This window comes from Oncorhynchus gorbuscha, linkage group LG09 (genome assembly GCF_021184085.1).
Source record: "Oncorhynchus gorbuscha isolate QuinsamMale2020 ecotype Even-year linkage group LG09, OgorEven_v1.0, whole genome shotgun sequence".
NCBI classification, from domain to species: domain Eukaryota; kingdom Metazoa; phylum Chordata; class Actinopteri; order Salmoniformes; family Salmonidae; genus Oncorhynchus; species Oncorhynchus gorbuscha.
Window position 1 is genome coordinate 41,765,831 of NC_060181.1, and position 144,179 is coordinate 41,910,009.

The 144,179-nt window shown below is 43.2% G+C and overlaps 1 protein-coding gene across 3 annotated transcripts; it reads left to right on the forward strand.

Moving 5' to 3' along the window:
* Window positions 1–38,655: 38,655 nt before the first annotated feature.
* On the forward strand, window positions 38,656–107,700 carry LOC124043637 (angiopoietin-1-like). Of its 3 annotated transcripts, none has more exons than XM_046362426.1 (9): window positions 38,656–39,715; window positions 68,031–68,186; window positions 68,691–68,812; window positions 70,879–71,111; window positions 83,148–83,272; window positions 84,375–84,476; window positions 86,883–87,049; window positions 101,547–101,677; window positions 105,154–107,700. In XM_046362426.1, the coding sequence occupies exons 1-9, from the start codon at window positions 39,290–39,292 to the stop codon at window positions 105,315–105,317; spliced, it is 1,626 nt and encodes a 541-aa protein (XP_046218382.1). In that variant the 5' UTR covers window positions 38,656–39,289; the 3' UTR covers window positions 105,318–107,700. The 3 variants fall into 3 exon arrangements, with proteins under 3 accessions (XP_046218382.1, XP_046218381.1, XP_046218383.1); XM_046362425.1 differs by having other exon boundaries at window positions 38,663–39,715; window positions 83,145–83,272; XM_046362427.1 differs by lacking the exon at window positions 38,656–39,715 and adding an exon at window positions 52,628–52,699 and having other exon boundaries at window positions 83,145–83,272.
* Window positions 107,701–144,179: the final 36,479 nt, after the last annotated feature.

Here is a 144,179-nt window from a genome sequence, read left to right on the forward strand (position 1 = left end):
AATGTTCCTGAGTGGCCTAGTTTACACTTTTAACTTAAATTGTCTTGAAAGTCTATGGCATGACTTGAAAATGGCTGTCTAGCAATGATTAACAATCAACTTGACAGAGCTTGAGGAATTTAAAAAAAATAATAAGTAAGGGATAAACGCAGTCGTTCTGTACATTACCTTGGAATTAGTGGACGACGCATAATTAATTAGACACATTAATAAAGCCTATTAAGCTCGGTTGAATAATGGTTTATAAATGCACTTAACATTTTCATAAGACAAACTCTTATTCCATGTAAAAAAAGTATTTTGTCCTTGAAACATTTAATTGAAAGACTGTAGAATTCCATTCATTCCTATGGAGGGATTATCCTACTAGGCAGTGGTGTAAAGTACTTAAGTAAAAAATACTTTAATGTACCACTTAAGTCGTTTTTGGGATATCTTTACTTTACTTTACTAATTCTATTTTTGACTACTTTTACTTCACTACATTCCTTAATATTGTACTTTTTCCTTGACACCCAAAAGTACTGGTTACATTTTGAATGCTTAGCAGGACAGGAAAATAGTCAAATTCACGCACTTATCAACCGAACATCCCTGGTCATCCCTACTGCCTCTGATCTGGCGGACTCACTAAACACACATGCTTCGTTTGTAGATTATGTCTGAATGTTGGAGTGTGCCAGTGGCTTTCTGTAAATAAATAAATAACAAATAAAATGGTGCTATCTGATTTGCTTAATATAAAGAATTTGAAACGATTCATACTTCTACTTTTGATACTTAAGTATATTTTAAACCAAATACTTTTATACTTTTACTCAAGTAGTATTTTACTGGGTGATTTTACTTGAGTTGTTTTCTATTAAGGTATCTTTACTTTTACTCAAGTATGATTGTTGGGTACTTTTCCCACCACTAATACTAGGTCGTGCCAATATGGCCTACAGGTGGTTTCAAAGCCTCTCAATGGCCAATATACAGCATCAGCAATCCAGGGTTTATATATGTCATTGGATGCATCAGTGCAATTAGATATTTATCCAAGTAATTAAGGCTGGAATATGTAACATTCTGGGTGACTTGACCAACTTCCCATAGAAATGTGAGTTATATATCTGTCATTCACATTGAAAGCAAGTCTAAGAAGCAGTAGATCTGTTCTATGTGCGCTATTTCTATGCTTCCTGTTCTTAAGGTTCGTTTTCACGTCTTTTACTTTTGGTTTTGTAAACCAGCTTCAAAAAGTTTAAAATACAATATTGTTTGTTATTGCACCATCTAACAGCGGTTTAGATGGTACAATGATTCTCTACATTACAATGATTCTCTACATAAATTGAAATTAGGTGAACTATTCCACATAGCGCACCTTTAAGGCATCATGTCAACATTTACCCATCTGTACTACATGCTCGAAATTACTACGGCTTTGAAAGGGCCCAAATTGGTTGACACTGACATTCTCATCAGTGTGCAAAATCTAGACATGGGAGATTGCTGCAAAATAAACAAAGTGTTGTAGACAAGACACACACGTTAACACAGGAGACAGAAAGTAAGTTTTACATGCAATATGTATACATTCATTTTGCTGAACAAATTAACACAGGTAGTTAACTAGCTAGTTAGCATTTGCCAGCTAGCTAGCCTTGTGTTAGCTAGATAGCTACAGTTATTTAACTAGCCAACGTTTGTTTTTCTGGCATTTTTGTTAGAGCTACAAACTTACAAACTAACTTTAGCTAGCTAGTTAATGTTAGTTACCATCTACAGAAAACACTTTCCATGCAATCTGTTGTGTTTTTTGGGGATTCGCAAGCTAGTTTTCTAACCCTGACCAGCTACTTAACTAAAGATGGCAAATAGTTATGTGTTAATAGTGTTAGCAAGCACTATTATTGCTAGCGGGAGAACACAACAACTAGCTAAGTAGCATACCTAACATATAGAAATCATTCTGATGATAACTAGTATAGGGTCATGAAAGTTGTCATAGCTACAATCTTCTTTAATACCACAAGGTTTCAGACTACAGGTTGGGGAAATGCTTACAACAAAGAAACAGATGAAGACAGAGATTGAGTTGATGATTTCCATTGTTACTTGTCATGTTAAAAAGGGAAGAAAAAGACAATCCAGAGTGCGCTCAGCTCTGGCAGTTCCTAAATACAGAGCTTTGTCAGATTGTCGGTTGCTAAATTCAAAGTGTTTCGCTCTCGGAGCGTTCTGAGCGCACACTGGAAGCTTTAGCTGTATGAATGCTCTGAAATTGGAGTAGATTTTTTGGAATTTAGGAATGCACCCCTAGACTACTACTCACCACCACTATAATAGTTAGGTTTATGTTATTGAGTAGGTCTATATCTTTGTTTCATCTTGTAATTTTCAAAGAAATGTAAGGTCTTGTTACATGTTGCAATAATGTTGACTAATGGAGAAGCTCACCTTTTGTTTGTAGGTATTTTGACTTGGTAATGAGTAGTAGGTAATTATATAGAAATAGCTCATAGGTAACTTTAAAGTTACACTTAACTCTACACAGGTATATCCTGTGTTACAACTAGCGACAATGCTTTTGTACGTATGCAGATATTATATGTACTTTGTCATGTACTAGTGTGTTTATTTTCTCACTTGTATGTTGCTTCCAGAAGGTTTGCAATTAGGGCCAGATTGTCAGGATGGGTAATGTACTATGTAAGTATGCATTAATTACAAGTAAGTATTGACTAGCGTAATCCCATTTAACACCTAGTAATTACATTGTGCTTAAACAATTTTTACTTGTACTCTGTGGTGTACTTGTGTGTTTATCCTCCCACTTGAGGATGACATCCACTTTCTTACATTGTTAGCCCAAGTGTTATTATATACAGCTGGGAAGAACTATTGGATATAAAAGCTACGTCAATTTACCAACATTATGACTTTCCTGAAGCGAATCCTTTGTTCGGACCTGCACCCTGAACATGGGATCTCATCCCAGAGGCCGGCCAAAAACAACGCAGTCGCCGCAGGAGAGTCAGACAGAGTGGCCTACTGGTCAGACTTAGAAGGCAAGCACACCATCCACCGCGTCCGAGCATATTACTCGCCAAGGTCCAAGCTCTAGACAACAAGGTGGACGAAATTAGGGCACAAGTTGCCTTCCAGAGAGTCATCAGAGATTGTAACATTCTCTGTTTCACGGAAACATGGCTCACTCTAGCTACAGCCACCCGGTTTCTTCACGTATCGCGCTGACAGAAACAAACATCTCTCTGGTAAGAAGACGGATGGGGGTGTGTGCCTTTATGATTAACGACACATGGTATAATCATAAGAACATACAGGAACTCAAGTCCTTTTGTTCACCTGATCTAGAATTCCTCACATTCAAATGCCGACCGCATTATCTAGCAAGAGAATTCTCTTCGATTATAGTCACAGACGTGTATATCCCCCCCCCCTTCCCCCTCAAGCAGATACCCCGACGGCCCTGAAAGAACTGCACTGGACTCTATGTAAACTGGAGACCATATATCCTAAGGCTGCATTTATTGTGGCTGGGGATTTTAACAAAGTTCATCTGAGTACAAGGCTTCCTAAATTCTATCAGAATATTGAACTTGCGACACGAGCTGGTAGCATTCTGGACCATTGCTACTCTAACTTCTGCGATGCATACAAAGCCCTCCTCTGCCCTCCCTTCAACAAATCTGACCATGACTCCCAACCAATAGACAGAAACTAAAACAGGAAACGCTCGTGCTCAGGTCTATCCAACTCTGGTCTGACCGATCGGATTCCACGCTTCAAGATTGCTTCAATCACGTGGACTAGGATATGTTCCGGGTAGCCTCAGACAATAACATTGACGTATACGCTGACTCGGTGAGCGAGTTCATTAGCAAGTGCATTGGTGATGTTGTACCCACTGTGACTATTAAAAGCGTCCGTAACCAGAAACCATGGATTGATAGCAGCATTCGCGCAAAACTGAAAGCTCCGTTTTAATAATGGAAAAGCGACTGGAAACGTGACCGAATACAAACAGTGTAGCTATTCTCTCCGCAAGGCAATCAAACAAGCAAAGCGTCAGTATAGAGACAAAGTAGAGTTGCAATTCAATGGATCAAAAACGAGACAAATGTGGCAGGGTCTACAGTCAATCACAGATTACAAAAAGAAAACCAGCCCCATCGCGGACATCGACATCTTGCTTCCAGACAAATTAAACAACTTCTTGGCTCCCTTTGACGACAATACAGTGCCTTCTGTCTGTACTGGGTCTGAAGTTCAAATGTATGCAGATGATACAGTGATATATGTGCATGCAAAGAGCAAACAACAAGCTGCACAAGAACTCACTACTGTAATGGTCCAGGTTACAAAGTGGCTCAGTGACTCGTGTTTGCATCTCAATGTGAAAATGTTCTTCACAAAGAGGGCAACAGATGCTACTGAGCCAGATGTCTATGTGTCAGGGGAGAAGCTCCAGGTGGTATCTGATTTTAAGTACCTTGGCATCATACTTGATTCCAACCTCTCTTTTAAAAAGCATGTGAAAAAGGTAATTCAAATAACTAAATTCAACCTAGCTAATTTCCGATTTATACGAAATTGTTTGACTACAGAGGTAGCAAAACTGTACTTCAACTCTATGATACTCCCCCACTTAACATACTGCTTGACTAGTTGGGCCCAAGCTTGCTGTACAACATTAAAACCTATTCAGTCTGTCTACAAACAGGCTCTCAAAGTGCTTGATAGGAAGCCCAATAGTCATCATCATTGTCACATCCTTAGAAAGCATGAGCTCTTGAGTTGGGAAAATCTTGTGCAATACACCGACGCATGTCTTGTATTCAAGATCCTTAATGGCCTGGCTCCCCCTCCACTCAATATTTTTGTTAAACAGAAAACCCAGACATATGGCAGCAGATCCACAAGGTCTGCCATGAGAGGTGACTGTATAGTTCCCCTAAGGAAAAGCACCTTTAGTAAATCTGCATTCTCTGTGAGAGCTTCCCATGTCTGGAATACACTGCCATCAGACACACATAACTGCCTCACATATCACACTTTCACAAAATGCTTGAAGACATGGCTAAAGGTCAATCAGATTTGTGAACATGGTCCCTAGTTGTGTGTTGCCGCTTTCCATGTTGTCTGTTGTCTGTAGCTTGTGAGGTGTGGAAACACTTTGTTGCTTTTATGAATTTTGTCTTGCTGCTTTTTGTTCTATGTTGCTCTGTCTGTATGCTATGTCTTGCTTGTCCTATGTTGCTATGTCTTGCTTGTTCTATGTTGCTATTGTCTATATTGTAATTGTTTTTAATATCCTGCCCAGGGACTGCGGTTGAAAATTAGCCGGCTGGCTAAAACCGGCACTTTTACTGAAACGTTGATTAATGTGCACTGTCCCTGTAAAAATAAAAAATAAACTCAAACTCAAACTCACTGACACGGCCCGCTAGGAAAGCCTGTGGGCTCTCCTTCTCCGTGGCCAACATGAGTAAAACATTTAAACGTGTTGACCCAGACGGCATCCCTAGCCGCATCCTCAGAGCATGCACATACCAGCTGGTTGGTGTGTTTACGGACATATTGTTCTGTCCCCAAGAAAGCTAAGGTAACTGAACTAAATTACTTCTGTCATCATGAAGTGCTTTGAGAGACTAGTCAAGGATCATATCACCTCCACCCTACCTGATACCTTAGACCCACTCCAATTTGCTTGCCACCCCAATAGGGCCATAGAATATGCAATTACTATCACACTGCACACTGCCCTTTCCCATCTGGACAAGAAGAATACCAATGTAAGAATGCTATTCATTGACTACAGCTCAGCATTTAACACAATAGTACCCTTCAAACTCGCCAAACTTGCCCTGGGTTTTGACCCCACCCTATGCAACTGGGTCCTGGAAATTCTGACGGCCGCCCCCATGTGGTGAAGGTAGGAAACAACAACATCTCCATCCTGCTGATCCTCAACACTGGGGCCCCACAAGGGTGCGTTCTAAGCCCTCTTCTGTACTCCCTGTTCACCCATGATTGTGTGGCTATGCATGCCTCCAACTCAATCATCTAGTTTGCAGAGGACACTACTGTGGTAGGCTTGATTACCAACAACTACGAGACAGCCTACAGGGAGGAGGTGAGAGCCCTCAGAGTGTGGTATCAAGAAAATAACCTCTCACTCAACGTCAACGAAACAAATCAGATGAATTCAGGAAACAGCAGAGCGAGCATCCCCCCATCCACATCAAAGGGACAGTAGTGGAGAAGGTGGAAAGTATTAAGTTCCTCATGTACACCTCATGGACAAACTGAAATGGTCCACCCACACAGACAGAGTGGAGAAGATGCAACAGTGCCTCTTCAACCTGAGGAGGCTGAAGAAATTTGGCTTGTTACCTTAAACACTCACAAACTTTTACAGATGCCCAATCGAAAGCATCCTGTCGGGATGTATCACTGCCTGGTACGGCAACTGCTCCGCCCATAACCGCAAGGCTCTCCAGAGGGTAGTGCGGTCTGCACAACGCATCATCGGGGGCCAAGTAAATTCAGTAAAAATAGAAAGGTCCCCTCACTGTCAACTGCGTTTATTTTCATCAAACTTAACATGTGTAAATATTTGTATGAACATAATAAGATTCAACAACTGAGACATAAACTGAACAAGTTCCACAGACATGTGACTAACAGAAATGGAATAATGTGTCCCTGAACAAAGGGGAGGGGTCAAAATCAAAAGTAACAGTCAGTATCTGGTGTGGCCACCAGCTATATGAATTACTGCAGTGCATCTCCTCCACATGGACTGCACCAGATTTGCCAGTTCTTGCTTTGAGATGACCCCACTCTTCCACCAGTGCACCTGCAAGTTCCCAAACATTTCTGGGGGGAACGGCCCTCACCCTCCAATCAAACAGGTCCCAGACGTGCTCAATGGGATTGAGATTCGGGCTCTTCACTGGCCATGGCAGAACTGACATTCCTGTCTTGCAGGAAATCACACACAGAATGAGCAGTATGCCTGGTGGCATTGTCATGCTGGAGGGTCATGTCAGGATGAACCTGCAGGAAGGGTATCACATGAGGGAGGAGAATGTCTTCCCTGTAACGCACAGATTACCTGCAATGACAACAAGCTCAGTCCGATGATGCTGTGACACAACGCCCCAGACCTTGACGGACCCTCCATCTCCAAATCGGTCCCGCTCCAGAGTACAGGCCCCAGTGTAGCGCTCATTCCTTCGACAATAAACGAGAATTCGACCATCACCCCTGGTGAGACAATACTCTTCAGTGAAGAGCACTTTTTGCCAGTCCTGTCTGGTCCAATGAAGGTGGGTTTGTGCCCATAGGCAACGTTGTTGCCGGTGATGTCTGGTGAGGACCTGCCTTACAACAGGCCTACAAGCCCTCAGTCCAGCCCCTCACAGCCTATTGGGGACAGTTTGAACACTGATGGAGGGATTGTGCGTTCCTGGTGTAACTTGGGCAGTTTTTGTGTATAAGACAGTCTTTGTGAATTTGTTAGATTACTTGTTAGATATTACTGCACTGTCGGAACTAGAAGCACAAGCATTTCGCTACACTCGCATTAACATCTGGTAACCATGTGTATGTGACCAATAACATGTGATTTGATTTGATTTGACTTGGTTTGACTTGAGGATGACACCCGTGTGGTAGACCCCAGACAGTGAGGTTGACCTACATCTTATCTGTTTCTGTGAATTCAACCAAGTTAACCCAGATGGTCCACTTTTCGGGGGCAAGTGGTAGCAACAACATTGAGAGGAAATTTTGAAGTGTGCTTTTGCAGAAAGATAATTAGAGCCCATGTAATCTCGGAACATCCAGCGTCTCTGTCCACAACCGATTACAACCTTGTGATCGTTATTACTGAATCAGATGCTGCTGAGTAAGAAATAAAACATTAAATTGGTGAATTTAATGGAAACTTGCCCATTTGTAACAAGCATGGTGACAATCACTTGTTGTTACACCTCTGTAATTACAGACTGCAATTACCACCAGTTACACGTTATTACAGTGTAACTATGAGTTATTACAATTAACTACAATGCTTGTTAGTGTTATTATACATGTAATTACACTGTGATATGGACCCCTTAAAATAAAGTGTTTTAGATAAAAATGCATATATGCCTTGTCTCTTAGCTCTTATTTGACACCCAATTTGAAATGCTCCTATGAACTTCACATGTTGGTGCTCATGGGTCCTTTGACATGGAAATGATCTAAACTGAAAATATATAACGTGCAAAATATGATTATTCAAAAGCCCTCAGCCTCAAACCTGAATCCCTTGAAGTAGATTTTAGAATTACCCTCATGCCTAGTTGAGCCTCAAGCTTGAGTATCAAGCTCTGCACAATCTAAAATATGACCAACCCATTTGTTTTTCTACAAAACAAATCAACAACAATCCTCAATTTTCGAGGATACACCTAACATCACAGCACATCACATTACATTGAGAAGACGAGGAAAGATAGACGCTTAATAACTAAAGAGGAATGTATTCTGGGTGTATGTTGTCAGAGTAAAGACCAGAGAGGCATTCCTTCACATAGGGGTTAACAACAGACCAAACAAAGTCTTCTACAGTCAACCATCCTTTATCAGGCGCTTTCGCCGGCATTCTTTACATGTGTTGCCACATAAATGGAACCCTGCAGGCTTCAACTGGTGGCAGAGCCCCTGCGTGATGAACCGGTGAACCCCTCTATCTGCCTGCATATTCCTGTCAATTGGCTGAGTGGGAGCTAAGTCCTGAGTATGGCATGGCCATGAAGGGCTGGTGTGGATAGTATAGGTCTCCCCTCAGCTTGCTGCGCGAGTGAAAGGCATAATTAGAGAGGGTGGTGATAACTGCAGCTATGGGGCAATGGGAGAATGGGAGAGAGTCATGAGGCTGTACAGCTGAGCTAATGGATAAAGTGCTACTGATGGTTGTGTGTACATTCACACATTCAAACCTACTTGTATGGATTAGTCGTATACACATAATACTCACTTCTAAGCATAAACACACATACAGCCAGTGCATATTTCTACCCTCAAGGCACAGCTGCCCTGAAAGCAAGGTTCAACAAGGACAAGTCCAGTCTTCATATTGCACATGCAGGCCCAATGGGTCCATCCACTCACACATGTTTTTAAACACAAATAGCTACACTGCCCACCGCACACATACGCAGCACAAGAATGAATTACCAAGGAGATAGTGGACCCTAATTTTCCCTAAAAATTCTCTCTGAATATGAGCTCAAAGGGGGACCATACAAACCCAGCGATAGTGTTTGGTAATATGCTCCAAGGCTCTTTCAAGGCTCTTGCTTGTGCATTGTTTGAGAGGGCTAAATGTGAGTACAGAGGTGAAAATGGATGAGATTTTTGCTGCCTCAGTTCAACCGCTAATGCTGAGAGAAAGGTTGTTGAAGTTTATTTCCAGCTGAATGATTGATGTGGCTTCATTCAGGCATATTCATTCACTCACCTTTCAAAGGCTGTTTATAAATCACTTAAAGGGAAGGGAAACCTTTCATTTCCTCACCAAATTATCATCCATTTCCATCCAAGTATAACCAAAACACTGTTGTGTCATTAGGAACTCTTTTCAACACGGGCAGGCTGAGCTAAAAAAATAAATAAACTACCAAACGTCCATAAATAACAAATAACACCTAACGTTTCTTGTTTGTCAAATCTGGAACCCATTTTTTTGCATTTTCAGGTAACAACTTGAGTAGCACATTAATGTTGTAGCACAATGACTCCATTCATTAACTGGGCCTGAAATACCATTTCACAGCAGATGCCATCTTTCCACCTGCACGCAGGACGTCGAGTCGAGCCACAGCAATAATACTCATTCCATTTTTTTGGGCAGCTTTCATCCATAAATGGCTCAGGTATGTATATTTAAGGCTGGACAAAAAAAATACAATTGTCAAATGAAGCAGCAGTTGGTCTGAATCACGAAATTGAGGTCAGATTTATTAAGTCGCTCGAGGGACCTTGCGTCGGTTTTCAGAGGAATCGTGTTTTTCATACCTGATATATATATATATATATATATATATATATATATATATATATATATATATATATATATATATATATATATATATATATATACACTCCGTCCTGGCAATGCTATGGCAAACCATCGCAAATAGTGAGAAAATATTTCGTAAAATGTTGATAATTGATCGTTTTCATGACTCCTCCTCATATTAGAGATGTCAAAAAGACAGTTGTGTGCAGAGCGAGGCCAACCCAAACATGCCATTACCCAGGCGGACCCGTGGCACTGTCTGATGACCTCGGCTCTCGGAGCGTGTCCAACGAATTGACCCTAATACACTGCAGCTGCGAAGGCCATTGCATAATTACAGATACATGAAGACATCATACATCCTGGATATCCTGGACAGTGATACCCGAGGTCTGTTAGCATAAAGTCCCACCTTAATTGGTATAAATTGCTAATTGAGATGTGTTTTGAAAAGGGATGACGCCCACAGTTGCCCAGCACAGTATTGCCTGTGAGCTTTGCAATAACCAAGGACCAATGTGAACAATCCCATGGGCGTAATTCAAACTGATGAGGAACTGGAGGAGGAATGGCACGTCTGGGTGATATAAGGCATTAAATCCGGACTGTTTCAATATTTAGTTCTTTAACACGCGACTCAGGATTACATTGGTTGGGCCTTGCATCCGGTTGTTCCAACTTCCAACCTTTTTGTAAAAGGTTTCATGTGCTGGTTTACTGTACATGTATGCAGCTGTCAAGTGGTTAAAAATAGAGGGTGTAAGAGAAAGAGCCGGTGCCAAAATGAAAAAGGACCTCACGCAGGCCTCTCATCCAACACCTTTCAGCAGATATGAGACACTCACAATTAATCGAGCAGTTCGTCCATAAAGGAATTAACCTTTGACAGGAAAGGCCAGCTAGGTCACCCTTGATACAAGTCAGTATTTGACCATCCGTGTCCATCCGTGTCTGAGGACGTTGGGAGATGACGTGGAAACCGGCCACTAGGAGCAGCAGTGAGCACTGTTACCTTTAAGTATGTTTCGGTTTTGCTAGGGCATTGTGGACAAGGATGGTGGATGGGTGTAGGCATCTGCCTCTCATGCCAAAGGTTGCAAGTTGAAATCCAACAATAGAAAGTTGTTTTTGACATTTTTGTTTTAAGCCTGTCCCAAACCTTACCCTGACCTTAACCTTTCGGAGTGAATGTCTAACCTTAAGATTTTGGAGTTAATGGCTGAACTTAACCCTTACAAATTCAGAGTTAATGCCTAAAACTAACCTTAAACACTTCTAAATTTGACATTTGGAACAACTTTGAAATTTGACGTTTGAGAAACATGGAAGAACGTCTAATTCTGACGTGAGACTGTGAGAGCTAGTTGGGTAAGGCGGTGTGTGTCTAATCTCGACACACCTCTGTGACACCAGGCTTCAAAGTGGGACTCTTCAACAGTATGGGTGAGCCCTCTCTGGTCTATCCCTTCGTCATTCGATGTATCTTATCCAACACACACACTCACGCACAAGCATACATGCACAAAGGCACACACACACACACACACACACACACACACACACACACACACACACACACACACACACACACACACACACACACACACACACACACACACACACACACACACACACACACACACACACACACACACACACACACACACACACACACACACACACACACACACACACACACATTGCCAATCTACAGTACAGGCATGCACACACACACAATCTAGTGGCTCCTAAATGAGCTATCTTTTAGCTTACACAGCAGAGCACATTCTAACAAAAACAATTGTGCTATCTAGAACCTAAAAGTGTTCTTCGGCTGTCCCCATAGGATAGCTATTTGAAGAACCCTTTTTGCTTCCAGGTAGAACCCTTTTTGTTCCAGGTAGAACCCTTTTGGGTTCCATGTAGAGCCCTTTCTACATAGGGTTCTGCATGGAACCCAAAAGGGTTCTGCCTGGAACCAGAAAGGGTTCTGCCTGGAACCAGAAAGGGTTATCCTATGGGGACAGCTGAAGAACCCTTTTGGAACCTTTTTTTCTAAATGTACGTTACACTGCTGATGCTGTACTTTGACAAACATTTTCTCTATAAACATGAATCCACCTAAAAGATTACCTCACGCTGTGATCAAACTGGATGATACTGTACAACAGCCAGAAGAGCTGTATATAGAGCCACTAACATTGTATATCCTTACCAAACCAAGGCGCCAAATAGTTGGCTGAGACATCACTGGGTCACAGTTCAGTGTTTCCAGGCAGAAGTTGGATTTCAGTGGGGTGTTTATCTAGTTGTAGAGGGTGAAAGGAAAGCTGTGGTGATATCACAAGAGGGTGTTAGCCACAATGCTAATGCGGGCTAATACACACACAGGCCTAAAGCAGTCTTAGAAAGCCCTCCATGTGATCCTCTGGCAAAAACATTGCCATAGACACAACACAGATATGAGTGGTACCTATATCAATAAATCCATTACTATAGTATTTCAACAGGTAATTTAGATGATATATTAAATGTACAGGTAATTGACAAAATAAAAATAAACACCAAAATAAAGTGTTTTAATAGGGCAGAGTGCCACCTCAAGCTGTCAGAACAGCTTCAATGCACCTTGGCATAGAGTCTGAAACGCTATTGGAGGGTTGCAACACCATTATTCTGTGAGAAATTCCCTAATTTAGTGTTTTGTTGATGGTGGTGGAAAACCCGTTCCAGAACACTCCCAGAAGTGTTCAATTGGGTTGAGATCTTGTGACTAAGACTCACACACATACACACATACACACCATTTAGCCATGGTAGCAAAAATAATGGGCAACTGGGCATTTTTAGACATGACCTTAAGCATGATGGTATCTTTTAATTGCTTCATTAAATCAGGAACCACACCTGTGTGGAATCACCTGCTTTCAAAATACTTTATATCCCTCATTTACTCAAGTGTTTCCTTTATTTGGTCAGTTACCTGTTTGTCAACGTAAATAACTAATGTCTTCGGCGTCATCAACTCCTCTATCTAAAAAGTGAAGCGAGAGATGTTAGTGTTTGTTAAGTAGCACTCAGCTGGGGCTTCAGTACTCATCCTACTGTGCGAACCAGGGACCCTCTGCACACATCAACAACAGTCACCCACGAAGCATCGTTACCCATCGCTCCACTAAAGCCGCGGCCCTTGCAGAGCAAGGGGAACTACTACTTCAAGGTCTCAGAGCAAGTGACGTCACCGATTGAAACGCTATTTAGCGCGCACCGCTAACTAAGCTAGCCGTTTCACATCCGTTACACGTACAAATTACAGCCCCCAAGCTCTGCTACTGAGAATAAACGTTGGTGCCCAACTCTCCGATGAGCTCAGCCTCTCTGTCTCCTTAATCTGCTGGGGCTTACAGAAACCATCACAAGTCTGGTTTATAGGAACATCTTGTTTGCATTCTCTCAACCAGATACATAAACTGACATGCTCTGCCAATGTAACTGACTCCTGAGCAGCGATGCTGCTTGTTTGTTAGCGACGGTGGTGGTACTGTTTTGACGTGAGAAGATAAGGAGCCGCCGTACCCAGGACCATGTATAGTAGAGACATTATACTGTACAAACACAGTACTCTTTTTGTAATGAACATCTGAACTTAATTCAATCAAAATGAGGAGTGGGGTGATATATTTCTGTTAATAGAATAGTTTGGTGTTTCATTTCTCCTGATCACCATTTCGTGGAGAACCACCTGGTGAACACGCTTCCTTTCTTTTCTTTCCCTTCTTGCATGATGGAGGCCTCAGGGGCAGAGTTACTGTCTTGACTGGTCTTTTTCTCGTTCTCCTGTACATTATCACTACTGCCCGCCTCTCCCCTACGCCTCTGCTCCTCCATCTCCCCATTCCTCCTCTCTCACTTTTTCCTCCACCTTCCGCCACTCCGTTCCTCTCCCTCTCCCTCAACTATGACAGACGAAATAAGAAAAAAATCCAGAAAATCACATTGTAGGATTTTTAATTAAATTATTTGCAAATTATGGTGGAAAATAAGTATTTGGTCACCTACAAACAAGCAAGATTTCTGTCTCTCACAGACCTGTAACTTCTTCTTTAAGAGGCTCCTCTGTCCTCCACTCGTTACATGTATTAATGGCACCTGTTTGAAATTGTTATCAGTATAAAAGACACCGGTCCACAACCTCAAACAGTCACACTCCAAACTCCACTATGGCCATGACCAAAGAGCTGTCAAAGGACACCAGAAACAAAATTATAGACCTGCACCAGGCTGGGAAGACTGAATCTGCAATAGGTAAGCAGCTTGGTTTGAAGAAATCAACTGTGGGAGCAATTATTAGGAAATGGAAGACATACAAGACCACTGATAATCTCCCTCGATCTGGGGCTCCACTCAAGATCTCACCCCGTGGGGTCAAAATGATCACAAGAACAGTGAGCAAAAATCCCAGAACCACACGGGGGGACCTAGTGAATGACCTGCAGAGAGCTGGGACCAAAGTAACAAAGCCTAGCATCAGTAACACACTACGCAGCCAGGGACTCAAATCCTGCAGTGCCAGACGTGTCCCCCTGCTTAAGCCAGTACATGTCCAGGCCCATCTGAGGTTTGCTAGAGAGCATTTGGATGATCCAGAAGAAGATTGGGAGAATGTCATATGGTCAGATTGTCGTGTTTGGAGGACAAAGAATGCTGAGTTGCATCCAAAGAATACATTTACATTTACACTTAAGTCATTTAGCAGAATACCATACCTACTGTGAAGCATGGGGGTGGAAACATCATGCTTTGGGGCTATTTTTCTGCAAAGAGAGCATTTAAAGGTCCTGGAGGGGCATAGCCAGTCTCCAGATCTCAATCCCATAAAAATCTTTGGAGGGAGTTGAAAGTCCATGTTGCCCAGCAACAGCCCCAAAATATCACTGCTCTAGAGGAGATCTGCATGGAGGAATGGGCCAAAATACCAGCAACAGTGTGTGAAAACCTTGTGAAGACTTACAGAAAATGTTTGACCTCTGTCATTGCCAACAAAGGGTATATAACAAAGTATTGAGACAAACTTTTATTATTGACCAAATACTTATTTTCCACCATAATTTGCAAATAAATTCATTAAAAATCCTACAATGTGATTTTCTGGAATTTTTTTTCTCATTTTGTCTGTCATAGTTGAAGTGTACCTATGATGAAAATTACAGGTCCCTCTCATCTTTTTACGTGGGAGAACTTGCACAATTGGTGGCTGACTAAATACTTTTTTGCCCCACTGTATGTGCCCTCGGCTCCCTCTGTCCTTGTCGGTTATTGTTCCCATGTCCGTTGTTTACGACTTCTGCCACCTGCCTCTTTTCTGCAGCCCAGTGTTTTTGCATACCTGTTTGTTTTGGGTGTATTAAAAACCCCTATTGTGTATTCCTGCGATTCTCTCCAAAATCCTTCATACCAGTGTGACAGGCGTGACACCAGGTGTAGCAGGCAAATACATTCTACCTCTGTGAAAGAACTCTAAAGGATTTGAATTACAACCATATATTTAGAACTTAGTATTAGATTTAGCTTTCTATTTCCGTTCAAATATGAATACAGTGTTTCCATTGCTCAGCCTGACTTACTATTCTTGGCTTACTTGGCGTACTTTGCGTACTTCACTAAATAAACACACACACACACACACACACACACACACACACACACACACACACACACACACACACACACACACACACACACACACACACACACACACACACACACACACACACACACACACACACACACACACACACACACACACACACACACACACACACACACACACACACACACACACACACACACACACACACACACACACTCACACCTGGCTGTGCTGTTCCATTTCTCTCTCACACCCTCACAGCTGGTAATCTTGTTGTCAGGGTTATTATTAGGGCTTGTGGCCCTTGGCTAGCCTTTTTATATATTGGTGCTGCTTTCATCAGCCCGATCCTCCCTATTGCTCTTTATCTGTTTGCCCTTAACCTTTCCCCCCATGGCTCCGTTGGCCAATGTTACGCTACTGGAGTATAAAGAACGTTGATAAACGTTTGAATCTAAGGTCTCATATATCTAGGTCCCCAACGTGCTAATCGCGGCCTGATATTGCACTATAACTGTTATTTTACAGATCTGTTACATGTACCTTGCGTTAACCTGAAGGGTTAAAAAAAAAATCTCTTTAGATATTCATGTTGGAGTACAGACAGTCCTACATCAATGATTCAATATTGTTCTTCTGCATGTGGCAATCACTAGTTATTTGTGGCATGAAGAGGAAAATGCCCGTGTGCAAGAAAATGCCAGTGTGCACAGCATGGAAGATATGTGATACTACATCCATACGGTTAAACTGGGTTATTGGTTGGACCTGGTGCCTAAACACAAGCAACTACATAAAATACATGAAAAGTACAGTAACCAAATAACCAGTGGAGGGAGTTTAAAATACATGTTCAATGAAAATACAATTCTTAGATTTTCACCTCTCTCTGTCACCTACATTCTTAACCTTCCACTTGTGTCCTTAAGTCATTTGTACAGATAGATTTCACCTTGCACAATACTAAACAATTTCCCACTAATGAACGTGGATTCATAATGCAAGACCTGAAATCTGAGATGTGGAAGGCTTTCCTTTTCTTTTGCCACATATTTCGGTTTGGGCTCTTTCCAATCGCTTATTATGAGGATAGTCCATCGTTGTAAATACACATTTCTTCTTAATTGACTTGCCTATAGTTAAATAAATGCTGAATTTAAAAAAAAGAAATTTAAAAAATAACCATGTTCTCAATACAATGGTCAAATGCCAAATTTGGTGATCAGACAACAAAGTAAAAGCCTAAATTATTGACAGCCTCGATAAAGATAAGTAATAATGACTGTATAAAATAAATAATTAAAATACTGAGCTATATTGTATACTCAAATAAATGGGGAAATTATATTATGAAATACTAATAAAATAGCTCAGAGAAAGAGATTTTTTTTAACAAGTAATATTTACAAGTAAAAAATAATTTCGAAACACACTGTACGTCTCCACGTCAGGCCCCTCCTGGGCGAGCAAGATGCCGAATTCCTCCAAAGCTACGGGTAGGGTTTGAGTCGACCATTTAGACCCTTTTAGATAGCGCTGACAGTTTGTTCTGACCTGGATTTATGTCTATTTAGTGTTGTAATCCCCTCAAGAGCACTTTAATACTGTAATCAAGAACATATCACTATGGCGGGAAGGACGAGGGTAAAAATACGGTTGATTTATCATCTCCTGTGATGTCCCTTATGTGGCATTGCCAAAGAAAGTGTCAGCTTATTCTCAGAGTCTGTCGACCCACCTACCTGTCACGCCGCCTGCTGAGTTCAGCACATGTCATATGGGGACCTCGGTGGAGCCACTCTCTCATACAGTCAGGTGTGACTCTTGCCTTCACCCATTGTCCTCCTCTTCAGGGCTAACGGGGAAAGTGGCAGTGACAGACGAACCCGGACTCTGGTCCAGAGGAGCTCATCGTTCTGGGCCGTTCTCCATGTGTTGAGAGCTAACTTGGCAACGGGCTCACAGCATATGAAGGTGCTTAGCACAAGACCTCTCCCACTCTCCCTCACCATGGCAGGACAGGAAGAAAAAATAGCTAGCATGTTAAGAGCATCAGGAGTTGGATGAAGTGTTGAAAGGCTGGCGAGTGTCCAACGGAGTATGAAATGCTCAATATGGTGTGATGTTATAGACAAGCTATAGATGATATACAAGTTTTCGTTTTGCGCACATCTGCTGTTCATTATATTCAAATAGGGAAATAGTATCTCTGGCACGATCGCATCTTCTGAAAGACTTGTCTTGTGCTGTGTGGTTGGATAATTAATTATTGAAATTAAGACATGGACCTAGATCAGTAAACCACAGGCCTCTGCACAATGTTTCATGAAATATAATATTTTCAACAGCTTGTGATGGGTTCACAAAATGTTCTTGGTTCATATTGTTTGTAACAGGATTTTATTTTAACACAAACTTGGCACAGAGTGAGCTTCAACATTACCTTCGACCTTCTCAATGCTGGCCCCTTGCCTCACGAGCCATGGACCTTCAGTATCATTTTTGACATTCTAGGAGAATTGGAGTGTTACCTTCACATCGAATATAACTATGTGTTTTTAAACCCAACTCAAGCTTGGAAGTGATGAAATGAAAAACTTTGTAGTAACGACCTTTCAATCCTTTTATGAACATTGTATTTTGGGAGGCATTACCTGTGGCTCCAAAGGCCATAACTTTCAGCACAGCAACTTCCATTGCTACTCAAAAACAAACAAGGAAGTTGGAGGTTTGAGATTACCCCTTGTTGCAGTTATTGTATCAACTGTTTTCAGAACATTGACACCCCAGACGGTTGTGTGGTTATTGAAAACAAAATGGCTGCCATGTTCCATTATGGTAAGTCATGTTCCATGGCAACAATGTATTTTAGTAAAAGTTTCAATACACCGTTTACATAACCTTCAAAGGCACCACAACACCACCTTTACACCCAGGAGAAGACCATTGCTGACATGGAGACATATGTTTGTGATGGTAACACACATGGCCAGATTCTGGTTTTGGCTGACTATGAAATCCTTGCTGTTCACTTTATTTATCATAATTGTTTTGCTTGCCCACAACCTGAGGTACGGCATGCCAAAGCCTTGAACAAGAAAAAAAATGCCGAAACATTGTCCACAAAATCACACTCAGTCTCTGGCTGCATTTCTAATATTTTCCTCTCAATCATATTATTGCCATCTGAAACCGATTGACGTGTTTCACATCAAGTTTGCTGGCTTCTAATCACATCTTTGATAAGGAAGTCTGATAAAGTCACGATGAAAGTACACAGTGAATTGAAATGGTCTGCTCGGAACGTTTTTTGACTTACTTATTACCACAACTCACCTCCATCGTCAGTATTCACAAATCCACACAACCATATGCTGCTGCCTACTGCTTTACCACTTCACCTAAACAGGATCTTGAATTTGACTTCACATGGGAATAAAATGCCAGTTGTAACATGCTACTGAATGTTATTATTGGATAGCTGTCTTCATTTATAAGATCATTGTAACAGACTGATTACGACAACCCAGGGTAATTACTCATAAAGAGCATATTGAAGTTGGAATCCACACTTCTGGCTTTGTCAAATGTTTTCCATGTTAAGTACACATGGGCTTCACTCAGTACAGAGCGTCGGGTGGCTGTCACTCAGACACGGTTGAACGAGCAGAGAATGTGCGCTAGCCGTGCCCGCCGTCTGCCCATCTGTGAAAACGGGGAAACGACACTGCATGACCGGTCCCCAGTTCTGTAAACTGTTAGAAAACTAGGATCAACAAACAGAACCACCACAGTCAGCAAGCTGGTCAAACTCTGGGTCAGAAAGGTTGCACACCATGTGCTGGTGCTTTCGGCCCCCCTCTTTATGGAATTTAGTTCTAGTATTTTTCTACGAGCTAATAGGGACTTCAGTGCATGACAAGTACATAGACATACACTCAAAGAACCACCTGAAGCCCGTACACGCCTATCCTGAGGCACGGAGAGAGGGGGAGCTCCATTGATTGTGTTTATCGTTGGCCCCCTGACCCACACAACAAAGTGACGTGATGTAAACCATTGGACCACTTCTGGTTTTATTTGATGTGACAGTCTCACGGTAAACATATGCTTAGCGTGACCAAGCTTATCCTTGTCCTCCACTTTCCACCCTAACGACTTGACATGAAATTGATGAGTGCAAATTAGCAACCACGTGAACAGAAATGACATAGATCAAAGTCAATAATAAATGTGCGTCGATGGTGAAACGAGGGTATTCGTTTTTAGATAGTACGTGAAGAATCTAACTCCCCGAAATGGCCTTTTTCCACGTAGTAAAGTTACTTCACATCGTAAAGAAAAGTGTGGCGGAGGATAGTGGGTCTGGTTTGTACCACGGTCAGTGTTCCTGACGGGTGATCCCCTCCCTCATATCAAAACGGAGGATAACTTGCTGTTGGCTGAAGACACGTCGAGCTGACTGTTTTATTATTTTCCTGTGTAATACAGAGCTACATCAGAAAAGTGTTTAAGGTCCTCGCTAAACTCTGTCACCTCATTGTGTTGCAGATCAGTGAGGCACGCGTCGCCAACCATGACACAATGATCCTTTACAGACCCTTTTCATATTCAGGGACTAAGAGAAAGCAGCTCAGACTTCCCTATGTGGAAATACTGGACTTATGGTACACTTGGGCTCCATGTCCTCCATCTTCTTCTCATCATTTTTAGTTGGGGTCCCATAAAAGTCTCCCATAATCAGAAAGTCTTGTCAACCTAAGGGAGTGTTGCTGTCAGCAGTGTGTTACAGCATTTATTTATATTGCTTTGACATTACACAACCCGCACACAATCTTAAAGAAGCCTAAACTTAACCTCGCAACAAGAGATAAAAAATAATGACTTTGGCTTCTTGGCAAAGAGATTTAGGAGTACACGTAGAGATGTGGTCATACTGTATCTAGGCTTTTTTTTCATGAAGGTCTTATCATAGAATAAGCTCATGCCATATCTCTCCTAAATGCATTTGAAAACATCACAGTTTGGCATAGTCCCATGCTTGGCAGAGGTTCTCAGACTATCAGTGTTGTACTATCAGAGCTTCAATAGGTGGCCACCACTTCACATGCGTACAAGAAGATAATTTGGTGCAAGAGAGCTTCATTTGGATTCTGCTGAGCACAATTTATCTCAGCAATTGAATGTTTCTTTAATGTTGCTAATCTTGGGTTGCTTTTACACTTTCTGTGTGCTTTTCTGAGAAGTGCATGTCCTTTTCGAGGCAGATCAGCTTTTGCTTGTACAGATCCAGTTCAAGTGTGCTTCGAGCAGCTTGAGGTTCAGAGTGAGGTTTGTCTCCATTATTACACTGTGGCTTCAGATTTGTGGCTTATTTGGCAAAAAACACTAGAGCTAAAACAATTTATTTTCTCAGGGCGGGTCATCGATCTGGTGAAGAGAATGTGAGAACGAAAGTGATATAATCAAATCACTCCGAGTTAACTGCAAGAATGCACAATCGAATTGAAGAGACGTGGAGGAGATGTCAAAACAGATCGAGGAAGTGTCCATGACAGCTCACATTGACCGGTGCACGTTTGTAGGGTTACCTGGGTAGTTCAATTATACATCAACTGACAAAAAGCACACACACACACACACAAACACACACACACACACACACACACACACACACACACACACACACACACACACACACACACACACACACACACACACACACACACACACACACACACACACACACACACACACACACACACACACACACACACACACACACACACACACACACACACACACAGGTGTAGATGGAGTCTCCTGACATAACAGTGTGACACTAATCATTTTCTGCAGTTGGCATTAAATAAAGGCATGCCATTGAAACGATCCGACGTGCCAGTCAGTCAGCCTTGTAGGGCCTACTCCACCTGTCCCCCTGTACATGGCTATCTAACTGGGTACTATTCTTAGACCAGTAGCTATCTCTAATATCACACAGGAATTCGCAGGTCTGGTGCCAGTGGATGGAAAATATCCGGGCAGGGGGAATAGGAGAGTGGAGGGCCATAGTCTCTGCAGGTGCTACTCTGGATTTAGATCTAGATACAGGGAGAGAAATAGAAACAAATGGACTATTGTGGTGAGGACATCTTGGTAGTTAATAAACGTACATGTTATGAAATCGTTTGTCAAAAATGTCATGAAAATCTTATGAATAAGTCATTTGTGCATCTCATAGCCAAATGTATACCAATAGAGCCAAGGGTTTCTTTATTTTAGCATGTGAGAGTGAGCGGATGTGAGCCAAGCCCGATATGTTTTCCACCTTTATTGGGTAAGCAACTAAATATTATATTATAACAATGAGTTGCACTTTACCTATGTATTAATTTGCATTGTATTACCAGATATGTGCCTGTATTTCTCTCTAATTTACCACAAAAAAACATTCCATTACCCTCATTTCCGGACTATTGCTTCACAATTTCAATGTTCCTACAGTGAGCCATTCAAAAGCAGGTGGGGGTGACTCAATACTACTGAGGCTTTGTAAAGTCAGTCAACTGTAAATGGATACAGGATTCATCATCCCACTGTTTGTGTCTGAAAACATGAAAAGGGCTGGCTTTAATGTTATGGGTCACATGGGACTTGGTTGCCATACATGTCAGTTGCCATTTTGTCCAGAGAGCAAATATTTACATTTCCAGTCCATAAAACATGATATAAAACAGTAGGTTGTGGTGGGCATTTATCTAGCTGGATTACAAGTTCCTCCACAGGTGTGTTGGCCTTTGTTTCATACACAGGCAATGTTTTAGTTCACTAGTGAAAAGGGATTGATTTACTGCTATTTTTGTGTTTATGTAAAATTGTCTAAATGTCCCCATTTTTTTTCCTTTTGCATGTCGTTTTGTTAAACAAGACATGAGACATGTGCACAGATGTGAACTATATTATCATAAATGACAGGCTTTGACTCGCGGCTTTTCAAATAAAGGTATAATTGATGAACAACAACATAAATACTCCAGAAGATGAATTTCATAGAAACATTTAATCACATGAGCAAACAAGGCTGGAACATCTTACATAGTGTTAATAGAATGAATTATGAATGAACGTCTTATTTGGCTTTGCTACAAGAAGTACATTATCTATCAAAGCCAAGCAGATCTACAGCAACGTGACCTGGATAGTTGTTACATCAAGCACAAGTAAGATTCATCTGTTGTACATGAGTCCTCATATTGTACGTTTCCTGACAATAAAATAAAAAGAAATGTCCTCTCACTGTCAACTGCGTTTATTTTCAGCAAACTTAACATGTGTAAATATTTGTATGAACATAACAAGATTCAACAACCGAGACATAAACTGAACAAGTTCCACAGACATGTGACTAACAGAAATGAAATGATGTGTCCTTGAACAAAGGGGGGGTCAAAATCAAAAGTAACAGTCAGTATCTGGTGTGGCCACCAGCTGCAATAAGTACTGCAGTACATCTCCTCCTCGTGGACTGCACCAGATTTGCGAGTTCTGGCTGTGAGATGTTACTCCACTCTTCCCCCAAGGCACCTGCAAGTTCCCGGACATTTCTGGGGGGAACGGCCCTAGCTCTCACCCTCCGATCCAACAGGTCCCAGACGTGCTCAATGGGATTGAGATCCGGGCTCTTCGCTGGCAATATGCAGAACACTGATATTCCTGTCTTGCAGGAAATCATGCACAAAACGAGCAGTATGGCTGGTGGCATTGCTGGATGAGCCTGCAGGAGGGATACCACATGAAGGAGGAGGATGCCTTCCCTGTAACGCACAGCGGTGAGATTGCCTGCAATGACAACAAGCTCAGTCCAATGATGCTGTGACACACCGCCCCAGACCACATCGGACCCTCCACCTCCAAATCGATTCCGCTCCAGAGTACAGGCCTCAGTGTAACGCTCATTCCTTCGATGATAAACGTGAATCGGACCATCACCCCCGATGAGACAAAACTGCGACTCGTCAGTGAAGAGCACTTTTTTGCCATTCTTGTCTGGTCCAGCGACGGTGGGTTTGTGCCCATAGGCGACGTTGTTGATGGTGATGTCTGGTGAGGACCTGCCTTACAACAGGCCTACAAAGCCCTTAGTCCAGCCTCTCTCAGCCTATTGTGGACAGTCTGAGCACTGATGGAGGGATTGTGCTTTCCTGGTATAACTCGGGTAGGTGTTGTTGCCATCCTGTACCTGTCCCGCGAGAGTAATGTTCGGATGTACCAATCCTGTGCAGGTGTTGTTACACGTGGTCTGCCACTGCGAGGACATCAGCTGTCCATCCTGTCTCCCTGTAGCACTGTCTTAGGTGTCTTACCGTACGGACATTGCAATTATTGCCCTGGCCACATCTGCAGTCCTCATGCCTCCTTGCAGCATGCCTAAGGCACGTTCAAACAGATGGTCAGGAACCCTGGGCATCTTTCTTTTGGTGTTTTTCAGAGCCGGTAGAAAGGCCTCTTTAGTGGCCTAAGTTTTCATAACTGTGACCTTATTTGCCTACCATCTGTAAGCTGTTAGTGTCTTAACGACCGTTCCACAGGTGCATGTTCAATAATTGTTTATGGTTCATTGAACAAGCATGGGAAACAGTGTTTAAACCCTTTACAATGAATATCTGTGAAGTTATTTGGATTATAACTAATTATCTTTGAAAGACAGGGTCCTGTAAAAGAGCCTTTTCTTTTTTACATTGTTTACATTGTGAACATTATTGTACTCCCATTCTCTCCATTAAAATACTACCATGGTGACAGAATCAACAAAACCCTGCTCTGTCTGGTGTTGGCTGCATCATACCTCATGATATCTGCAAACAGCCCCCAAACAGGCGATGGCTGGAGCGGATAGGCAGACAGAGAAACAGACTCTGCCCTTTTAGGCCTTATCAGATTCTCTACTTCCAACCTTCATGCGTTGGGAGCCAGAGAAGGGAAGTGGGTTCGATTCCCGGGACCACCCATACGTAGAATGTATGCACACATGACTGTAAGTCGCTTTGGATAAAAGCGTCTGCTAAATGGCATATATTATTATTATTATATAAGTGTACTGCAAGTAAACCTGAAATGTACCCATCCCTATCCCCATTCATCTCAGGGGGTTGATGTATCCTCCTGTGTGTCATGAAAACACAGGCCAGCACTGTCAAGAAAACCAAGGCAAGGGTTAACTAGAAGAGGATGAACACACACACGAACTCTATCTGTGGCTAATTGCGTGTGACTTCTATGTTTCAGCACCACTTTGGTGCTTTTACATCCCAGTAAGTGAACCTGATAGGCAACTACATTTGAGTCAGGAACGGATGGATAATGATGGAATAGACGAAAGACAAAGTACCATAGGTGAACACATTTATTGCTCTCACGTGGGTGATCTCATCCACACACACACACACACACACACACACACACACACACACACACACACACACACACACACACACACACACACACACACACACACACACACACACACACACACACACACACACACACACACACACACACACACACACACACACTTACTTTGACTTGATATGTGTTGTTGATTCCACAGGCAACGTGAGTCCAGAAAGTAACCCGTGCGATGATGTCATGCTCTTTTCCCATGTTAGAGCGACCAGTCCCATTACCGCAGATGAAAATACAACATGACAAATGGCAGCATGCTGGCTGCATTCGAGATTAAGAGTGCAAACAGGGCTGGCCAATGGGGAAATTAGAAGAGTAAGTAGAAAGATAGCTGGGCTTGCTACGTCTGTCTGATGTGCGTCATCGGGCCAATGCTGACGATGACAAAAAAGCTTCCTGTCAGTGACTTTGGGGGCACATACATCATGACTCGTGTCAAACAGTGGTCCAGGTAGCCAGCTAAATGAGTTGGGGCTAATTACTGATGCATTGCTATCTTTTCCCCATAGTGGATCGGGTTGCAGGTTTGACAGTGTTGTGGAAGGCTGACAAACACCAGGGACGAAGGATAGTGGGCTACGTAGACACTCGCACAGAAGAAACGCATTGTATTGATGAAGTGGATGAGGTATTTATTCAAAGGGAAATAATTGACGTTGAAGGGGCACTGAATGAAATCCTACAATGAGGCGGCTACGATTAGGATTTCTTTGTTAGATCAAGGACAACAAATTTACAGGCAAAGTAAGTCTGTTGACATCAACTGGTTTCAGCTTTCAGCAGATGTCAGTTGCACTTCGTGCCTGCAGTCCACTACTACAGTAGAATCTTAGCCAAAATGTTACCCCCATTTTAATGACAGAGAGCAATAGATCTTAAATGGGACGTTAAACTCAATGCAGAGGTATGGGGTTGGGTTCCTCTGACGCAGACCGAGACTATTAGAGTGTAATTTTTTAGAGATCTTCTAATCCATCTTTATGCCCAGTGTATTTGATAGGTCTGCGTTAGTTTAGGCCACTGAGCACAGACGTCAGTTCAACGTTTAGTTTTGATTTACATTTGGATAAGTTGTCAATGTGAAATCAACCAAAAATGTCTCCCTGTCATTGGGATTTAGGTTCAAAGTTGGGTCAAAAAAAACATGACATTCCCTTACCTTGGTGACTTTTTTGCAAATCCAATCAGTTTTCCACATTGCTTCAACTTCATCACATTGATTTTTTGGGGTTAAATGACACGGAAACAATGATGATGCAACTGGTTTTCGCCCAGTGTGTGGAAATGGAAGTAAACTTTAGAGGGATATTATTTGCCTTGTTAGGGAGAATGGAGGAGTGTGATTCTCATCTTGCGTAAACACTTCTGAAGGGTCTCTCCTCCCTCTGCTTGCCGAGATAACAGCATAGCAGCATTGACCACTTGTTTAAGTACACGCCAGATTCATTCGATTACAGAAGCTAATGGCCCATAGGGGATCTAAACAAGTTTGATCTGGAAGGCCAATCACCCTGGAAATGCAGTGATTGTCCACACTTCAGTGAAGGACCTTGAACTTTCCCCCGACCAAAGCAGACCTGCAGGCACACGCTGTTTAGTGTTAACTCTTGTTTTTCAGATTATGGAGCAAAGGAAAGGGTAGCTGTCTGTATGACGTGACAGATATCTCTGAGTAGCGCCAAATTCCGCTTGCCTCGCAAACAAGCAGCGAAGATCACGTTCTTTGTTTACGCGTTCGTTGGTGCGCAGGGTCTGGCAACCTGTTGATTGCATAAGGTAATTCTATGTGACAGACCTGATCAAATTGATTCGTGAAAGAGTCCTATGAATGCTGGAAAAGTTGAAGTATTCAGATATGTGCTTTAGTGTGCTACAGTAGGTACTTGCTCTGTATTGTGAGTGCACAGAGCACATTGCAGATTGTTGAAGGTGTTGTAAGTTCAGGTGCTGTAACAAGCAAGAAGTATAGTTGAATTGGCATGTTAGCATTAGCATGCAAAATGCTGTAGGCTTTCGTAACTTGTTGGCCCTGAAGATGGCCCTCAAACGTGCTTGCTTTAGCTACAATGCTAAACTGGTTAGCTGTAGGGGCAAGTACCCATGAGGTGAGAACTTTCATTTTTGCTTCACTACATTTCTAAAGAAAACGATGTACTTTTTACTCCATACATTTTCCCTGACACCCAAAGTACACGTTACATTTTGAATGCATAGCACAACAGGAAAAATGGTCTAATTTACAGACTTATCAAGAGAACATCTCTGGTCATCCCTACTGCCTCTGATCTGGCAGACTCACTAAACTCATGCTTCATTTGTAAATTATGTTTGAGTGTTGGAGAATGGCACTTGCAATCTGTCATTTTTTTAAACTAGAAAGGTATGCTGTCTGGTTTGCTTTATATAAGGAATATGAAATTATTTATAATTTTACTTTTACTTTAAATTTTAGCAATTACATTTTATTTTGATGCTGAAGTATATTTAAAACCAAATACTTTTAGACTTTTACTCCATTCTATTGTCACTTCTAGATTAGACTACTGCAATGCTCTACTTTCCGGCTACCCAGATAAAGCACTAAATAAAAGTCAGTTAGTGCAAAACACGGCTGCTAGAATCTTGACTACAACCAAAACATTTGATCATATTACTCCAGTGCTAGCCTCCCTACACTGGCTTCCTGTTAAGGCTTGGGCTCGTTTCAAGATTTTACTGTTAACCTACAAAACCTACCTATCTTTCCAATTTGATCCTGCCGTACATACCTACACGTATGCTACGATCACAAGATGCAGGCCTCCTAATTGTCCCTAGAATTTCTAAGCAAACAGCTGGAGGCGGGGCTTTCTCCTATAGAGCTCCATTTTTATGGAATGGTCTGCCTATCCATGTGAGAGACACAGACTCTGTCTCAACCTTTAAGTCTTCATTGAAGACTCATCTCTTTAGTAGGTCCTATGATTGAGTGTAGTCTGGCCCAGGGGTATGAAGGTGAACGGAAAGGCACTGGAGCAACGAACCACCTGGCCGGTTCCCCTCTCTCCACTGGGATTTTCTGCCTCTAACCCTATTACGGGGGCTGAGTCACTGGCTTACTGGTGCTCTTCCATGTCGTCCCTAGGAGGGGTGCGTCACTTGAGTGGGTTGAGTCACTGACGTGATCTTCCTGTCCGGGTTGGCGCCCCCCCTTGGGTTATGCAGTGGTGGAGATCTTTGTGGGCTATACTCTGCCTTGTCTCAGGGTAGTAAGTTAGTGGTTTGAAGATATCCCTCTAGTGGTGTGGGGGCTGTGCTTTGGCACAGTGGGTGGGGTTATATCCTGCCTGGTTGGCCCTGTCCGGGGGTATCGTCGGACAGGGCCACAGTGTCTCCCAACCCCTCCTGTCTCCGCCTCCAGTATTTATGCTGCAATAGTTTGTGTCGGAGGGCTAGGATCAGTCTGTTATATCTGGAGTATTTCTCCTGTCTTATCCGGTGTCCTGTGTAAATTGAAGTATGCTCCCTCTAACTCTCTCTCTCTTTCTCTCTTTTCGCTCTTCTCTCAGAGGACCTGAGCCCTGGACTACCTGGCCTAATGACTCCGTGCTGTCCCCAGTCCACCCCAGTCCACCTGCTGCTGCTCCAGTTGAACCTGTTCTGCCTGCGGCTATGGAACCCTGACGTGCTACGTTGTCCCGGACCTCCTGTTTTGGACTCTCTCTCTCTACCGCACCTGCTGTCTCTAACTCTGAATGGTCGGCTATGAAAAGCCAACTGACATTTACTCTTGAGGTGCTGACCTGTTTCACCCTCTACAATCACTGTGATTATTATTATTTGACCCTGCTGGTCATCTATGAACATTTGAACATCTTGGCCATGTTCTGTTATAATTTCCACCCGGCACAGCCAGAAGAGGACTGGCCACCCCTCAGAGCCTGGTTCCTCTCTAGGTTTCTTCCTAGGTTCCTGCCTTTCTAGGGAGTTTTTCCTAGCCACCGTGCCTCTACATCTGCATTGCTTGCTGTTTGGGGTTTTAGGCTGGGATTCTGTTTAGCACTTTGTGACATAGGCTGATGTAAAAAGGTCTTCATGAATACATTTGATTGATACTGGGTGACTTTCACTTATACTTGAGCAATTTTCTACTAAGGTATCTTTACTTTTACTCAAGTCCAAAAATGTGATACTTTTTCCAGCACTGCTCATACCTTACATTCCTCCTGTGACATTGCCACATCTGGAAACCGCCAATGACGATGAGAGGAACTAATGCCTCAATCAAGAATTACAATAAAAGACTGCATTGTGAAAATTGACAGTCAGGGACTTTCTTACCTTTCTTTAAACTTGACCTGAACTTTGCCATCTGGGTGGATAGAAGGGGAGAACCGTCTGCTTTGACAGAGGACAGCGCCCAGTGCCGGTGTTGAGTTCGGTCTCAAGAGTGGAGGGGATAACTAGGAATGGCAGCCCGCTCGAGTTAATGGCTTGGGGGTGTCACTCTTTGAGCCGGCTCACCCTGATGACATCATCCCTCCAGACATATGCCATGTTAGGCTGTTTATAGAATCAGTCAATTCATCTGCTGCAGCAGGAATTAATCCAAGGGGCTAGGAGGCAGACTAAACATGTTGGTCGGTCTGTCTGTCTGTCAGTCACTATCTCTCGTCCGGGGACATGTTATCCATGGTGCAGGCCCGACCTGTGACAAGACGCCCACTTTGTCTCTCGGCCGGTCTTTTCTTTCTGGTGTGTTGAGTGTGTATGCTTCTATTCTTATGTCATTTTTAAATGCACTTCCTTGCAAGGAAATCCGTGAGAGATTGAGCCGCTTAATTTTTTGGGGCCTCTAGGATCTTGGTAAGTGAGCTTACATTGTGAGCTCATTGTAATGTAGGCCTTGTTGATGTACCCTTATGGATTTAATTGTAGGTGAACAGTCCTCCTCTCTCAGCATACCACCTTGCATCCCACTGCTGGCTTGTCTCTGAAGCTAAGCAGGGTTGGTCCTGGTTTAGGTCCCTGGATGGGAGACCAGATGCTGCTGAAAGTGTTGTTGGAGGGCCCGTAGGGGACACTCTTCCCTCTGGTCTTAAGATTGAATCCCAATGCCCCAGGGCAGTAAAGGGGACATTGCCCTGCTCAGGGTGCGGTCTTTCGGATGGGATGTTAAACAGGCGTCCTGACTCTCTGTGGTCAAGAATAGGGGTGTTTACCCAGGTGGGTGACATACACTGATGAGGTGAGTTTCCCCCTTATTTCCCCACCATTACTTAACCAGGTAGGCCAGTTGAGAACAAGTTCTCATTTACAACTGCGACCTGGCCAAGACAAAGCAAAGCAGTGCGACAAGAAACAATAACACAGAGTTACACATGGGATAAACAAACGTACAGTCAATAACACAATAGAAAGAAATCTATATACAGTGTATGCAAATGAGGTAAGATTAGGGATGTAAGGCAATAAATAGGCCTTAGTGGTGAAGTAATTACAATATAGTAATAAACACTGGAGTAATAGATGTGCAGAAGATGAATGTGCAAGTAATTCATCTACTTGCACATTTGCTTTACTATGTAAAGCACTCAGAGTACCTCAGTTGGTAGAAAGGCACTATATAAATCCAATCCATTATTATTATTATGATATATTCAAACGCATAGCTACTCCCATTCACACCAAGACACGCACACACACACACACACACACACACACACACACACACACACACACACACACACACACACACACACACACACACACACACACACACACACACACACACACACACACACACACACACACACACACACACACACAGACACACACACACACACACACACACACACACACACACACACACACACACACACACACACACACACACACACACACACACACACACACACACAGCTTCAATCCCTAATTCTCACCTCTCAACCGTCAAGTTTGAAAAGTAAAGTCATCACGCCGAGGCGTGTTAACATAGCCATTGTGTGTATGCTTTACGGACCCCTGAGACCATGGTGGGACTCAACTGTGGGTCTTTCAGTAGGAACTCAGAATATGACAGGTCTGCCCTGGACTCCAAACTCCAAACAGGAGAATAATACACTGCTATGACCCGCATTAGCACTTGCAATGAATGGTATGGATGCTGGCGCAGGTTCAGCATTGCCATGACAAACCTGGGGATTAGGGGCTTTAGCCTATTCTATGTCCTCATAGTGTCAGTACCACAGTGGAGCTCTGAAAGGATTGCACAACCATGTAATTCATTCAAATTTTCCTTGTTATATACGAAGGGTGTTAAGCTATTGAAGAGGGTCTGAATACGTTGCTTAAGTCTCTATTGGGCTATAACTCTGGGTTAAATTAAACTCACTTTGTGCATTTTGTAACAGTTATCTTTCTTTCATAATATCCCAAGAAAAGAATGTGGTATTTATCTATGTAAGAGGCTAATGTGATTTACAGTTGACATCTGGTCATATGGAGACAACGTAATAATCGTATGACAATTGAGACATGTCTTCTACGTTTAACCATACTTTTTTTATGCAATTTGTACATTGTTCAATCTTGATATTTATAGACAATTCAGTAGTCTCAATGTAATAATTGTCTTGCATGTATAGCTGTATTGTGTATGTACACATGCATTGAAGAAATTACATTTACATTACATTTAAGTCATTTAGCAGACGCTCTTATCCAGAGCAACTTACAAATTGGTGCATTCACCTTATGACATCCAGTGGAACAGCCACTTTACAATAGTGCATCTACATATTTTAAGGGGGGGGAGGGGGGGTGAGAAGGATTACTTTATCCTATCCTAGGTATTCCTTAAAGAGGTGGGGTTTCAGGTGTCTCCGGAAGGTGGTGATTGACTCCGCTGTCCTGGCGTCGTGAGGGAGTTTGTTCCACCATTGGGGAGCCAGAGCAGCGAACAGTTTTGACTGGGCTGAGCGGGAACTGTACTTCCTCAGTGGTAGGGAGGCGAGCAGGCCAGAGGTGGATGAACGCAGTGCCCTTATTTGGGTGTAGGGCCTGATCAGAGCCTGGAGGTACTGAGGTGCCGTTCCCCTCACAGCTCCGTAGGCAAGCACCATGGTCTTGTAGCGGATGCGAGCTTCAACTGGAAGCCAGTGGAGAGAGCGGAGGAGCGGGGTGACGTGAGAGAACTTGGGAAGGTTGAACACTAGACGGGCTGCGGCGTTCTGGATGAGTTGTAGGGGTTTAATGGCACAGGCAGGGAGCCCAGCCAACAGCGAGTTGCAGTAATCCAGACGGGAGATGACAAGTGCCTGGATTAGGACCTGCGCCGCTTCCTGTGTGAGGCAGGGTCGTACTCTGCGGATGTTGTAGAGCATGAACCTACAGGAACGGGCCACCGCCTTGATGTTAGTTGAGAACGACAGGGTGTTGTCCAGGATCACGCCAAGGTTCTTAGCGCTCTGGGAGGAGGACACAATGGAGTTGTCAACCGTGATGGCGAGATCATGGAACGGGCAGTCCTTCCCTGGGAGGAAGAGCAGCTCCGTCTTGCCGAAGTTCAGCTTGAGGTGGTGATCCGTCATCCACACTGATATGTCTGCCAGACATGCAGAGATGCGATTCGCCACCTGGTCATCAGAAGGGGGAAAGGAGAAGATTAATTGTGTGTCGTCTGCATAGCAATGATAGGAGAGACCATGTGAGGTTATGACAGAGCCAAGTGACTTGGTGTATAGCGAGAATAGGAGAGGGCCTAGAACAGAGCCCTGGGGGACACCAGTGGTGAGAGCGCATGGTGAGGAGACAGATTCTCGCCACGCCACCTGGTAGGAGCGACCTGTCAGGTAGGATGCAATCCAAGCGTGGGCCACGCCGGAGATGCCCAACTCGGAGAGGGTGGAGAGGAGGATCTGATGGTTCACAGTATCGAAGGCAGCCGATAGGTCTAGAAGGATGAGAGCAGAGGAGAGAGAGTTAGCTTTAGCGGTGCGGAGCGCCTCCGTGATACAGAGAAGAGCAGTCTCAGTTGAATGACTAGTCTTGAAACCTGACTGATTTGGATCAAGAAGGTCATTCTGAGAGAGATAGCGGGAGAGCTGACCAAGGACGGCACGTTCAAGAGTTTTGGAGAGAAAAGAAAGAAGGGATACTGGTCTGTAGTTGTTGACATCGGAGGGATCGAGTGTAGGTTTTTTCAGAAGGGGTGCAACTCTCGCTCTCTTGAAGACGGAAGGGACGTAGCCAGCGGTCAGGGATAAGTTGATGAGCGAGGTGAGGTAAGGGAGAAGGTCTCCGGAAATGGTCTGGAGAAGAGAGGAGGGGATAGGGTCAAGCGGGCAGGTTGTTGGGCGGCCGGCCGTCACAAGACGCGAGATTTCATCTGGAGAGAGAGGGGAGAAAGAGGTCAGAGCACAGGGTAGGGCACTGTGAGCAGAACCAGCGGTGTCGTTTGACTTAGCAAACGAGGATCGGATGTCGTCGACCTTCTTTTCAAAATGGTTGACGAAGTCATCTGCAGAGAGGGAGGAGGGGGGGGGGAGGAGGATTCAGGAGGGAGGAGAAGGTGGCAAAGAGCTTCCTAGGGTTAGAGGCAGATGCTTGGAATTTAGAGTGGTAGAAAGTGGCTTTAGCAGCAGAGACAGAGGAGGAAAATGTAGAGAGGAGGGAGTGAAAGGATGCCAGGTCCGCAGGGAGGCGAGTTTTCCTCCATTTCCGCTCGGCTGCCCGGAGCCCTGTTCTGTGAGCTCGCAATGAGTCGTCAAGCCACGGAGCGGGAGGGGAGGACCGAGCCGGCCTGGAAGATAGGGGACATAGAGAGTCAAAGGATGCAGAAAGGGAGGAGAGGAGGGTTGAGGAGGCAGAATCAGGAGATAGGTTGGAGAAGGTTTGAGCAGAGGGAAGAGATGATAGGATGGAAGAGGAGAGAGTAGCGGGGGAGAGAGAGCGAAGGTTGGGACGGCGCGATACCATCCGAGTAGGGGCAGTGTGGGAAGTGTTGGATGAGAGCGAGAGGGAAAAGGATACAAGGTAGTGGTCGGAGACTTGGAGGGGAGTTGCAATGAGGTTAGTGGAAAAACAGCATCTAGTAAAGATGAGGTCGAGCGTATTGCCTGCCTTGTGAGTAGGGGGGAAGGTGAGAGGGTGAGGTCAAAAGAGGAGAGGAGTGGAAAGAAGGAGGCAGAGAGGAATGAGTCAAAGGTAGATGAAATCAACTGACAACCAATAAATGTTGCTCATTTTCTTTTCAAAAGCACAACATGAGCCAGATTCCGATTTAGAAAAGCTGTATAGCAGCCTTGAAAAACGGACATAATCCATGCTGTGCTTGATTGTCAAAAGTTAGCCGATTTTCACATTTTGTCAAAGAAAGTGTTATGTCGAAAGACCCACTTGAGACCGCATCAGTTTAAAAAAAAAAATGATTGTAGTCCTGTAGCTTTGAAACTGCATTTGTTTTCTCAATATTCAATGTTTACATTTCTATGAGCATTCAGATGTGAGATTACACAACTCAATTAAGATGCTGCCAGTTCGAACAGCTCGTGTGTTTCCTCCTGTAGACTTACAACTGCTGCTTGTTGTGAAAAGGCACAGACGATGCCAATATGAGCGGAAAGGAGGTTATTTCTGATATGACAATGTATTTCTGCTTCATAATTTGATAGTACAAAGTACGACTACGTGGCCGTGCACGACTCCAACATCATCAAAGTTGCTGACGACATGATGTTGGTTGGCCTGATCACCGACGACTGGACTGCCTATAAGGAGAAGGTCAGTGACCTGGCAATGTGGTGCAGGAAACAGAGGGCGGGGCAAACACCCCCATCCACATCGAAGGGGTTGCAGTGGAGCGGGTCGAGAGCTTCAAGTTGCTCAGTGTCCACATCACTAAGGAATTATCACGGTTCACACACACCAACACAGTTGTGGAGAAGGCACGACCATGCCTCTTCCCCCTCAGGAGGCTGAAGAGATTCGGCATAGGCCCTCAGATCCTCAAAGGTTCTACACCGCTTGGTATGGCAACTGTTAGGCATCCGACCACAAGACGCTAGAGAGGGTAGTGCATACGGCCCAGTACATCACTGCCATCCAGGACCTCTACACCAGGCGGTGTCAGAGGAAGGCCCTAGAAATTGTCAAGGACTCCAGCCACCCAAGTCATAAACTGTTCTCTCTGCTACCACTTGACAAGCAGTACCGATACACCACGTCTGGAACAGACAGGACCCTGAACAGACCCCAAGCCATCAGACTGCTAAAGAGTTAGTTAAATGGTTCTTAAAAAATAGCTATCCGGATTATCTGTATATACCCTTTTTGCACTAACTCTTTCCTGTATGTACAGTATATAGTTATTTTAAAATATATTTTCTCCTAACCCTCCCCTAATTGTAGTAAACTAATGGACAACAACACTTAGGTTTCTACTTCCATACATGCTATATACATTTTACGGACACATTATATTTTACAATAGTTATCTTTTGTTTCTTATAAGTCCCATCCTTCAGCTACCCTCAACCACTCCCATCTATCTATGAAGACCTTTCAGTCCCAGCCTTCAGCTACCCTCAAGCCCTCCCATCTATCCCTGAAGACCTTCCAGTCCCAGCCTTCAGCTACCCTCAACCCCTCCCATCTATCCCTGAAGACCTTCCAGTCCCAGCCTGTAGTTACCCTCAACCCCTCCCATCTATCCCTGAAGACCTTCCAGTCCCAGCCTTTAGTTACCCTCAACCCCTCCCATCTATCCCTGAAGACCTTCCAGTCCCAGCCTTCAGTTACCCTCCACCCCTCTTATCTATCCCTGAAGACCTTCCAGTCCCAGCCTTCAGCTACCCTCAACCCCTCCCATCTATCCCTGAAGACCTTCCAGTCCCAGCCTTCAGCTACCCTCAACCCCTCCCATCTATCCCTGAAGACCTTCCAGTCCCAGCCTTCAGCTACCCTCAACCCCTCCCATCTATCCCTGAAGACCTTCCAGTCCCAGCCTTCAGCTACCCTCAACCCCTCCCATCTATCCCTGAAGACCTTCCAGTTCCAGCCTTCAGTTACCCTCAACCCCTCCCATCTATCAATGAAGACCTTCCAGTTCCAGCCTTCAGTTACCCTCAACCCCTCCCATCTATCCCTGAAGACCATCCCGTTTTGATTTCTATTTGCCATATATTTCGCAACTGTGCTGTGATGTTTCACAAAAGCTCTGAACCTTTCTATTCTAATAGTTTCTACAGGTTGTACATTTAAGATAAACATTTTTGCTCAGAGTATCGTTGTATTTTATGATCAATTGACTAGGACTTTTAAATCATCCAGCAGTGCTATTTGCAGAGTTAGCTCCAGGCAAATGTTGCAATTCTTCAGCCATTCCTGAACCTGCGACCCCAAAAACAAGCTACATTATGGACTGTACCAAAACAGATGATCTAATGATTCTGTATCTTCGCAGCATGATTCTGTATCTGCAGAGCTGGGATGGTTGTATACCCCATATATATAACATTCTGTTGGTGGCAAGAATGTTGTATAATCATTTAAATTGAAAAACTCTTTCAAGAGTTGTTTCAGGCGTAATTTTGTGTATCAGTTCATAAACCACGTGCCATGCAATTGGTACATTGAAAAACTCTTCCCAACTATTTTGCACTCTATATGGTACAGATGTTTTTTATTTGTATGTCCTTAAATGAAACAGGTGTACTTTTTAATTTGTCACAATTTTTTTGAACCGCTTTTGGTCTTTAATGCCGGGCCGACATTAGTATATTATCAGTGAGTATATTTGTGTTGAATAATATTTGTTGTTGTAATATTTGTTCGGTCTTTTCTGGTGGATTCAACTGAAATTGCAACCAACTTTCTATGGCTTGTTTTTTAAAAATAGCGATATTTTGGAGAATATTTCATTTTCAAATAACAGAAAGTGAGAGGTCGTAATCTGAAGAAAGGACAAAAGGCCAAGTTATGGTACTCATTGTGTATTTATTCCTTGTGTTAATATTAGTTTTATTATTTATATTTTTCTCTCTCTTGTGCTGTTGGGAAGGACCCATAAGTAAACATTTCACTATTAGTCTACACCTGTTGTTTACGAAGCATGTGAGTAGATTTGATTAGATTCGATTTTTGATGTATGCCTACGTATGTATCAGGGTTGAGCTCAATTTAAATAGTCAATTCAGGAACTTAAAATCGCCCCCCAAATTCTTCTTGCTCACATAAATGGCTTCTTCTTTTCAATTTATTGAGAGGTCGTTGAAAATAGATGCCCCTTTTTCAATCATTGAATTGGAATTTCAGTTTACTTCCTGAACTGACTGCCTTCAACCCTGCTATGTATACAGCAGACTGTATGATAGTATGTCTTATTTGACAGCATGGCATTTAAGCTAATGTTCATGGCAGTGCAAGTAGTTTTGATTTAATACATTCAATGACTCTCTGCTTCGTTTGGACTTTGTAACAGTCGCCAGCAAAGTACGTCAACAGTACCCAGATTTCCCAGAAATGTTTGCACATGCTTTGTGTCTTTGGTAGTCTTGGTTATTCTGGGGATTTGTTATCTTGGGTCTCCTCAATGCATTAATTCACACACCCTTCCTCTCCCACACTGTGCCCCCACTATGACAGAAGACACACACATCTCACACACACATCGGGGTGGTTTGGACCACAGTGAAGTGATGAGGACCTGGTCATTTGTATCTGTTGATAGCCTGCCCTGAATCCTAGGGATGTCAGGGCACTGTCCATAATAGGGACTTGACCTTTTGACCCTGGGCCTTTCACCACAGTATTCCCTTGGCTTCCCTCGCTGGCTGCCGATGAAGACATTCCTCCTCTATCTACTCACTCTTGGATTTCGGTTGTGTTTTCCTGAAAACACTGAGCGCTCTCCCAGATTGGAATTTTGACAGCTTTCGCAGGGTTTTGCACCATGTTGTGGCTATTTTTGGTGAGAGGAGAAAAGAACATTTGATATGATATATCACTTCATTTAATATGATAAAGTATGTAAACATTGAATTCTATTACCACCTAAATGGGATAAAACTACATTTACTAAAAAAACAGGCAAATACAACCTTCTGCATGCGTGATCAGCATTGTGAACGCCTGTGTTATATAGTTGAGTGATGGACAGTGAGAATCCTGTGCTGCCTGTTGTTTACTGTAGTGCAGGGGAGATGGGAACAGGCTTAGTGTTTACAGGGGCAGGGCTACCACACAAGCCCCAGGTCACAGAGCTTGTAAACCGATCCTCGCAGTCTGAGCACATCCTCTGTACTGGGGTTCCTTTCTGCACACACACACACACACACACACACACACACACACACACACACACACACACACACACACACACACACACACACACACACACACACACACACACACACACACACACACACACACACACACACACACACACACACACACACACACACACACACACACACACACACACACACACAGAGCGAGAGAGACTCGTCCATACACACACATTCCTCTTCAGTCTCTGTGAGGGGCAGGCTCAGAGAGTGCTGGAAGCCTGGTGCTGTTCTTTAGTGAGCCTCACTCCAGTCGTTTAGTCACAGAGGGAAACCAGAGCAGAGACGGAGGAGGAAGAGCAGAGCAGAGACACAAGAGGAGGTCTGACGACACTATCTGTATGCACTGACACTCAAATTCAACACATGTAGACATACATGCACATGCTGCGTTGATACAGTGTAAACAAGGATCCTCTAAATAAACACACAAGCTGTCGCGGTGCAACACGTGTATGTGGTGAGCCCTGAACGACTGACTTCTGGCTGACTTGTGACCGGACTTATTGCACTCCAGAAACCCATTACACGCGCGTGTGTGTACGTGTGTGTGAGCACACCGGCGATGCCCTCCAGACCTTCTCACAGTAGGAGGTCCAGCATGGGGATGGAAGGCACATGTTCTACATCGACTGGGATCCTTACAGCGCTCTGATTCTACTCCAACCAAAGGGAATACTAGCCCAAGACCGCTAAAAGGAAGAAAATCCAGAATCCAACGATACAAGGACTTCACTTTTCAACCGTTCCCCCCAGGCTGATATGATGTTGTGGAACAAGTTTTCCTGCCACTTGCTTTCCTTGGCAGCCCTGCTGGTGGCAGTAAGCTGTGGCGGGGTGGAGCAGAGAAAAGGGGCAGATGGCAGCGCCAGCAGCACAGGACAGGGTAGCACAGGTGGCATCACGGGTAGCAGTAGTAGTACTAGTAGTGAAAGTAGTAGTGGTAGTAGTAGCAGCAGTAATCGGAGGTACCACAGAGTGCAGCATGGACAGTGCACCTACACCTTTATCCTACCTGAGGGCGACGGCAGCGGAGGGAATTCGTGCCGACAAGGGAAAGCCGCGACCCAGTTTAACAGCGCCAATGCGCTGCAGAGAGACGCTCCTCCACTGGAACAGGACTTCGCTTCCCAGAAGATCCAACACCTGGAGCTCGTCATGGAGAACTACACTCAGTGGCTGCAGAAGGTAAGCGAGAAGTGGTCACACTGTCAACAACTTTGGATGAACACAGGTGTTCATTTATGTTTACTTTCAGATTTGTTTTCTTCTGGTGTTTCGTGACATCTTTAACAGCGATGTGTGTTTGAGAATGACGTTCTCCGGCTTTCAATTTCAGTTCTCCTGAGGTTGTCTTTCATTTGTGTCCTTACTGCATTGTCGGGGATACATCCGTGTTCATATTGGCTGGAGCTGTGTTCTACGAGTCTTTTATTAATGGTTTAAGATCATGGTAGCGGATCTTGCATTGATGAACGATCATTATGACAAATGTGAAACTTTGTGAGCAAATCTCATACAGAAGCCCACCGTACTGAACGAGGGTCCTATTAATCTGGTTAAAAGCCTTTGTGTGACTGTCACATACCGACAAATAACCAACATCCATATATAATTGAAATCCACAAAGCTGCTTCATTACATTCATTGTAAATGAGAACTTTTTCTCAACTTGCCTACCTGGTTAAATAAAGGTTAAATAATTTTTTTGTTTGTTTTAAATTACGCAACTGTCAACCATCAATCTATTTGTGTAAGATCAGTACTCAGTACTTCTCCGAAAATCTCCGTGCTCCCTGAGTTACGTTCCGCGTCACAAAGTGGTGGTAGTATTGTGTTAGTCACCCAGAGTTCTCCAGTGTGCTGTCTCTTTAATGGCAGGAAACCAATAAAGACCCCTGTGAGAGTGCGAGGGAAGAATGCCACCTCTATGTGCTGCTACCCAGGACTTCTCATTAGTCCAGACTGTAGCATTAGAATAGAAAAAACAACAACATAAATGGCATAATCAGATATTTTCAAAGTGCATTATATTGATTGATGGGACAGGATTTACTAATAGGAAAGACATTAAACCATTTTTGATTTTATTTTATAAAAGGGGATATTTACTTGTTATTGGGAATGCATCTTCAATTTTCCCTTCTTTATCTTTTGCCTTTCAAAATTGTGTATCCGTTTTTATTTCAAAGCTCTGGATGCTTTTGAAGGGTAACCTTCAAATTGGATTCTCAACAGGCAACGGCAGTTTCAAGATTTAAATAGAGGTTAAAGCTAATATGATGTTACAACTGGGTAAGGTACAGTATCGCGGGAAACATAAATAATGATTTTGCAATGCAGTGCTCAGTGAATACAACTGGGAAAGCAATCAACAAGCAAATATACTTCTCATTAGGCTTGCCAAGAAGTGTAGGCAAGGAAAATAAGCAGCATACATTTCAAATTGAGTGTTGCTAATTTACCATCTATTCGGGGTTTAAGAGACAAGATGCCTGTGGTGCATATGACTATGTCCAGCCTGGTCTCAGAGTGTTTTGTATTTCTCTGAACGTAAATCTGTGAATTTCATTTAGTATGATATGTTATGTTTGGTATAGTTAACTACTAAGACAGATGGTTACTTAAGGCAAAAATGAAAGGAGGGTGGTTGGTAGGGGTGGATAGGTATGTGTATAATACAATTATTAAGCAACCCAAAGGTTGCGAGTTCGAATCTCATTACAGACAACTTCAGTATTTTAGGTCATTCGCAACTTTTCAACTACTTACTATTTTTTTTAGCTACTTTGCAACTACTTAGCATGTTAGCTAACCCTTCACCTAAACTTAACCCTAACCTTAACCGTAACCCTAACCCTACCCTAGCTAACGCTACCTAGAATGTGTAACACATCATAAGATTAGCAAATTCCAACATATTGTACGTTTTGCAAATTCGCAAAATATTGTACATTTAGCAAATAAGTAGCATACAGTATCAGTCAATAGTTTGCACACACCTACTCATTCAAGGGTTTTTCTTTATTTTTAATATTTTCTACATTGCAGAATAATAGTGAAGACATCAAAACTATGAAATAACAGATATGGAATCATGTTGTAAACAAAAAAAGTGTCAAACAAATAAAAAAATATGTTATATTTGAGATTCTTCAAAGTAGCCACACTTTGCCTTGATGACAACTATGCACACTCTTGGCATTTTCTCAACCAGCTTCAAAGGTAGTCACCTGGAATGCATTTAAATTAACAGGTGTGCCTTGTTATAAGCCCATTTGTGGAATTTCTTTCCTTCTTAATGCGTTTGAGCGGGTCATTTGTGTTATTATAAGGTTGGGGTGATATACAGAAGATAACCCTATCTGGTAAAAGACCAAGTCCATATTATGGCAAGAACAGCTCAAATAAGCAAAGACAAACAACAGTCCATCATTACTTTAAGACATGAAGGTCAGTCAATACGGAAAATTTCAAGGACTTTGAAAGTTTCTTGAAGTACAGTCGCAAAAACCATCAAGCGCTATGATGAAATTGGCTCTCATGACGACCTCCACAGGAAAGGAAGACCCAGAGGTAACTCTACTGCAGAGGATAAATTCATTAGAGTTACCAGCCTCAGAAATTGCAGCCCAAATAAATGCTTCACAGAGTTCAATTAACAGACACAACTCAACATCAACTTTTCAGAGTAGACTGTGTGAATCAGGCCTTCATGGTTGAATTGCTGCAAAGAAACCACTACTAAAGGACACCAATAAGAAGAAGAGACTTGGATGGACCAAGAAACATGAGCAATGGCCATTAGACCGGTGGAAATCTGTTCATTGAGATGGTTTGGGATGAGTTGGACCTCAGAGTGAAGGGAATGCAGCCAACAAGTGCCTAGCATATACTCCTTCAATAATCCCAGGTGAAGCTGGTTGAGAGAATTCCAAGGGTCTGCAAAGCTGTCATCAAGGCAAAGGGTGGCTACTTTGAAGAATCTAAAATATATTTTGATTTGTTGAACACTTTTTTGGTTACTACATGATCCCATATGTGTTATTTCATAGTTTATGTCTTCACTATTATTCTACAATGTAGAAAATAGTCAACATAAAGAAAAACCCTTGAATGAGTATGTATGTCCAAACTTTTGACTGGTACTGTGTAATATAAATTGTAAATCGTAACATATCATACATAATGGTGGATGGACATCCACAAATGAATATATACCATACAAAACTTACCAACTTGGATTTACATACAGAATAATACGAAATTCTCTGAGACCAGGTTGCACCATCACGTCCTTTTCCTCCAACAAATGAAAACCTGTTATGTATTAGATATTGCAAATAATGAATGAGTCTTTTCATGGCAGGTGTCATGTTCTTTTGCCTATGTCTGAATAATGATTTGTTTGTAAAGCCAGTTAGGTGTTTAAGATCACAAATACGGTTTCACTGTGACGTTAATGAATTGTGAGGTCATCACTGATACCACTTGGCAACTGAATTGCTTTTCTTAGCTTTGAGACTTGAACCCTGTCTCTGAAAAGACAGATTGTCTCTCTGAAATGAATACATGAATCAAATAAACAAACTCTAAATTCGGAAGAGCAGCTCTGCTGTACTTTTCACAATATTGTGACTTTCCAATGAGATTAGTAAGGCCAATCTATGATGAATTGCTTAAACACATAATAGTTTATTTTTGTCTGTAAAATGTTGGCACAAAAGTGAACAAATCATTTCATTTAAGGCACAGTGAAGTGGAGATTACACTGGAATTGTGTGATTAATTGAACAGAACGTCATCAATACCCGTTAGCATGCTGTGCCCTCTGCTTATTAGTAGTTAGTGTACCCTCTTAAAAGCTATTTGGGAAAGCTTCTCAACAGTTTTACTGCGTTTCATCTAGCTCTGAAAGGTTATCTTTTCACTCCTCAGGTTGTGAGAAATAGTCGTTCTTTATAAATGACACAATCTTACATTCCAATGAACTGTTGGTTGAGTTTGTAGTTAGGAAAGTAGCAGATATGTTATTCCTTCTTACTGTATTTTTGTATTATTTAACCTTTATTTAACTGGGCAAGTCAGTTGAGAACTAATTATTATTTACAATTTCACTCTAGTAAAGCACAAAGATACGGGTATGTACATATCAATTCCCAAAGAAATGTTTGGCTTTTGCTAAGAAACAGCACGTATCACTATGCATCAATGGTTAAAAACTGCTTTTAAACTTGGAATAAGCTGCGGGTTGTAAATGATTATTGACCTACAGTATATAAATGAAGAAAAACTACTGGCATACAAAATATTGTTCAGTGGAGAAAAATCACATCACACATTTAGTACCACGTCTATACATTGTAAGAGAAGTATGTTGATTCAAAATATAATTGTAAGGCCACCAGCTGTAATAGGATTGTGAGTTTGCTCAACATTTGGGCATATAACTGATAGAACATACAGTGCCGTTGGAAAGTATTCAGACCCCTTGACCTTTTCCACATTTTGTTACATTACAGCCTTATTTTAAAATGGATTACAGAGTTTTCCCCTCTCATCAATCTACACACAATACCCCATAATGACAAAGCAAAAACAGGTTTTCAGAAATGTTTGCTAATTTACAAAAAAAATGTTTTTAAATATTACATTTATATACATATTCAGACCCTTTACTCAGTACTTTGTTGAAACACCTTCGGGTATGATGCTACAAGCTGGCACACCTGTATTTGGGGAGTTTCTCCCATTCTTCTCCGCAGATCCTCTCTGTTTTCAAGTCTCTCCAGAGATGTTCAATTAGGTTCAAGTCTGGGCTCTGGCTGGGCCACTCAAGGACATTCAGAGACTTATCCCGAAGCTACTCCATCATTGTCTTGGCTGTGTGCTTAGGGTCGTTGTCCTGTTGAAAGGTGAACTTTTGCCCCAGTCTGAGGTCCTGAGCACTTTAGAGCAGATTTTCATCAAGGATCTCTCTGTACTTTGCTCCGTTCATCTTTCCCTCGATCCTGACTAGTCTCCCAGTCCCTGCCACTGAAAAACATCCCTACAGCACGATGCTGCCAGAGCCATGCTTCACCGTAGGGATGGTGTCAGGTTTCCTCCAGACGTGACGCTTGGCATTCAGGCCAAAGAGTTCAATCTTGGATTCATCAGACCAGAATATCTTGTTTCTCATGGTCTGAGAGTCCTTTAGGTGCCTTTTGGCAAACTCCAAGCAGGCTGTCATGTGCCTTTTACTGAGGAGTGGCTTCCATATGGCCACTCTACGATAAAGACCTGATTGCTGCAGAGATGGTTGTCCTTCTGGAAGGTTCTCCTATCTCCACAGAGGAACTGTAGAGCTCTGTCGGAGGGACCATTGGGTTCTTGGTCACCTCCCTGACCAAAGACCTTCTCCCCCGACTTCTCAGTTTGGCCGGGCAGGCAGCTCTAGGAAGAGTCTTGGTGGTTCCAAACTTCTTCCATTTAAGAATGATGGAGGCCACTGTGTTCTTGGGGACCTTCAATGCTGCAGGAAATGTTTGGTACCCTTCCCCAGATCTGTGCCTTGACACAATCCTGTCTCAGAGCTCTATGGACAATTCCTTCGACCTCATGGCTTGGCATTTGCTCTGACATACACTATCAAATGTGGGACCTTATATAGACAGGTGTGTGCCTTTCCAAATAATGTCCAATCAATTGAATTTACCACAGGTGGACTCCAATCAACTTGTAGAAACATCTCAAGGGTGATCAATGGAAACAGGGCGCACCTGAGCTCTATTTCGAGTCTCAAAGCAAATGGTCTGAACACTTACTGTATGTAAATAAGGTATTTCTGCTCTTTATTGTTAATACTTTTTCAAAAATGTCTAAAAACCTGTTTTCACTTTGTCATTATTAGATATTGTATGTAGATTGCTGGGGCTTTTTTTTTATTTAATAAATTTTAGAAGAAGACTGTAACGTAACAAAATGTGGAAAAAGTCATGGGGTCTTCCCCAATGGTGGAACAAACTCCCTCACGACGCCAGGACAGCGGAGTCAATCACCACCTCCCGGAGACACCTGAAACCCCACCTCTTTAAGGAATACCTAGGATAGGATAAAGTAATCCTTCTCACCCCCCCTCCCTCCCCCCCTTAAAATATTTAGATGCACTATTGTAAAGTGGCTGTTCCACTGGATGTCATAAGGTGAATGCACCAATTTGTAAGTCGCTCTGGATAAGAGCGTCTACTAAATGACTTAAATGTAAAATGTAATGTAAATGTCTGAATACTTTCCAAAGGCACTGTATATTCTCATGTTGAATTGAATGTTCACTCAATTTGAGCTGAGTTTGTTGAGTAAACACACTTTAATACATTAGCTCAAATGTTTGTCTTTTTGAAGTCCGCTCAAGTCACAGAATAATGCTGATTAAGCAATTGGTTATATTGGCTTTTAAAATTATAATTTTTTACAGTGTAGGCCTACTGTCAGGCCATCCTGTGTAGAAAAGAGTCTGAGTTTAAATCCGACTGAAATGGAATCTCACTGGTCTTTATCTTTGTTCAGTGGACCTCAACACACTATACAGCATACTATAGAAACAGTACTGAATTCTAGACTAATGAGACCGCTGGCATAACTTTTCCACAAATGTAAAAATGTGAGTGTTGCGAAAGCATCTGCCATCACCACTAATACCACCATGTTTCTTCCCTGACACATTTGCGTTCTCTGCAGACCTCTGACATTTTTCATCTGAAGCGAGAAAATCAAGTGGGGGAAAGAAGGGGGGGGGGGGAAACATGCATCCAGCATGTGTTTATTATTCGGAAAGAACAACTTTCAATAATCTTGTCAACGATAAAGTTGATAGACAGGAGAAGTTACAGTAACCAGTTGACGCCAACACGAGAAGAATTAGAAGAGACGCTTCACGAGGCAGCCCTGAAGCACACAGCGATAATTCCGCCTAATTATGGACGTGCAGGAACATCCGGATGCAGTTAACATTTTTCATTGGACGGAAGATTAAGTGTCCCAGCCAGTCTATCTATCTTAATCATGTAAGCCTTGGCTGCTTGTCGAGAGGAGAGCTGTCCCTAATGCTACACCAGCCACTCTGGTGAAAGAATCAACAAAGGATACCACACACACTCCCATGCATGGGCGCTTAACTGTTGGGGGTAGATGCAGCAAGCAGCTGTTTGAGAAGCATTAGGCTGTCCCGATCATTCCCACTGTGAAATTCTGCTTGTCCCAGGGAAGAGCAGGCACTGATAACATTCCTGCCCAGTCAAAAGTGTCTTCTGTTTGTCTGAATATTACTTCTGGATCAGATTGTCTGTGATCTTTGGGTATTTGTCGCTGGAAACGAGCCACTTAATAATGCATCCCCACTCCAGGCCATTGCTGCCGGGCTTGGGGAAGTGTGCATGGTCAGTTGTAGAGGAAAGATCATTAAGTTTGCCTTTAAAAAATAAAAATAAAATAAATCATAGTTAAAATAACTTGGGCTGAGATGTTTTGTATCACTCACCTGATCACTTCCAGATGCATTCAACGTTTGAAAGGTATAAATCACCTACAGGAGAGATACACTCCAGATCCCCTTTCTACATCCTCAATATTTAAAGGACAACTCAAGTCATTGGAACTTGGACGAAGGTCCATTTTGAGGAGCCAAAAAAAACCTTCTGCTTCTAGCGAGTGAAAGTGATAGATCTTCACACTTTGACTTCAGTGCAGACAGTAGAAAGGGTTTTCAAACCAACGTTTCTTCAGAGGGAGTCATTGCCAGAATAAGCTGTTGAAGTCAAAAGAGAGACAAAAATCAGTGTGTACACAGTGCTATCCCTGTGAAATTCCCATTGCTGTGCCTTTAAACTGAACATGGCCATGCTGGTTAGTGTAAACACAGGGGTTAATGGATGTACAACGTGGTTAATACAGTGAAAGGCTGAATAGTTCTATTCGTAATGCTACTAGAAGGCCACACAGCATGCCTAAAGAGCCAAGGAAAGACCAAGCTATTTTAGGGGTGACTTCCTCTGTATCAAAGTACATTTTTGCTGATAATGCGGGCCAAAACTAACAAATCGGATGATGCATAGATTTAGTGGACATGCAACAGACTGAGAAGCGCTTCCTTCCTGTCCAGCGCAAAACTTGTAAGACCGCAAAAATAGCAGAACGCGTTGTTCTATACTGCTACTGCTTCCATAAATTAATCTTTGCCTCCCTTGCACTAGCAGAGAAGGTGAAAAGAGAACAGAGCTTTCTTCTCAACATGTCAAGGGAATAAGGAAGTCCATTACGGCAATGCCACAGTATTTCCACATGGATGTGGACACTGAGGCCAACATGGTTAATGTTCTTGGTTTTCAGGAAAGGGGCATTTAGAATGTTTGTCACAGTCAATATGGCAGCGCACTTAGTTTCAAACTCTTTTTCCAGGAATCATATTTCGTTGTGGTCGTCAGCCTCGAACCTGTTAGAACTTTTGATATTGGGCAGAAAAGTCCTTAACTTTATACTACAGTTATGCAACCGAAATTAATGGTGGAGTTAATTTCTCTGTAATGTTACCCACGGTCTGGAGAGGCTCTCTGAGAGGCATCATGGGTACATGTGGTTAAACTTCCTGCATTCATTTTAATGAATCACTCTCTGGTGGGCACTTTGTGCAGGATTTATCTAGCTTTAATTGCTATATTATTTTTGTATTTGGTGAGGTGTGTCAGGCTTTTGTTATATAACCCTCAAGACATGTCACTTAGTGCTCTGCAATCACTAGCTTATGTGTTGAATGAATTGAGAATATACTGCATTATGTTTGGGTTTCCTTCCTTCTGAGTATATTCCATTCTTAATAATGGAATCATTTTTTTCTTCCTGTGAGTACCACAGGTATTATAAATTAAGGGCTAGGCGTCCAGTCAGCGGGACACCTGTTGACAACTTCCGGAGAAATTGGAGGCGCGCAATTCAAATAAATAATCATAAAATGATGCATATTAAACATCTAGGTACATATGTGTCTTATATCGGTTAAAAGCTTAAATGATTGTTAATCTAACTACATTGTCTGATTTACAATAGGCTTTACAGCGAAAGCATGCCATGCGATTGTATGAGGACGGTGCCCCGCTTCAAAATGATATTCAAACAGAACAGGCTTCGTAAAATCACAAATAGCGATTAAATATTCACTTACTTTTTGAAAGTCTTCCTCTGATTTGCAATCCAAAGGGTCCCAGCTACAACATGCATGGTCGTTTTGTTAGATAAAATCCTTCTTTATATCCCAAAAAGTCAGTTTAGTTGGCTCCATCGATTTGAGTAATCAACATGCAGAGAAAGGAATCCAAAAAGCTACCGCTTTATATTGTTTATATTTAATCCTTTAATCATAATTAAACTATAATACTTCATATGGAAAGAAGTATGTTCAATAGAAAAGCAAAATAAACAAGTGCGCGTCCCCTTCGTCGCACGCGCACAGACTGAACTCTGACTCCCAGTACCAAAACTCAAAATTCTTCCTCGTTTTGGGAAGAAACAATCCTGAAACATTGAACGAAGACTGTTGACATCTAATGGAAGCCATAGGAATTGTAATCTGGGAGCTGGAATTACATATGACCCATATCTTTCCATTGGAAGTGCATGGTCTCTCTCCAAAAAAGTTGTGGTTGGTTTTTCTTTGGATGTTCTCCTACCATTTCAATTGTGTTATAGTCTCATACATTATTGTAAAATTTCTGCAAACTTCAAAGTGTTTTCTATCCAATGGTACCAATTATATGCACATCCTGGCTTCTGGGCCTGAGTAACAGACAGTTTAAAGTGGAGGGGCGTGGAGAAAAATAGACCCTAGCTTGAAGAAGTTTTAAAGTGAGTGTGCTGCAGCATGTCACACAGGTGATATGGATAATTTTACCATGTAGGCCTATACTGTATATCAGGTAACTAATAGTTTGAAACAGTTAGTGGCATTTGACCTTGTTTTGAATAAGGGTAAAGTATCACATACCTGTGAAAGGGATTAATATAAATAATGTTGTTTTGGACAAGCAAGTGGATGTCGTTGTGCTTGTGTTTAGAAGTAATTACTGTAGCTGGCGAGCATTGTCGAACGTAGTCCATAGTCCAATGCCCTGGCAAATGCCTTTCTATGGCACGGGTGAGTGATTATGACCCAAATAAAAGATAGTTCCCATTTTTATATTGTGGAATTGGAATACTATACAATACTATATATGTGATTGTTCGGTCAGTGGTCAAATAAATTCTGCTATCACAGTTTACTACAACATATCAATACTGAATTTGGAATCCAGCTGTGATAAGAATGGCGTATCACTGGCTTCCATTATTTATATATGTCACAGGCTATAACTCATGTCATCATTTCTCTACCTTGTTAAGCTTCTGTCATCTTTCTCTGAACTTCTCCACCGGGTAGCCTGTTCTGGTTCATTTCAGTCCGGTAGAATTCCACCAGGCCCTACAAGAGTCTGCCTTCATATAAATGTATACAGCTTTTGTTCTTCGAGGGACAGCTATCGCAGAAAAAAAACATGCAGGTCTATGCTTTCTATTTCTGTTTTCTGGCATGCGGCAGAAACGAAAGAGACCGTCGAGCCGCTGTTTCTTTGTATCTCTTTTTGGGTTCAGCCAATCTTTAAGTTCACTGTAGAGTTTCATCGTCTACAAAATCCATCGGAATTCTCTTCCATCGGACAATTATTCATCTGAGAGATAAGGCTGACTCTGAGGAGTCGGGGTAAATTCCTGAAGCATCCCCATACACTGCCATTGAGCTCTAATCTCCTTAGAGGTTGTGTCCTACAGATGTTCCATTGTGAGTGGCTGCCTTTGTCTGTCAGCACTGAGGCCGCTTGCCAAAGTCCCAAAGGACACCATTTCACCTTATCTGAGAGTTCAGCTTCTTCAACTTTTCCATGATTACAAATCAAAACATCACAATTGGGGATGAAAGAGAGCAATGGAATAGTTTCAGTTGAAGCGGAGAGGCTTTGAATACATGAACAGAACAGCAGATAAATATCAAGTCATAAAAGCACCAGCCGTGTGGGAAACCGAACGAAGACAAGCAAGTGAAGGTGGGGAGAGAGGGAAAGAGTGTGGGAGATATTGGGGAACAGATAAACATTTTCACTCCCTCACAGCCAGAGTTGGATCTGTAAATGATGAATAGCCGAGTTTTCCTTCTCTTACTCTGTTCTTGTGCCGTTGTTGTCATAAGACTTCCATGAAAACTATTTGCAATGACCCCACTAATTTATTTATTCCATGTCTTTGGTGCGGGTAGAGCTTAGGGAAAAGTTGCTTGATGAAGAATTGTTTGTGGTCCATATCTTATGATATATTAACATGAGGTTTGAAACTGCACAGTATGGTAGGCCACTCACAACTCCTTCCAGTGCGGTGGGTGGTTTTGTCTTATGTGTGGGACGTGTTTGGGTCCTGATTTATCAGTTTAGAGCTGTGATCGGCGTGACACCTCATCCACACCCCTCACACACACATACACACATTATATTGACAGCTCTGGAGAACATCTTAACCTTGTAGAGCACTGTGTTTGCCTTGTCTGGGACCCAAGCCAGGCTTCTCACATTCCGCACAATACCAGGGCTGTGGCTGGCAGAGTCAACTGGAGATAGTGTGGTTGCCCCATTCCCCCTTTTCTCCCCTTATCACATCATATTAGACCTCTGCTTAAAATAGGAGTCAAAGGTCAATCTGCATTACACCCCAACTTTTTTAAAGAGAAGAACTGTACTCAATTTAGTCTCAATCACCCTTATGATAGAGCCCTAGCAGGCTTTGTTGGGTCAGGATAAGACTGACCTCTTGTACTATAAAACTGTAAGTGTTTCAGTGATAAACGGATAGTTTTAACAAGAGGTGTAACAGTAGTCGAGGGTAGAAATTCAGAAACTACCAGACTGATGCAGACCACCACCAGAGAGTCACTCAACGAGACAGCCCCAGAACACACGTCTGCAGCTGGAAAACGAATGGAGCTCTAAGCCTGTTAAGTCATAAATGGGTGCAGATGTTTGTATGAGTGGACGTATCTGCCAGGGGGAGCTGCAGGCTGGGGTTGTGGGGGTTAATCCTCAGCAGGTCTGGAGGGGCTGTGCATGGATGGACTGGAGGAGCATGGGGTGGGATTCAGTCTGACTAATGGTGGTCTATACTGTAGAAAGTCAGGTGGGATCTGCCTCTGTTAACCCTCAGAGCTCATTCACCGAGCTTGAAACATTATGCATTAAGTTCTCAAACTTCTTAACATATAGTAGTGTATGTCATTGTGTCAATCTGCCTGATAATTTTGTTTTGTTTAAGTTTATTTGACCATTTCTTTTCTTTTTTTACTATTCAGGACATTTCAATAATGTTATATTACAGGGGACTACTGCGAGTCACGTGTTCTCAATTTAAGGGGAATCTAAAGCATTCAAAAATAGGACTCTCAAATATTACATAATAATGTTGGAGTATTATATTCTATAGCATAAAATAATATGGTAACCGTAGTCTAGCGCAGGGGTCTCTAACCTTTTCTAGCATGAGAGCTACTTATGTAAAAAATAAAAAATAAAATACTGAGCTACTCATTTTTTTCTAGCTTTCAAATAGGCACATTATTTTCTTCTCCTCTCCCCTGCAACTCCTCCCCGGGTCCTTATTGTCCAAGAGGAAGTAGTGCACTATGTTTTCTGTCAATATACCTGGTAAAATAATGGTTAATAAACAACTCTAGCCATTAGCATTCATTTCCCTTCGTTACACTGGTATGAGCTGAGGTCAGGGGCCCTATAAAATCTGAGATTTTGATATTTTCCCAAATGACACTTTCTCAGTTTTATTTTCACACTCAAAATTACAATTGTTCATACAGAAACAACGAAATTGGATGTTCTGAGTCCATGCCAAAGCTTAAATCACGTCAGGAGACCCGTTTTTATTTAAGTCTGGAAGAAAACTAACACATTTAGATTTTTGAGTGTAATCCCCCTTTAATTGCACATCTGGCCCTTTAATTGTGCATCTCGTGAGTGAGGAATGTGCTTTCTAATGTGCAGGTCTAACGACGGTTCTGTACTGCTGCTGCTCATTTCAAGGTTTGCAAAATAACAAATTATATACTTCTGCCAGGTAAGCCTACTTCGCCGGTAACATTTCATTGATAAGGTTTTGGGGGAAGTATTTCTGTCAACCAACCCACAAGACGGTTGTGCTTACATGGATTGATAGACAAACGCGTGTAACACAGACAGACAGGGGCAATTTTGCTGTAAATGAATGAGCAAATATTATGTTAGCGTTGGCTTTTTAAGCCAATAGTGGCTAATCAGAGGTGGGATAATGTCAAAGTTGCGTTAATTAGATAGAAGCTGGGTGCTTGCGGTGTATAATACTTGCGAGATTTGTTTATGACAGTTTGCAGAGGAACACGTGAAAATTGCATGTACTTTCAGAATTGTTTTTTCGAGCAAGGCTACTCAGAGTTGGGCTGAAAGATAGTGATATCTCGCAATTGAACTTTTTGGAGACCACTGGTCTAGCGGAAAGGATCCCTACGCATCCCTTATCCTTCAGCTCAGCCTGGGGATAATGCACCTACCCTACTTGTCTTTGGGGTGCGCTGGTTTCGATCATCTAATCTCTCCCTGGTTGTCACCATGTGTATACACACTTCTCCTGCACTTCAGTCTCAGAAAGCAAAAATAAACAGAGATCCAGCCAGATGAAAAAGCCGGGGATATGGCGACATTGTGCTGCGTATCCTCTGTGTGTCTGCCGCTCTGCTCTGGGCCCTCAGAGGAGACAGAGCTGTAAGAGGCTGGAGAGGACCACGCTGGGTTATGATGATGTTACAGTGTTCAAACAGAGCTCTACTGTACAGGTCTGGTCTGGTCTGCCTGGGGATCTTCCATATGATATGACTATGAGCTTCCACAGCTCCAAGGGTGGGGTTTTGCTTGAAGGGGACTGCATTCTCTCCATGTTGACATGTAGATTGTAGGTTAGCCAAAGGAAAGTGGGATGAATTAGTCAGTGTTATTACTTTACAAGACTTGACCTCTGAGTTGTTGGTTAGGATGTGAAACTAGCTATAACATTGCAGAAACATTGGGATATCTTCTTTAAGATTTGTGACTTAAAAAAAAATATTATAGACATTTGAATCTATGAAAGAGACACACTGCCTCAGCAGTCGTTAGCATCCATTTTCCCTTCGTTACACTGCTATGGGCTGAGGTCAGACCAAAGCAGTTCCATCTGGTGAGGGCTACTGTACCTCTTCCTGACGCTTTGTTTTCATTCCACTGTTGTTCAGCATGCACCGTAACTGAGGAAAAAAGGGGCTGTTCCGAGCCACTGCCTCTGCGGCCTCCATGCCATTGACCCCCTGTGCCGCCCCCCCCTTCCGCCCCGTACTACCCCGGGGCACGATGACTACCGCTGTCAGCACAGATGCTGGATATCAAAGCCCCCTGTCCAGAGTCCAGACCCACACAGCCACAGATGATACATGGTCCAGTCTCACCCCACACTGTGAGATGAGGCAAAGAAGTGCCTCATAATTTAGACCTGATGTAACAGTGTGGCTCGTTGTGTGATGTACACTTAGAAAATAAAGTGGGGCTTGGGTTTGACTTGGGAGCTTATATAGGTTTTTTGGTTTTGTGAGGGTAACCCTGGATGACTAGAGAATTTATAAACTTTCGCCTCTTTAGCGGGGGAAGATAAACATGGACGTGACGCTGAATGTAACAATCGCTGTCATTAAATGGCCATTTATTTGATTAGAAGAGGCAGCAGTTCTGAAAGATGTTTAGCTGCCTCTGGCAGTGAGGGAATATAGTAGTTATTATTATGTTATGAGAAACGCCTACCATATTCTCAAACTTTGAGATTGCAGACATACCACATGTGTTATTTCTTTCTGGCTATCTTGAGGCAAACCAATTCCACCTATGTCTGAAATGTGCTGGAAGAGAGAGAGGTACTCCCGAATGTTTGGATTTAATCACCCACCTCCCATGGGTTGGTATTCCTTTGTGTTCTAGGGCTAGGAAGATTGAAACGGCAATGCTGAAAGGATTACTCAGCCTTTATCGGCCACATTCCTACTTGGATTGAAACCCTGTGGAAACTTTCCCATGTTTGACAGAATCACTAGGTCAAATCCTCGGGAAAACTGCCCTGGTACTGGGGGTCCTACTCCTCCGAGCAGAGTTAAATTTGTTTGGTTGTTTGGTTCTCTTTCCGCATTCCCATGTCTTGGATGAATGCGCGTTTCCTCTCCCAAACGTCCAGATACACATAATTAATTGGGGTAATTTGAGGGCCTGCTTTGACATAAGAGAGCTCCTTGTAACTCGAGGATTTGTGAAAATATACATCCCTACACAATCACGGCTGCAAAATATTTATTTTCACTCTGGATGAATTCACATGAATGATGCTAAGTAACCTGAGCTCGACAGAAGGAAGCGAAACAGTCAAATATGGTTATTACAATGATAGCCTCTAATTCAATTCTACGTTGATTAATATAGATAGTGAAAATGATAGGGTGTATTAATAGACTATTACTGTTCTTAATCTAGTTTTCGGACCGGGTAAAAGCACCAATTGTTTCCCATTTTTGAGATTCATCAGTGTGTTGCCACTGGAATATGGTCATATAAGATAGCCAAATAATCCTTGTCTAGACCAACTCTACAAATTCATTTTCAGAGTCTTGATTGTAATAACAAACAAACCTTCCACATCACAGTACCCAAATCAAAAAGAGAAAAGTCAACATTTCTGTTGGACAGGATCCCTCCGGCTGTTCGGAGAGGAGAGCTAAAATTCAAAGCAAACACTTTCTCCGTCCCTCTTTTCATGTTTTGAGTAAGTTCGTGTTTACGAGGCAGGATATCAAAAATTAATTGCTTCTTGGTTATATTAACTTCTTCTTCTTGTGAAATTGGCTCTTATTTTTTTTGACATTTTACCCATCTGTCATTACCTGTGAAGTGATAGTAGCTTGTTGCCGAGGATGTGTTTCCTTTAGTCCATGATGCTGACTGTTGAAGACCTTGAATTGATGTCTGAGATTTCTATAAATAGATTGGGATAAATGATTCCAATCACATAAGAATGAATGTAAGGACATATTTCCCAAAAGGAACAGAACAATTTTGGCCGTCACATGTTTAGATTTAGTTTAGTACTTTTCTCAGGCTTTTTTCCATTTATAAATGTTTCACCTTTGTCTAGGCTTTATAAACCTTTGAATCCTTAATTTGATTCAAGTTGCGCTAAATGTTACTGTCCATGTACATGATCTATATTTTGCGTTACTAAAACTTACTAAAAACATAAATAAATAGCTTTGACTTAATAGTTTGTATAAAGAATTTCACAATCTGCCCTAAAATCTGCCCTAAAATCCTTCAGTCCAAAGAGAAAAAAAGTATTGTTTGATTTTTTTTATTTTTTTATTTTTTTATTTCACCTTTATTTAACCAGGTAGGCTAGTTGAGAACAAGTTCTCATTTGCAACTGCGACCTGGCCAAAATAAAGCATGAACAGACAACACAGAGTTACACATGGAGTAAACAATTAACAAGTCAATAACACAGTAGGAAAAAAAAAAATGGGCAGTCTATATACAATGTGTGCAAAAGGCATGAGGAGGTAGGCGAATAATACAATTTTGCAGATTAACCCTGGAGTGATAAATGATCAGATGGTCATGTACAGGTAGAGATATTGGTAGAGATATTGGTGTGCAAAAGAGCAGAAAAGTAAATAAATAAAAAACAGTATAAAAACAGTATGGGGATGAGGTAGGTGAAAATGGGTGGGCTATTTACCAATAGACTATGTACAGCTGCAGCGATCGGTTAGCTGCTCGGATAGCTGATGTTTGAAGTTGGTGAGGGAGATAAAAGTCTCCAACTTCAGCGATTTTTGCAGTTCGTTCCAGTCACAGGCAGCAGAGTACTGGAACGAAAGGCGGCCAAATGAGGTGTTGGCTTTAGGGATGATCAGTGAGATACACCTGCTGGAGCGCGTGCTACGGATGGGTGTTGCCATCGTGACCAGTGAACTGAGATAAGGCGGAGCTTTACCTAGCATGGACTTGTAGATGACCTGGAGCCAGTGGGTCTGGCGACGAATATGTAGTGAGGGCCAGCCGACTAGAGCATACAAGTCGCAGTGGTGGGTAGTATAAGGTGCTTTAGTGACAAAACGGATGGCACTGTGATAGACTGCATCCAGTTTGCTGAGTAGAGTGTTGGAAGCAATTTTGTAGATGACATCGCCGAAGTCGAGGATCGGTAGGATAGTCAGTTTTACTAGGGTAAGCTTGGCGGCATGACTGAAGGAGGCTTTGTTGCGGAATAGAAAGCCGACTCTTGATTTGATTTTCGATTGGAGATGTTTGATGTGAGTCTGGAAGGAGAGTTTGCAGTCTAGCCAGACACCTAGGTACTTATAGGTGTCCACATATTCAAGGTCGGAACCATCCAGGGTGGTGATGCTAGTCGGGCATGCGGGTGCAGGCAGCGGTCGGTTGAAAAGCATGCATTTGGTTTTACTCGCGTTTAAGAGCAGTTGGAGGCCACGGAAGGAGTGCTGTATGGCATTGAAGCTCGTTTGGAGGTTAGATAGCACAGTGTCCAATGAAAAAAGTATATAGAATGGTGTCGTCTGCGTAGAGGTGGATCAGGGAATCGCCCGCAGCAAGAGCAACATCATTGATATATACAGAGAAAAGAGTCGGCCCGAGAATTGAACCCTGTGGCACCCCTACAGAGACTGCCAGAGGACTGGACAGCATGCCCTCCGATTTGACACACTGAACTCTGTCTGCAAAGTAATTGGTGAACCAGGCAAGGCAGTCATCCGAAAAACCGAGGCTATTGAGTCTGCCGATAAGAATATGGTGATTGACAGAGTCGAAAGCCTTGGCGAGGTCGATGAAGACGGCTGCACAGTACTGTCTTTTATCGATGGCGGTTATGATATCATTTAGTACCTTGAGTGTAGCTGAGGTGCACCCGTGACCGACTCGGAAACCAGATTGCACAGCGGAGAAGGTACGGTGATTGATATTTTGATTTTAATAAACAGTACTACAGTGTCTGTACTTTTCTCATGATCGTTTTGTTTACATAATTGTACTAGCGGATTTTATGTAGGATCTCTCCAGTTATTCAAAGATGCACTGGCTCCCCTGTGCTTGTCCTTCACAGAAATCATGTACAATGATTCAGGTTTGAGTTGTTACATAACAGTAATAAGTGGCAACCTACAAGCATGCCCCATTCCACCATGGCAGGCCACCTTTCCATTCCCAGGTCCAAGCTCCAGAGCTTTGGCAACAGGGCCTTCTCCAGGGTTGCTCCTAGGCTCTGGAACTCCCCCCAGCCATCCGTTACTCTGAGATGTTACTCACCATCTTTCAGTCACTCCTAAAGCCCCAACTCTCCACAATTGTAAAAGTGTTTCGGTCTTATGTAGCAAAATTTGAAATTGTGTTTTTTTTTTTACATTGTATAAAGTAGAGGCTCAGAGCTAGAAAAGGGTATATTATACATTGTAGTTGAGGAACAATGGCAAAGTAATTCTGCTTTGACAGATGTTAAACTTGTAACCCCACTTTTGAGAAAATGGGCCTTGAATGTTCTGGTACATTTACTGGAGAGCTCTTCTTTGTCACCCATTCAGCATCCTTCACGTGCTCTTAAGCCTTAGCCCCACCCATCTCTTTAAGGATTCACATGCATGACATCAGCAGCCTGGTGGTCCAAAATAGCATAACTGGTGTATTTTAACACCAATAAACCCATCTGTTTAAAAATACATTTTGTATATGTCAATTTAGCAAACCAGGCTACTAAGCAATGTTTTGTTTAGTTTCTAGCTTGTTAGCTAGCTAACATTAAATTAGCTGGATAGCCAGTTCAAATAATATCCACATCATATATCTGAAAACATCTTAACTTTTGCTAATTTGTATTTATTATTACAGGAAAATAAACTCACAACAAGATCGTTCTTTACAAGTTAACGGCAAGCTAATTACAAAAAATAGCTTAACGAAATAAAACCAGGGCATTCTACCAGAGAATTTTAGAACTTGAACACTGTCTCATTGGCCTAACTTTATATTCTAATTTGACTTCGGTGTAGGTCATGTTGTTCTTCCCATTACCGTCTCTGGGGTAAACACACACTACCAAATAAAATCAAAGTTTATTTGTCACATGCACAGGATACAGAATGTGTAAACGGTACAGTGAAAAGGTATCTTACATAGTGGAATCTTTTGTTTAGACATGTAGCTAGCTAGCTAAACAATGAACCATAGTCCCAACTCATAATGTTACTACCCTGCATGAATCTAGCCAGCTAACATTAGGCTATAACTAGCAATGCAAATGGCTCTGAGAAACTAATAATAATACTACACAGATCATAAATGTAACGTTAGCTATCGAGCCAGCTAACATTAGCTAGCTAGCTTACAGAATGCTTTAACTGGCAATGAAAATCACTTTCAAAATTAGAAACTTATAATATCTGAAAATGTAGCTAGCTAGACTCTCTTACATGGATGAATGCTTCTCCCTTTCTGTCACAGATGTTATATTGGCCTGGCCTTAGTTTGAAGAGGTAACACGGAGACGGGTGTTTTATACAACAGCCGTCTGTGTGTTCTTTTTTCGACTCCCTCCGCATATTTGCAATCAAACACCAGAATTTTTCCATCTCCTTAGCTATCAAACTCTGCTTCCACCGGGCATTCCACTGATTTCAAAACTGTCCTCCAGAAGGTGGAGAGCAACACAGTTATTCGCAATATCTTTCAAAAAAGCTGAGTTAGAAAGGATTACCTGCACATACTGAGTAGCCCTTTGTTATAGACAGAAGCGCGCTACATGGCAGACTAATCCGAACTCATCCCCCGGCATGTCCAGCCCATCCATTATCTCAGCCAATCACAGGAAGGTTCCTACCTTTTTCCGTGGCTAAACCAATACTGCTTGTAATTTAACAATTTTATTTGTATTTACAGATGGAATACAAGTTTGTTGTTAAGGCACATAAAAGTTCACATGTTCCATAAGGCATTTCTGCCAAAAAATACATTTTGATAAAGAGAATTATGTTTACATTCAAATGCCTCTCCTGTGAAGTAGTGACGCGTGACATACGCCTAGTTTCTTGAAACAAGTCATATATAAGTCCCATGTATTATTATTATTATTAAATATAGTGACAATTTAATAATGTCAAAGAAACTTGATTTAGATTTTTTGTTTATGCATTACATTTTTAATGTCTGGTAAATGGACCCTATAAATGGAAGAGAGATGTAGTGTGGCAAATAAAATTTAGAAAATTCTGAAAGTGAATTTTCTACACTAGTTCCTGAAAATGTCAGATATTTACCTCTTTCCTTACATGATTCGGGAAGGATATAATCTTATTAGATTAGTAAATTAAATTGGATCATCTGAATTTGTAAAAACCCATAAAAAAATAGCAACCAATCGGATTTGGAAATGTGAAAATCCTTAGTTTCCTTACTGCACAAGAACCTAAATCAGATTAGGGAGATTAGATTTTAGGGAGTTTTGTAAAACAAAAGAAAACTGCAAATCTCTAGAACTCTTCACCAATGGGCATGTGAAAATGTTGAGCCTAGGAGCCTTTGATGGACAGAAAGGGGTGTATGGGCTCTACAGTACTTGCCAAATTACTTTGGGCACAAGTTTTATATGCAATGATTTGGGTTGAGGATGGTTGGTTTGGTTTCAGGTTACACAAGACTAATTATGTCCTTGGAATAGGATAACGAAATCAACACAACAGCATCCTGACAGAAAGAGAGAGAGAAACACAGAGGGGACTTGTGGGTCCTGGCAGTAGACTGGTTGGATAGAGTGTGACTCCCATGGGGCTCTGGTCAAAAGTAGTGCACTATATGGGGGGAGACAGACAGAGTGAGAGGCATTGCGTTGCGATTTGATAAATGCCTGGTAGCTAGCCATGAGGGTAAAGGTTGTAGAGGTTAACTGTGAGTTCAGCCTGAGTTTCTCTCCTAATTCGTATCGTCTCAGTGTCTCACTCACTGTCTCATAGGGACTTACTGTGTCTTCAGAAAGTATTCAGACCCCTTTGTCTTTTTCCACATTTTGTTGTGTTACAGCCTTTTTTTGTCAATGGCCTACATTGTTCGGGGGAAATCCAATACATCACATTACTGAGTACCATTCTCCATATTTTCAAGCTTAGAATGTTGGCTTCATCATGTTATGGGTATGCTATTAATCGTTAAGGGCAGGGGATTTTTCAGGATAAAAAATAAACGGAATGGAGCTATGCACAGGCAAAATCCTAGAGGAAAACATGGTTCAGTCTGCTTTCCAGCAGACACTGGGAGATTCATTCACCTTTCAGCAGGACAATAACCTAAAACACAAGGCTAAATCTACACTAGAGTTGGTTAACAAGAAGATAGTGAATGTTCCTGAGTGACAGAGTTACAGTTTTGACTTAAATCTGGCAAGACCTGAAAATGGTTGTCTAGCAATGATCAACAACGAATATGACAGAGCTTGAAGAATTTTGAAAAGAATAATGGGCAAATATTGCAGAATCTAGATGTGGAAAGCTCTTAAAGACTTACCCAGAAAGACTCACAGCTGTGATCGCTGCCAACGGTGATTCTAACATGTATTGACTCAGGGGTTTAATACTTATCTAATCAAGATATACAGTATTAGTGTTTTATTTTTCATAATTGTTTTACAAACATTCACATTTTTCTTCCACTCGGACATTACAGAGCAGTTTGTGTAGATCGTTGACAAGAATATTTCAGTTAAATCTATTTTAATTCTAATTTGTAACACAACAAAATGTGGAACAAGTCATAAAAGTCCTGGGCATTGTGTGAATTAATACCCCAGGTGTCAGAGAGCATATTATTATGGATCTATCTGCACTGACTCCATCTTGCACTGACCCTACACACACTCACTAGACTGTATACACAGCATGTTCACATGAACTCACACACACTACATTGACACTCCCACAGGAAACCCACACAACATTCAAATACACTACACACGCACACACACACACACACACACACACACACACACACACACACACACACACACACACACACACACACACACACACACACACACACACACACACACACACACACACACACACACACACACACACACACACACACACACACACACACACACACACACACACACACACACACACACACACACACACACACACACACACATAACATGAACGCGCATCCTGACAACACAAATGCACATACATACACATTACACACGCACACTCACACACTTTTACACTCATCATCTGCTGCTGCTACTCTGTTCTTTATTTTACTCTTATTATTATCTATCCTGATGCCTAGTCACTTTACCCTGCCTTCATGTACATAACTACCTCTAATACCTTATTATTATCTATCCTGATGCCTAGTCACTTTACCCTGCCTTCATGTACATAACTACCTTAAATACCTTATTATTATCTATCCTGATGCCTAGTCACTTTACCCTGCCTTCATGTACATAACTACCTCTAATACCTTATTATTATCTATCCTGATGCCTAGTCACTTTACCCTGCCTTCATGTACATAACTACCTTAAATACCTTATTATTATCTATCCTGATTCCTAGTCACTTTACCCTGCCTTCATGTACATAACTACCTCTAATACCTTATTATTATCTATCCTGATGCCTAGTCACTTTACCCTGCCTTCATGTACATAACTACCTTAAATACCTTATTATTATCTATCCTGATGCCGAGACACTTGACCCTGCCTTCATGTACATATCTACCTCAAATACTGCACCTCGTACCTTAGCACATTGATCTGGTACTTCCTAGTTCCATTCTTGTGCGTTTTATTTTATTCCTCTTGTGTTACTATTTTACCAGTGCATGTGACAAATAATATTTGATTCGACTGTTGTTTTGGCGATAAGAATTGCTGGCGATAAGATTTGCTGGCATCTTTCTCAAGGTGCCCTGTGTTACAGAGTGAGGTGCTAATCGACAGTAACAGCTCCTCTACCATATCCATAAAGGCTTTTCCGATGGTTGGGCCCCGTCAGTGGGAGAGACTCCCCCAGACCACCAGAGAGCCAGAGATAAGCTAGGCAACAACAGAGCACGAAGCATTAAAACAGTCCAGGCCTACTGTCTGTCTTGTAGCGCTGCCTGCAGTGGCTCCCAGCACCACGGCTGTTTAGAAAACAAGCTCTCAAGTCTAACCATGTCCATCCCTCCTCTTGGCTAGAAAGCCTACGAATGTCAACTGTCAGGAAAATGGTAAACATTTTAGCAATCCGTTACAATGATGTAAGGGAGTATCAGGTTATTTTGCTTCTAGGAACAGCTTGGAAGCCTCTGCTACGATATCAAGGACTTTATTTTTGGTCACGTGCAGCCATGGATTATCTTTTGTCTTTTTTTTGTATAGTCATGTATTGTCTTGTGAAAGAATAGTGTTCTACTTCACAACACAACCAGTACAGTGGATCGTTTCCCAAAAATGTCTGCCCTTTTTCAATGATAAACTGTCCCTCTGGCCTGAGCCTCATATTCCTTGCTTTCGCACCGTCTTCATTTTGTTCCACACAGCTGAAAACAGATTGTTTTATCGTTAACTGGGAGCCGCAACTCATTTCCCACAGCTCATAAAGCTGCTAAATGACTGAGGCAGGCCTGTACACGCAGCTACAGTGGCTTTTGCGACCCACTTAATGCCGCAAAGGAGCCTTGGACGCCGTGGCGAGGGGGGTCAGCGTGTCAGGCAGTGTTGTTAGTGAAGCTACGGGCGGTCTAGACGTACCCAAGGCCCTCCAGACCAGAACTCCTTAAACCTTTATGCCTTTTTTTGTAAAGTAGCAGTTTGGGAAACATAAAGTTCTGTTTATGTGGCTCTCACTTAGCTCACGGCGATTATGTAAAAAGAGGGCAAGATTTAGTGGTTCTCAGAGCAAGGCTATTGTTGTTGCACCTTCTGGAATGTCACAAAGAATACATCTTACTTCGTCACCTCGAAAAGCCACGGGGGGAAAAAGGAGAGTTTAATATATGGCGTGTCGTTATTTTTCATGGGAAGTGGTGTTACATTTGAATTTCTTTCCGGTGTCAAACTGTCAAATGTTTGCGTTTCATGTTGATTATGAAGTGACAGTGTTCTTGACAAGGACACACACACACACAAAACGTGAAACTTCTTGTAGAATAAACATAGTTAAAGAGCGCAAAAGGTAGATGCTGTATGAACTTGAGAAAGCTTCAGATTGTCTCGATTCGGACACGACGATGAATGGGTTTTTGACAACCCTATTGAGGCAAGAACTTGCGATGATATATTGCTCAAACTGGTCTGCAGGGGAACGAAACATTGCACACAGCAAAATAAAGAAAACAGGCTTGTAAATCTGCTCTGTTTTGCCTTATTATAGACACATTAACATTTATAACATGTTACCGTAATATAGCATGTGTAAGCAATAAGCAATGCGTAAATCAGTCACACAACCCCTATCGCCTTTATGCTCAGTGGCTCTGATAATGATACACAGTCTAGGTAAGAGGTTAAACCTGACACCATAGTTATGGCTGACCTCAACTTATTTGGACTGACCCCCAGCTGGTGGGCTGTGTGTGGAGTTTAACCAAGAGCTCCGGCTGCTGCTAAGCCAAGTTGTACTGGTCCCAAACATGGTTCCCCTGACTCGGATAATAGCCCAGATTCCTCTCTATCAAATGTGAATTTCTTATTAAAGAATCAGAGTGATTCATTGGCCAACAGCTATTTGTATGTTGCATTTAGATGGAGCACGGTGGGTTTCTTTGAGTAGTTTCTATTTGAATTGCATTGCTGAATTTGAGTGCATTTCGTAGGCTAACTTGTGTTTCTTGTCTGGTCAGATGTCCAGGAGAATCAGACTTTGGTATTTGGCCAGCTCCGCATACATATCATGCACTTTTAGTTATTTCATCATCGCTTTCCCAATTCCCGACAAGTGTGTACCTCTTTACTCACTTTCCACCACTGGCAATGAAAGATACTATTTGCTTTATCCTGCTTTCTAATCCTGTGCTGTTCACTGCCTGGAAAAGTTTGGTCAGTTTGCGTTGGGTGAAGAACAGCCAAATAACTTGACACCCACATATTTTACTGCTTCCTAAGTGTTTTTTTTTATATATTTTTTTTAACATGATGGGGGCGTGTTTGTGTAATCTTGTTTCTCCTTGGTACTTTCCGTTTATGACCCTCGCCAGATTGATTCATGAGTCGAGCACATTCCCTGGGAGACTGGCCGTGAGCGACGGGGCTCTGAGTTTTAGGTTTCTGAAGGGCCCGCCGGTGTCACTTCCAACATGGTCCTTCCAAGGTGACTTACGCTGGCTGCAAGCAAAGCCTATCAGGCAACATTTACACAGGCTGGTATTAACGGATTGGCACACTGATATAAAGAGTACGAGCATCATTGAAGCATTGGATAGTACCACAGTGTATCACCATTAAAGGCAGAGGTCTCCAAAGATAAATACTTGAACTCTTAAGTTGAGCAATGAGCCTGAGGTTATCGATTCAGACTGTTTATAAGCCAGTTCAATCCGTTCTGATATGGGTGTTTCGTAACTGCGTGGGTGCCAGACTCTTCCTGTTCCTTCCAAAACTCCTTGAACGGAGTTTTGGAGGTTTTGTGGGAGGCGACACTTATATCAGTCTGCTGCACTTCACCACCAAAGGAGCGCCATTGTATCTGAAAGCGGGCCTGAAACAATGCTACGCTTCGCTTTTCTATCATTGCCAAGACAGGGATATCACAGCGAAAACACTGATTCCAAGTGACAGAGATTTGCCGATGGCTGCTGGGTAGAACGCTGTCACAGTTGTAGAATTGAAGGGAACTGTCTGTGCTCTGTCTGTATTATTGTCTGTTCACTCTCGGGTTGGTCGAAATGTTGAAATCCATCCTTTATGTAGGCAAGCAATATGACAGTTGAGTATTGTGCCAATCTTTTGAACTTGTTTATGCACCTTAAAGTGACTTCACTCTCCCAGCTCGAATGCCCTTGGTCTTCTAACTCTACTGACGCAGGATTCAGCCAAATATATGTATGTTCTTATTGTGTGTTATTGTGTCTAAACTAAATACATCTTCTCCCTTTTGTCTCTATTTTGTTCCTGCAAACCGTTTGTGTTTTTTACAAACGTGGGATTAAAAATGATGTCGGTTTTGTGCACATTACCCTAAATACAACTGCAATGGAACACACACATAATACACTTTTAAAGTGGCAATCTGCAGTTGAAACGATAACAAAGTGTGTTCCCCAGCCCTGTTTCAGTTCAAAGCTGAGGGATGGGGGATGGGGCTGGACAAATGAAACCACTCGCAGAATTCATATACAGAGCTATGGATGCAAGGACTGACCATTCCTGATATCAAAATGATAGTTTTAACCATGTCATGAGGCTATATAGTGTTTGTCTACGTTTACTTTGTTGACAAACATTGGTGTAAAACAAGCTTTCCGGTTCTGATGGGGCATTTTACAAGTTATAATTGTCACGTCCTGACCATAGAGAGTCCTTGTTTTCTGTGGTAGAGTAGGTCAAGGCGTGACTGGAGGGGGGGGGGGGGTTAGTCTAGTTTATTATTTCTATGTGGGGTTCTAGGTTTGTTTTTCTATGTTGGTGATTGTGTATGATTCCCAATTAGAGACAGCTGGTAATCGTGGTCTCTAATTGGGGATCATATTTAAGTAGCTGTTTTTCCCACCTGTGTTTATGGGATATTGTTTTGAGTTAGTGCACGTAGCGTCTCTGTAGTCGCGGTCCGTGGTTAGTTTATTGTACATTTGTTTTTTGTCTTTGCTTAGTTTCACTTTCTAATAAATAATGTGGAACTCAACATCCGCTGCGCCTTGGTCCGACATTTATCCCAACGAACGTGACAATAATCTTCAAGAATGAATGGGTACATATCATTAAAGAGTTCAAAAATGTATATACCGTAGCAACTGCTGATTACCCCTTTAAGACTTTACAGTCTTTAAAGTTCAAACTTCCAGAGTCTTTCATGTTTAAACTAACACTCGTACACTAGCTATAATGGGCATTTTAAACAACAACCCCATCATTCTTCCATTAAAATCCAACATAAGGTCCTGGCATGAGCATGAAAGACTCGCCTGTCCCAGTGCCTGTGCTATCTATGATCGGACTGTGAGTCACTCAGTCATAGTGCAAGCCAGGTCCCCGGGGGCCCCACGTGTAAGGCTCCTTCAACCATGTTGTCATAGGGTATCACCGGATATCATTGCTAATGTGACAATTACGAGCGATCTGTACTTTCAGGGGGATGGAAAAGTGGAGTGACGTCACAAATGGTTTCCAGAAGCATCTCACAGCAAAATGTTTTCCTTCACACTCCACTGAGTAGTGGAGCTTGACTGGTGACGTCTCCTCGTGTCCTGTTCTATTCGTTCAACAAGGTGCCTGCTCGCCAGGAACAGTTGCTGACTAAGGGCATTCAACACTAATGTTTGGTACTGGTTGATGCGTTCCTGAAAATGCCCTAGTAGAGAGTGAGCTCAGAAGGGCTACAGTCAGATTGATGTTTGAATAGATGACTCGTGTGACGGGCCGAACATCACAGCGTGTGCGTGAACTGACGCTGATGGTTCGTTTGCGTGAACAACCTATTCGGACACGGCCTCGGCCTTGTCATCCGTTCACTTTGCGAGATAAGGGATGAAAGAGTGCTTTCAAGATAAGCACCAGTGAGTATCGGGCCATCTCTGTCTCTTCCTGACCTTAGCTAATGACCTACATCTGGATCCACCTATATTCTGAAGCTCATTCTTCACTGGTGGTTTTCTGTTCACATTATGAGGTGGAAAGACACAATCAACTCAGTTGATCTACTGTATGACATAGAGATGCTGATAAGAAAGCCTTTGAAATGTTACAATGATAATAGAACGTATTACATTTTTTTTTTTTTTTCTTGATCAATGTTGAGGGTATCCATTTGTCACACATGTTCTTTTCATTCGACTATAAAAGTAATTGAATGCTGATTGCGGCATTTCTTACGAGTGTCACTTGTTTTCACGCCTGGAATGTGTCCACGTCGAACAACTCCCTTGTTCAAGTGTCGTACCATTGTGTCTCAATTGTCACTGTTTTCAACCATATCTCTAATTCGCGGTGTCTGTATGATTAGTGGCGTCCATTAATCCTCTGCTGCTTGTGTGTTTTTTTTTCAACATACCCCGGTCACTGGCCATCTGTTATCGTCTGTTTCATGCGCTGTGTCTCATCCGTCCTCTCATAAATGATCTCTATACGTTGGCTGTTTCAGATTGAGAACTACATAAAGGAGAGCATGAAGACCGAGATGGCCCAGCTGCAGCAGAGTGCCGTTCACAACCACACGGCCGCCATGTTGGAGATGGGCACCAACCTCCTATCCAAGACGGCCGAGCAGACGCGCAAGCTAACGGATGTGGAGACGCAGGTAATACCCCCCCCCCCCCCCCAACCTTATGGCACTCCCACTGGGATCCATCTCACGCACAATTGACTCAGCTATTCCACATTAAACCACCCCCAAGAAGGCAATGCGGGGGGAACTGGCCAAAGAAAATATGGATGACATATAAATAGCTACGCTCTCTTTATGTGATACAGAAAGCATACTGTATGTATATTTACGTTTTCAACGTCTCTTGATATCTGGGGTGGCTTTAGAAGGAAGAGAACAAGAGCAGCGCTTGTGGGGGTGGATTTTTGCTGATGTGCAAAAAAAAGAAGAAAGGTGCACTCAGGGAAATCACTCCCTTCATATATATGCAACTGAGTATTACCATGTGTCAGAAGAACAACCGCTCTTTATGCAAAACCTATACTTTATTACCTCTTCCTAAAGAGGACATGATGATTTATAGCGTACCTACATTTTGTTTCGCTGGAACACCTCTGTGAGGCCGGATACCGCTAACCTATTTCTGTCCTGGGACAGGTCCTGAATCAAACCTCCAGACTAGAGATTCAGCTGCTTGAGAACTCCCTGTCCACCAACAAGTTGGAGAAGCAGCTCATGGTGCAGACCAATGAGATCAGCAAGCTCCACGACAAGAACGGGTAAACTCACACGCCATCCAACACAATGTGACGCGGTTAAAGACATCATGCCCTTTGTCTGGAGACTCAGTCATACACAGATCGGCTAAATGTGCAATCAGACACCCCATCCCCTGATGTATAACAGTATGAAGTGCATGAGGCTATATTTTCCTACATCATCTTTTGCTTGAAAGTTGAATGATGTTGCAATGGGAGCAATCGAATGTGGCTTTTGGATGACTTTTCAGAGTCCTGTTTGTTGATTGGTCCAGTGGGACTGTCTCTCACTGTCCGTTTAAAAGCTCCCTCCCGTCCCCAGTGCTCACTGTAAATACAGTAACACAGCTGTACTGAATTCTTTCGTTAATATGCTTTCTGAAAAAAAACGACCTCAACTGATCCCAATGTTTGAGAGCTGCACTCAAAGTTCATAGACAGGGATTCCTTTACTGAGAGAAATTTGCAAACGCTTGTGCAATTATGAAATCACTGCCCATTTATTTTTAATTTAGTTCTGAATCTGTTAATCAATTCCACGTAAGACTATATTATAATAATTATAATTATAAAATGGAAGACCATTGGACACAGTTAAGGTTTACGTTAATCTACAAAGTGTATGATGAAATGTATGTATGTTTATTGTCCGTGTGCAACTCATGGTAACTGAATCCACTGACATAAACATTTGTACTTCTATTACAGTCTGGGCGTAATATATATACAATGCATTCGGAAAGTATTCAGACCCCTTCACTTTTCCCACATTTTGTTACGTTACAGCCTTGTTCTAAAATGGATTAAATTGTTTCCCCCCCCCTCATCAATCTACACACAATACCCCATAATGACAAAGCAAAAACAGTTTTTTTTTAGAAATGTTTGCAAATGTATAAAATATATATATATATATATATGAAATATCACATTTACATAAGTAATCAGACCCTTTACTTTGTCCTGTTGGAAGGTAAACATTCACCACAGTCTGTCCTGAGCGCTCTGGCGCAGGTTTTCATCAAGGATCTCACAGTACTTTGCTCATCTTTCCCTTGATCCTGACAATCTGCCTGTCCCTGCCGCTGAAAAACATCCCCACAGCATGATGCTGCCACCACCATGCTTCACCGTAGGGATGGTAAAGGGCCAGGTGATGAGCGGTGTCTGGTTTCCTCCAGACATGAAACTTGGCATTTATGCCAAAGAGTTCAGTCTTGGTTTCATCAGACCAGAGAATCTTGTTTCTCATGGTCTGAGAGTCCTTTAGGTGGCTTTTGGCAAACTCCAAGCGGGCTGACATGTGCCTTTTACTGAGGAGGGGATTCCGTCAGGCCACTCTACCATAAAGGCCTGATTGGTGGAATGCTGCAGAGATGGTTGTCCTTCTGGTAGGTTCTTCCATCTTCGACAGAGGAACTCTGGAGCTCTGTCAGAGTGACCATCGGGTTCTTGGTCACCTCCCCGACCAAAGCTCTTCTCCCCCGATTGCTCAGTTTGGTCGAGCGGCCCAGCTCTGTGCCTCGACATAATCCTGTCTCGGAGCTCTACGGACAATTCCTTCGACCTCGTGGCTTGGTTTTTGCTCTGAAATGCATTGTCATATGTGGGATCTTACATAGACAGGTGTGTGCCTTTCCAAATCATGTCCAATGAAATGAATTTACCACAGGTGGACTCCAATCAAGTTGTCAAGGATGATCAATGGAAACAGGATGCACCTGAGCTTAATTATGAGTCTCCTAGTAAAGGGTCTGAATACTTATGTAAAGTTGGGTTCCCATTCCACATGTTACCCTAGTTACAGTTCAGAACATGTTTTGGGGTAGAGAGAAGGGCATATGCTGCAGCAGATTTAGAATGACAATTCACTTGCTTGATCTGTCAAAAGGAGGCATGTGGAACATAACATAGAAAGTGATGGAATTCCACTGTTTTTGACAATCACAAATAAATACCAGTATTTATTTGGGAACTATTATGTAAATTCCATACAAACATGTAAGCACCAGATTAGATTACAGTTCTCTATGAACTAAAGCTATATGCATAACTAACTTTCCTATGCCGGGTTTCTGACCCCCAAGGTTCCTGGAGCAGAAGATGCAGGAGATGGAGTCTCGTCACCAGGAGGAGTTGGAGATGCTGCGGGAGGAGAAGGGCAGCCTGCAGGCCCTGGTGGCGAAGCAGAGTGGGGTGATCCGTGAGCTGGAGACCCAGCTGACCAGGGCCACGGGCAACACCACCGCCATGCAGAGGCTGCAGCAGGAGATGATGGACACCGTGCACAACCTCATCAGCCTCTGCAACAAGGACGGAGGTAAGGAGCTAAAGGTCTAGTGTTGCCGTACATCATGCTGTATTCTCTTTCAAGAAGATCCCTAGTTGGGGGCTCGACCCTGAAGACAACAGTGAAACGCATGCATATGTGGTGTAGATAGATGTATTTGACTATTTACAAACACAATGCAACCCCACATGTGGATAACACAAAAATACGACACAAAGTACTAGGTATACTTTGGTTACATATATACAGTAACATGGCGCCGGGAGAAGATGGCAGACGTTATACGTGCCCCCATCACTGCACTGTTGGTTTCATTTCACTGTAAGGCATTCACTGTAAGGCATTCACTGTAAGGTCTATATATATACCTGTTGTATTCGATGCATGTGACTAATACAATTAGTCAAACTCAACTCTGGACCTCGAAGCCAGTTCCACTGCGTTTATTCATTGTTCCCCTCTAATCAGGGACTGAGGTAGGTGCAGTTAGTTATCAGGTAGAAACAGAAAACCAGCAGGCTCCGGACCTCGTAGGGTAAGAGTACCTCTGGCCTAGAGCATTACATACAGATATGAAGAAGATCATGTTTTATACTGCTCGATCGTTATCCAGATTTTGACATTCTTTTAAAATGAAGTTATGGTCGTCATGGTGTTGAGTTGCTGTGGTAGTTTGTTCCACTCGAAAGCGCCGGTATATAAAAAGGTGTTCTTACCAGATAGACTCTTAAATTTAAAACAGGCAATATCAGTCTCTGGTTCTGGTGTTGTATTGTTAGACATTCCTAAAAATGTCTAGTAACTGAATAGTCAGTAATAATTCTATGGACCAGACCGTGTTGAATTAACATGATCCTGTTCTCTACAGATAGTCAGCCAAGCTGATTAAAATGCTCAACCTCCAGATACGTACGAGGGGGAGTTTAAGTACAACTCTCACCGGCTTGTTTTGGCTGGTCTGTAGCGTATTCATGTTTAGGGATGCTGGTGAACCATGATGTGCACGCACAACCAACACTGAACAAGTGCACCTGCCAGAGTCTTTAGGGTGTCACTATCAAGATATTTTTTGGTTTATCTTTGTTAAAACCTTTAGGGCCATAGTCTCACCAGTCAGGTGACTATCCAATTCACAACCAAGGTAGCTGACAGAGTTTCATAGTGTAACCACTGAGTTGTCCACTTTGACACTAAAACCAGGGGACCTTGCAAGCTTTACTCTGGAACCACATAAGATGGATTCTGTTTTTGCAAGATGCAGAGAAGGTTTGTCATCTGAAAGCCATTTACTGATATTGGATATCTCTACACGAAGGATCTCTTCATCCGCATACAAAAACAAATGACGAGAGCATGTTCATTTCATTTCATAATTTCATAGGAAGATAAGTGGGCCCTGGGTGCTCCCCTGCAGAACCCCACAGCTAATCACCTTCGGCCTAGAATGTTTTCCATTAACGTCCACCACATCCACCATTTTAACTTGTAGAGCATGATACTATGATCCGCCTTCTGCAGATCCAGCATAACCATTCCCCAGAAATGTCCCTTGTCAACTTCTTTCCTGATAAAGTCCGTTAAGAGCAATACGCGTGTGTCAGTGGAGTGGGACCTTCTAAAACCAGACTGTGGTTTGTATATTTAAAAAAAATGTTTTGCTAGTATATTCCTCTGTTCATAAGACAGCACAGTCAAAATAGATACATGTCTGTAGATGCCCTTGTCTGTTTTGCTGCCCTTCTTGTGGATAGGGGTCACTCTTAGCATGTTTCAAATCCACGGGATCTCTACCCTGCTCAGAGATGTTGATTAAATGGGTGACAGAGGGGGTCAATGAGCTCAGCACCATCTCTTTAAAACCTGTCAGGGATATTGCCGAGAGCCTGTAGCTTTGGAGCGGTTTCGTTCAGACAGTCTCTGGACAACTTCAGCCCGAGAGACTGCTGTAAAGGATAAGGCATCAGCGTGTGCATCCATCTTGCAGTAATAGCCTAGGACCTGACCCTCCCCGTGCACCCCAGTACAACCAGGTAGCTTCTATACCAAATTTGAGGCAATTGATGTGAGAAATGTATTGAGATTGCCGGCTACCACCCCCTTTACTCCTTTATTTGTTATTACACGTGCAAGATAAGAATGTAAAAATAAAAATATTAAATGGAAAAGGTGATTTGGAAATTGGATTGCGATAGAACAATACATGTTTTTTCCACACTAGAGTCCTATCATGATGCCAATACCATAAACATGGTTCCATACAGAGTCCCTTAAACTCTGCTTGAGGGAGAAAGCCACAGGGGTCATCCTTTTCCAAGAAGCACCCGTCACGCTTGTTACTCAGCGTGGTGCTCTCTTTACGGTAATGGCTTATCATACTGCACCGTAACAGCCTAGGCTGTGGTTGCCGCTTGAGTCAAATATCAAACGGACACCGTTTTGAGTAATCACCTATCTTCTTCCTTTGCGTCTCCCCGTGGCGATAATTAGGAGGAGCAGGGATTTCCCTTCGGCCCACCGTTTGACCCCGTCAGCAACACGATCCTCAGGTTTAGTCAATGCAGTCAACTCATTACCCCCCCCCCCTGTCTCGACACAACAGTAAAACCCACTTGAATCCAAGTCTGCCCTCCGTCACATTCAGTCACAGGAAATGTCAAGTAAAAGTGTGTTCTGGGATTGGTGGAGTTGTGTAGAGAGAAACCTTGCACTCTGTTCATGTTCGCTACTTCCTGCTGTGACGGCCTAGACGCCACACTGTATCCTGTGGCTGTTCACCCATCCAACAGGAAATGAGCAGGCATGAATGGATATCTGAGCCATGGTTAGTGGATATGTGCATGACATGGTTAAGGCGTGCTTTGTATTAATCATGCTGTTGTACTTCATAGCTTTAATGTTCCATGCAAAATGGATCACCAGCGGCCTCTTTTCATAGCTCTGACAGTAGGAACACTTTATGGCAGGAGGTCCTTTGAGTGTCATTAAAGCTCTCGACTGATTGGCTCATATCAACCAATCACTGTGACGTGCCATGTTGTGACCCAAATATGTCATTAGGGTTTATTAGGTAGCTAAAAGTCGCTAACTGAAAAACATGTCACTAACTGAAAAATAAATCACTAACTGACCTGGCAAGTAGTCTGCCATGTTATCTCCATGTCAGCTCAGGGTGTTTCTGGGGTCACAGGGGCATTCAGCCTCCCGCCGGGATTGGTGGCTGCTTTAGCGAGAGGAGAATGAAATGGAACATTGTTGTCCTGGCTCTGTGGTTGGTCCGTTCCTCCTCCACAGTGGCGATGAGGGCCAACCAGGCACTGGGGTCACCCGATTCACCCATGACGAATAATTCAACCTATAATGGTTCCTAGGGGAGGTCCTGTCCAGTGGAGGTAAATGGGTAGGTAGATCTCCACTGATTGCCTGTTGCAACACTCCCGTTCCCCAACAGTGTCTAAATCTAGATGCGATGAAGCTCAGTTAGAAGGGAGAATTTTCGGGGGAGGATTTGTTTGTTTACCAAACGGATTTGTGTTTTTGTTCGGGGAGGGTTCAGCTTTTTGTGCCATTGGATGGCGTCTACTCGAATTAGGTACTGTTTTGAAAACTGAGCCCTAGAATGTTCTTTTAATGTTCCGATTCAAATCATCATTGACACTTACTATGTGGAACAGTTTAAAAAGGGAGTTCAGATTCTAAAATGCCATAAACATTGTTACTGAAGTTTATCCAGAAACGTACTTAAATATACGTATTTACATTTTCAATGCCTTTTCAACTTTTGTACTTGTTCCATCATCTTTGATGAGGCCAGATGCCACTGAGCTCAGGTTTGGGTCGTGATTATTACCGAAACCTTATTATAGTGCAATGAGCCAAGGACCGTTATTAATGGTAATTGACCTCAGTGTTGGAACACACTTAAAAATCTCTGGCCTGCTAAATATGATTTTCTTTCACAGTATTCTATTATCCCACCTAATGAAAGGCATCAATCATTTTTAAAGCCGGGATTGCCATGTCTGGAGGGAGCAGGATCTTATTTTAATTCCCTGCATTTAGCTCAGAGCTCTATGCATATTGCTTCAAAATGGCATTTACGGTGAGAGTAAATCATCAGATGGCTTCTATTAAAGCATTTTATGATTGAACTTTACTCATGTTTTAAGCATAATCATTTGCCTTGATGTGACACCTGACGCTGCAAAGATACTCTGGAGGAGATAGAGAGAATATTCATGAGGTGTGTAATGGTACCGTCCATCATGGACTTATCCCAGACATATATTGACCCTATTTAGGTTTGCTTGTCTTTCACTCAGATCATTGTTTGTGGGTTTGAGTCAATTTACTTTTACTTTTAACATCTGTTCAAATTCAATGGAGTCTGTCCTTTCTTGTGTTTGTGTCCACGTGTGTCCATTTGACTCCATGGGGGGCCTTCAGGGTCCACATAGACATGCATAAGGGACCTTTTCAATCCTCAGGGGTCTTTGAGGGGCCTCTCGGGTCTTCTTGCGTCCATGTAGGTTCACGAGAGTCCTTTTAGCCCCTGCGTCTTGGCCTCTCTGGGTCCATTTGGGCTCATTTGGCAAGGGTACTGATTTATGCAAACACCCCAGCCCTGCTGTTCTTTTCACATGAACCCCCCCACTGAATACGAGTCCCCACTGAACCACAAAATATTTGTCTGTAAATAAATATTGGGACATAAATAATATTTTCAGAGCCAGGCTGAAAGCTGTTCAATGGTGCCGCTCCTATAGCAGGGAGTCCCCAGTCTCTGGTAGACTTCGACCACGCCGTTGATTGTGAAATGTGTCCTCCCTGTGACGGACTGTGAGTCAGAAGGTTCCCCTTTGACACCGACCTCTCCCACCTCTCTAATGCGTCCTGCCATCTCCCAGTGTGAGGTAAATTGAGGCACGACAGGGCCGGCCTTTTGTTGTGTTAGACTACGCAGTGCAAGGTCCCACTCCATCAATCTGTCACAGCAGGATATTCTTGTCGCTGACACTCAATACTTTGTCAAAATGGCCGAAATCATACGCCTAACGGGCAGCCTGTGTCTCCACTGACTGTTTCAGCTGAGGGGGGAGGATCAAAGTGGAGTCTAAGGATCACTGACACGTTTCGCTTTCCAGTGACATCCCCTTTGCCTAAACAATTCCAATAGAGTAAAAACAATGGTGTAAAAGCTGAGATGCTCCCCCTCATTTTGGAGGGGGGAAAAATGGAATTTCCATCGATACAACAAGGGCTTGGAGGGTAAATATAAGCCACTTGTTATAACAGGAACTTGAAATGTATAGCTTGTAGTATTTTCTCCTCAGCCCCTTGCTTGGTTTCAAAATATTGCCGCCATAATTATCTACAGATGGAAATAGACACAGCTGCCTCTTTGAACAGGCCTGTCAAAGGGAGACACCATCTCTCTCAGGGCGGGAGACCATCCACTTGACAAACTGCTTTTGTCTTGCTAATAAGCCATTCAGTCACTCTCTGATTTTATCACGAGCTATGTGGATATCCACACAGAGACCTTGTAGTTCGGCTTCTGTGTCACGTTTCTAAAATATTTGTTTTCTGGAATGTAAAGATGGTAATCATGATAAATGGACACTGTCAGTTTTGATATTACACCCCCCCCCCCCCATGCTTGATGACTCATATGTGACATGAAACTAAAGGTAGTTCATTATTTCTTTAAATACTGTGATCATAAATGCCATTCCAGTATGAACCGTCAAAGGGTCATTCACTGGGTATAGATTTATATTACTCTGTCAACTCAGCGTCAAGGTCAGTCACTGGGTATAGATTTATATTACTCTGTCAACTCAGCGTCAAGGTCAGTCACTGGGTATAGATTTATATTACTCTGTCAACTCAGCGTCAAGGTCAGTCACTGGGTATAGATTTATATTACTCTGTCAACTCAGCGTCAAGGTCAGTCACTGGGTATAGATTTATATTACTCTGTCAACTCAGCGTCAAGGTCAGTCACTGGGTATAGATTTATATTACTCTGTCAACTCAGCGTCAAGGTCAGTCACTGGGTATAGATTTATATTACTCTGTCAACTCAGTATAGATTTATATTACTCTCAAGGTCAGTCACTGGGTATAGATTTATATTACTCTGTCAACTCAGCGTCAAGGTCAGTCACTGGGTATAGATTTATATTACTCTGTCAACTCAGCGTCAAGGTCATTCACTGGGTATAGATTTATATTACTCTGTCAACTCAGCGTCAAGGTCAGTCACTGGGTATAGATTTATATTACTCTGTCAACTCAGCGTCAAGGTCAGTCACTGGGTATAGATTTATATTACTCTGTCAACTCAGCGTCAAGGTCAGTCACTGGGTATAGATTTATATTACTCTGTCAACTCAGCTGTCAACTCAGGTCAGGTCACTGGGTATAGATTTATATTACTCTGTCAACTCAGCGTCAAGGTCAGTCACTGGGTATAGATTTATATTACTCTGTCAACTCAGCGTCAAGGTCAGTCACTGGGTATAGATTTATATTACTCTGTCAACTCAGCGTCAAGGTCATTCACTGGGTATAGATTTATATTACTCTGTCAACTCAGCGTCAAGGTCATTCACTGGGTATAGATTTATATTACTCTGTCAACTCAGCGTCAAGGTCATTCACTGGGTATAGATTTATATTACTCTGTCAACTCAGCGTCAAGGTCAGTCACTGGGTATAGATTTATATTACTCTGTCAACTCAGCGTCAAGGTCAGTCACTGGGTATAGATTTATATTACTCTGTCAACTCAGCGTCAAGGTCAGTCACTGGGTATAGATTTATATTACTCTGTCAACTGTCAAGGTCAGTCACTGGGTATAGATTTATATTACTCTGTCAACTCAGCGTCAAGGTCAGTCACTGGGTATAGATTTATATTACTCTGTCAACTCAGCGTCAAGGTCAGTCACTGGGTATAGATTTATATTACTCTGTCAACTCAGCGTCAAGGTCATTCACTGGGTATAGATTTATATTACTCTGTCAACTCAGCGTCAAGGTCAGTCACTGGGTATAGATTTATATTACTCTGTCAACTCAGCGTCAAGGTCATTCACTGGGTATAGATTTATATTACTCTGTCAACTCAGCGTCAAGGTCAGTCACTGGGTATAGATTTATATTACTCTGTCAACTCAGCGTCAAGGTCATTCACTGGGTATAGATTTATATTACTCTGTCAACTCAGCGTCAAGGTCAGTCACTGGGTATAGATTTATATTACTCTGTCAACTCAGCGTCAAGGTCAGTCACTGGGTATAGATTTATATTACTCTGTCAACTCAGCTCAAGGTCAGTCACTGGGTATAGATTTATATTACTCTGTCAACTCAGCGTCAAGGTCAGTCACTGGGTATAGATTTATATTACTCTGTCAACTCAGCGTCAAGGTCATTCACTGGGTATAGATTTATATTACTCTGTCAACTCAGCGTCAAGGTCAGTCACTGGGTATAGATTTATATTACTCTGTCAACTCAGCGTCAAGGTCAGTCACTGGGTATAGATTTATATTACTCTGTCAACTCAGGTCAGTCACTGGGTATAGATTTATATTACTCTGTCAACTCAAGGTCAGTCACTGGGTATAGATTTATATTACTCTGTCAACTCAGCGTCAAGGTCAGTCACTGGGTATAGATTTATATTACTCTGTCAACTCAGCGTCAAGGTCAGTCACTGGGTATAGATTTATATTACTCTGTCAACTCAGCGTCAAGGTCAGTCACTGGGTATAGATTTATATTACTCTGTCAACTCAGCGTCAAGGTCAGTCACTGGGTATAGATTTATATTACTCTGTCAACTCAGCGTCAAGGTCAGTCACTGGGTATAGATTTATATTACTCTGTCAACTCAGCGTCAAGGTCAGTCACTGGGTATAGATTTATTATTCAACTCTGTCAACTCAGCTGTCAACTCAAGGTCAGTCACTGGGTATAGATATATATTACTCTGTCAACTCAGCGTCAAGGTCAGTCACTGGGTATAGATTTATATTACTCTGTCAACTCAGCGTCAAGGTCAGTCACTGGGTCACTAGATATATATTACTCTGTCAACTCAGCGTCAAGGTCAGTCACTGGGTATAGATTTATATTACTCTGTCAACTCAGCGTCAAGGTCAGTCACTGGGTATAGATTTATATTACTCTGTCAACTCAGCGTCAAGGTCAGTCACTGGGTATAGATTTATATTACTCTGTCAAACTCAGTCGTCACTGGGTATAGATTTATATTACTCAGTCACTGGGTATAGATTTATATTACTCTGTCAACTCACTGGGTATAGATTTATATTACTCTGTCAACTCAGCGTCAAGGTCAGTCACTGGGTATAGATTTATATTACTCTGTCAACTCAGCGTCAAGGTCATTCACTGGGTATAGATTTATATTACTCTGTCAACTCAGCGTCAAGGTCAGTCACTGGGTATAGATTTATATTACTCTGTCAACTCAGCGTCAAGGTCATAGATTTATATTACTCTGTCAACTCAGCGTCAAGGTCACTGGGTATAGATTTATATTACTCTGTCAACTCAGCGTCAAGGTCAGTCACTGGGTATAGATTTATATTACTCTGTCAACTCAGCGTCAAGGTCATTCACTGGGTATAGATTTATATTACTCTGTCAACTCAGCGTCAAGGTCAGTCACTGGGTATAGATTTATATTACTCTGTCAACTCAGCGTCAAGGTCAGTCACTGGGTATAGATTTATATTACTCTGTCAACTCAGCGTCAAGGTCAGTCACTGGGTATAGATTTATATTACTCTGTCAACTCAGCGTCAAGGTCAGTCACTGGGTATAGATTTATATTACTCTGTCAACTCAGCGTCAAGGTCAGTCACTGGGTATAGATTTATATTACTCTGTCAACTCAGCGTCAAGGTCAGTCACTGGGTATAGATATATATTACTCTGTCAACTCAGCGTCAAGGTCAGTCACTGGGTATAGATTTATATTACTCTGTCAACTCAGCGTCAAGGTCAGTCTGGGTATAGATTTATATTACTCTGTCAACTCAGCGTCAAGGTCAGTCACTGGGTATAGATTTATATTACTCTGTCAACTCAGCGTCAAGGTCAGTCACTGGGTATAGATTTATATTACTCTGTCTGTCAAGGTCAGTCACTGGGTATAGATTTATATTACTCTGTCAACTCAGCGTCAAGGTCAGTCACTGGGTATAGATTTATATTACTCTGTCAACTCAGCGTCAAGGTCAGTCACTGGGTATAGATTTATATTACTCTGTCAACTCAGCGTCAAGGTCAGTCACTGGGTATAGATTTATATTACTCTGTCAACTCAGCGTCAAGGTCAGTCACTGGGTATAGATTTATATTACTCTGTCAACTCAGCGTCAAGGTCAGTCACTGGGTATAGATTTATATTACTCTGTCAACTCAGCGTCAAGGTCAGTCACTGGGTATAGATTTATATTACTCTGTCAACTCAGCGTCAAGGTCAGTCACTGGGTATAGATTTATATTACTCTGTCAACTCAGCGTCAAGGTCAGTCACTGGGTATAGATTTATATTACTCTGTCAACTCAGCGTCAAGGTCAGTCACTGGGTATAGATATATATTACTCTGTCAACTCAGCGTCAAGGTCAGTCACTGGGTATAGATATATATTACTCTGTCAACTCAGCGTCAAGGTCAGTCACTGGGTATAGATATATATTACTCTGTCAACTCAGCGTCAAGGTCAGTCACTGGGTATAGATTTATATTACTCTGTCAACTCAGCGTCAAGGTCAGTCACTGGGTATAGATATATATTACTCTGTCAACTCAGCGTCAAGGTCAGTCACTGGGTATAGATTTATATTACTCTGTCAACTCAGCGTCAAGGTCAGTCACTGGGTATAGATTTATATTACTCTGTCAACTCAGCGTCAAGGTCAGTCACTGGGTATAGATTTATATTACTCTGTCAACTCAGCGTCAAGGTCATTCACTGGGTATAGATTTATATTACTCTGTCAACTCAGCGTCAAGGTCATTCACTGGGTATAGATTTATATTACTCTGTCAACTCAGCGTCAAGGTCATTCACTGGGTATAGATTTATATTACTCTGTCAAACTCAGTCAGTCACTGGGTATAGATTTATATTACTCTGTCATCAAGGTCACTGGGTATAGATTTATATTACTCTGTCAACTCAGTGTCAAGGTCAGTCACTGGGTATAGATTTATATTACTCTGTCAACTCAGCGTCAAGGTCAGTCACTGGGTATAGATTTATATTACTCTGTCAACTCAGCGTCAAGGTCAGTCACTGGGTATAGATTTATATTACTCTGTCAACTCAGCGTCAAGGTCAGTCACTGGGTATAGATTTATATTACTCTGTCAACTCAGCGTCAAGGTCAGTCACTGGGTATAGATTTATATTACTCTGTCAACTCAGCGTCAAGGTCAGTCACTGGGTATAGATTTATATTACTCTGTCAACTCAGCGTCAAGGTCAGTCACTGGGTATAGATTTATATTACTCTGTCAACTCAGCGTCAAGGTCAGTCACTGGGTATAGATTTATATTACTCTGTCAACTCAGCGTCAAGGTCAGTCACTGGGTATAGATTTATATTACTCTGTCAACTCAGCGTCAAGGTCAGTCACTGGGTATAGATTTATATTACTCTGTCAACTCAGCGTCAAGGTCAGTCACTGGGTATAGATTTATATTACTCTGTCAACTCAGCGTCAAGGTCAGTCACTGGGTATAGATTTATATTACTCTGTCAACTCAGCTCAAGGTCAGTCACTGGGTATAGATTTATATTACTCTGTCAACTCAGCGTCAAGGTCAGTCACTGGGTATAGATTTATATTACTCTGTCAACTCAGCGTCAAGGTCAGTCACTGGGTATAGATTTATATTACTCTGTCAACTCAGCGTCAAGGTCAGTCACTGGGTATAGATTTATATTACTCTGTCAACTCAGCGTCAAGGTCAGTCACTGGGTATAGATTTATATTACTCTGTCAACTCAGCGTCAAGGTCAGTCACTGGGTATAGATTTATATTACTCTGTCAACTCAGCGTCAAGGTCAGTCACTGGGTATAGATTTATATTACTCTGTCAACTCAGCGTCAAGGTCAGTCACTGGGTATAGATTTATATTACTCTGTCAACTCAGCGTCAAGGTCATTCACATTTCTACAGATACAGATACACAGTACCTGAAATGAATTTGAAAACGGTGTTACTGTAGGCTACATTTTCATGTCAGCGGTGCACAGCATGCTGAGACAAGAACAGTCGATTATTTACGTCGTTATACTCTCATCAGCATACCCCCCCCCCCCCCCCCCCATTTGACTTAATCTCTTTTTATTGCTTAAAGCATACCTATGTTGGATGACCTTTCTACATTGAGCTCTCTTCAATGCATTCTAACTCACACCTTATGTAGGTTACCTGACAAGTGGAATGGGTGGACGCGCAGAAACAAAATGTCAAGCGACAGCTCGGCTGTCATCCACTAAATTTTGGTAATGGACAGAAAGCAGCGGCCAAGTGCTTGAGCACAGGGCTTTTTTTTTTCCTTTATTTTACTAGGCAAATCAGTTAAGAACAAATTATTATTTTCAATGACAGCCTAGGAACAGTGGGTTAACTGTCTGTTCAGGGGCAGAGCGACAGATTTGTACCTTGTCAGCTCGGGGGTTTGAAGTTGCAACCTTCCAGTTACTAGTCCAACGCTCTAACCACTAGGCTACCCTGCCGCCCCTTTTAAAAGACCTCATTGACATCTGTCAGTTAAATATGTCATTTGAAAATGACGGCATAAGGAAGTTGCTCGTTGACACTTTGAAAGTAGAACTCCATTTAACCGTGACAGTTTAAAAATGCTAAGTCTGCGACGCCTGGTGTTTTGTTTTGCTTGGAAGTACAATAGACGACAGTGTCTATGTCCTGGAGTCTTTCTAGTGGCCGTCTGAAGTTCCACAGCCGGACGTTGTGGTGCCAAATACGTGTCCCATGTTTCCTCAGTAGTCCCAAACAGCACGAAGAGGGTGGACGAGGAGAAGACGTTTCGGGACTGTGCCGATCTGTACCAAGCTGGCTTCCACAAGAACGGGCTCTACACCATAAACATCAATGCCCTGGAGACCAAAAAGGTGGGCAGCCAACCAGAATTGAATATAGAGACTGCCATGTGAAAAAAGCTACCATTTCATTCAATAGCTACCGACACTCTTTGATGGGTGTTTAATGGAGTTTAGTGTGTTTTTGTTACTAGAGCAAGCTTTAACTCTGTCCAAGAAAGCCAAAGATATTGATCCACCGGAGAGCAGCCAATGGAGGGGTGCTATGATAGTTATTGGCTGCTTCAGTGCTTCAGGAATAATCAAAGACTCAAAATATACACTTGGTAGCCTGATGAGAGCAAGGGTACACAAGAGGTTGGCGGGGGATAAGGAGGGGGGTGAAACAGGTGTTGGCCACCTCAACAGGGTGCTGCCAGACCTCAGACAGATGGCAGGGAGGTTTGAGGGGGACGGTTGGTGGAGGAGTGAGCGATGAGGCCGGAGATTAAGGAGAAAGCATCACGTCTGGTTTCTGAGAATAATTCTGTCAGGGGGGGGGGGTACATCTCTTAATTATACCCAGACTGGGCGCTGTGTGTTCAGCTGGGGTCTTGGCCGGGGTGAGAGACCTCCTCCAGACCTTCTCCACTCCTCAAACAAAGAGCACCACAGCAGATAGATACCCCTGTTATCAGCTTACACAGGACAGAGGCCAGGGTTAAGGGCCATGTTCCACCCAGGTGTCCGCTGGTATGTGTCCAACCCCACTCCACTGGCCCCCTCCACTTTAATCTGAACCAGGCCTGGGATTGGGATCACCTCCCGGGAGTTGTAGGAGTATCAGGAGACATTTATTAAGCTTAAATTCCCTCTGATGATTCATGAGAAGGAATCACTAGTTAGGCCCGCTGTATTTCAGAATGATGGTTCACAACAGCAAGTTTAACCTACCATGTCTATATTTGTGCTCTAAAACGTAAGTTAGGAGCAAGTAGAATGTGTTTGTAGGCGGTCTGAGAACTTATTGAATGTCCGTGTGTGTGTGTGTGTGTGTGTGTGTGTGTGTGTGTGTGTGTGTGTGTGTGTGTGTGTGTGTGTGTGTGTGTGTGTGTGTGTGTGTGTGTGTGTGTGTGTGTGTGTGTGTGTGTGTGTGTGTGTGTGTGTGTGTGTGTGTGTGTGTGTGTGTTTAAAGGTGCATTGTAACATGGAGACCGCTGGCGGCGGATGGACGATCATCCAGCGAAGAGAGGACGGTAGCCTGGACTTCCAGAAAACGTGGAAGGAATACAAGACGGTAAGACGAGAAGAAGAACACACAACCCAAATCTACAGCGACACACCCACAAGATAAAGCCAGGAAATTGATGTGGAGTCTGTTTCCAACACAGATCCTCAGTAAACGATGTCAAAATGGGTGTACTCTCGCCTCTCTGTCTTGATTTAACATGTTGAAATTGAGGTAGGATTCTCTTGTATTCTCAAGTGTGGCCAGGCCCATGTGGAAAACTCCATCCAGATGTGATCTAACCGGCAACACGGCTAGAACATCTGCACACTGAGGGATTCCCCAACCCCTCAGATTAGAGACTTACGTGTCGGAGGCTGGCGTGAAACCCAACCCAACCCTGGGCCTGACACACTGTTGTTCTTCTTTTTAAACAGGGAAGCATTAGTCCGAAAACAATACATTTGTTTAGTCTTATGTAACCGCGCCAGGTGTTGTGATCATCATCACCTCTTGAATAGGGAATGGATAGCGACTGGGGGGCTAATAGAGGCTCTGTTTGGCTTTAGGCACGATGAGTGACCCCATTGCCGTTCCTATTAGCTGTAATGTATGCTACCACAACGTAGTTAGAATAGCAGCTGGACACCAGATTGAATATGGAGGCCGATCTGGGCAGATGGTAATAGATGATCTGCAGAGGGTAAACATAGTTTTGGCAAGGGTGAAAAGGGTTGGGCTCGTTTGGAGGGTAAAGAGGTACGGACAGAGAGTCCAGCTGGTTAGATGCAGCGAGGGAGCCAAGAATGGAGAGTGTGGAATACATGTGGCAATGGAATCAGCACGGACCCAGGTACTGCCACCGAATACCCGGCACACCATCGGTGTGGTCCTGAAGGTGATTGATAGTGTTTTATTGTGTGATGAAATGAACTGCTGTTGGTCACTGTGGGCTCGTGCGAATAAATTCAACACACTTGAAGGATTCTCATCAATATTACTTCGATGAGCTATTCCCATTTTGTGGGAGGATGGAAAGCAATCGGGTAGCGTCCCCTACTATTAGAATGTGATCTTATGACCGTAATGTTTGTAATTACATGAGCAGTGCTAGATAGAGTATGTGTAGCAGGAGAATAAATGGTGCATGCATTTTCCAACCAGTATGAGACACAAATCGATTTGACAATTTGCATACCTTATTAAATACGTGTTTGTCTGTACAAGCGTTTGTCAGGGTGTATGGCACACTTTATGAAATCAAACTTTTTATCGGTCTTGATCATTTTACAAAAAAATGTACTTCTCTACCCAACAATACTTCAAACCTCCCTGAAAACCGGCAGGTGCATTCAGCCAGGTGTGCGTGTGTATGAACACTAGTGTGGAACAATAGGAGGGAAGCACTAGTGTTTGACTCCAACCATCCCTGCCTTCAGCCAGGTTTCCAGAGATGAAACGGGAGTCACAAGGGGTGGCATTGTCCAGCGCTAAAAGGCAGATCTTTCAAAGGAGGGAGTCGGATTGAGTTGAGGTCGTGGCCCAGCCACTTTCTAATTCCACCCACACAGCAGGACGTGTCTCAGGCTGGAGGAATGCCCCATATTTACTTTCCCCCTTCCACTCTCCGAATCACCACAAACACAGACATCTCCGCCTTCAATCCACCCCCAACCCTTCCCGCCAATCATTAATGGAACAGTCCAGAGCTCCAGATCCGTCTCTAATACTCCCCATTGCAGGTTAGTTACTGCTGCTGCTGTCAAAGGCCCTTTGTCTACGATGGGAGTCGTTTGTGATCACATGTAAACGTGGTAATTGTTGAAATGATATGAGAAGGCATGCATGGCACTGCGTGCGTCAGTTGTCGTTCTTCTGGACTGTGTAATATAGAGGGTTTATTACGCGTTTGGTTTGGTGTGGGTTAAAGGGTGGAAAAGGTGCTTTGTGTGCCTTTTATCAGCCGGACCCAGTTTACGCTGTCATAAACAGGTAGGGCTATTCATGCGCGGTTTCATACTCTGTGTTCCACTGTATGAAATAATCCATGTTATGTGTTGTAATGTCCACCTGGTTTCACATTGTTTCGCTGGGTTGAGTGAGTCTCTCTCGTGGCAGTCACTATTAGTGAGACCAAGCCAATGTGCATGAACAGAAGAGTGCGCATAAGCATTTATTCGGTATAAAGGGACATTATCAATGGTAGACACGATAGCCCGGTCTGAAGTCAACATTTAATTTGCTTTGGCGTCAACCCTGAAGCAGTCATTGATGATGACATCAAAAAAAAAAGGTCTGAAATAATAACTGACAAAAATGTTTATAGAAAATGGTGGAGAGATTGCATCTTTTCCAGGAAGACCTTGGAAGAGATCGGGAATTACTTATATCCTGTATCCCGGATTTGACAGTAGAATTCCTTATGGGCCTGAGTGATGACTCTGGCTTCCTCTTCCTCTTCTTCCTCTGTTGTAGGGCTTCGGGACGGTTTCTGCAGAGCACTGGCTGGGGAATGAGTTTGTATACCTGCTGACCAGCCAGAGGCAGTATGCCCTCCGTGTGGAGCTGACCGACTGGGACGGACACCAGGCCTTCTCCCTATACGACCGCTTTCACATCGACAGTGAGAAACGCAACTACAGGTACTACGAGCTGTATCTACAGTGCCTTCAGAAAGTATTCATACCCCTTGACTTATTCCACATTTTGTTGTGTTTACAGCCTGAATTCCAAATGGATTAAATATTTTTTTCTCTCACCCATCGATACACAATTACAACGTGAAAACGTGTTTTTAGTTATTTATGCAAATGTAGGAACATGAAATACAGAAATATCTAATTTACACCCCTGAGTAAAAACTTTGAAGAAGCACGTTTGGCAGTGATTACAGCTGTGAGTCTTTATGGGTAAGTCTGTAAGAGCTTTCCACACCTGGATTGTGGAACATTTGCTTATTATTCTGAACCAGATTTTCCTCTTGGATTTTGCCTGTGCTTAGCTCCAATTCCATTTCTTTTTTTATCCTGAAAAACTCCCCAGTTCTTAGCGATTACAAGTATACCCATAACATGATGCAGCCACCACTATGCTTGAAAATATGGAGAGTGGGTACTCAGTAAAGTGTTGTATTGGATTTGCCCCAAACATAACACTTTGTATTCAGGACAGAAAGTGAATTACTTTACCACATTATTTGCAATATTACTTTAGTGCCTTGTTGCAAACAGGATGCATGTTTTGGAATATTTTTTATTCTATACTGGCTTCCTTCTTTTCACTCTGTCAATTAGGTTAGTATTGTGGAGTAACTACAATGTTGTTGATCCATCCTCAGTTTTCTCCTATCACAGCCTATCAAACACTGTAACTGTTTTAAAGTCACCATTGGCCTCATTGTGAAATCCCTGAGCGGTTTCCTTCCTCTCCGGCAACTGAGTTAGGAAGGACGCCTGTATCTTTGTAGTAACTTGGTGTATTGATACTCTATCCAAAGTGTAATTAATAACTTCACCATGATCAAAAGGATATTCTGTGTCTGCTTTTTTTTACCCATCTACCAATAGATGCCCTTATTTGGGAGGAATTGGAAAACCTCCCTGCTCTTTGTGGTTGAATCTGTGTTTGAAATCCACTGCTTGAGTGAGGGACCATACAGATAATTGCATGTGTGGGGTACAGAGATGAGGTAGTCATTCAAAAATCATGTAAAACACTAGTATTGCACACAGAGTGAATCCATGCAACTTATGTGACTTGTTAAGCAAATATTTACCCCTGAACTTATTTAGGCTTGCCCTAACAAAATGATTGAATACCTATTGACTCAAGACATTCCAGCTTTGCATTATTTATTAATTTGTCAAAAATATCTAAAAACATAATTCCACTTTGACATTATGGGGTATTGTGTGTAGGCCAGTGACACACAACATCTCTATTTAATCGTATATTGATGCGCCTCAAATTCATGCTGCCACTACTGACTCATATCCAAAATGGAGACATTGCTGACATTCTCTAGTCCAAATTCCTTCTCATATAATGGTATCGTATGTCATAACAGATATTTATATAAAGTAAAGTGTCCCCCCCCCAACTGATACTTGGTTCTTGAATAAGGGGTACAACCTTTTTGCTTCTTTTAGAGGGTTAAATATGCTTCAAACTGTGGCAGATGCTTGGATTCGTTAGATGTGTAAAACTACTGGAATGTTACAGAAGGTTCCGAGGAATCAAATGTCTCTGAGAGGAGATGGTCTGACAATTCCAATTGAGGTGATGCACCGGATTTGTAGTCCTTTCTGATAAGAAGCTACTTCGGTTCCTAAATGTCCCTCCTTTCAACTTTAGATGGACTTCTGTTTATTTTCCAAAGATATTATAGCCATTTATGTTGCCGGAAAGGGAGACACTTGCAGCATAGCTGAAAAACCTATACTTCAATGGTGTTTTGCAACGTCGGGTAGAGAGCGAGGCGACGGTCATATCTAATTTGTGGAAATGTCTTGGATTATATGACGACAGGATTTACTTTAAGAAGTCCGCCTCTTAAAGGGTTAGGACCTGGTGCGCACACTCTCTTGGTTTTCTCTGTGAGCTACAGAAATGTTACGAATAACGCTAATGGGAAAGGTCAACCAAGCTGTTTTGATTTGCTCTGAGACTAAATTCGGGTTTATTTGTCCCATTGTAAGGATTGGATAACTCCCTTTTTACCTCTCAGCGTTTGATACTGACCACACAGGCACTGACTGTGTTTGGCAAAGGGAGATTTGTTAAGTGCAGAGGAGGACAAGGGGTGATAATTCAGGTATGTTTATCTCTGTAAAAGGACACTTGAACAGGGATAGTGATTTATTTCCACTCAAAGTACATTATTTTGGACTATGTGGTCTCCCTTCCTCCCGCTCTCTCTCTCTCTCTCTCTCTCTCTCTCTCTCTCTCTCCCTCACACACAAAAAATAAGCAAAGAGCCGCACACATACTGTAACCTCTTTCTATTTTGATGGGGGAAACTGTGGTTGTTCGTGTCTTCAGGGCAGCAAGAGACGTCTTTGGGCCTACACTTTAGTTTTAGGGAAGGAAGGCTCGTCTGAAGTCGGACTGTTCAGGATTGAGTGGAGCAATCTAATCGGCCTGCTGATCACTATAAATAGATTTGTTCTCGCAACTAGTTGTGGTATGATAATCACTCATTGCTTCTCAGGAACATTGGCCAAAACAAACCAGAGGTCCAGGCCTCAAACAAACTGGTTGGAGAGGGCTGCCATCTATGTTCGGGTTCTCCTCGGCTCTGGCACCTCCCCTTCGGAATCCCAAGCAATCTGCGACAAGTTGTTCAATTAGCATTTGTTGTGCTGAGAAGTACGAGATTGTAGCGAGAGATAGCATGACATTTTGTTTTGTTTTTGGATTCTTTTGGGCATCGGTGGTGGGGGCTTTACTGGAACTTCACAATCTACACTGACGCAGACAGACATGTTTGTTAAGACACATAAACAAAAATAGTACGGTTATGCACACTCACACACACAAACAAACACATACCGGCCCACAAACCCACACGCAGCCGTTGGAAACCGTAGAGGGCGATTTAAATATGTCGTCCACCGATGTTCGAGTGTTGCCCATTTGTCATAAACAATGTGAAGCTTTGCCAGGAAATGTTTGCTTTACTGCCAGCTCCTTGCTTGTGTCTAAATATCAAGCCAGACAAATCGATCTTGGTTAGAAAGAAGTGAAATGATTGCCCGGAGAAATAGAAGATTCTAATCCTTAATCTAAATCACATACAGCAAGGGATAACTGTCACATGTCTTACTGTTCTCCCTATTTTAAGGATTTCCAAAGCACAAAGGCTGAGTAAGACTCGTCAACACTGTTTTGTTCAGTATCCAGCCAGCGTAATAAATCAAATATAATAAAGCTATTAAATCAATACATCGTAATGTAGATCTTGGTTATTCAAAACATATCTGTGAGTAGGTAGTTGGAGAAGTGAGTCATTTGGCCTGGCTCTCTTCTCGGGGTGTGACATAGTCATTTCCAGATGACACGGTAGCAGTGCATTGTGGGATTGATGCAGACGTCTTGGAGAGTCTATGCAACTCTTCCCTTTTCATTGTGTTGAAGCTTTGCTTAATGATGCTTGTGCTGGCAATAGCTTGCGCCCATATAAACATGAAATCATCTGATGAAACAGTATCAGTATCTCGTCAGTATTACAGCAAGGGAATACAGTGTTTGTGAAAATATTATCACTCGTTCTGACTTTTAAATATGAAGCGGTGTGTGCAGCTACTTTTCGTCTTCACAATTGCTTTTCTCCCTCATATTTTCCCATGATGTAAATGACTTATTTTACCCCAAAAAGGACAATGCCTACCATGCCCGTATTACAATATACTGTAAACTGGCGTCAACGATACTGCTTAACGTCACTGTACAAACACTGTTGACATTGTTGAAAGAGTGTTTACGGGCTGACCTTGTAGATCATAACTACACAGCTCCCACTGAACCATGACCACACAGGCTTGAGAAATGTTCTTTTTGGTTTTCGCTCCATTGTCAATCAGGTTACCATAATTGCTGAATGTTATGTCTCTCTGTAAACCATACAAGGGAGCAGTCTATATAATGGACTGAAATTGTTAGCTTGGTGAAATAGTGGGTTGCAATTGAAATAGTGTGTTGTACAGTAATTTAGTCATGACCCGCAAATAGCATTGTAGTTAACTCCATTGTATCAACACATTGTAGTTAACTCCATTGTATCAACACATTGTAGTTAACTCCATTGTATCAACACATTAGTTTGATAACACTCATTTATCAACATTTACAGAATGGGCCTCAAAATGAGGTCTTAGACCCTGTTAGGTGTCTTATTAGAGAAAGATGTAGGGAGGAAAGAGCAGGAAAGGAGAGGAGAGAGAGGGGGGGGTTTCCTGGGAAAACAGGCTGATGGGAAGAAAGAAATTCTTACTACCGACGAGCAGGGAGGGGAAATAGATGTTAGATGTCCATAACACAGCCAACATTTGTGGGACCATCATTCAAATGACAGAATACATGAATTTAGTTACTCATCTGTTAACACGTTATCGATGTTGAGGTCTATAATTCCTAAGAATGTAACAATCAGGTCAATGGATTTGGGTTCAAATTGTAATTTACCTAAGAGGATCAATACTGTCCAACAACAGCATCACTTACTGTTGTTGGACTCATCAACCATTCACACTGCCAATCTGTGGACGGATCTCATTTCTAATCATTTGTGTCTAATCTTGTTTTACTAAGTTTTGTATAATAATATTAGAAGAAAATTATGGTTGTAAATTGTTTCGAAGGTGTGCTGTGAACTAAAACATCAATGTTGTTGCAAAGTGACTTACAAATGGATGGGGCCTCACATTAAGTTTTTTCGTTTCCAGGATATTTTGTGTGTGTGTGTGTGTGTGTGTGTGTGTGTGTGTGTGTGTGTGTGTGTGTGTGTGTGTGTGTGTGTGTGTGTGTGTGTGTGTGTGTGTGTGTGTGTGTGTGTGTGTGTGTGTGTGTGTGTGTGTGTGTGTGTGTGTGTGTGTGTGTGTGGACTGGGAGGTCAGGGAGAGTATTTCCGGGGGTCGGCCAGGCATGAGATAGCTCCACATACATGTTATTCCTCATGGGACGGGGTCAAGTAGACAGCCATCAGTCAGGGGTCAGAGTTGATAACATGACACACGCTACAGAAGGGCTCTGACCCATGTCTAACATCCTTTTCAACATATGTCTGAATAGTGGCCCTGTACCACAGTGGTCCAAGGGAAACATTTGACATATTGAAGTACTGAATTATGGAACTGTTTAGGCTACTCGTTAATCCTTTATAGGCTATTTAGAGTTTCAATAAATATAAAATACTAACTACAGTAGGAGTACTTTAGGATGATACATTTTTCTACATTATACATTTCTTGCTATTTTTATATTTTTTTCCCCCTGTTTCATGATATCGAATTGCGATCTTGTCTCAACACTGCAACTTCCCAACGGGCTCGGGAGAGGTGAAGGTCGAGTCATGCGTCCTCCAAAACATGACCCGCCAAGCCATGCTTCTTAACACCCACTGGCTTAACCAGAAAGCCAGCTGCACCAATGTGTCGGAGGAAACACCGTTCAGCTGACGACCAAAGTCAGCTTGTAGGCATCTGGCCCGCCACAAGGAGTCGCTAGAGTGCAATGATCCAAGTAAAGCCCTCCCCGGTCAAACCCTTCCCGAACCTGGACAATGCTGGGCCAATTGACTGGGACTCCCAATCACGGCTAGTTGTTACACAGCTGGGATCGAACCCCAGGCTGTAGTGACCCTGCGATGTAATGCCTTAGATCACTGCGCCACTCGAGAGAAATGTAAACAGAATCTTTGCAAGGATTCACATGTTATTTTGTGTCTGAGTTTATTTTACTGCATTTATGCTTTAATGTTGCATGTGAAGATTTAATGCATCACCCTAAGCATTAAATAAAACAATCAATTCTGGATTAAAAATAAATAAAACTATGTTTAAAAAGCTGTATGGGAGTTGCTAAACATATGCACGGACACAAGTGAGGTTTACAGCTAAACGCTCCCCTTCTTCACATGTACGCCGAAATCCTCTCCGTTGGAGAAAAGCACTATATGTTTGCTCTTCAACTGACTATTACATCTTTATTCAATATCCTTTCTCTCCAACCAGCCAAGTTCCCTAAATCCCGGGATTTCTCCATATGATAATGGTAAGATCCCTGGTGGAATCAGAAAATCCCTCAGATGTATTTGATGTAGGGATTTGGAGGAGGACTTGGCAACAGGGGGATTGTCTAGCTCGGCTGTGACCCCTCTGTCCTAGCCTCACACTGAGATGGGATCACTGATACCCTTAACTCCTAGAGCTCAGTTTACTCATCCAACACTCATCCGCACTGCAGTCTGCCTGAGGCAGCAACGCTGAATACTGTCTATCTGTAAATCAAATGCTAAGGTAGCTGTGTTAAACGTTATGCTGTAAATATACAATTCAAAGATCATTTAGGTGAGAGGCTGTAGTACTATTCTGATATTTTATTGCCCTTCCGTTGGGTTGCGGTTTAATGTTCTACTTGAAAGACATCAACAGGGCATGCATACAGTATTATCTACCTCGGTGATTACAGTCGGTGTCAACTTGGAAAGTAAAAAATGGTGAGTGTGTGTGCACGTACGTGTGTGTCCGTATATCTGTCTGTCTCCATGATGTTATTTGACACCCAGCGGCAGGCGAGCGAATGGGCTACAGCCAGACACCTCTGGGTCGAAAGTGATCCATTGAGCATGGTGATTAACCTCTGCTATGAGCCAATCAGGCTGCGGTTTAGCAGGCTAATGACTGCCAGGTGTGCATCAACACACACTGCCTGGACCTCAGCAGGTTTGGTTGTCTCCAACCTCCTTCTCAGACAGATAAAAGGAAGGAAGCCAGCAGGCTAGGTTGAACTGTGTCAGTCAAGAGATGAAAGACGCAAATTTGAAAGACTGCCACGATTAGTGTTATGTTACACACATAAAAGGAGAGAGAAAAATACACCTAAATCATTATGTAGTGTAGGATAATGGGCTTTAGAGTCATCAAAATGTATCAGTTGTAGTCATCCAGAACATGTTATTTTTTCCCTCCAAATATTTAACATATTTTCCCAAGTTGACACCATCTTTTGTACAGGCATACATACTGTATATAACAAAAGTACACGTGGTCTCCCGAGTGGTGCAGCGGTCTAATGCAGTGCTAGAGGCGTCACTACAGACCCGGGTTCGATCCCAGGCTGTGTCCCAGCTGGCCGTGACTGGAAGACCCATGAGGTGGTATACAATTGACCCAGCGATGTCAGGTTAGGGGATGGTTTGGCCTGCCAGGATGTCCTTGTCCCATTGCGTTCTAGCGACTCCTTGTGGCGGGCCGGGTGCATGCATGCTGACTTCGGTCACCAGTTGTACAGTGTGACCTCTGACACATTGGTGCAGCTGGCTTCTGGGTTAAGCTAGCAGTGTGTTGAGAAGCAGTGCGGCTTGGCAGGGTCGTGTTTAGGTGGTCCCGAGAGGGGGTTGCAGCAATGGGACAAGATGGTAACTACTAATTGGGGAGAAAAAGAGGTAAAAAATATGTTATGTTATGATGTGCTTCTCTAGAAAAATCCCTTCAGAATGTCAGTACTGCATAATAAAATATGACACATACTGTATTCTCTCATTGGCTGGCCTTCACTACATATCCATAGCCAAACCCACTGGCTCCAGGTCATCTATAAGTCTTTGCTAGGTAAAGCCCCGCCTTATATAGCACATACAACTACCTCATCCCCATATTATTATTTACCCTCCCAGTATCTCTACTTGCATATCATCATCTGCACATCTATCACTCCAGTATTAGGGCTAGGCGGGACAACTTCCTGTGAAACTGGAGGGCGCGCAATTCATATAAATAATCATAAAAATGATGGATATTAAACATTTCGGTACATACAAGTGTCTTGTATCGGTTGAAAGCTAAAATTCTTGTTAATCTAACTTCACTATTCGATTTAGAGTAGCTATTACAGCGAAAGAATGCCATGCGATTGTTTGAGGACGGCACCCCACATCAAAATATTTTTCCACCGTCACAGGTTTCATAAATTCACAAATAGCAATTAAATATTAACTTATTTTTTGAAAATCTTCCTCTGATTAGTCATCCAAAGAGTCCCAGCAATAACATGTAGTGTGGTTTTGTTAGATAAGAACATTTTTTTATATCACAAAGTCAGTTTAGTTGGCGCCATTGACTCGTTCAACTTGCAGAGAAATTAATTTGAAAATCTACCCCTAAACTACCCCTAAGTCAAAATACATTTCTATTTACTCCTCCGATAAAATGCAAATCAAACTATAATATTTCCTACGGAAAGACGTATGTTCAATAGGAAACCGATTTTAGCAGGTGCGTCTTGTCTTCATGGCACGCCCAAACACGAATTTCCAAGACTGTGTCCCTGTACTAAAACTGATGACAAAAGCTGAAAAAAAGGTGAAACTAAGTCTGGGATACATTTTTTGAATGGGGCATGCTTATTTAAGGAAAGCACTTTTAAAGAGCAACCAGGCATCCTCTACTGACGGGATGAGGTCAATATCCTTCCAGGATACCTGGAAGGATATTGCTGAAGTGATATCGCTGAAGTGTTTTAGGAAGCGCTTGACAGTGATGAGGGGTAGTTGTTTGACCGCGGACCCATTACAGAAGCAGGCAATGAGGCAGTGATCACTGAGATCCTGGTTGAAGACAGTAGAAGTGTATTTAGAGGGCAAGTTTGTCAGGATGATATCTAAGAGGGTTGTACCTGGTAGGTTCCTTGATAATTTGTGTGAGATTGAGGGCTTCTATCTTAGATTGTAGGATGGCCGGGGTGTTAAGCATATCCCAGTTTAGGTCACCTAACAGTATGAACTCTGAAGATAGATGGGGGGGCAGTCAATTCACATATGGTGTCCAGGGCACAGCTGGGGCTGAGAGGGGTCTATAACAAGCGGCACGGGTGAGAGGCTTGTTTCTGGAACGGTGGATTTTTAAAAGTAGAAGCTTGAATTGTTTGGGCACAAACCTGGATTGTATGACAGAACTCTGCAGGCTATCTCTGCAGTAGATTTCAACTCCGCTCCCTTTGGCAGTTCTATCTTCTCAGAAAATGTTGTAGTTGGGGATGGAAATGTCAGGATTTTTGGTGTCCTTCCTAAGCCATGATTCAGACATCAGGGTTCGCGGAGTGTGCTAAAGCAGTGAATAAAACAAACTTAGGGAGAAGGCTTCTGATGTTAACATGCATGAAACTAAGGCTTTTGCGGTTACAGAAGTCAACAAATGAGAGCGCATGGGGAATGGGAGTGGTGCTGGGGGCTACAGGGCCTGGGTTAACCTCTACATCACCAGAAGAACAGAGGAGGAGGATAAGGGTACGGCTAAAGGCTATAAGAACTGGTCATCTAGTGCGTTCGGGACAGAGAGTATAAGGAGCAGATTTCTGGGCGTGGAAGAATAGATTCAAGGCATAATGTACAGACACGGGTATGGTAGGATGTGAGTACAGTGGAGGTAATCCTAGGCATTGAGCGATGATGAGAGAAGTTTTGTCTCTAGAGCAAGCAGTTAAGCCAGGTGAGGCCACCGCATGTGTAGGGGGTGGGACAAAAGGGCTATCTAAGGCATATTGGGCAGGGCTGGCGGCTCTACAGTGAAATAAGACATTAATCACTAACCAACACAGCAATAGACCAGGCATATTGACATTAGGTAGAGGCATGTGTAGCCGAGTGAGCATAGGGTCCAATGAGTAGCAGTAGGTGAGTCAGGGAGCCGATTCAGTAGTAGCTGGAGACAGCTAGCAGGCCGGGGCTAGCAGATGGGCCTTCGGCGACGTCGCAACGGAAGAGCCTGTTGGTATTGTAGCCCAGGAATTAGCTGGTGGACCTCTTTGGCTAGCCGGGAGATGGGCCTAGCTCGAGGCTAGCTTAAGGCTAACCGGTGCTTGTTTCGGGACAGAGACGTTAGACAGAAGTAGCCACTTGGATTGCAGCTAGCTAGCTGCGATGATCCAGTGTAAAGGTTCAGAGCATGCGGTAGGAATCCGGAGATGTGGTAGAGAAAAATAAGTCCGATATGCTCTGGGTTGATATGTGCAGACTGGCAGGTATTGACCGAGCTAAAGCTGGCTGGTGTCCGAGTTAACGGTGATCGCTAGCAGTGGCTAACTGACTACTAGCTAGTAGCTGGTTAACTGGCTAGCTTCTGATGGAGGTTCCGGTTCTAAAGTATAAAAATAGCAGACCGTACCACATTGGGTGAGACGGGTTGCAGGAGAGTATATTCAGTCCGTAGATGGAAAGTGAGAATGAAAATATACACTAAATATATCAGGGGAAAAAACGGAGGAAAACAATATTTACACGGGACAAGACAAAACACACATCCGACTGCTACGCCATCTTGGAACAAATCTGTGAAGTCTTGGAAATGGGCTGTGGCCTGGCCTATCCACAGGTTGTTTAGCCGCAGTCTGACTCGTCTCGTGGAGGGGAAAGACATATTTATGATGTTCTCTATTTTGCAGTGTTTGGGGAGGAATGCCGCCTCCACTGAGCTCGCCTAATGTATGGACCTCTATGGCAGGCGTGACTTATAGCACTTTGGGGCTGTGTTTTTTTCCCCCAGCTATAGTGGAAGTCTCTGTTAAATGTAACAGTCGCTGGTTGAGCCTTGGTGGTTTGATAGAGCCTTACAGATACAGGAACTCAATTACTGCTAGCTTCATTACAGGCAGAGGGGTGAATTCAATCCAAACGTCTCTGTGAAATATGCTGCATAAATGCAGGTTTTAGGTAAGCCTAATGCAAGTGGTTGAAACGGAAGAGAAGTGAGATAGATGGCAGCAGTTCTATCTTGATGTTATTCAGCCTAGAATGAGCAAACTCTACATACTTTGTAGGACCAATATGGCCTAGCGGTAAAAGTGTTGTTCCGTGCTTCTAAACATGGTGTTGTAGTTTTGACTTTACACTACTAATAGAGTGTTGCCCTAATGCATTTCATCATGCATCTTGGAGTGGGCTTTAAAAGCATTGTTGAAGACTGCAGGCAGGTTGCTTCCGTGGACGAGTCCATGCATATCGTGTCATTTGGCGCAATAGAATACTCTATATGGTTCGGCAAGGATGTATTGACTATATTTTGGGAAAGCTTGGCTATTGTTGTCCCTTCAAGTTTCAAAAGATCACTTAGTTTCATAAAACAACCACCCTCAACTGACCCCAATTTTGGTCACAAGGTAAAAATCTGTCATTCTGCCCCTGAGCACGGCAGTTAACCCACTGTTCCCCGGGCGCTGACGACGTGGATGTCGATTAAGGTAGCCCCCCCCCCGCCCCTCTGATTCAGAGGGGTTGGGTTAAATGCGGGACACATTTCAGTTGAGTACATTCAGTTGGACAACTGACTAGGTATCCCCCTTTCCCTTTGCAATACTCCAGAGTCCTTTCCTTATTGCGTTCGAAATCAAAATCTGCAACAAAGTGATAATAATGATGTGTATTATTAATACTATTACCATTTGTATTCCTTTTGAATATATCCTAATATCCAACATCCGGCGATGAAAGAGCACTAACAAACCAGCATCCCCTTTAGACATTAGCAGAATGAGATGGCAGGACACCAACACTTCTTCCCTCAGGCTGTCATTGAGAAAGCCCAAATCAATCTCCCACAATCCAACATTGTGTTTATTAATGAGCCTTGGCCAATCTCATTTGCTCAAGAGCCAATCAGATCGGCTCGGTTGGTCCTCAGAGGCTTTAAGGGTCCCGCATCGGTTGCGCAGATGTTTGACACTAGAGATGAAATACAGCCTGTGACACGACACGTTAAACGTTTCTGCCGAGAAACAGAGACTGCAGAATAACTGCACTCACACAGGAAAACCGTCTCTTCCTCTTGAGCAACTCTGTTGCTGCTGCCTCAGATCGCCCTACTTATCAGTTGAGCACATAATAGACACGACATGACAGGACGCAGATGTCAATTGGAGTTGGATTAGCTGGTAAACTGTCTGGTAAATACACAACACACCCATTCAATACAGACCAAAACGAGTTAAAGGTCAGACGAGTGTCATGTGGAGAATCCCTCTTCATGGCGTGTCTTGGCGATGTTTCTGTGTGCGGTCATAAGGCTGTGTAAATGTCTTCTAAATACACAGCCTCTGTCTGTTCTTTATCGGAGCAGTAGCAGGCTACATCCTGGACTGTGTGGGCCAGGAATTAGCATAAGTTACACTGCCAGGAAATCAAGCTGCGTTTTGGGATATGAGAGGTATAGGCCCTACGGTAGAGTATCTGCGAGGACTTCTGTTGTCTTGAAGGGTCAGAGTCGTGCTTCGGCACGTGTCACAGATGAAGACTAACTACTCCCACCACGCACTCACACACACACACACACACACACTCAACTCCGACCCCCATAAATGCACACTATTTCATCACCCCACTCCCATGTCTAATTTCAACACGTTCAATTCATACGACCTTTCTTTGATTTCGATATAACCACTGATTAGAGCCATGACTCTCCACTACATAGTACAGTATTGGTTTAGTGGCTTAGTTGCATACCGAACAGTGACATAGTCACTTCTTTCACCTCTCCCTGTACAAATCATCCATCTACACACCTGTCTAAAGACTTGCTCCAAGAATACACACCACTGACCGTTGTCTCCACTTCATGAATCTAACCTGAAACCACATGGCTACAAGCGAGAGCGTCTGCTAAATGACTTAAATGTAAATGTAAGTGTCAGTCAACCACATTTTGAGGGGCAACGGAATTGATCTTTGCATTAATTCGTTGCACATAGATTTTGTAAGATACATTTTACCGCCCTTCAGTTGCATGGGGCATGTCGTCTCTGGCTACACACTTTTCTTACCCACAACACTGCCACCAGTATTGCAGGTGAATACCCCCCCCCCCAAAAAAAAAAAATAATAATCAAACAGCCTATCCAACCTTTCTCATAGGAAAAAACACAACTTGACCAAGACTTGTTACCCACCTACTCCCCTGTCCATTCCGATTGACGCCAATGGATCTCAGGAAATGATTTTGCTCAACAGAATATGATTCAGAGTGCAGAGCAGACACATTGGCAAGGTCCTCTAACAGTGTTTATTGGCTCTGAGAGTCCATCTTTGGGGAGAGAAAGCTCTTAGACATGTGATAATGTGGGTTAGAGAAGGGCAGGCCACAGAATGAGCTCCTAATGATGCAGGTCACAGCAGGATAGAGAAGACCTACAATACAGCATTTCTGCTCTCATACCAAGAGTATGAAACCCTCAAGTGTGTTTAGACACATATAGTTCCTATTCGTTTCCAGTTGAGGAGAACTGTTAGGGGCTGAGTGGCGAGAAAGATTGAGTCGGATCTGATAACGGTAGTCACGGAGTGGGTGGATCGATGAGGAAAACTCTGAGGTGTATGGATTGGAGTCATTGACTCTATTGGATCATTGAATCAATCGTCAGCAGGCTTCCAACGTTAGTCGATGTCAAGTATCCTAATGACATCGTAGCACAAATCTGCATTTGAGATGCAAGAGTACGCTTGTCAATCACCTCCTCAATCAACACTGTCTTGTCTCCTTCCAATGCCAGTCACTCAACCTAAAAATAGAACACCACAAAACGCATTGTTCTGGGGACATGGCAGATGTCCGTAGATCAGCATGAGACAACAGCCCAACCCCAGCCACGGTGCCTCCAGACTGGGGCTCCGTCATGCTGGTCCCCCCTCCCCATCCTGTATGTTGCCCACTGGTTAACTGCGTCTCTCACCAGTACATCTGGAGCCCTGGTTGATTTACAGGTTCCACATGTGCAGGTTAAAGTGAGACAGCAGGCCTGCCATACTGTAACATGCAGTGTCTTAGGGTTAATATGCTTTCTCTCCACAAAAATAACCTACTATACGGTAATAGTAATAGGCCTGTCATAGTAAGCGCAGGAGGCCTCTGTGATCATTCTGACAGAGAATACTGTATCAATCTGTACTGTATGAACACAGGAGGGAAGACAGTGGGCATAGTGCATACACACAAGGAGGGACATTGTGCATCTGAGACATACAGGACTAGGACCAGTAGGAGAGTAACAGTATGTAGCCTACTTGATGGTACCTCAGTGGGCTGTACCTGGGTCAGCCCTTAATGACTTGGTCTTTGGTCTCTCTGCTCCTGTTATACTGTAAATGGCTGCTTTGAGCCCTGCAGGTAAAAAACGTACGTTCCAGACAACTCTGTCTACCCTTCTCCCTCTTTTCTCTCTCTCTAATGCGTTTATGTTGACTCAGGTGGAGAGACTGTTTGCAGAGCACATGCACACAGTCAGTCACTGCTGAAAATATAACTCTCTCAGGAGGTCTCTTACAGTTTGTTATGTCTTCTCTCCCTCTAAACCCCCTCTTCTATTCCGTCCTCCTCTTCCTGTATTCTTCTCCACTCTCCCTCTAATCCCCTTATTCTGTCCTCCTCCTCCTCTCAGACTGTTCTTGAAGAGTCACAGTGGGACAGCGGGCAGGCAGAGCAGTATGGTGATCCACGGGGCAGACTTCAGCACCAAGGACATGGACAATGACAACTGCATGTGCAAGTGTGCCCTCATGCTCACAGGGGGTAAGTACCAGTGTCCCCATAATGCACCACACTGCAGTGTTGAAAATCTAGTTTACCAAGCTGCCAATTACGTCACAATGGAAGACGTTAAGCTACCCCTTAAAGTTACTTTGAAAAAGTAGTTTACTACATCCAAACGACTTAGGGATAAATAATAATATCTAAATCTGAAATGTCATAGACTACAAATTGAAAGAACAGGTCACTCTGGGGTCATATGTTAAAAGAATGTGTAATTTAGCCTATTAAACACAAAACAAACGATGTTTCAAGTGAGAATTGGGCAGGTCTGATGCCGAAAAAGAAAGGCAATTCTTGCCTACTTCACCCATAATGCACTATTTAGCAGTAGAGGCTGCTGAGAGGAGGACGGTTCATTATAATGGCTGGAACGGTGCGAATGGAATGGTATCAAACACCACTCCACCAATTCCGCTCCAGCCAATACCAGGAGCCCGTTCTCCCCAATTAAGGTGCCACCAACCTCCTGTGCTATTTAGTGATCTGGCAAGGGAGACCCCATAATGCACCACACTGAGAGATGGCACAAGAAGAGTCCCCACAAACCACCACCTCATGGCACAAAGGAAGATTCATCTTATACTGAAGAACATCATAAATGCAACATGCAACAATTTCAACGATTTTACTGAGTTACAGATCATATAAGGAGATCAGTCAATTGAAATTAAATCATTAGGCCCTAATCTATGGATTTCACATGACTGGGCAGTGAGTGAGTGGGTGAGTTTTTCCCCACATAACGGCTTTATTGCAGACAGAAAGACTCAGTTTCATCAGCTGTCCAGGTGGCTGGTGTTAGACGATCCCACATGTGATGAAACCGGATGTGGAGGTCCTGGGCTTGGGTGGTTACCCGTGATCTGCGGTTGTGAGGACGGTTGGACGTACTGCCAAATTCTCTAATATGACGTTGGAAGTGGCTTATAGTAGAGATATTAACATGAAATTATCTGGCAACAGCTCTGGTGGACATTCCTGCAATCAGCATGCCAATTGCATGCTCCCTCACAGCTTGAGACATCTGTGGCAATGTGCTGTGTGACAAAACTGCACATTTTAGAGTGGCTTTTTTACTGTCCCCAACACAAGGTGCATCTGTGTAAAGATCATGCTGTTTAATCAGCTTCTTGATATGCCCCACCTGTCCGGTGGATGGATTAACTTGGCAAAGGAGAAATGTTCACTAGCAGGAATGTAAACACATTTCCTGGACCTTTTATTTCAGCTCATGAAACATGGGACCAACACTTTACATGTTGCGTTTATATTTTTCCTAGTATAGTAATGCATCCTGGTCAATTGTCTAGAGAACTTGGTTCTACTACAAGACCAGCCTGACTCCGCCTAGCTCAAACCCTGACACTTGTTTGGGTTAATTTGGCACGGACCTGTGCATGTGGCATTGCACCACAGTACAGAGTAATGAGGCATGTGTGGAGCTTACTGCATCCTCTAACTTCTGCACCCACCACTCAACACAACAGCACATAAGGGATTTCAAATGAGCATCACAAATGTCCATGAGCCGGGCACCAAGTGTCAGGGAGATTCAAAGTGACTCTAATTCTCGGGCAATTGTATCCACTCCGATCTAAGGACCGCATATTTTCCTCATTCAACCAGCCAGTCTCACAATCCAGCAGTGTGCTTAACAGGGTACTGACTTTAAAAATTTTTTTAAACCATATTCACTGTAATAATATTTACATATTATCAGTGCAGTAGTAAGCGATGGGGTCAATAGACGCATTGAGAAAAACATTAGTAACCAAAGAGGAGAAAAAGATTAAGGAAGTAAAGTCAGTATGGCAATTACTTACATCAGAGGAGGTTGGTGGGAGGAGCTATAGGAGGACGGGCTCATTGTATGACTGGAATGGAATAAATTGAATAGTATCAAACACATACACCAAATGGAAACCACATGTTTGACTCCATTCCATTTATTCCATTTCAGCCACTGAAATTAGCCCGTCCTCCTATAACTCCTCCCACCAGCCTCCACTGACCTACATACAGTGCATTCGGAAAGTATTCAGACCCCTTGGAACAGCCTTATTCTAAAAATTGATTTACTCATCAACACACAATACCCCATAATGACAAAGCAAAAAAAGGCTTTTATACTTTTTTAAAAAACGTAAATATTGCATTTACATAAGTATTCACCTCCCTGATCAAGGCTCTTCTCCCCGAAGGACAATTCCTTCGACCTCGTGGCTTGGTTTTTGCTCTGACATGCACTGTCAACTATGGGATCTTATATAGACAGGTGTGTGCCTTTCCAAATCATGTCCAATCAATTGAGTTTACCACAGATGGACTGTAATCAAGTTGTAGAAACATCTCAAGGATGATCAATGGAAACTGGATGCACCTGAGCTCAATTCAGAGGTATTTCAGTTTTTAATTTGAAATACATTTGCAAAAATTCCGAAAAACCTGTTTTCCATTTGGCGTTATGGGGTATTGTGTGTAGATTGATGAGGATTTTTTTGTATTTAATCAATTTTAGAATAATGCTGTAAACAAAATGTGGGAAAAGTCAAGGGGTCTGAATACTTGCCGAATGCACCGTACATACATACAGTACAAGCTCAGTCATACTAAACAGACCTAACCCAGGCCAACTGTATGTTCATTAGTGTACTGAGGTGACAATGACAAAAGACTATCCGGTTCTGGAAACAGATCAACTGTTTCTAACGGGGGCAGCTGTTTTTACAAGATAGTAAAATCTCGGCCCTGGAAACACAAGTCACAGGGAACCAATGGGAAACCTTTATCAACGTGACACCCATGCTAAAGGCAAGGACAGCGGTACTAACTGTGGGACTCACTGGTAGGTCTTCTGTGAAATGCCACAGCCCAAACTGGCACTGGTATTTAGGCCTGAGGGGAAAGGCTATGCCCCAACCTCCGACTGACACGTCACACCAGCCACACGATGAAATGCAAAGATTTGTGTTGCTCATTTTCATGTGCTCTTTGGTGCTAGTAATGTATTTGGATTAAAAAAGTATATGCAAAGGTTAAGCGAGAAGAAGAAAGGGGTGCAACTGCGTCATATGCAGGGAATGCAATTCTTACAAATGCCATGCACAACAGAGCCTATTTGAGCCCATTCACCTTTACCCTTTCTCTAAATACCATTGGGTGTAAACAGGTCCCAAAAGTGGTTAACAACAGGTATCGGCAACCCCTGTGTACCTACACCACAGTGACCCGATACCTTTGTGATCATGTCTGAACCACTGCTATAGCTAGTGCCGGAGTTCACGTAGGCACACTGTCCAAGGTTCAACATTACAGAACCAGGACAGAGAAATTCAATGTGAAGTTTACGGTCTTTCTTTTAGCGTTTCATACACACTAATGTCTGTTTTTGTCATAGGGGTTTAAAAAAAATCTCATTCTCTCCCCCCTCTCCCCTCTGTTCTTGCTCTGCCCAGGTTGGTGGTTCGACGCCTGCGGCCCGTCCAACCTCAACGGAATGTACTTCACCAAAGGGCAACACGTCGGGAAGCTAAATGGCATCAAGTGGCACTACTTTAAGGGTCCCAGCTACTCGCTACGAGCAACAACCATGATGATTCGACCACTGGACTTCTCATAGACATCAAGTGCATCTGAAATGGCCCCCTATTCTCTATGTAGTGCAATACCTGGTTCAAATTAGTGCACTATATAGGGAATAGGGTGCCATTTCAGATGCAGTGTTAGACCTTCTGCCCACGCTCTCTGTTCGACCACTGGGACAACTATATTGGGAGGAACGCTTCCTGCTTTACCCTGTTACTATCGTCTCGCCATAACGACTTTGGAGTTTGTTACGGAGGTGAACTCTACACCACCTGGCTGTTGCTTGGTAACTATACTCCAGGTGTCGGCCTGGAAGTGGTGTGGTTGGAGAGAAGAGGGCTTGTGGAACGAGAGGGGTCCCGTAGCTGAACTGCGACTGGTGAACTTGCTGCGGTTGGAGGACATACTTTAGCTTTGCTCTTTTTTTATTTTTGAGGCATAAACTCAAGTAGAGTTCAGCTCTCAGCTCTCAGCCCAGGCCTGTGGACTACTGGACTCCTCTCCTTTTTTGGGAACTAACTGCAACATGGCAGCTTTGTCTGTATAGGTAGACTACCCGTAGACTACATGAGAGACTGCATAGACTCTTTCAGACTACATGACTCCCTATGAACTCTGTGCATCTGGAATGTCCTCACAACCATACGGGAGATATATACATTTTTATAGAGGTGTGGCACAAAGACATTGGGACAGTGAACAATGTTTTGTATTTCTTGCTTTTTATTCCTATATAGCCTAATACATTTGGAATGACGTGATGTTTTTTAAAGCTTTTTTTTTTACATAAGCCTCTCTGGATCGTTTCTGGAGAGGAAAAACCACAAGCTCACAGCTTACAAGGTCACCTTCCATATAACATGTTGGTCTAATATGTACTGCGGACGCCAAAGGCAGTTCTGAGAAAAAAGTATGGCTCAGTATACGGTTTTGCTGCCACTTATATAGTTGTTGTCCTGACAGAGTGCAATGATTATCTTCAAAGTTCAAGATGCCATGTTATTATTGGATTTGGCCACGGATGGGGATTTATCTGCATTTGCTATTGGCTGACAAACAACCAATGGTTGCCAAGGCTCAATATCTGTTGGTGTGTTTGTTGATTCCTCATTTAAGTACGAAAAAGAACATACTGTAATGAAGGCAGGTTGCATGTAATATTAAGTCAACTGGTATAACTGTGTATGAGAAGGACAACATTATTTGTTCTACCAAACCAATTGAAGGTAGTGTATATTATATCATACTTATCTTTATCTTATGTATATCTGTTTGATAATGGTCAGTTTCCCATCTCAAGTACTGTCATACATCTAGCCCCCTAAAACGTATATGGACATGGATGGTGTAATTCTAACTTTCCTGAGAGATTTGAAATCCTTTGGACATCACATTTGGATGTTACATTTGAAAACACTATAGTATTGGGCAATAGCAAAGTCTAGATGATTCGGACCATTCCGACCACGTATAAAGCCCTACGAGAAATGGTGAGTGCTTGGATCGGCGCTATTAGAGTAAACTATAATAATCTACTCAACAAATGTGTTACCAGTTGTAAATGTTGGCCTAATTGAAGTTATGCTGTCTACAATGACTCGATCCACAATCGCATACATGTTCCCTTCAAATGGTACTCCTTGCTTTTGCAATCCCATGGCTTTAAAAAGGGGAAGAGGTTATGTTATGGAGTAATCACCTTTTTATGACTTCGGAGGTGCTGTAGGGGCCTTGACAGAAATGTGGTCTGTCCATATTTTGAGCTCTTAACCACTGACCAAAAGACACGTCCCGTTTTATTGGAAACGCCCCACAACGTCCCTCGAATGTTTCCTTGCTTAGACAGACGACCGCACTAAAAAACTCTATATCAAGACGGATCTGTCTCTTTCATCAATGCAGCTCAGAAACTGTCGTTTTAATAACGCTTAGCTGAGACATAAAATGGATGATTCATTTAAGTGTAGTGTGTGTACTTGTATTGCATTACTGCCAGCATGAAACAACAAGAAAGAATATACGGTTTAATATACGGTATTACTAAGGGTAGGCTGCATATACATGTTGAAGAAGGACACATGGTATCTGGAACACATTACTATGATATTTCCATGTTTATTAACATACTCAAATTGTATAATTTAATGAGTGCATATGTAAAATTACTTTCCTGAGGAAAGCTACTCCTTTTCGTTTTTGTTCCTCCAGAATCACTGTGGTGTTTGAAGTTGAGCATAAAATATAGAAGTAATAATAATAACAGTTGAGAAACGTGCCTTAAATGATTCTGCTTTTACCTCATTAAACTGTCGATTTGCTATTTTATTTAAACTACATTTTTTTGTAACAAGTTGTCAAAATGCCATGTTTTTGGACGAAATAAAAAAAGCATGTGATGCACTAATGTTTTCAATCTGGTTCTGCATTGGGTGTTTTTTTTAATGTACAATGTGTTGATTTTGAAACTGACCGCTTTTGGAGTCACAGGTCTCTCTCACCGCAAGTTCCTTTGACACATATACTCTCAGTTCCCACTGGGCACACACTGGTTGAATCACTGTTGTTTCAAAGTCATTTTTCAATGTATTGTGACATGTGATCAACGTGGAAAATACATTGGATTTGAAAAAAGTTATCAACCAGCACTGTTTTCATCTATATTCAACCAGCATTGTAAAAGTTGAGATTAGGGTAATCGTCAATTTAAATACATTAACTTGTTACGTCAATCTAATTTCCACAACCATAAGAACTATGTATACGTATCATGACTCAGGATAAGACCCAGATACAGTCAGTTTGAATGTTTCACAGATGTTTATTGACCAAACAGGGGGCAGGCAAAAGACAGGTCAAGGGCAGTCAGAGGTCAGTAATCCAGGGCAGAGTCAGTAAGGTGCAGAACGGAAGGCAGGCTCGGGGTCAGGGCAGTCAGAGGTCAGTAATCCAGGGCAGAGTCAGTAAGGTACAGAACGGTAGGTGGAGCGATGGAATTCACACTTCTCCGCTGTCACAAAAAGCTGGTTCTCCAGGAGGCGTTGGAGAACCTGTCGGAAGTTGAGCACGTGTTCTTGGGCGGAGTGGGAAAGACGAGGATGTCGTCGAGGTAGATGTGTCACGTTCTGACCTTTATTTCCTTTGTTTTGTCTTTATTTAGTATGGTCAGGGCGTGAGTTGGGGTGGGCAGTCTATGTGTGTTTTTCTATGTTGGGGTTTTGAGTTCAGCCTAGTATGGTTCTCAATCAGAGGCAGGTGTCGTTAGTTGTCTCTGATTGAGAATCATACTTAGGTAGCCTGGGTTTCACTTTTGAGTTGTATGTTTCCGTGTGAGTGTTTGGGCCACACGGTACTGTTTCGGTTTTGTATATTTCACGTTTATAATTTTGTTCCAGTGTTCAGTTGTGTATTTTTAATAAATCAATATGGACACTTACCACGCTGCGTTTTGGTCCGATCCTTACTCCTCCTCGGACGAAGAGGACGATACCCGTTACAAGATGATGACGAACTGGTTGAACATGTCGCAGAGAACATCATTAACCAGAGCCTGGAACACAGCTGGGGCGTTGGTACGGCCAAATGGCATGACAAGATACTCGTAGTGACAGCTGGCCGTGTTGAAGGCAGTCTTCCACTTGTCCCCTTCCAGTATCCACAACAGGTGGTAGGTGTTCCATAGGTCCAGCTTGGAGAACACGGTGGCCCCCTGGAGCGTGTCGAATGCCAAGGAGATGAGTGGTAGCGTAGTTAGGGCCCCGGAAGTCGATGCACGGATGCAGGGCCTTGTCCTTCTTCTTCACAAAGAACCCTGTGCCGGAGGGGGAGTCTTTAATGTAGAGTAGGTCTCCATAGCCTTGGTCTCCGGACCCAGTACAGTCTTCCCCGGGATGGAGTGGTGCCTGGGAGAAGGTCATTCCTGCAGTCATAGGGTTGGTGCGGCGGAAGCAAAGTGGCCCGGTCCTTAATGAATACCTCCCGGAGGCCCTGGTACTCCGCGGGAATGGCGGAGAGGTCCGTAGCAACTTCTGAGCCCCCAGGAAGACGTCCCTGGGAAGGCTGCTCTGACTTCAGGCAATGACCGTGGCAGAACGGGCTCCAGCCCATGATGGCACCAGCAGACAAGTCAATGAGGGGATTGTGTCGCTGGAGCCAAGAGAATCCTAATACCACGGGAACCTGAGGAGACTTAATGAGCAGGAATTGGTTCCTCTCGCTGTGGTTCGCTGACACACGTAGGTTGATGGGGGTGGAATTGTGGGTGACTCGGCCTATAGAGCGCCCGTCCAGCACTCTAACGTCCATGGGAATGGAGAGGGACTGAGTGGGGTTGCCCAGCTCGGATGCCAGGGTAGCGTCTATAAAGCTCTCAGAGTCGATGAGTACCCAGAGAGATTTCGACTGGTTCCCCAACAACAAAATGGCATGAAAAGGGGTGTGAGTAAGGGAAGAGGAAAAGTTATCCGTATGGCCCACCATGGCCCACTACTCGCTCCTACCGGTGAGCCTGGTCTTTTAGTGGACGGGTGGAGACGAAATGACTAGTAGTCCCGCAATACAGGCAACTTAGTGTGAAGCCTGTATAGCCGTTCGGCTGGATACAGCCTAGCTCTGCCTAGATGTATTGGCTCGGCAAGAGGGGAAACGACGGACTTTGGAGACTCTCGGGGGAACTCGGGTAGCCTCGGGTTCTCTCGGCAACAGAGCCTTCGGGGACTTCCGGGATGCCTTGAAGGCAAGGTGGACTCCTTGGGCGGGCGATTGAAATCTCCTCTCCTCTCCTTCCTTCGTTCCCGTAGTCGCCCATCGATCCAAATGGTCAAGGTGGCGAGCGAGTCGAGATCCGTCGGTATTTCCCAACTTCCAAGCTCGTCCTTTACTTCCTCCGATACTCCGTGCCGGGAACATGACGAACAGCGCTTCCGGTTCTCAGCTGCCAACGTGAGGAAATCCACCTGGAAAGCCCAGAGTTCCCTCTGCTGCAGAGTATAAGGTCATTAGAGTTACCAGCCCAAATAAATGCGTCACAGAGTTCAAGTAACAGACACATCTCAACATCAATTGTTCAGAGGAGACTGTGTGAATCAGGCCTTCGTGGTCGAATTCCTGCAAAGAAACCACTACAATAAGAAGAAAATACTTTATTGGGCGAAGAAACACGAGCAATAGACATTAGAGCGGGGAAGCATGTCCTTTGGTCTGATGAGTCCAAATTTGAGATTTGTGGTTCCAACCGCGGAGTAGGTGAACGGATGATCTCTGCATGTGTGGTTCCCATCGTGATTCATGAAGGAGGAGGTGTGATGGGGTGGGGGTGCTTGGCTGGTGACATTGCCAGTGATTTTTTTTTAATTCTAGGCACACTTAACCAGCATGGCTACCACAACATTCTGCAGTGATATGCCATCCCATCTGGTTTGCGCTTAGTGGGACTATAATTTGTTTTTCATCAGGACAATGACCCAACACACCTCCAGGCTGTGTAAGGGCAACTTAGTGAAATTAGTGAAAATAGTCAAACTAAAGAAAAACCGTTGAAAGAGTAGGTGTCCAAACTTTTGACTGGTATTGTATGTAAAAGTGATATTTCATTTAATTATTTATACATTTGCAAAAATGTATAAAAACCTGTTTTTGCTTTGGCATTATGGGGTGTTGTGTGTGGGTTGATGAGGATTATTTTTTAATCCATTTCAGAATAAGACTGTAACGTAACAAACTGTGGAAAAAGTGAAGTGGTCTGAATACTTTCCGAATGCACTGTATACCTTTCATAACATTTCCCCTAATGTTGATAGCCTACCTCCTCTTTCTCTCTCTATTGTTGCTTCATTCCTATATCTCTTTCAACAGTTAACAGAAATACTTTTGTTGTCCTTATCATACCATAGACTATGCTGCAGCAAATGCAGGCCTACCTGCCACAAGCAAAAAAAACTTTCAGAGATGATAGGTCTACATGCATTGTGAACTGCGCTCCCTACTGAGATGGGTTGTCTGTCTGTCCCAACCCTGAGTGCAGTGGTGGAAAAAGTACCCAATTATAATAAAATAATCATAAAATAATTATCATAAAAGAAAAGATACCTTTATAGGAAATGACTCAAGTAAAAGTTAAAGTCACCCAGTAAAATACTACTTGAGTAAAGTCTTAAAGTATTTGTTTTTAAATATACTTAAGTTTCAAAAGCAAATGTAATTGCTAAGATATACTTAAGTATCAAAAGTAAAAGTATTAATAATTTCAAATTCCTTGTATTAAGCAAACCAGGTGGCACAATTTGTGTTTTTATTTATTTATGGATAGCCAGGGACACACTCCAACACTCAGGCATAATTTGCAAACAAAGCATTTGTGTTTAGTCAGTCCGCCAGATCAGAGGCATTAGAGATTTCCAAGGATGTTCTCTTGATAAGTGTGTGAATTGGACCACTTTCCTGCCCTGCAAAAGGGACGCTTGTGGCATTTCCTTCATGGTTGATGAGGATCTCCATATGGAAAATGGACGGTTCCTTACTAGATGTCCAAGGGTGTTATTAAAATAGGCCGATGGCCTCAGGTTATCCCCCAGAGCCTGGTCCCCCGGGAAGTCAACAAATAAAGTTTCCAGGACACACTGTTTCCGCGATTTAACATTTTAAATTGTGAGACTTTTTCCTGCTGTTCTGGAAAATTCCACCTGAAAGTGACTGGTTCTATTGGGCAAATGGACATTTCATTACCAAATGGACGTGGCCATTTCCAGGAAACGGAACAGATTTCAATGACGAAACTCGGTGAGCACAGGGGTGGCCAAATATACTTTTAGCCCAGAAACAAGATGGCATCGAGGCCACAACACTCGTTAGAGTTAATGCACATTTTGTGGGATTAAAGGTTGAAAACAATAATACAGCGCTAATTTGACCGCTTAACGTTGAAATACATAAGCCTAGTGTCACACCCTGACCTTAGGGAGACGTTCTATTTCTCTATTTGGTTAGGTCAGGGTGTGAAGTGGGGTGGGCATTCTATGTTTTGTTTTCTATGTTACTTTATTTCTATTTTTTGACCGGGTATGGTTCTCAATCAGGGACAGCTGTCTATCGTTGTCTCTGATTGGGTATCATACTTAGGTAGCCCTTTTTCCCTCCTTTCAGTGTGGGTAGTTAGCTTTGTTTGTGGGACTCTTTCCTTGTAAGCTTCACGGTCGTTTGTATTGTTTATTGTTTTGTTGGCGACATTATATAATAAAAGGAAAATGTACGCTCACCACGCTGTGCTTTGGTCTTCCTTCAACGACAGCCGTGACAGAACTACACACCACCAAAGGACCAAGCAGCATGGTAAAGAGGATTCCTGGACATATCAGGAGATCCTGGACGGAAAGGGAAGTATCTCCATCCAGGGGAGGAGATGGAGGCAGCTAAGGCGGAGTGGCAGCGATATGAGGAGGCAAGTCAGCGAAGCAGGCACAAGGGGCAGCCCCCCCAAGACTTGTGGGGCGGGGAACACGGGGAGATTGGCGGAGTCGGAGTTTAGACCTGAGCCATCTCCAGTGGTGATCCGTAGCACGAAGCCTCCAGCGAGTAGTCATGGCACGAAGCCTCCAACAACGGCCTCCAGTCCGGAGCCTCCAGCGACGGACTCCAGTCCGGATCCTCCAGCGACGGACTCCAGTCCGGGGGCCTGCAGCGACGGACTCCAGTCCGGGGGCCTCCAGCGACGGCCTCCAGTCCGGGGCTCCCAGAGACGGCCTCCATTCCGGGGCTCCCAGAGACGGCCTCCAGTCCGGGGCTCCCAGAGACGGCCTCCAATCCAGGGCCCGCAACGAGGATGCCCAGTCCGGGGCCCGCTACGGGGATCCCCGCACCAGAGGTGCCACCAAAGTGGGGTGAGCCAGTGGTGGAGCGTGTTCTGCATCCCGCACCTGAGCCGCCACCACAGATAGATGCCCACCCAGACCCTCCCCTATAGGTTCAGCCGGAGTCCTCACCTTTGGGGAGGGGGGGTGGGGGGTACTGTCACGCGCTGACCTTAGAGATCCTTTTTATGTCTCTATTTGGTTTGGTCAGGATTTGATTTGAGGTGGGTATTCTATGTTCTATTATTTGTATTTCTATGTTTGGCCGGGTATGGTTCTCAATCAGGGACAGCTGTCAATCGTTGTCTCTGATTGAGAACCATACTTAGGTAGCCCTTTTCTCACCTGTCTTTGTGGGAAGTTGACTTTGTTTATGGAACATAGCCTTTAGCGTCACAGGTTTGTTTTGTAGTGTTTATTGTTTTTTTTCGGTGTCTTTTCATTCTAATAAAGAAAATGTACGCTCGCCACCCTGCACCTTGCTCCAGTTCTTTCAACGGCCGTGACAACAACAATACAACAAATACATTGATCATCTCAGCAAGGTTTTACCCATGGTCGTGGAGCTGGGGGGGGAGTGCAACTAAAATGTAGCTTAAATAAACATCTGCATTTTGAATGTATTTTATCTCGTTATTTTATTGATGAAAGCATAAAGAGATTGATGAAGAAATGTTAGTGCCAAATTGGGTGATTTTCACACCTACAGCAGCCGGACTATGAAGAGTTGCGTGTCAATTCATGACCCATGTGCCATGGAATCTCTTCCCAACTATTTCGCAATCTATATGGTTTTCCAACATTTTGCGGTTGCATGAGGTATTGAGTTAGAAATCTAACATTTTAGAGTACTTAAGCATCGAATACATTGCAAATGGGAGATTTCACACCTACAGTCACCAGGCTATGAAGAGTCTATTGTCCTGCTAATAGGAAACATTGTTTGCATGATCGGCTACACCTACTACAGTACTACAGTACTACTGTCACGCCCTGACCATAGAGAGCCATTTTATTCTCTATTTTGATTAGGTCGGGGTGTGACTGTCATGTTTTGTCTTATATTGTCTTGTCATTTTGCTTTTCCTTCTGTTCGTTTTCCCCCTGCTGGTCTTTTTAGGTTCGTTCCCCTTTTTCTCTCTCCCTCTCTCTCTCTCTTCTCTCTATCGTTCCGTTCCTGCTCCCAACTGTTCCTATTCCCCTAATCAATCATTTAGTCTTCCCACACCTGTTCCCTATCTTTTCCCCTGATTAGAGTCCCTATTTCTCCCCTTGTTTTCCGTTTCTGCCCTGTCGGATCCTTGTATATTGTTCACCGTGCTGTGTCTTTGTATCGCCCTGTCGTGTCGTGTTTCCCTCAGATGCTGCGTGGTGAGCAGGTGTCTGAGTCTGCTACGGTCAAGTGCCTTCCCGAGGCAACCTGCAGTCTATTATCGAGTCTCCAGTCTGTTCTCGTGATTACGAGTGAAATTGTTTTTATGCTTTATTTACCGCTCCGATTTGTCTAGGAGTATTGCTATTTCCTTTAACTGGATTAAAGACTCTGTTTTCGCCAAGTCGCTTTTGGGTCCTCATTCACCTGCATAACAGAAGGATCCGACCAAAGAATGGACCCAGCGACTACAGACGCTCGTAACACTGCCGTCGAGATCCAAGGAGCCATGCTCGGCAGACACGAGCAGGAATTGTCTGCTGCTCGTCATGCCATGGAGAACCTGGTCGCTCAGGTTTCCGACCTCTCTGGACAGTTCCAGAGTCTTTGTCTCGTGCCACCTGTTACTTCCTGGTCTGCCGAGCCTCCGGAACCTAGGGTTAATAACCCACCTTGCTACTCCGGGCAGCCCAAGGAGTGCCGCTCCTTTCTCACCCAGTGTGATATTGTGTTCTCTCTCCAACCCAACACATACTCTAGAGAGAGAGCTCGGGTTGCTTACGTCATTTCACTCCTTACTGGCCGGGCTCGAGAGTGGGGCACAGCTATCTGGGAGGCAAGGGCTGATTGTTCAAACAATTACCAGAACTTTAAAGAGGAGATGATTCGGGTTTTTGACCGTTCAGTTTTTGGTAGGGAGGCTTCTAGGGCTCTGGCTTCCCTATGCCAAGGTGATCGATCCATAACGGATTACTCTATAGAGTTTCGCACTCTTGCTGCCTCTAGTGACTGGAACGAGCCGGCGCTGCTCGCTCGTTTTCTGGAGGGACTCCACACAGTGGTCAAGGATGAGATTCTCTCCCGGGAGGTTCCTTCCAGTGTGGACTCTTTGATTGCTCTCGCCATCCGCATAGAACGACGGGTAGATCTTCGTCACCAAGCTCGTGGAAGAGAGCTCGCGTCAACGGTGTTTCCCTGCTCCGCATCGCAACCATCTCCCTCCTCTGGCTCAGAGACTGAGCCCATGCAGCTGGGAGGTATTCGCATCTCGACTAAGGAGAGGGAACGGAGGATCACCAACCGCCTGTGCCTCTATTGCGGATTTGATGGACATTTTGTCAATTCATGTCCAGTAAAAGCCAGAGCTCATCAGTAAGCGGAGGGCTACTGGTGAGCGCTACTACTCAGGTCTCTCCATCTAGATCCTGTACTACTATGTCGGTCCATCTACGCTGGACCGGTTTGGGTGCTACATGCAGTGCCTTGATAGACTCTGGGGCTGAGGGTTGTTTCATGGACGAAGCATGGGCTCGGAAACATTACATTCCTTTCAGACAGTTAGACAAGCCTACGCCCATGTTCGCCTTAGATGGTAGTCATCTTCCCAGTATCAGATTTGAGACACTACCTTTAACCCTCACAGTATCTGGTAACCACAGTGAGACTATTTCTTTTTTGATTTTTCGTTCACCTTTTACACCTGTTGTTTTGGGTCATCCCTGGCTAGTATGTCATAATCCTTCTATTAATTGGTCTAGTAATTCTATCCTATCCTGGAACGTCTCTTGTCATGTGAAGTGTTTAATGTCTGCCATCCCTCCCATTTCTTCTGTCCCCACTTCTCAGGAGGAACCTGGCGATTTGACAGGAGTGCCGGAGGAATATCATGATCTGCGCACGGTCTTCAGTCGGTCCCGAGCCAACTCCCTTCCTCCTCACCGGTCGTATGATTGTAGTATTGATCTCCTTCCGGGGACCACTCCTCCTCGGGGTAGACTATACTCTCTGTCGGCTCCCGAACGTAAGGCTCTCGAGGATTATTTGTCTGTGTCTCTTGACGCCGGTACCATAGTGCCTTCTTCCTCTCCGGCCGGGGCGGGGTTTTTTTTTGTTAAGAAAAAGGACGGTACTCTGCACCCCTGCGTGGATTATCGAGGGCTGAATGACATAACGGTTAAGAATCGTTATCCGCTTCCCCTTATGTCATCTGCCTTCGAGATTCTGCAGGGAGCCAGGTGCTTTACTAAGTTGGACCTTCGTAACGCTTACCATCTCGTGCGCATCAGAGAGGGGGACGAGTGGAAAACGGCGTTTAACACTCCGTTAGGGCATTTTGAGTACCGGGTTCTGCCGTTTGGTCTCGCCAATGCGCCAGCTGTTTTTCAGGCATTAGTTAATGATGTTCTGAGAGACATGCTGAACATCTTTGTTTTTGTCTATCTTGACGATATCCTGATTTTTTCACCGTCACTCGAGATTCATGTTCAGCACGTTCGACGTGTTCTCCAGCGCCTTTTAGAGAATTGTCTCTACGTGAAGGCTGAGAAGTGCTCTTTTCATGTCTCCTCCGTTACTTTTCTCGGTTCCGTTATTTCCGCTGAAGGCATTCAGATGGATTCCGCTAAGGTCCAAGCTGTCAGTGATTGGCCCGTTCCAAGGTCACGTGTCGAGTTGCAGCGCTTTCTAGGTTTCGCTAATTTCTATCGGCGTTTCATTCGTAATTTCGGTCAAGTTGCTGCCCCTCTCACAGCTCTTACTTCTGTCAAGACGTGTTTTAAGTGGTCCGGTTCCGCCCAGGGAGCTTTTGATCTTCTAAAAGAACGTTTTACGTCCGCTCCTATCCTCGTTACTCCTGACGTCACTAGACAATTCATTGTCGAGGTTGACGCTTCAGAGGTAGGCGTGGGAGCCATTCTATCCCAGCGCTTCCAGTCTGACGATAAGGTTCATCCTTGCGCTTATTTTTCTCATCGCCTGTCGCCATCTGAACGCAACTATGATGTGGGTAACCGCGAACTGCTCGCCATCCGCTTAGCCCTAGGCGAATGGTGACAGTGGTTGGAGGGGGCGACCGTTCCTTTTGTCGTTTGGACAGACCATAAGAACCTTGAGTACATCCGTTCTGCCAAACGACTTAATGCTCGTCAAGCTCGTTGGGCGTTGTTTTTCGCTTGTTTCGAGTTTGTGATTTCTTACCGTCCGGGTAGCAAGAACACCAAGCCTGATGCCTTATCCCGTCTTTTTAGTTCTTCTGTGGCTTCTACTGATCCCGAGGGGATTCTTCCTTATGGGCGTGTTGTCGGGTTGACAGTCTGGGGAATTGAAAGACAGGTTAAGCAAGCACTCACGCACACTGCGTCGCCGCGCGCTTGTCCTAGTAACCTTCTTTTCGTCCCTGTTTCCACTCGTCTGGCTGTTCTTCAGTGGGCTCACTCTGCCAAGTTAGCTGGTCATCCCGGTGTTCGAGGCACTCTTGCTTCTATTCGCCAGCGCTTTTGGTGGCCGACTCAGGAGCGTGACACGCGCCGTTTCGTGGCTGCTTGTTCGGACTGCGCGCAGACTAAGTCAGGTAACTCTCCTCCTGCCGGTCGTCTCAGACCACTCCCCATTCCTTCTCGACCATGGTCTCACATCGCCCTAGACTTCATTACCGGTCTGCCTTTGTCTGCGGGGAAGACTGTGATTCTTACGGTTGTCGATAGGTTCTCTAAGGAGGCACATTTCATTCCCCTCGCTAAACTTCCTTCCGCTAAGGAGACGGCACAAATCATCATCGAGAATGTGTTCAGAATTCATGGCCTCCCGTTAGACGCCGTTTCAGACAGAGGCCCGCAATTCACGTCACAGTTTTGGAGGGAGTTCTGTCGTTTGATTGGTGCGTCCGTCAGTCTCTCTTCCGGGTTTCATCCCCAGTCTAACGGTCAAGCAGAGAGGGCCAATCAGACGATTGGTCGCATACTACGCAGCCTTTCTTTCAGAAACCCTGCGTCTTGGGCAGAACAGCTCCCCTGGGCAGAATACGCTCACAACTCGCTTCCTTCGTCTGCTACCGGGTTATCTCCGTTTCAGAGTAGTCTGGGTTACCAGCCTCCTCTGTTCTCATCCCAGCTTGCCGAGTCCAGCGATCCCTCCGCTCAAGCGTTTGTCCAACGTTGTGAGCGCACCTGGAGGAGGGTGAGGTCTGCACTTTGCCGTTACAGGGCACAGACTGTGAGAGCCGCCAATAAACGTAGGATTAAGAGTCCTAGGTATTGTTGCGGCCAGAGAGTGTGGCTTTCCACTCGCAACCTTCCTCTTACGACAGCCTCTCGTAAGTTGACTCCGTGGTTCATTGGTCCGTTCCATGTCTCCCAGGTCGTCAATCCTGTCGCTGTGCGACTGCTTCTTCCGCGACATCTTCGTCGCGTCCATCCTGTCTTCCATGTCTCCTGTGTCAAGCCCTTTCTTCGCACCCCCGTTCGTCTTCCCTCCCCCCCTCCCATCCTTGTCGAGAGCGCACCTATTTACAAGGTACGTAGGATCATGGACATGCGTTCTTGGGGACGGGGTCACCAATACTTAGTGGATTGGGAGGGTTACGGTCCTGAGGAGAGGAGTTGGGTTCCGTCTCGGGACGTGCTGGACCGTTCACTGATTGATGATTTCCTCCGTTGCCGCCAGGATTCCTCCTCGAGTGCGCCAGGAGGCGCTCGGTGAGTGGGGGGGTACTGTCATGTTTTGTCTTATATTGTCTTGCCATTTTGCTTTTCCTTCTGTTCGTTTTCCCCCTGCTGGTCTTTTTAGGTTCGTTCCCCTTTTTCTCTCTCCCTCTCTCTCTCTCTTCTCTCTATCGTTCCGTTCCTGCTCCCAGCTGTTCCTATTCCCCTAATCAATCATTTAGTCTTCCCACACCTGTTCCCTATCTTTTCCCCTGATTAGAGTCCCTATTTCTCCCCTTGTTTTCCGTTTCTGCCCTGTCGGATCCTTGTATATTGTTCACCGTGCTGTGTCTTTGTATCGCCCTGTCGTGTCGTGTTTCCCTCAGATGCTGCGTGGTGAGCAGGTGTCTGAGTCTGCTACGGTCAAGTGCCTTCCCGAGGCAACCTGCAGTCTATTATCGAGTCTCCAGTCTGTTCTCGTGATTACGAGTGAAATTGTTTTTATGCTTTATTTACCGCTCCGATTTGTCTAGGAGTATTGCTATTTCCTTTAACTGGATTAAAGACTCTGTTTTCGCCAAGTCGCTTTTGGGTCCTCATTCACCTGCATAACAGTGACTAGGGTGGGTGATCTAGTGCATTTATTTCTATGTTGGCCTGGTATCGTTCCCAATCAGAGGCAGCTGTTTATCATTGTCTCTGATTGGGGATCATATTTAGGCAGCCATTGCCCCGCTGGTTTTTGTGGGATCTTGTTTCTGTGTAGTTGCCTGTGAGCACTACTTGAGCTTCACGTATCGTTTATTCTTCTTTGTTGTTTTTGTGAGTTTCATTTGATTAAACATGTGGAACTATATGTTCACTGCGCCTTGGTCCGTTAATTCATTAGACGATCGTGACAATTACAGTATCGTTGTGAAAAACAAGTGTTTGAAAACATGTTTCCAAAATTCTTCCAGCTGTCCATCACTACTGTAAATAAAACACAACATCTTGTTTACATATTGTCTACATTCTTTATTGTAACCACAATGTCACAAATAATTTGTATCTACCTTTCCAATTACTTTTAGTTTGGCATGTACAAATGTGAACTAACTCCCCCTTGGAGTGGTCTGGAGCAATGAAGCAGTGACGCAGGTTAACGTACTAAACCACAAAAGTCCTATAAGATGCGTACACTTTCAGAGTTACAGTTACTTCATTATACCACCCTTAATGACATCACAAAATAATAAATCATATGACAGGATTATTCTTTAGATCCTCACATACCATTGTTAATATTCCTATCTTATGAATATTGTGCCAAATTTCATTCTTTAGCCGTTAGAGTTCTTGGCGGGAAAGGTTTTCTGTAAACAAAGGGATTTCTTTCCCAATACTGCAGGGCATGAAAGAGAAAACATGAGTTGCTTGTGGGCGATGAGACACAATTGGCCCGGATGACGCTGGGCCAATTGTGCGCCACCCCTTGGGTCTCCCAGTCGTGGCCAGCTGCAACAGAGCATGGAGTCAAACCAGGATCTCTAGTGGCACAGCTAGCACTTAGATGCAGTGCCTTAGACCACTGCACCACTCAGGAGGCCCAACAGTTCCATTTCACACCATGCTGTTCATATAACTCATTTATTATAACTTACTGGTTTCTGGCAGTTATTTATCCAGAGAAAGTGGAGTGGTTTTGGGAGGTAAATCCTGGTAAATCTGGGTAAACGGGTTCCCACCATTCAACTCTACTCTACACCTGATAAAGGGCCCTAGACCCTGTCTTCTACTTTATTAAGCAACCCATTTTCTCTGCCAGACTACGACCAGAAACCCCCCCCTGATATTGCCCTACGCTGGGAACCTGATGGAAAGAGGAAGCTAGGATGCTATAAAGCGACATAGAGAAGGAGATGGAGTGTGGCCTGACCTGGGGAACATTCACCAAGAAGGCTGCAGACCAGATAAAGAGGCACTTTCTTGTGGAAGCCTTATGTGCCTCAAGGCACGAAGAGGATTAAGTCAGTAAGCTCTGCAGTGCAGATTCTCTTCACTACGACTACACACAATACCCCATAATCCCAAAGTGAAAAAAAAAACTGTTTTTAGACATTTTAGCAAACTTATGGAAAATTAAATACAGAAATATATAATTTACAAAAGTATTCAAACCTCCTTGCTATGATGCTCTAAATTGAGCTCAGATGCATTCAATTTCCTTTGATCATTCTTGTGATACAACTTGATTAGAGTCCAACTGTTGTTAATTGCATTGTTTGAACATGATTTAGAAAGAAACACACCTGTTTGATATAATATCCCACAGTTGACAGTGCACGTTAGAGCAGAAACTATACCATGAAGTTCAAGGAACCATCCGTAGATCTCCGAGATAGAATTGTGATGAGGCATATATCTGGGGAAGGATAATAAACCATTTCTAGAGTGTTGAAAGATTTAAAGAGCACAGTGATCTCCATCATTGAGAAATGTTTAAAAGAAAAAAAGATTTAACTATCCAGCCTCTGCCTAAAGTTGGCCATCCAACCAAACTGTGCAACCGGGCAAGAAGGACCTTGCTCAGGGAGGTGACCAAGAAGCCAATGACCACTCTGACAAAACTACATAGTTCCATGGCACTGCACCAATCTGGGCTTCATGGGAGAATGGACAGACAGAAGCCACTCCTGAGAAAAAGGCACATGAGAGCACACCTATTTGCAAAAAGGCATGTGAAAGACTGAGAGCATAGGCAAAATATTATGTGGTCTGACTCTTTGGCCTGAATGCAAAGCGCTATGTGGGGAGAAAACCAGGCACAGGTCATCACCTGTCTAACATCCTCCCTACCATGAAGCACAGTGGTGACAGCATCATGCTATGGGGATGCTTTTCAGCAGCGGGGTCTGGGAGACTGGTAAGGAGAGAGGGGGAAATGAATGGCGCAAAATACAGGCAAATCCTTGATGAGATCCTGCTTCAGAGTGCACACAACCTTATACTGGGATGAAGATTTACGTTCCAACAGGACACAATGACCCCAAGCATACAGCCAAAGCAAGGCTGGAATGGCTTCAGAACAAGAACAAGAAAATCGTTGAGTGGCCAAGCCAAAGCCCAGATATGAATCGCATTTCAAATCTGTGGAAAGACTGCTGTACACCATCGCTCCACATCTAACTTAAGAGCTTGATCAAATCTGCAAGGAAGAATAATTTTTTTTTAAATCCCCAAATCCAGATGTGCAAAGCTGATACAGACATTCCCAAGATGACTCAAAGCTGTAACCACTGCTAAAAGGTGTGAATAATTGTGTAAATGAGATCCTTCTGCATTTCAATTTTGAGTAAATGTGCAAATATTTCTAAAAACATGATTTCACTTTGTCATTATGGGGTATTGTGTGCAGATGGTTGACAATTTGTATTTATTTAATCTATTTTGAATTCAGGCTATAATAAAAAGGTAGAATAAGGGGTATGAATACTTTCGGAAGGCACCGTACGTACCCTGCTTAGCTTTGGAAACAAGCTGTGTTTGTTTCAGCTGAGCTATCACGTAAACACATTTAGACTTTGATCAGCTTCCACGATCATTTGTGTAGACTCCTAACTTTTCTTACACAAGCTGTATGTGAAAGTAAATTCGTAATGAAGCTATGTTTATGTAGGCTACATTAACATCTGATTTGCCCAACAAATGATACCATCATCTCAACGTGTAGCTAGGTATAGTTTAACTCATCCACGGTTGGTTGGGTCTTTGGAAGATTAGAAGTAGTTACAATTACCCCTATAAATAGGATGCCAAATTCATGATGCCCTAAAGTATGTGGACAACCCTTCAAAATGTTGAAGCACTGCCTCTAGAAGCAACGTCAGCGCAAGAGTGGCTCATTGGGAGCATCATGAAATGTGTTTCCATGGCCGAGCAGCTACACACAAGCCTCAGATCACCATGTGCAATGCAAAGAGTCAGCTGGAGTGGTGAAAAAGCTTGTGGCCATTGGACTCTGGAGCAGTGGAAACATGTTCTCTGGAGTGATGAATCACGCTTCAACATCGGGCAGTCCAACGGACGAATCTGGGATTTGCTGGATACTGACTGTAAAGTTTGGTGGAGGAGCAATAATGGTCTGGGGCAGTTTTTCATGTATCGGGCTCGGCCCCTTAGTTTTAGAGAGGGGAAATCTTAATGCTACAGCATACAATGACATTCTAGACGATTCTGTGCTTCCAACTTTGTAGCAACAGTTTGGAAAAGGTCATTTCCTGTTCTAGCATGACAATGCCCCCGTGCACAAAGTGAGGTCCATACGGAAATGTTTTGTCAAGATCGGTGTGGAAGAACTTCACTGGCCTGCACATAGCCCTGACCTCAACCCCATCAAACAGTGACAGTGAAACCAACATATCAGTCATCAATTTGAAGGCAAACTGAATATTGAATTGTGAACGCAACCAAATATCAACATTTGAAGGAGCTGTATCTTCTGCTTAGATAGTATACACAGTTGAGACCGGAAGTTTACATACACTTAGGTTAGAGAAATGAAAACTTGTTTTTCAACCACTCTGCAAATTTCTTGCGAACAAACTATAGTTTTGGCAAGTCGGTTTGGACATCTACTTTGTGCAAGCCGCAAGTCCTTTTTCCAACAATTGTTAACAGACAGATTATTTCACTTATAATTCACTGTATCACAATTCCAGTGGGTCAGAATTTTACATACACTAAGTTGACTGTGCATTTAAACAGCTTGAACAATTCCAGATAATGATGTCATGGCTTTAGAAGCTTCTGATAAGCTAATTGACATAATTGGAGTCAATTGAAGGTGTACCTGTGGATGTATTTCAAGGCCTACCTTCTAACTCAGTGCCTCTTTGCTTGACATCATGGGAAGATCCAAAGAAATCAGCCAAGTCCCCATGAAAAAAATGGTATACCTCCACAGGTCTGGATCATCCTTGGGAGCAATTTCCAAACGCCTGAAGGTACCGCGTTCATCTGTACAAACAATAGTACGCAAGTATAAACACAATGGGACCACGCGGCCGTCACTCCGCTCAGGAAGGAGACGCTGTCTTTCTCCTAGAGATGAACATACTTTGGTGCAAAAAGTGCAAATCAATCCCAGATCAACAGCAAAGGACCTTGTGAAGATGCTGGAGGAAACAGGTACAAAAGTATCTATAATCACCGTTAAACGAGTCATATATAGACATAACATGAAAGGCAGATTAGCAAGGAAGAAGCCACTGCTCCAAAACCGCCATAAAAAAAAGCCAGTCTATGGTTTGCAACTGCACATGGGGACAAGGATCGTACTTTTTGGAGAAATGTCCTCTGGTCTGATGAAACAAAATATAACTATTAGGCTACAATGACCATCGTTATGTTTGGAGGAAGAAGGGGGAGGCTTGGCAAGCCGAAGAACACCATCCCAAACGTGAAGCACGGGGGTGGCAGCATCATGTTGTGGGGGTGCTTTGATGCAGGGGGCCTGGTGCATTTCACAAAATGCATCATGAGGGTGGAAATTTATGTAGATATATTGAAGCAACATCTCAAGACATCAGTCAGAAAGTTAAAGCTTGGTCGCAAATAGGTCTTAGAAATGGACAATGACCCCAAGCATACTTCCAAAGTTGTATCAAAATGGCTTAACCTCACTAGGTGACGCTGGCCAACATCCAGTGAAATTGCAAAGTGCCAAATTAAAAAACAGAAATACTCATTATATAAATTAATGAAACATACAAGTATTATCCATGGGTTTAAAGATAAACTTCTTGTTAATCCAACCGTTGTGTCAGATTTCAAAAAGGCTTCACGGTGAAAGCAAACCATGCGATTATCTGAGAACAGCACCCAGCAGACAAATCATTACAAACAGTTAGCAGCCAAGAAGAGGAGTAACAAAAGTCAGAAATAGCGATAAAATGTATCACTTACCTTTGATGATCTTCATATGGTTGCACTCAGAAGACTTCATGTTACACAATAAATGTTTGTTTTGTTCGATAATGTCCCTCTTTATGTCCGATAACCTCCGTTTTGTTGGTGCGTTTTGTTTAGCAATCCATTGGAACAAAGCGCAGTCACAAAAGACAGACAAAAAATCAAAAGAGTACCATAAAGGTTCGAAACATGTCAAACAATGTTTAAAATCAATCCTCAGGTAGTTTGTTTAATAAATAATCAATAATATTTCAACCAGACAAAAGCTTCTTCAATAGAAAAGGAGAAACAAGAAAGGTGCGCTCACGGTCACGCGCTGGACTCATGTCTGTAAATTTCCACTGTCCTCTCATTGAAAGTGCTGTATCTCCTTCCTTTTTCAGAGTAAAAGTCTGAAACAATGCCTAAAGACTGGCCACATGTAAGGGAAGCCATAGAGATCGTGAACTGGGTCCTAAGTGTTTGTATGGTGGATAGGCTTTCAATGGAAAAACAGTCATTTCAAAATAAAAGGACTTCCTGGATGGATTTTCCTCAGGTTTTCACCTGCCATATCAGTTCTGTTATAGTCACAGACATTAGTTTAACAGTTTTGGAAACGAGTGTTTTCTATCCAAATCTACCAATTATATGCATATCCTAGCTTCTGGGCCTGAGTAGCAGGCAGTTTACTTTGGGCACGCTTTTCATCCAAAATTCCGAATGCTGCCCCCTAGTGAAGTTAAGGACAACAAAATTAAGGTATTGGAGTGGCCATCACAAAGCCCTGACCTCAATCCCATAGAAAATGTATGGGCTGAACTGAAAAAGCATGTGCGAGCAAGGAGGCCTACAAACCTGACTCTAAAACTCACCCAACGTATTGTGGGAAGCTTGTTGAAGGCTACCCAAAACATTTGACCCAAGTTAAACAATTTAAAGGCAATGCTACCAAATACTAATTGAGTGTATGTAAACTTCTGACCCACTGGGAATGTGATGAAAGAAATAAAGGCTGAAATAAATCATTCTCTCTACTATTATTCTGACATAAGTCAATATCTCAAGGCAAAAGTGTGTTATTAGTATCATGAATTTGGCATATTTATAGGGCTATTGGTTACTTCTAAACGTCCAAAGATCCTATGAACCGTGGATAAATTATGGTTGAAACGATGATGTTGATTCAAGCGTACCATTTTCCTATCAACATTGAAACAAGGTCAAATAAAATATGTTTTATCAAATATGAAGTTCAACATAATTATGTTTTCACGCAGAATTTTCAACACATTGACATAATTCACGCAGAATTTTCAACACAATTTAAATGTATACATAGTTCTGAGGATTATGTTGAAATTTGATTGATGTAACAATGTGTTAGTCAGATTAAGTAAAAGTTTTTAAATTAAAGTTACCCTAATTTGAATATTTACAACGTTGGTTGAAATGAGATGGAAACAGTACAGGTTGATTACTTTTTTTAAATCCAATGTATTTTCACGTTGATTCCATGGCACAATACGTTGACAAATTACATTGAAACAACTTTGTTTAAACCAGTGTTTGCGCAGTAGAGTCCTACATTTCTACAAAAATGAGGCGATTTGCCATTCTCTCTTATGACAGTACCTTGGTCTTCCACACCAAGTCAAATAGAGGAGAAACACGGAGGAGAGAGACATGAGCGAGTCCTCCTACAGGACGTTTAGGCAAATGGTGCTGAGATTATGAGGACCCATAGGTGCGGGACAGCTGCCTTTGTCTTCACCTCAACTCGGCCCCTCTATGTGCTGCTGTCTGCAATGACAGATGGCAGAGGTGTCAAACGATGCTGCCGGGCCCTCTGGTGTATCTTCATAGTAGACATTCCTGGGGCCTAATCAGAGGTTAAACAAATTACGTCTGCCTGCAAACTGCTGCTTATCCTTCAGCTCCTGCGCTGACCTGACAGCCCTTACTGGAATGTCCTCAACACAGGGGCTAGGGTGGGTGGGGGGGGGGGTTCCAGAAACACAATGAACAGGAGCATTAGGGTCGGCAGCGCCGGTGGCATACTTCACACCAATAGTGACTCCCTCCACTATAGGATGGGAGATGAATGATGGGGACTCATTCCACTGTGCAGGAGGCATGGATATTTTCTTCGTTCTGCTTTTCAATTGCAAAAATAGGATGTTGATGTCTTCAGAAGTAGACAGAAGTCCAACTAGGGGCTCACATGTTCAGGATGTTAGTTGAAGTTAAGTCTGACTCTAGGCCCCTCCTAAGCCCTCCCCACCTCCTGCCTCCATGGCCTGTTGGCTGTGCTGAAGACAGATCATTTCCTGTTTGCTGAAGGGGGGCCTGGGCTGCAGACGGTGCTGGGTGCAGGCCAAATCTGATAAGAGGAAAGACAGTACCTGCAGTGTCAACACAAAAGAGCCATCTCAACCCCCTGAGACCACCTACTCACACGGAGAATATGAAAACTAAGGGGAAAGCGGACATGCTTGTGTCTTTATGAAAACAGAATGTGTCCTTTGGCCCCCTCATTAACTTTTTAGATGTAAAAAGTCCTGCTAACTTCCGACTTAGATTTAGAAGAGTATTAGAATGGATATTTCCTTGAAGGAAAAAAAACTGAAAAGTTATGATGTTCAGAATACTAAGAGCCACTGGGGTTTGGAAAGCACATTTATTTTGAGATGGTTACAGAAGTTTAAAGTGCTTTGCTGTCATAACTGTCAAAACAAATGTAGCCACTGGCTGTTGTTACCTGCTTACGAATAGCCTAGGCCTACATAAATGATGTGTTCACCAGTACGTTCTACGGTTTTCCCTGAAGAACCCTTATCAGTTCCAGGTTCAAACCCTTTTTGGTACTTTAAGGTTTCCAAAAAGGGTTCTACCTGGAAACAAAAAAGGTTTCTACTACAGGGTCAGCCCGATAACCCTTTTTCTAAGAGTATACCTTTGGTGTAACAGTTAAATTCATTACTGTGGAATCAATCATCTGGTGAAATGAAGTTAAGATGATGACTTCCTTATCCCAATGGGGAAATGTTGTGTGTTCCTCTGTGCATACATAAAAACTAAATCAAAGATAGACAAAGGATATATGGAGCTCTAGCACCCTGACTAATGGTAAGATGAATCAGTCTGAATAACCTTGGAAACTTGAGCCAGGTCTGGCATGCTAGCCAGTTGGATACAACAGTTGGCTGCCTTCATGGATGAAGGGTGTGAATAACAGCTGTTCACTTTCTTGGGGGAAATCAAATGTTGCTTTAAACAATTGTAAGGTGTGAGTACTGACGGTAGAGAAGTCAGGCGCAGGAGATCAAAGGTTGTGTTACAACAGCACAGTTTAATTATAAAAATCACAGTGAACAAAACCCATATATACAATGGGACAGCAACAAAAAACAGACATAACGTGCACAAGCACTTACAATAAACAATACCGGACAAGGACATGTGGGGAACAGAGGGTTAAATACACAACATGTAATTTATGGAATTGAAACCAGGTGTGTGGGAAGACAAGACAAAACAAATGGAAAAATGAAAGGTGGATCGGCGATGGCTAGAAGACTGGTGACATCGACCGCCGAACATCGCCCGAACAAAGAGAGGGACGACTTCGCAGGAAGTAGTGACAACAATGAAAGGGGGCCTTGTATTTACATGCTAACGTGCAGAAGCATTTGCATTGTTGCTGTGTTATCTGATTTACCGAAGTTGGTTAATATGGTTACATCAGAAGACTACATTTACTTAACCAATGGCAGCTGATTTACCACTGAAAAAAAAACAAAGGGAAATGGTCATCTGTCAAATATTAATCCACATTATTTGTAAACTATAAAAACCAGCTTGTTCAGCGCCGTGTGCATCCAACGTGTGTCCATAAAATTCCAATTCAATAACAACTACTGCATAACAATGTCTAGGATCAACCCCAAGGGGTCCTTAACTCTCTGGGATATGTGGGACGGTAGCGTCCCTCCTCACCAACAGCCAGTGAAAATGCAGGGCGCCAAATTCAAAATAACAAAAATCTCATAATTAAAATTCCTCAAGCATACTTGTATTTTACACCATTTTAAAGATAAAATTCTCATTAATCCAGCCACAGTGTCTGATTTAAAAAATGCTGATACAGATGATTATCTTAGGTCACCACCAAGTCACAGAAAAACACAGCCATTTTTCCAGCCAAAGAGAGTCGTCACAAAGAAGCACAAATAGAGATAAAATTAATCACTAACCTTTGATGATCTTCATCAGATGACACTCATAGGACTTCATGTTATACAATACATGTATGTTTTGTTCGCTAAAGTGCATATTTATATAAAAAAATGCATTTTACATTGGCGCGTTACGTTCAGTAGTTCTAAAACATGTGGTGATATTGCAGAGTGCCACATCAATTTACAGAAATACTCATCATAAATGTTGATGAAAATACAAGTGTTATACATGGAATTAGAGAAATACTTCTCGTTAATGCAACCGCTGTGTCAGATTTCAAAAGAACTTTACAGAAAAAGCAAACCGTGCAATAATCTGAGTACAGTGTTCAGACAACAAAGCAGCCAAAAAGATATCCGCCATATTGTGTAGTCAACATTAGTTTTTTTTTTTTTTTTTTTCACCTTTATTTAACCAGGTAGGCTAGTTGAGAACAAGTTCTCATTTGCAACTGCGACCTGGCCAAGATAAAGCATAGCAGTGTGAACAGACAACACAGAGTTACACATGGAGTAAACAATTAACAAGTCAATAACACAGTAGAAAAAAAGGGGAGTCTATATACAATGTGTGCAAAAGGCATGAGGAGGTAGGCGAATAATTACAATTTTGCAGATTAACACTGGAGTGATAAATGATCAGATGGTCATGTACAGGTAGAGATATTGGTGTGCAAAAGAGCAGAAAAGTAAATAAATAAAAACAGTGTGGGGATGAGGTAGGTGAAAATGGGTGGGCTATTTACCAATAGACTATGTACAGCTGCAGCGATCGATTAGCTGCTCAGATAGCTGATGTTTGAAGTTGGTGAGGGAGATGAAAGTCTCCAACTTCAGCGATTTTTGCAATTCGTTCCAGTCACAGGCAGCAGAGTACTGGAATGAAAGGCGGCCAAATGAGGTGTTGGCTTTAGGGATGATCAGTGAGATAGACCTGCTGGAGCGCGTGCTATGGATGAGTGTTGCCATCGTGACCAGTGAACTGAGATAAGGCGGAGCTTTACCTAATATATAATAATATATGCCATTTAGCAGACGCTTTTATCCAAAGCGACTTACAGTCATGTGTGCATATATTCTACGTATGGGTGGTCCCGGGAATCGAACCCACTACCCTGGCGTTACAAGTGCCATGCTCTACCAACTGAGCTAGAGAAGGACCAGCATGGACTTGTAGATGACCTGGAGCCAGTGGGTCTGGCGACGAATATGTAGCGAGGGCCAGCCGACTAGAGCATACAAGTCGCAGTGGTGGGTGGTATAAGGTGCTTTAGTGACAAAACGGATGGCACTGTGATAAACTGCATACAGTTTGCTGAGTAGAGTGTTGGAAGCAATTTTGTAGATTACATCGCCGAAGTCGAGGATTGGTAGGATTGTCAGTTTTACTAGGGTAAGCTTGGCGGCGTGAGTGAAGGAGGCTTTGTTGCGGAATAGAAAGTCGACTCTTGCTTTGATTTTCGATTGGAGATGTTTGATATGAGTCTGGAAGGAGAGTTTGCAGTCTAGCCAGACACCTAGGTACTTACAGATGTCCACATATTCAAGGTCGGAACCATCCAGGGTGGTGATGCTTGTCGGGTATGCGGGTGCAGGCAGCGATCGGTTGAAAAGCATGCATTTGGTTTTACTAGCGTTTAAGAGCAGTTGGAGGCCACGGAAGGAGTGTTGAATGGCATTGAAGCTCGTTTGGAGGTTAAATAGCACAGTGTCCAATGACGGGCCGAAAGTATATAGAATGGTGTCGTCTGCGTAGAGGTGGATCAGGGAATCGCCCGCAGCAAGAGCAACATCATTGATATATACAGAGAAAAGAGTTGGCCCGAGAATTGAACCCTGTGGCACCCCCATAGAGACTGCCAGAGGACCGGACAGCATGCCCTCCGATTTGACACACTGAACTCTGTCTGCAAAGTAATTGGTGAACCAGGCAAGGCAGTCATCCGAAAAACCGCGGCTACTGAGTCTGCCGATAAGAATATGGTGATTGAAAGAGTCGAAAGCCTTGGCAAGGTCGATGAAGACGGCTGCACAGTACTGTCTTTTATTGATGGCGGTTATGATATCGTTTAGTACCTTGAGTGTGGCTGAGGTGCACCCGTGACCGGCTCGGAAACCAGATTGCACAGCGGAGAAGGTACGGTGTGATTCGAGATGGTCAGTGACCTGTTTGTTGACTTGGCTTTCGAAGACCTTAGATAGGCAGGGCAGGATGGATATTGGTCTGTAACAGTTTGGGTCCAGGGTGTCTCCCCCTTTGAAGAGGGGGATGAATGCGGCAGCTTTCCAATCCTTGGGGATCTCAGACGATATGAAAGAGAGGTTGAACAGGCTGGTAATAGGGGTTGCGACAATGGTGGCGGATAGTTTCAGAAATAGAGGGTCCAGATTGTCAAGCCCAGCTGATTTATACGGGTCCAGGTTTAGCAGCTCTTTCAGAACATCTGCTATCTGGATTTGGGTAAAGCAGAACCTGGAGAGGCTTGGGCGAGGAGCTGCGGGGGGGGCGGAGCTGTTGGCCGAGGTTGGAGTAGCCAGGCGGAAGGCATGGCCAGCCGTTGAGAAATGCTTGTTGAAGTTTTCGATAATCATGGATTTATCGGTGGTGACCGTGTTACCTAGCCTCAGTGCAGTGGGCAGCTGGGAGGAGGTGCTCTTGTTCTCCATGGACTTCACAGTGTCCCAGAACTTTTTGGAGTTGGAGCTACAGGATGCAAACTTCTGCCTGAAGAAGCTGGCCTTAGCTTTCCTGACTGACTGCGTGTATTGGTTCCTGACTTCCCTGAACAGTTGCATATCGCGGGGACTATTCGATGCTATTGCAGTCCGCCACAGGAGGTTTTTGTGCTGGTCGAGGGCAGTCAGGTCTGGAGTGAACCAAGGGCTATATCTGTTCTTAGTTCTGCATTTTTTGAACGGCGCATGCTTATCTAAAATGGTGAGGAAGTTACTTTTAAAGAATGACCAGGCATCCTCAACTGACGGGATGAGGTCAATGTCCTTCCAGGATACCCGGGCCAGGTTGATTAGAAAGGCCTGCTCACAGAAGTGTTTTAGGGAGGGGTGGTCGTTTGACTGCGGCTCCGTAGCGGATACAGGCAATGAGGCAGTAATCGCCGAGATCATGGTTAAAGACAGCGGAGGTGTATTTGGAGGGCCAGTTGGTCAGGATGACGTCTATGAGGGTGCCCTTGCTTACAGAGTTGGGGTTGTACCTGGTGGGTTCCTTGATGATTTGTGTGAGATTGAGGGCATCTAGCTTAGATTGTAGGACTGCCGGGGTGTTAAGCATATCCCAGTTTAGGTCACCTAACAGAACAAACTCTGAAGCTAGATGGGGACGGATCAATTCACAAATGGTGTCCAGGGCACAGCTGGGAGCTGAGGGGGGTCGGTAGCAGGCGGCAACAGTGAGAGACTTATTTCTGGAGAGAGTGATTTTCAACATTTAATATTTACATTTAAGTCATTTAGCAGACGCTCTTATCCAGAGCGACTTACAAAATTAGTAGTTCGAACTGTTTGGGTATGGCAAAAACTATGACATTACTTTGCAGGCTATCTCTGCAGTAGACTGCAACTCCTCCCCCTTTAGCAGTTCTATCTTGACGGAAGATGTTATAGTTGGGTATGGAAATCTCTGAATTTTTGGTGGCCTTCCTGAGCCAGGATTCAGACACGGCAAGGACATCAGGGTTAGCAGAGTGTGCTAAAGCAGTGAGTAAAACAAACTTAGGGAGGAGGCTTCTGTTGTTGACATGCATGAAACCAAGGCTTTTTCGATCACAGAAGTCAACAAATGAGGGTGCCTGGGGACATGCAGGGCCTGGGTTTACCTCCACATCACCCGCGGAACAGAGAAGGAGTAGTATGAGGGTGTGGCTAAAGGCTATCAAAACTGGTCGCCTAGAGCGTTGGGGACAGAGAATAAGAGGAGCAGGTTTCTGGGCATAGAATATATTCAGGGCATAAAGCACAGACAGGGGTATGGTGGGGTGCGGGTACAGCGGAGGTAAGCCCGGGCACTGGGTGATGATGAGAGAGGTTGTATCTCTGGACATGCTGGTTGTAATGGGTGAGGTCACCGCATGTGTGGGAGGTGGGACAAAGGAGGTATCAGGGGTATAAAGAGTGGAACTAGGGGCTCCATTGTGAACTAAAACAATGATAACTAACCTGAGCAACAGTATACAAGGCATATTGACATTTGAGAGAGACATACAGCGAGGCATACAGTAATCACAGGTGTTGAATTGGGAAAGCTAGCTAAAACAGTAGGTGAGACAACAACAGCTAATCAGCTAGCACAACAACAGCAGGTAAAATGGCGTTGACTAGGCAACGGGGCCGACAGATAAAACAAACAAGCAGAATGGAGTACCGTGATTAATGGACAGTCCAGCGTGCATCAGCTATGTAGCCAAGTGATCAGTGTCCAGGGGGCAGCGGTGGATGGGGCAGGGAAGCTGGACTGGCGAGTGTTATCCAGGTCAAAAAACTAACAATGACTAAATAGCTTGTAGCTAGTTAGCTGGTTAGCTTCTGGAGGTTCTTGAGTGTGTTCTAAAAATTAAAAATAATAGCGATTCCGTATCACATTGGGTGAGGCAGGTTTCCGGAAGGTATAAACAAATTAAAAATCGGAAAGAGATAGAAAGTACATATGGGTCCAGTGAGTGTTTGGGACGCGGCGATGCAGACGGTTAGCAGGCCTGTGCTAACAAGCTAACAGTTAGCAGGCCGGGGTAAACAAGGTAGCAGTTAGCGGACCAGGGCTAACAAGCTAGCAGTTAGCAGGCCGAATTAGCAAGAAAGGAGATAGCAAGGGCTAGCTAGAGAGTTAGCCTTTGGGGGACGTCACGATGGGGTGAGTCTGTTTATTCCTCTTCATGCGGTGACATCGATAGACCGGTCGTGGGCCCGGGTATTGTAGCCCAGGAGTATGCTACGGTGGTAGGCACAGGTGCTCTGGCCGGGCTAGCTTCAAGCTAAGTGGGTGGAAACGCTAGCCAGGCGTAGTCATCCAGGGTTGCGGTTTAGCTAGATTGCTAGTTGTGAAGATCCAGCTGAAAAATGTTCCGTTTGCGTTGGGAATCCGGGGATAAAAAATAAATAGGTCCGTTATGCTCTGGTTAGCGTCGCGTTGTTCGAACTGGCGAGAGCTTTCCGAGCTAAAGGTTAGCTGATTACCGGTTAGCTGAAGACCGCTAGCATAGCTGGTGGTTAGCTGGCTAGTTTCAGTTGAGGGGTTCCGAAGTAAATATAAATACTTTAGGAAAAAGTAGCTACAATGGGTGAGGCGGGTTGCAGGAGAGTATTTGGAAGCTTAGGTTTAGCAAAATGTTTTTAAAGATATGCAAAGAAAAATATGTAAAACGAAAAAGAAACGATATATACAAGGGACACGATACGACAGGACGGCTTACTGCTACGCCATCTTGGGTGAAGGCGTAGCAGTAAGCATTATATAAATATATAAGCATTATATAAATAGCATTATAAATATTCACTTACCTTTGATGATCTTCATCAGAATGCACTCCCAGGAATCCCAGTTCCACAATAAATGTTTGATTTGTTCGATAAAGTTGATCATTTATTTCCAAATAGCTTCTTTTTTAGGGCGTTTGGTAAACAAATCCAAACGCGCGTTCAGGTCCAGCCGAACGTCAGACGAAAAGTTCAAAAATTTCCGTTACAGACCGTAGAAACTTGTCAAACTAAATATAGAATCAATCTTTAGGATGTTTTTATCATAAATCTTCAATAATGTTCCAACCGGATAATTCCTATGTCTGTAGAAAAGCAATGGAACGAGAGCTAACTCTCTCGTGCCTGTGGCACCCTGCCAGACACCTGGCTCAATCCCCTCTCATTTGCCCCACTTCACAGTAGAGTCCTCAAACAAAGTTCTAAAGACTGTTGACATCTAGTGGAAGCCTTAGGAAGTGCAATATGACCCCATGTACACTGTATATTGGAATGGCAAAGAGTTGAAAAACTACAAACCTCAGATTTCCCACTTCCTGGTTGGATTTCTCTCAGGTTTTTGCCTGCCATATGAGTTCTGTTATACTCACAGACATCATTCAAACAGTTTTAGAAACTTCAAAGTGCTTTCTATCCAATACTACTAATAATATGCATATATTAGCATCTGGGACAGAGTAGCAGACTATGCAGCTGATACAGTTCAACCGACAATAAAAACATATTTAATCCTCAAAAAGAAAGGACCTAGGCACTCTTCATATGATTAATTACAATGCTTTTCTTTGTATGGTGTATTGAATAAAACAAAAAAGTTATGTTACAACTCTGTCGCATTTCGGCTGCATGGCCTTCATCAGGGAGTACAAAGATATGATAATACACAGTCTTCTTTTGAATAAAGCATTTTCCCATCCACCCTGATTGAAGAGGGTGTGGTTACAGAATAGTTAATAGTCAATAGTCATTGGACATCACCCAGTAAACAATAATATACATTCAAAGGTAAATCTTTGTTTCATTGACCATGTCAGACAAATAAAGGCATTTTATTTAATTATATGAAAAGAGCCTTGGTCCTTACTTTTTGATGGATTTTACCAAGAGCGCCATTGCTACTGGTCTTCAGTCTTTTTGGGCACAGTTTTCCACGACCAGACACATTCCTTTATCTCCTTCTTCACGGTTCTTCAACGGGACTATCAAAACAGATGTCCCAAAATGAATCAGTTACAGGTTTGACAAGGGTTAATCGAGCCCTGGAAACTAACTCTGGTCATAAAATTCATAACATGCAAGTCTACTGAAAATCGCTACATCAAGTATTGACATCGACGCACACAATTCCAAGTCATTCCCTTGTTCATTGTAGCAGATTCTGAAATCCAAAACCTTCCCGGTGGTCTCTGTAGAATTGTCAAGATTAGGTGTTAGGTCATGCATTTTTGGTTAATGGCTCTTTCTTCCAAAATGAAGGAATCATTGTTTTCCTCCAAATGTGCAAAGCAATTTTTTAAAGGGGGAGGGGGGACATGATCCATATCAACTTCATGTACTTCAGAGATTTGTTACACTTGTGTTGGACCTGTACCATTTGTAAAATAAATCTGCACCCCTCATGAAATAAACAATGTTATTTTAAAAATCCAAGATGCTATTGCGACACCGATGACTGCCTGTGAACTGGTCTGAAAACACCAAAAGGTCAACGATCCTCAATCTTACATTCTTTACTTTTGCAAAGAAAGTGGTTGCTATTGGTTGCTATTGGTTTTTAAGAGTAATATATATTCCTGTCTGGCTATGGGGAGAAAACCCACAAGAATGTTGCGCTAGAGTAATGTTGGGTTGCATCAGCTAGGAGTAAAAAAACTCCTGTTTGGTTTAAGCAAAATAAATGGAAAGGAACTCACGTATAAACAGAGGTGAGGTTAGGGACCCAAAATACCCCCCTCCATCTTGAAGAACTCAATATATGTTCATCATGACAGATGGTTTGTGGTAGTGGAAATGACAGCTGTTTTAGAATGGTGCGTGAGCGAGGTGAGGCGTGGCTACTCTTTCCAATGCTAGCGAAGTCCAAATCAGACCCTGGGCTGCCCCTCTATAATGACCTTGAGTCAAGTTTTAGGGCTCCGCTGTGACACATTACTGTAACTTATTATATCCAAGATATACTTTACATTACAAAGCATGAATTGACTGGTATGGGGGGGGGTGTTGTCTGTTTTCTTTGCTTTTCACTGAATATGATCGATGAAGCATGAAACAATGAAAATGCCAATGTTGTTAGGTGGAAATGTACAAGTGACTGTACATTTCAAAATCTATTACACATCGATGTTGATACAAAAATAATGGATTATGTGTTGAACTATACGGCTCCCTCCAACTCAACAAAAAAAATACACTGCTCAAAAGAATAAAGGGAACACTTAAACAACACAATGTAACTCTAAGTCAATCACACTTCTGTGAAATCAAACTGCCCACTTAGGAAGCAACACTGATTGACAAATGGAATAGACAACAGGTGGAAATTATAGGCAATTAGCAAGACACCCCCAATAAAGGAGTGGTTCTGCAGGGGGTGACTACAGACCACTTCTCAGTTCCTATGCTTCCTGGCTGATGTTTTGGTCATTTTTGAATGCTGGCGGTGCTTTCACTCTAGTGGTAGCATGAGACGGAGTCTACAACCCACACAAGTGGCTCAGGTAGTGCAGCTCATCCAGGATGGCACATGAATGCGAGCTGTGGCAAGAAGGTTTGCTGTGTCTGTCAGCGTAGTGTCCAGAGCATGGAGGCGCTACCAGGAGACAGGCAAGTACATCAGGAGACGTGGAGGAGGCCGTAGGAGGGCACCAACCCAGCAGCAGGACCGCTACCTCCGACTTTGTGCAAGAAGGAGCAGGAGGAGCACTGCCAGAGCCCTGCAAAATGACCTCCAGCAGGCCACAAATGTGCATGTGTCTGCTCAAACGGTCAGAAACAGACTCCATGAGGGTGGTATGAGGGCCCAACGTCCACAGGTGGGGGTTGTGCTTACAGCCCAACACCGTGCAGGACGTTTGGCATTTGCCAGAGAACACCAAGATGGGCAAATTCACCACTGGCGCCCTGTGCTCTTCACAGATGAAAGCAGGTTCACACTGAGCACACGTGACAGACGTGACAGTCTGGAGACGCCGTGGAGAACGTTCTGCTGCCTGCAACATCCTCCAGCATGACCAGTTTGGCGGTGGGTCAGTCATGGTGTGGGGTGGCATTTCTTTGGGGGGCCGCACAGCCCTCCATGTGCTCGCCAGAGGTAGCCTGACTGCCATTAGGTACCGAGATGAGATCCTCAGACCCCTTGTGAGACCATATGCTGGTGCGGTTGGCCCTGGGTTCCTCCTAATGCAAGACAATGCTAGACCTCATGTGGCTGGAGTGTGTCAGCAGTTCCTGCAAGAGGAAGGCATTGATGCTATGGACTGGCCCGCCTGTTCCCCAGACCTGAATCCAATTGAGCACATCTGGGACATCATCTGGTCACCACAGAATGTCCAGGAGTTTTAGGATGCTTTAGTCCAGGTCTGGGAGGAGATCCCTCAGGAGACCATCCGCCACCTCATCAGGAGCATGCCCAGGTGTTGTAGGGAGGTCATACAGGCACGTGGAGACCACACACACTACTGAGCCTCATTTTGACTTGTTTTAAGGACATTACATCAAAGTTGGATAAGCCTGTAGTGTGGTTTTCCACTTTAATTTTGAGTGTGACTCCAAATCCAGACCTCTGTGGGTTGATAAATTTGATTTCCATTGATAATTTTTGTGTGATTTTGTTGTCAACACATTCAACTATGTAAATAAAAAAGTACTTAATAAGAATATTTCATTCATTCAGATCTAGGATGTGTTATTTTAGTGTTCCCTTTATTTTTTTGAGCAGTGTATATGTGCTGCACGCTTGGACACGAAGGATGAAAAGCATGCGGCTGATTATGAAATGCTCTGGACCTGACAGAGACCCTGGCGTGGCCGCAGATAACGAGGTGTGATGGCTGACAAAGACACACGCCCAGAGCAACACCTCTTTACAAGACCACATATTACAAAGGAGAAGCCCCTCATCCAAAGACAACCTCATGCTTCACTTAAAAACTGATTAGGCTGTTGCGCACACAATAACATCACCACAGGAATCAACTGGGCTTCAATGATATGATACTCCCCCACTTAACACACTGCTTGACTAGTTGGGCCCAAGCTTGCTGTACAACATTTAAAACCCATTCAGTCTGTCTACAAACAGGCTCTCAAAGTGCTTTATAGAAAGCCCAATAGCTATTCTCACTGTTACATCCTCAGAAAGCATGAGCTCCTGAGTTAGGAAAATCTTGTGCAATACACTGACGCATGTCTTGTATTCAAGATCCTAAATGGCCTGGCTCCACCCCATTAAGTACTTTTGTCAATCAGAAAAAAAACCTCTGTGAGAGCTTCCCATGTCTGAAACACACTGCAATCAGACACACATAACTGCACCACCTATCACACCTTCACAGAAAAGGACAATCAGATTGAACATAATGTGTTATCTGTTGTCTGTAGCTTGTGAGGTGTGGGAACACTGTTGGTTTTATGTACACTGAACAAAAATATAAACGCAACATGTGTTGGTTCCATGTCTCAGTTTCTAAAATAAAAAATTCCAGGAATGTTCCATTTGTACAATATTCTTATTGCTTTCAAATTTTCTGCACACATTTATTTACATCCCTGTTAGTGAGCATTTCTCATTTGCCAAGATAATCCATCCACCTGACAGGTGTGGCATATCAAGAAGCTGATAACCAGTTAAGCATTAGGGGGCGCTATTAAATTTTTTGGATGAAAAACGTTCCGCCCCATCCCAGATCCGGGATCGTGACTACAGCCTCAAGCTCATTACCATAACGCAAAATTAGCGATTTCTGAAAATGGCAAATTAAATGAAATAAATATGCCTATCCTCAAGCTTATCCTTTTCTTAACAATCCTGTCGTCTCAGATTTTCAAAATATGCTTTAGAACCAGAGAAAATCAATAATTTGTGTAAGAGTGGTGATAGCTAGCTTAGCATTTAGCGTTAGCATTTAGCACGCAACATTCACAAAAACCAGCAAAGGGATCAAATAAAATAATTTACCTTTGAAGAACTTCAGATGTTTCAATGAGGAGACTCTCAGTTACATAGCAGATGTCCAGTTTTTCCTGAAAGATGCTTGTGTAGGACACAACGTTCCGTTTTGTTACTATGCATTTGGCTACCGAAACTAACCGAAAATTCAGTCACCTAAACGTCAAACTTTTTTCCGAATTAACTCCATAATATCGACTGAAACATGGAAAACGTTGTTTGAATCAATCCTCAAGGTGTTTTGTCATATATCTCTTCATTGAAATCCCTTCCCTGGAAGCGTGCATTCTTCTCTGATTCGGATGGAAAAATACTGGTACCTGACTTTTGCGCACCAATTTCCACGCAGACACCGTGCGGGACACTTGGTAATTGTAGGCTCTTATGGTCAATCTTCCAATGATATGCCTACAAATACGTCACAATGCTGCAGACACCTGGGGGAAACGATAGGAAGTGTCCGTTCATTCCTGTCGCATTCACAGCCATATAAGGAGATCATGGAAAACGTGCCTCCAGAAATCCTATTGATTTCCTGGTCACTCAAACATCTTGGTTTTGCCTGTAGATTTTGTTCTATGGCACTCACAGTGAAAATCTTTACAGTTCTGGAAACGTCAGAGTGTCTTCTTTCCAAAACTATCAATTCCAAGCATAGTCGAGCATCTTTTCGTGACAAAATATTGCGCTTAAAACGGGCATGTCTTTTTATCCAAAAATGAAATACTGCCCCTAGAGTCTTAACAGGTTAAACAAGATATTTTGTCACGAAAAGTTGCTCTACTATGAGTATAATTGACAGCTTTTGATAGAAAACACTCTGACGTTTCCAAAACTGCAAAGATATTGTCTGTGAGTGCCACAGAACTGATGTTACAGGCGAAACCCAGATAAAAATCCAACCAGGAAGTGCCGCATTTTTTAAAACTGCCTCATGTCAATGATTCCTTATATGGCTGTGAATAAGCTACGAATGAGTTTACATTTTCCACGTATTCCCCAAGGTGTCTACAGCATTGTGACGTCTTTTTACGCATTTCCATTGAAGAATAGCCGTAAGGGACCATATATAGCAAGTGGTCACATGGTGTCTCCCGCAGAAAATCTTGCGTAAAATACTGAGGTAGCCATTTTTCCAATCGCTTCTTATGAGAAACCAATTGCCTCGACGGATATATTATCGAATATATTTGTTAAAAACACCTTGAGGATGGATCCTAAACAACGTTTGCCGTGTTTCTGTCGATATTATGGAGCTAATTTTGAAAAGAGTTTGGGGTTGTAGTGGTAGCATTTTCCGGTCGAGCCAAGCATGATGAACAAACGGGAGCTATTTCGCCTACAAAAATAATATTTTTGGAAAAAAGGAACATTTGCTATCTAACTGGGAGTCTCCTCAGTGAAAGCATCCAAAGTTCTTCAAAGGTAAATTATTTAATTTGGTTGCTTTTCTTATTTTTGTGAAAATGTTGCCTGCTGCCAGCAGAGCCTAGCATAGCATTATGCCATGATAAACTTACACAAATGCTTGTCTAGCGTTGGCTGTAACGCATATTTTAAAAATCTGAGATGACAGTGTTGTTAACAAAAGGCTAAGCTTGTGTTTGAATATATTTAATATTTACTTGCGATATTTGCGATTTTCATGAATAGGAAAAGTTTCTAGGGGTATTTATGTCTGCTGCGTTATGCTAATGCATTTGAGGCTATGATTACGATCCCGGATCCGGGATTGCTCTTCGCAAAAGGTTAAACAGCATGATCATTAAACAGATGCACCTTGTGCTGGGAACAATTAAAGGCCACGTTAAAATATGCAGTTTTCTCACACAACACAATGCCACAGATGTCTCAAGTTTTGATTGAGCGTGCAATTGGCATGCTGACTGCAGGAATGTCCACCAGAGCTGTTGTTCATTTCCCTACCATGATCCACCTCCAACGTCATTTTCTGCCGGGCCTGAATGCCAAGCGTCATGTCTGGAGGAAACCTGGCACCATCCCTATTGTGAAGCCTGGTAGTGGCCGCATCATGCTGTGGGGATGTTTTTCAGCGGCAGGGACTGAGAGACTAGTCAGGATCGAGGGGAAGATGAACGGAGCAAAGAACAGACAGATCCTTGATGAAAACCTGCTCCAGACCACTCAGGATCTCAGACAGGGGCGAAGGTTCACCTTCCAACAGGACAACAATTCTAAGCACGCAGCCAATACAATGCAAGAGTGGCTTTGGGACAGGTCTCTGAATGTCCTTGTGTGGCCCAGCCTGAGCCCAGACGTGAACCTGATCTAACATCTCTGGAGAGACCTGAAAATCGCTGTGCAGTGACACTCCCCATCCAACCTGGCAGAACTTGAGTGGATCTGCAGAGAAGAATGGGAGAAAATCCCCAAATACAGATGTGCCAAACAAGCATCGAAGAAGACTCGAGGCTGTAATCGCTTCCAAAGGTGCTTCAACAAAGTACTGAGTAAAGGGTCTGAATACTTGTGATATGTGATATTTGTTTATTATTATTTATTAACGAGCAAACATTTCTAAATACCCGTTTTTGCCTTGTCATTATAGGATAGGGGGGGGTGAGGGGGGGGGGATTTAATACATTTTAGAATACGCTGTAACGTAACAAATGTGGAAAAAGTCAAGGGGTCTAAATACTTTCCGAATGCACTGTATGTCCATGAAGGCAGGATAAAGTGACTAGGCATCAGGATAGATAATAATAAAGTATTTGAGGTAGATATGTACATGAACGCAGGGTAAAGTGACTAGGCATCGGGATAGATAATAATGAGGTATTTGAGGGAGATACTGTATGTACATGAAGGAAGGGTAAAGTAAATTGGCATCAGGATAGATAATAACAAGGTATTTGAGGTAGATATATACATGAAAGCAGGGTAAAGTGACTAGGCATCGGGATAGATAATAATACGGTATTTGAGGTAGATATGTACATGAAGACAGGGTAAAGTGACTAGGCATCAGGATAGATACTAATAAGGTATTAGAGGTAGATATGTAAATGAAGGCAGGGTAAAGTGACTAGGCATCGGGATAGATACTAATAAGGTATTAGAGGTAGATATGTAAATGAAGGCAGGGTAAAGTGACTAGGCATCGGGATAGATAATAACAAGGTACTTGAGGTAGATATTACTTTTTTTAAAATTATTATTATTTCACCTTTATTTAACCAGGTAGGCTAGTTGAGAACAAGTTCGGCAACTGTGACCTGGCCAAGATAAAGCAAAGCAGTGTGACACAGACAACAACACAGAGTTACACATGAAGTAAACAATAAACAAGTCAATAACACAATAAACAAGTCAATGACACAGTAGAAAAAAGAAAGTCTATATACAGTGTGTGCAAAAGGCATGAGGAGGTAGGCAATAAATAGGCCATAGGAGCGAATAATTACAATTTAGCAGATTAACACTGGAGTGATAAATGAGCAGATGATGATGTGCAAGTAGAGATACTGGTGTGCAAAAGAGCAGAAAAGTTAATAAAATAAAAACAGTATGGGGATGAGGTAGGTAGATTGGGTGGGCTATTTACAGATGGTCTATGTACAGCTGCAGCGATCGGTTAGCTGCTCAGATAGTTGATGCTTAAAATTGGTGAGGGAAATATAAGTCTCCAACTTCAGCGATTTTTGCAATTCGTTCCAGTCACTGGCAGCAGAGAACTGGAAGGAAAGGCAGCCAAATGAGGTGTTGGCTTTGGGGATGATCAGTGAGATTTACCTGCTGGAACGGGTGCTACGGGTGGGTGTTGTTATCGTGACCAGTGAACTGAGATAAGGCGGAGCTTTACCTAGCATAGACTTATAGATGACCTGGAGCCAGTGGGTCTGGCGACGAATATGTAGCGAGGGCCAGCCGACTAGAGCATTCAGATCGCAGTGGTGGGTGGTATAAGGTGATTTGGTAACAAAACGGATGGCACTGTGATAGACTGCATCCAGTTTGCTGAGTAGAGTATTGGAAGCTATTTTGTAGATGACATCGGCGAAGTCGAGGATCGGTAGGAGAGTCCGTTTTACTAGGGTAAGTTTGGCGGCGTGAGTGAAGGAGGCTTTGTTTGCGAATGAAGGCAGGGTAAATGAAGAATAGAGCAGCAACAACAAATGATAAGTGCAAAAGTGTGTGTGTGTGTGTGTGTGTGTGTGTGTGTGTGTGTGTGTGTGTGTGTGTGTGTGTGTGTGTGTGTGTGTGTGTGTGTGTGTGTGTGTGTGTGTGTGTGTGTGTGTGTGTGTGTGTGTGTGTGTGTGTGTGTGTGTGTGTGTGTGTGTGCTATCTAGACCCTGAAAGAGTTATTCGGCTGTCCCATATTAGAACCCTTTGAAGAACCATTTTTGGTTGCAGGTAGAACCCAAAAGTGTTCTACATGGAACCAAAAAGTGTTCTCCAATGGGGACAGCCAAAGA

What these genes read in the sequence shown, in the direction of transcription:
- LOC124043637 (XM_046362425.1), top strand. Translation starts at nt 39,290, where the DNA reads ATGATGTTGTGGAACAAGTTTTCCTGCCACTTGCTTTCCTTGGCAGCC. An exon ending in TAACGGATGTGGAGACGCAG is followed by an intron (nt 68,187 to 68,690) that starts GTAATACCCCCC and finishes GTCCTGGGACAG; the next exon opens with GTCCTGAATCAAACCTCCAG. An exon ending in TGCCCTCATGCTCACAGGGG is followed by an intron (nt 101,678 to 105,153) that starts GTAAGTACCAGT and finishes TGCTCTGCCCAG; the next exon opens with GTTGGTGGTTCGACGCCTGC.